Genomic DNA, 119,276 nt, shown 5'->3' with positions numbered 1-119,276 from the left:
GGCCAGGCGGGTCTCTCGGAGGGTGCCTTGCTCTGGAGCTCCCCTCGAGACCCCGATACCTTCACATCTAAGGGAGTGTGTTTTTGCATACTGCGCACGCTAAAATAAATGTTCACTAACATGGAAAAATGATACGAACGTTAAGCACAGGTAAGGCAGACAAAACATGTCTCCTTAGAAAAACGCACTGCTTGCTGTCAGGCCATGCTAAAATGTGTAAAACTTGAAGGTAAATAGTGCTAATTAAGCAACACTACTGCCTAATTAAAAATAACAAGAATTAAAACCAAAGTCTTAGAACACAAAGACAATAACCACGTTACATTCTGGGAGTGCATGTGGTTGCCTTTAATGATACCACACATGGAACTGAGATTTGTTAAAAAAATTTTGTGTCATCTGTACATCAGTATTTTGACTTAGTTTCCCATCTCACTGTGTTTTGAGTTGATTTTTTTTGTATTTTAATATTTCACCACGTGGTTTTGCACTTCAAGTAGCTTATTTATACCCCAAGTTTACTGCATTTCCTTGAATGATATCACATTTAACACCCCTAATTCCAGTCTGATACTAATGGTACCCACAGTAATTAGCCTTCATTACAGGAAAGCTTAAGTGTGAGAAGAGGCATTCTGTGGGAGTATGCCCAGCATTTCCATTATTAATGGCTTCTGGAATCCATCAGACCATAAATAATGCATCTTTCCCTCTCTGCTGACAACTTCTTAATTCTGCCCTCCTAATGTAAATTTATAACTGCAATACTGGGGTGGAAAAAAAGAGAAAGTGTGAGAAGAGACAAACAGAATTTGCTCTAAGAACAGGAGCTCAAACACCTCATGCAAACACAGACACCACTCAGGCTTCTGGTGTGTGGATGAACAATATCGAGCTGCTTCTAAAAATTACTTATGGGGTATTTACAGTGCACTAAATTATTTTGTTAAAGTCGGTCTGAGCACCAGTTGTACACAAATGTGGTGATTGTGTCCCTGGACACACGAGCACACAGAAGGCATTTCCTCCACATGTATCAGCCAGTACTGCATTTCCATTTCCCCCAGAGTCTTCTGCTAATTAGCTGTCCTCTTTTCTTCCCTAATATCCTGATTTCCCCTGTATGCCCCGTAGAATGTCAGCTATTGTTCCTGGGTGCCTGCCATGCCAGGAGCCTTTTCCCAGCCCAGCCCTGCAGCCCAGGCTCCTCTGCTGCTCCTGCCTCTGCTGTGCTGGCTCCCAGAGCAGCTCTGCTGAGGCCTCGCTGCCCTGGTGCCCTCTGAGCATCTCTGGGTGAGAACCTGGTGTTCTCTGAGCATCCCTGGGTGAGAACCTGCTGCCTCTCACACAGAGCCTCGCTGCCCTGGTGCCCTCTGAGCATCTCTGGGTGAGAACCTGGTGCCTCTCACACAGAGCATCCCTGGGTGAGAACCTGGCGCCTCTCACACACAGCCTCACTGCCCTGGTGCCCTCTGAGCATCTCTGGGTGAGAACCTGGTGTTCTCTGAGCATCCCTGCGTGAGTGCTGCTGCCTCTCACACACAGCCTCGCTGCCCTGGTGCCCTCTGAGCATCCCTGGGTGAGAACCTGGCGCCTCTCACACACAGCCTCGCTGCCCTGGTGCCCTCTGAGCGTCCCTGCACGAGAACCTGGTGTTCTCTGAGCATCCCTGGGTGAGTGCTGCTGCCTCTCACACACAGCCTCACTGCCCTGGTGTTCTCTGAGCATCCCAGGGCTGGCAGAGGTGGGCCAGTGCCCAGGCCTGGGGCAGCTGAGCCAAGGCAGGGGCTGGGATTCCCTGCATTTCTGATTTCTATGAGAATTACCAGTTCCACTTGGGCAGACACTCTGTACTACCTTAAATTATTTAGTTGGCCAAGTGGTTCTTAACTAGTCCAAAACAGACTGTCATGGTTGTAGTGGTTGCCTGCATGCTTTTCTTATTTTTCCTTTTTTTTTTTTTTTTTTTTTTTTTTGCCTTATATTCTCCTGTTGCTTAATAGCTTTGCAAATTTTCATGGATTTTTCTAAATTAGGTTTAAAAATTTTGGACTGTTTCTCTATGCAAATGTTTGCCCTATTCAAGCTTAGTCAGACAGAATGAACTTTGTCAGCCAACCCAGTGCTACCACCCACTCATAAATGAATGCATTATTTTGATAAATAATTTTTATACTGTATTATTTTTCCTCATATGAAAGAAAAGGAACTGAAGTTTTTAGCTGAAGTTTTCCATGTTTTCTTTGTAGTTCATTGTGGCTTTCTGCTGCTGATTGCTCCTCAGCCCCAGCATCGCCAGACCCCTCCTTGCCCAGGGAAACCACGAGCACCCATTGTCCCCTGAGCAGAGACACGTGCAGCACACACAGAGAAGGTGACAGGTGGGTGGCAGAGGGAAGGTGACAGGTGGGGTGGCAGTCACCTTCAGGCCTCTCTCTCTGCCTGCTGAGGTGGGAGCACAGTGCCAAAGGTGCACAATCCATTTCAGAAAACAGGTTTCTGCTGATTATTTATGAACATTTATAAATCATGTTTCATAGCAGTAAAACAAAAGAAGCAATCTTCCCAGTCTAACTGGATTTTGCAGAATTAAATAATACTTCCCATTATTTTTGATTCGAACAAAAGCACAACAGCTGAAATCTGGTAAATCTTTGAGAAAATAAATGTACCAGGCCTGTAAGAGAAAGGTAGCGTCGTACATTGTCCTGACATTTATCTTAGATGGACATCTGGTTTATAAAGATGTATTTTGGAAGCGCAGCACCAAAAGCCCCCCAGCCAATCTCAATCAGGATATATTTTTCACATTGTACTGCTGGAGTCACTGCAAATCTCCTTTCCCAGCTCAGCTGTACAGTCCAACCTGCCTCACCTTTGACAGGCTGGCTGCTTAAAATTCTGCCTGTGTGTGTCTGCCTCCCTCGTTCCAGTACGAAATAACGTATTTGCCCTTTTTGAATGTTTCTCTAAAACCTCACTTGCAGAAATGACAAATACATTGCTCATGGCACAGCTCTTTGGTTCTAAATTACCAGTAATTAAAGCTGAAAGGAATGTTACAAAACAAATCTTGCAGTGTGATTAGCAGCTCCGTTTGACAGCACTTCCCTGGAAATGTCAACTCGTGCAATATTGACAAGGTGCACTGGCAAGGCAAAGCAAGGGCAGCCCGAGAGGCAGGGCAGGGGCAGCAGAGGAGGCACGGGGGCGCTGGGACACTGGGGCGGGCAGGAGCTCTGCGGGCACCACGGCGGGCACAGCAGCTGATCCCTGTGGCCCCGCTCTGGGGACAGGGCTGGGGGTGAGGGCAGGGGGGCTCCTCTCAGCAAGGAGGGTGCCCACACCCTGCTCCCGCAGAGCCGCCCCAGCCGCACCGGGAACGCGCAGTGCTGCTGCTGCCCGGGCACCTGGCTTTGTCCCTCTGACACTGGAAGCTGCAGGGAAGTTTAACTGCACTGCACGTGTGCCACACACTGCACAACAGGCATTTCATCTACTGCAGGTAAAGTTTGTCAGGGAACAGGGTGGAGTCAGCCTCCAGTGTCCCACAGAGTCACAGAACAGCCTGGGCTGGGAGGGACCTTAAAGCTCAGTCCATGCTATCCATGCCATGCCATTATCCCATGCCATTAGCCCATCCCATTATCCCATCCCATCCCATTATCCCATCCCTTCCCATCCCATGCCATCCCATGCCATCCCATCCCATTATCCCATCCCATCCCATCCCATCCCATCCCATCCCAGCCCCAGTGTCCAGCCTGGCCTTGGGCACTGCCAGGGATCCAGGGGCAGCCACAGCTGCTCTGGGCACCTGTGCCAGGGCTGCCCACCCTGCCAGGGAACAATTCCCAATTCCCAATATCCCACCCAGCCCTGCCAGGGAACAATTCCCAATTCCCAATATCCCACCCAGCCCTGCCAGGGAACAATTCCCAATTCCCAATATCCCACCCAGCCCTGCCAGGGAACAATTCCCAATTCCCAATATCCCACCCAGCCCTGCCAGGGAACAATTCCCAATTCCCAATATCTAATCTTAACTCACTCTCTTTCAGTTTGAAGCCATTCCCCCTGGTCCTGTCCCTACACACTCTTGTAACAAGTCCATGAGCTCTGAGGGGAGGCCAGGAAAGAGGAATTACCTGGGACCACAGAGCAGTGGAAATACTCCAGGCAGGCAAAATGGCCAAGAAAAAACACATAAAGGAAGAACTTGCCTACAAAACAAAAAATGCAGCCCAGAAGTGCCATAGGTGTAATTATGGTACAGAGTAACAAAAGTGGATAAAACTGAAAGTCCATGCTCATTGCACAGACTCAATGTGCTGCTGTGCGATTCCTGCTGCTGGTTTTGTGGATGGCAATGTGTGCAGAGCTCCTGCAGAACCCTGACCTGTCAGAGCAGTGACATCCCCGTGCCCTGACCCATCCCTGGGGCACTGCTCGCTTTGGGGTTCAGCAAACTGAAGGCATCCCCACCACTCAAACCCAAACCTTTGCTAAGCAAGGCACAATTCATTACCAGAACACCTTTCCATAATGCCATGAGTCACAAATAAGCACATGACTTCAAATAATAATAAATTACAAATGCAGAAATGGAAGAATTGTGTTATTAACAAGCAGAAATTGCTTTGAAAATGCAACTTGTAAAGGACTATTTGAGAATACAATCAGATTTAAAATAGTTTATTACGAAGAAACTGAATCTATTTCTAAGCAGACATGATCAAAATGAGTCACAGATGACTTCACTATTGGAAAAATGCAATCTCTTTTTATCTTGCTGGAAGCCACTGAGGTTTGAACGCTGATCTGAGTGCAGGGGGAAGTTGCCCTGGCACTGCCATGCCAGGGGGCAAACTGGCACTGCACCTCTCAGCATCCCTTACCAAGCCAGGCACTCCAGTTTCAAACCACAGCCCCTCCTGAGGAGCTTCACTCTGGAATTGCTCCTAAATCACTGACAGCTCTGAGGAACTCTTGGGCAGAGGCAGCCACACAACTCTGCAGTGCCTGGGCTTTCTTTAGTGGCTGGAGAGTGATAACTGTACTGAGCCCCTTCTACAGCAGAGCAGGCTGAGGCCTGGCCAGTGAACTTTTCATCTCTGCTCTTTAATGACAATTCTCCAGGAATCAGGGGAACCAGATTTAGGAACAGACACAGGTAAATAACAAAAGTGATTTGTCACTTTTCTGCCTCCCCTCCCTAGGTGTCACAGTCATTGAGCAGGTGACTTTTGACAACAACAGAAAGTTTAATCAACAAAGGTGAACACTGAGAATTCATTCCAGGCCTACAGGAAAACATGCCCAAGTCTAACAGCTGAGGCAGAATTATCATGGATCAGCCTCCAAACTGACCTCAGATGGCCTTACAGATTATTGATTGGTATTGATTGGTATATTGGTATATTTTGATTGGTACCAGTGCCATAGTCTGGTGTTGTACTCACTGGAAGAGAAGACAGCAGTGCAGGGGGGCTCCTCTGAGTCAGTGCTGCCACTGCAGCTCCATGTCCTGTTCTGTCCCTGATCCAGGTGTTTCTGAGGGCAGGTGTGCAGCCTGGGGCAGTGCTGACAATACCAGGGGCATGTGAGGGAGGGATGGAGCAAACCCTGCTGGCACTGCTGGCCAGGATGGGCACCTCAGCTGTGCCAGGGCCAGCACAGCTCAGGAGTGTCACTGTCACTGTGCCATATCCCCAAGCACCCCAAATGGGCACCTCAGCTGTGCCAGGGCCAGCACAGCTCAGGAGTGTCACTGTCACTGTGTGCTCCCAAACACCCCAAATGGGCACCTCAGCTGTGCCAGAGCCAGCACAGCTCAGGAGTGTCACTGTCACTGTGTGCTCCCAAAAACCCCAAATGGGCACCTCTGCTGTGCCAGGGCCAGCACAGCTCAGGAGTGTCACTGTCACTGTGCCATATCCCCAAGCACCCCAAATGGGCACCTCTGCTGTGCCAGAGCCAGCACAGCTCAGGAGTGTCACTGTCACTGTGTGCTCCCAAACACCCCAAATGGGCACCTCAGCTGTGCCAGAGCCAGCACAGCTCAGGAGTGTCACTGTCACTGTGTGCTCCCAAAAACCCCAAATGGGCACCTCTGCTGTGCCAGGGCCAGCACAGCTCGGCAGCCTCAACCCTCAGCCATCTGTCACTGTGCCATGCTCCCAAATGCTGCTCTGGGTCCCTGCAGAGCTCCTGAGCATTGCCCTGCTGAACAAAGCCTGCAGCACAGCAGGAGCACCAGCAGCCACAGCAAATGCCACACATGGCAGGAAAGCCCTGAGCTCAGGAACAGCCTGGGAACCTGCAGTCATCAAAGGGTGGCAGGGCACAAACCCAGGTCCAGGCCTGGCCAGAGCAGGCAGTGCATGGAACCAGCCTCACTGCAGGAGGGCAGCAGGCTGTGGCCCTTTCTGTTCTGGGGGTACAGAGACACTCCAGTACTCAAATAATACCTTTTTGATGTGTCACTGCTCAGCTTGGGAAAAATAGAGCAGAGTTATTCCAGGAACAGGCTGCTGATGTGAGGCAGGAATGGAGTGTGTGGTGTCCTGGGCTGCTGGGCACTGCCCTGGGGCAGCCGAGGGGCAGCAGGGGCTGTGGGGGCCACCAGCCAGGGCACCCCCTGCTCCCTGACCTGCTCGGATTCCCTGCTCAAAGCTCTGCTGCAAAGGATCCTGCTGGGACACAGAGCCTGCTGCAGGAGGCTGCAGGGGCAGCTGGCACAGGGGGCTGCAGCGTGGGAGCTGTGTCTGAGAGGGCACTGACCACAGGTGGCACACAGTGACCACAGGTGGCACACAGTGACCACGGGTGGCACACAGTGCCCCACAGGTGGTACAGAGTGACCACAGGTACCACACACTGACCCACAGGTGCCACACACTGACCACAGGTACCACACAGTGACCACAGGTGGCACTCACCCCAGGTCACCCCCCAGCTCTCAGCACCCTCTGCACACAGCCTGGGGGCACCAGAACAGGAATGGCTCCCAGTGCCAGGGGGCAGGGATGGGTGGGAGATTGGGAATTGGGAATTGTTCCCTGGCAGGGCTGGATGGGATATTGGGAATTGGGAATTGTTCCCTGGCAGGGCTGGATGGGATATTGGGAATTGGGAATTGTTCCCTGGCAGGGTGGGCAGCCCTGGCACAGGTGCCCAGAGCAGCTGTGGCTGCCCCTGGATCCCTGGCAGTGCCCAAGGCCAGGCTGGACATTGGGACACCCTGGGACAGTGGGAGGTGTCCCTGCCATGGCTGGGGTGGCACTGGGGGGATTTGGGGTCCCTGCATCCCAAACCAGTCCAGGATTCTGTCATTTTAAATAACATAAATAATTCCCCCACCCACCATAAGACATGTTTGCAATAAATTAATCCCATTCTTTAGATAAATATCAAAGTATTTTAAGGTCTAAGGACAGAATTCAACACTGAGAGACAAAAATCTTGGACATCTTCAAACCAGAAATGAGCATTCACCAAGCTCTGTGGGAGCTCGTTTATAGGATTCCTTTCCAAAAGCAGAGTTTTCAATTGCCTTATCAATAAAACAGAATAGAGTAGCAACTGCAAAAGCAAAGTTCACTGAATTAAATAGAAACACAGAATATTTTTCGTCTTTAATTTTTTCCTGCCTTTGTTTCCTTCAGCAGAAAGGAGTAGGAAAGGCACACAAGAAAAATCCACATTTCTCCAGCATTAACATCAGTGCTGGAAAACAACACAGCCCAAAGCTTTCTAGCATGACAATCTGAAGTTTGCATTTATACCCATTCATTATACACTGCTCCAATATTCCGTATTTGATCTTTGCAAATCCTGCTTATCACTTTAAAGTCTGATACTGGCTGTCCCCGTTATAAACACATCATTTGCTGTTGTTTATCATTTTGCTGAGCTTTAGTCTTTGGGTTGCTGAGTGCCTTCCTCTGGCTAAATCTGATCTAAAGCTGCTCAGCCATTTTTGATAATAAGATTAGAAAGAAATATGCCCTGTTTTTATTTGATTTCCTCAAGTTCCTTTTTTGGAAGCTCTGGGGTTGCTGTTGTGGGAAGCAGCTCTGCGTGGGGCGCAGCAGACACCGCGTCACACGCAGGATAATGGTCGGTGACCCACCTGAGAGCCCGTGGGCATCGGTCGGACCCCGAGCTCTGCCCGCGGCCGGGCTCTGGGAGCAGCTGCCGCTCTGTGCCCGCCGAGCTGCCAAGGGCTGGGCGCTGAGTGAGCTCCGCACCTCGCCCCGGCCGCAGGGCCCGTGCCGTGCCATCCAGGGCTGCCAACCGAGAGCAAGCACAAAGCACCCTGAGCCCTCCCGATTGATTCCTCACCGCTGCCCTTTCACCACTGCAGCAGCGTTCCCTCAAACAGCTCGGACATCCAGCAGCAGACCAGCTCCAGCGAAACTCTCCAGACAAAGGGCTGGGTTAATGTCCCAGCACTGCGCATTGACTCGTTTACCGTTAAAACTCAACAAAACAAATGCTAAGGAAGCTTGGTAGTTTCAGTCATAATATTTCATTACCTCTAGGAAGGAGAAACAAACATTTTGGCAGCTGTTCAACACCACGTTAACGTTTGTGGCAATATTTTAAGACATTTCAATTCAGTCAAAGCACTGTGTTCACATTCACATTTTGAAGTGGGGAATTCAATGGCTTTAAAGCAGAAAAAGGAGGGAAAGGATACCCGCAGAATTTCCAAATAGCTTGGAGTACAGCTTGTGGACCAACATGTAATAAAGACAAAAGGAAACTAAGGAATATTCCGTGGATATTTCTGATGGGCATTTCCTAAAAGCTGAGCAGCTGGTTGAAGTCAGTGGGAAAACACAAACAAGACAAAGCACAACACATAAAGGGACTAATAACTGCCATTAGATTTGAGGAACCCCTCATACAATGAGGAACACACAACTTAAAACCACATCAAACACTCTCAATCCTGTCCAATTTAAAAATTCGACATGAGAACTGCATTTCTAAACCTTGGTGTTTTCCAGGCTTTTTTGGAGACATAACCTTCATTTGCTGCATTTGTCTAATCACGAGTGGAATATGTAATGATGCACAAACAGGAGATTCTAAAATATCTTTAAGCACCTTGTTTCCATCACAAGATAGAACCATGGAATAGAAAGGTTTGGGTTGGGAGGGACCCCAAATCCCCCCAGTGCCACCCCTGCCATGGCAGGGACACCTCCCACTGTCCCAGGGTGCCCCAATGTCCAGCCTGGCCTTGGGCACTGCCAGGGATCCAGGGGCAGCCACAGCTGCTCTGGGCACCTGTGCCAGGGCTGCCCACCCTGCCAGGGAGGAATGGCTATGGAGAATTTCCCCAGAGGCACCATCATATTGTGTTTGGGGTTTTTTTTTTTCCTGCCCCCTTTTCCTCCTGAACATTCTCACAGAAATGTTTATTTTAGTACCACTACTGCAAACAAGCTGGTCTGTGATGGTCTTTTCTTTCCTTCCAGCAAAAAATGGTCTTTGTTCCAGTTAATTACCACATACTGGGAGTTCTTGTCTTCCAGTTCTGGAGTGAGAAGCAAGGAGCTGTGCAAGGACATCCACAAAGCTGGTGAGAAGTTAGTTTGGTGCCAATGGCAAGGCACCAAGAGCAAGTGTCACTTCTCAGAGTGGGGTCATTGTGGTGATGCACTCCTCATGTGCCCAGGGACAGACAATCAATCCTCCCAACGGGTGATAAATACCTGTCAGACTCCATCAACAGCAGAAGGATGGGGAGCTCTCTGGCAGAGCTGTCCTTCACTGCCACCAGGAGAGACAAAAGGGTTTGTGACTGGGGCTCTGCATTTCCCCTTCCCCTACACACCATCAAAACAGCCAGCCAATGAAAATGGTACAAACCTCACAGCAAAAAGCCACAGCTCTTACATTTCTGAAGTTAAAAGAGTTTGGATTCACCCTGTAGAATCAGCTGGACCTTTCAGTTCATCTGAGCTTCAGCAAACAACATTAAGCTGCTCTACCATTCCCCTGCACCAAAGGCAGTACCAAAAAAACCCATCTCAAAGTCTGACTGTTGCAATGAAATTACAGTCAGGCAAGGGGAAGATAAATACAGTTGTTATTAGATTGCCTGTGTGACCCGTGATCTTACTTGAGGTAACCAATTGCATGGGGAATTTAATCCTTTCAGGCTGGAGAACCAGCCAAAGCAGATCTGGCAGCTTCTGAAACAATTTGTCAGGAATTGTTGATAGGACATTTTCTTGTGATGCCAGTTCTGAGAGAGAAAAACACAAACATGTTTGAAACCCAGAAAGAGGGGCTGGCTCTCCTTGGTATGTAAATGTCACACGTGAGCACTGTCAGGGGTTCCACGTTTCTGGGGGAGGAACAACTAAAGGGCATTAAAGAATGCACACCTACACCAACTGCACATGGAAGGGATTTGGTCTGGGATTTTTTCTTAAAAAACATAAAATCCAGGAATTAGAGACCACAGCTAAGAATGTGTAGGGTGTCCAGAGAAGCTGTGACTGCCCCATCCCTGGAAGTGTCCAAGCACGGGGGCTTGGAGCACCCTGGGACAGTGGAAGGGAGCCCTGCCTAGGGCAGGGGGTGGGATGAGCTTTGATGTCCACCCAACCCATCCTGTGACTCCATGAAATGCTGAATACAGGGGTGGAGGTCAGACTGGCACTGTACAGCAGGGCCACACCTGCCTGTCCTCAGGTATGTCCTGAGAACAGCTGACACCCTCACATGGGCACACCTGCCTGTCCTCAGGTCTGTCCTGAGAACAGCTGACACCCTCACATGGGCACACCTGCCTGTCCTGGTGTCTGTCCTGAGAACAGCTGACACCCTCACACGGGCACACCTGCCTGTCCTGGTGTCTGTCCTGAGAACAGCTGACACCCTCACACGGGCACACCTGCCTGTCCTGGTGTCTGTCCTGAGAACAGCTGACACCCTCACACGGGCACACCTGCCTGTCCTCAGGTCTGTCCTGAGAACAGCTGACACCCTCACATGGGCACACCTGCCTGTCCCAAGGTCTGTCCTGAGAACAGCTGACACCCTCACACGGGCACACCTGCCTGTCCCCAGGTACGTCCCTGAGAACAGCTGACACCCTCACACGGGCACACCTGCCTGTCCTCAGGTATGTCCTGAGAACAGCTGACACCCTCACACGGGCACACCTGCCTGTCCTCAGGTATGTCCTGAGAACAGCTGACACCCTCACACGGGCACACCTGCCTGTCCTCAGGTCTGTCCCTGAGAACAGCTGACACCACCTGCCTGTCCTCACGTCTGTCCTGAGAACAGCTGACACCCTCACATGGGCACACCTGCCTGTCCTCAGGTATGTCCTGAGAACAGCTAACACCCTCACACGGGCACACCTGCCTGTCCTCAGGTATGTCCTGAGAACAGCTGACACCCTCACACGGGCACACCTGCCTGTCCTCAGGTCTGTCCCTGAGAACAGCTGACACCCTCACACGGGCACACCTGGAGGTGCAGAACCATCCCACGGCAAAAGAGACAATGGAAATACATTTTTGGGCAAACAATTGGTGGGATCCCACACATGGAAAGTGGGCACCTGCCACGGCTGGCACGCTGCCCCCGCTGCTCCCGCCTTGGCTCCCTGGATCAGCCCCGCATTGGGAGCTCCTGACCTGCCCAGCCAGGAGCCTGCTGTGGGTGCAGCACCCGGGACCTTGAAAGCTTCCATTTCCCCAGAAACCTCAGAATTCCCAAACCCTGTGTTGTCCTGCAGTGCCAAATCGTGCTGCTGTTCCACAGGAGCAGTTGGCTCCAATGCACAACTAAGCTGGCCTAAATCTCCATGGGTTTTTATGGTCCTTTTTGTTTGTTGGGGTTTTTTTATTTTATTTTGGTTTTTTTTGGGCACAAGTTCTTAAGAAATCCCCTTACTGGGACAGAATGAGGCAAGGCACCTGCTCCCCAGCATGGATGCACTCTGCTTTGAACAGACAGATGATGCTAAATAGGCTATTACCTGATTTTAAGAAGAAGCAGGTATGACTAGTCATTACATTATGGTTTTCCTGGAACAGATTTTCTTTGAGGCTACTTAGGCAATTAAATCCTAATTACAAGCAGTATTTGTAAACCAGAGGGCAATATTAATGATAAATACAAATGGATCAATGGCAAGGAAGTGCTGGAAGAAGTATTGCTTTGTATTTGTTTACCCAAAACAAAAAAGTATTTGAGTGTAATTTTATTTAAGGTTACATGAGAAAATACATTAGGATTGAAAGCAATGACATCATTCCATTAATTAAAACAGGGATTTTTTCAGCTAGTTTTGATCTCAGCATTGTGTTTAGAATTTTGTAGCACAATAGTAATGGTGAAACAAGATCACTGACATTTCAGGGAGAGAAAGTGGACTGGGAAAGGACCACAACTTAGGTAAATCATCTTAAAGCAGGGCTTTCAGTGTTCCTTTTTCAAGTCTGGTTGTCCAGTTCAAGCTCCTCACTGAAGCCTGAGTTCTCTGCAGCATCAGCACAGTAGCACAATACCACTCCTTTAACATGGCACTGTCGAAGAAGATTTTATCCTAATGAGGCAGAAAGAAATAGCAGAGCAAAAGTCAATAAGTACATCCCTCCATAGCTTCATTTGACTTTCAGCAAGGCAGAGTCATGAGCTCCAGTCTCAAAGCAGCAGCCAGAACTAAAAGACTGAATTCTCAGAATGCATCCTATTAAACTGTAGTAGTATATGTCCTTAATTGCTTAGTAAAACATTTGGTTAATCTAAATAAATGAATGGCACAAGGAGAAAAGCAAGCAGACGTGTAAATGGAAGAACAACAACAACAACTTAAAGGAGGCAGAAGTCACCAAAAAATTAAAGGGCTGAATTGCTCAAGTTGTGCCAGAAATAAAACGGCTCTCACACGATTAGGCAAGCATCACAGCATAGAGAAAATTAAGCAGGATACAGATTTGATACTGCAAAAGGCTAAACCAAAACAAGCAACGGCAGGAGCTGCAGCTACCCCAGCAGCGTGGGAGGCGGGAGCTGGGCAGGAGGGAGGGAGGCAGCACTTGGATCACACTTGGGACTGGAAAGGGCCCGTGGTGCCCCGGAGCTGCTCTGGCACACGCAGGGCACTGAGGGTGCCAGCCTGCCCTGCCACAGTGCTCAGACCTGGATCCAGGGCTGCCTGGGCTCTGCTCTGCTCCGGGGGCACTGCAGGTGAGCAGGGAGGGACCCCAAATCCCCCCAGTGCCACCCTGCCATGGCAGGGACACCTCCCACTGTCCCAGGGTGTCCCAATGTCCAGCCTGGCCTTGGGCACTGCCAGGGATCCAGGGGCAGCCACAGCTGCTCTGGGCACCTGTGCCAGGGCTGCCCACCCTGCCAGGGAACAATTCCCAATTCCCAATCTCCCACCCAGCCCTGCCAGGGAACAATTCCCAATTCCCAATATCCCACCCAGCCCTGCCAGGGAACAATTCCCAATTCCCAATATCCCATCCAGCCCTGCCAGGGAACAATTCCCAATTCCCAATATCCCATCCAGCCCTGCCAGGGAACAATTCCCAATTCCCAATCTCCCACCCAGCCCTGCCAGGGAACAATTCCCAATTCCCAATATCCCACCCAGCCCTGCCCTCTGGCACTGGGAGCCATTCCCTGTGTCCTGTCCCTCCATCCCTGTCCCCAGTCCCTCTGCAGCTCTCCTGGAGCCCCTTCAGGCCCTGCCAGGGCTCTGAGCTCTCCCTGGAGCCTTCCCTTGTCCAGGGGAACATTCCCAGCTCTCCCAGCCTGGCTCCAGCCCTGCAGCCTGCCCGGGGCCCTGTGGGTGCCCCATCCCTTCCCTCCGGAGCGTGGCCCACACCCAGCTCAGGTCACTGTCAGTGCCACTGTCCCTGCCTGGGACATTAAACTGTGCCCATCCCAGCCCCCGAGGGTGCCACTGGGACACAGGGCCCCGGTCACAGCTGTGTGTGTGACCATCCAGCCAATCCCATATCCACCCAGTGCTCCATCCATCAAACCTCTGTCTTCTAACACAATCTATTACCTAACTGTGGTGGTGTTAAAAGACTTTGAACAGCTGGCTCCGAGTCATTACTATTAGCATCTTTAAAAATAGAATTGGCAGTATTTACAGAAACACTAATGATAGGAAAATATGTGAAATTTCCCTCTTATGTAATGTTTATTGAAAGAATTATGTGTTCTGTTAGAGGGACTTTTAAAAATAAACATGGGCTTTTCTCTGTAGGCTTTCTTGTCGATGAAGAAGGCATGTGAATTTTGGGAATCACAGTAATATTCCTTTCATCATCTTAAACATGTTGCAATTACAGTCATTATATCCAGGACAGGGCTTTTTAAGGAATTTAATAACATGGTATCTTGCCCCCCTTACTTCTCTGCCCAAATTGAGAGTTTCTCACAGTATTTGCCTCCTTTGCAGTTCTGTGGTAATTGGTGGTATTTTTGTTTAGAAACCGCTTCGTCAGCTCCCTGAGACCAGATAACCATGAAGAACATCATGCTGCTTCAGGCAGTTCTATTTCTATTTACACTGGTTTTAGTCAGGATAGCTTCACTGATACCAGGGAACCTGATCCTGCTTTATAGCAGTGAAAGGAGAAAATTGTAATCATTTTGTGACACCAGAAACACGACAGAATGGGAACTGTAATAGCTCCCAGTAGGGCACAGCATAACAAGGAAAACTCCAGGATCCGTGCTGCTTAATTGAAATGTGAGATTAACAGTGGAAGTTTAAATATTATCTGCAGTTTCCCTCATACTAATTTTGACACAATGTGAAATACTCAGCTCACGATGCTTGGGAATGAGAACGATCAGTCATTCCTCAAAGAAGACTCATTCATTTGCAGAACTGAGGTATTTCAGAAAAGTGGGATGAGATAATAACTGGTACAAATACTTTCATTAAAATAATAATCCGGGAATTTAATAAAGAATTTATTTGGCTTTATTGCGTCTCCCATTTAAATGAATGCCCATTGACTTTGCCCATTGAATGTCAGTGGATTTTGATGATGGTTCTGGCTGGACAGAGAGTGAGTTTGGCTCAGCACATGCCATTCTGGAAGGCTGGAGGCGGTTTCATGGCTGGTGAAGTGAAAGAAAACTCTTATCTCTCTGAATCTGTGGGAAAAGAGTGAATACACAAAAGTAAAGGTGGATGGGAAAAGACCAACTCTCCCAAAGGTGCGAGTGGTGGCTGTGCCCTCTGGCAGGCTCTGCTCTCAGCCAGGTGGAGCCTTGTGGTGCCAGCTCCCCTGCCCAGGGCTGCACTGACCCAGGGACTGACCCACAGGCTGTACTGACCCACAGGCTGTACTGACCCACGGGCTGCACTGACCCACAGGCTGTACTGACCCACAGGCTGCACTGATCCATGGGCTGCACTGACCCATCCAGGGCTGCACTGACCCACAGGCTGTACTGACCCACAGGCTGCACTGATCCATGGGCTGCACTGACCCATCCAGGGCTGCACTGACCCACAGGCTGCACTGACCCACAGGCTGTACTGACCCAGGGACTGACCCACAGGCTGTACTGACCCACAGGCTGCACTGACCCACAGGCTGCACTGACCCAGGGACTGACCCACAGGCTGCACTGACCCATGGGCTGTACTGACCCATGGGCTGTACTGACCCACAGGCTGCACTGATCCATGGGCTGTACTGACCCACAGGCTGTACTGACCCACAGGCTGCACTGATCCATGGGCTGCACTGACCCATGGGCTGCACTGACCCATCCAGGGCTGCACTGACCCACAGGCTGTACTGACCCACAGGCTGTACTGACCCATCCAGGGCTGCACTGACCCAGGGACTGACCCAGGGACTGACCCACAGGCTGCACTGACCCACAGGCTGTACTGACCCAGGGACTGACCCACAGGCTGTACTGACCCACAGGCTGTACTGACCCACAGGCTGCACTGACCCACAGGCTGTACTGACCCACAGGCTGTACTGACCCACAGGCTGCACTGACCCACAGGCTGTACTGACCCACAGGCTGCACTGATCCATGGGCTGCACTGACCCACAGGCTGTACTGACCCACAGGCTGCACTGATCCATGGGCTGCACTGACCCATGGGCTGCACTGACCCATCCAGGGCTGCACTGACCCACAGGCTGTACTGACCCACAGGCTGTACTGACCCATCCAGGGCTGCACTGACCCAGGGACTGACCCAGGGACTGACCCACAGGCTGCACTGACCCACAGGCTGTACTGACCCATCCAGGGCTGCACTGACCCAGGGACTGACCCAGGGACTGACCCACAGGCTGTACTGACCCACAGGCTGCACTGACCCATCCAGGGCTGCACTGACCCACAGGCTGCAGTGACCCAGGGACTGACCCAGGGACTGACCCAGGGACTGACCCAGGGCTGCACTGACCCAGGGACTGACCCAGGGCTGCACTGACCCAGGGACTGACCCACAGGCTGCAGTGACCCAGGGACTGACCCACACTGTGCTGGCCCAGCACTGGGAGGGAGCCCCTGCCAGGCTGCTCTGGCCCCTCCTGCACACCTGGCACACGCAGCGCCCTCAGGCCGGGCTGGGCACTGCCCGCCCTGCAGCTCTGCTCTCCATACGGTTCCCTCCTGCTTCCCGAGGACGAACAGAACCTTCTTGCAGCTCTTTGTCTGTTGTGATCTCAGCAAACCACCCAATCTGCTGAATGCTCCCAGCGCCAGGACTGCCAGGCATGCAGAGTGTCCCCAGGACTGCCACTGGTAAAATGCCTGATTGTCTCTTCATAAAATGTAAACCACTAAACAGGACTGGAAACAAAGAGGAAAAACTGGGAAAAGGAGTAATGAACTCCAAGTGTTTTCAAGGACAGCCCGTTCCCTGTGACCCTTTGGCCACCCAAATTGCACATTTGCCCCCTTAGAGGTACAGTTGCAGCTACAGCCAAAGATGTTTGAGGAATAAATTACTGTGAAAGTCAGCTTTTATTTAAACTCCCTCATTTCAAACACAAAGTGGTTCTCTGTTTCCCTGGAGACCGGGATATGTACGAAGGCAGAATTTTCTCTCCATTTCCCTTTCCTACACTGGACCACTGTAGAGCAGGTTTTGGATTTCCCTTTTTCTCTCCTGCAGGACTGGCACCAGTTATGACTGGTCATTTTCCTCAGTGACTGGAGTTGTGTCTCTGAGGTGGGTGACCTGCGCTGAGACTCCTGACATGCAGGTGCTGCTGAGGGGATCAGCATCTTCCACTGCACGTCCCTCCCTGGGTTTAAAATTGCTGTCAGACACGAGTGCCCAAGGAACAGACAGGGAGACACTTTTTGAGTTCTTGAAGTAGAAAATTAATACAATTGAAATGAATATATTTCTGCTACAATAATGGAGCACTAGAAAAAAAAACAAACAAGAAACTTACAAGCTCTTTTATTTGTCTCTGACTCCTGTTTAGGAAGGTAAAACCACTTACTACGCTGCTCAATGAAGAATAAATTGAACAAACCCTATGTCACACTCTCTGTGTCTGCACAGGGAAAGGAACTGGGAGATGGAATGGATTGAAATCCCCCTCTGGCATGAGGACAAACACATCCTTATGTCCCAATCCTATCTTGAAAATTTATTGGGAAAAGACTCTGTGCTCTGGATTTCATTGTCCAATAATAGTGGAGAATGAGAAAGAAATGACAACTGACTGGAGCTGTTAGATTGCATCTTTCATACTTTTCCCACAGAACATAAAGGCAGGAGAAAGGAAGGAGGAAAGCTGATAGCTCAGAGATTCACAGTGTATTTAAACACAATCCTATACCTAAACAAAGCTAAAATTACTGCCTTGTATAAAGGTGTTCCATCTTTTTATTTGAGAGAAAATTCTTTCTGATTTTTCAAAGAAATACTCTTTGAGAACTATTCTTTGCCTTTGGAAAACTGCTCTTAAATGATACCTTTCCATTATAATCCTTTTACAACTTCCAGGCTCTTTGAAATAATGATTGCCTGCTCGCACACATTCTGTGAGGAGCAATAACTGATGTATCCATTTCAAAACATGCTGGGAAAGAAAACAGCATCAATTTTAAATGAAAACTTGGGAAACAGCATCTCAGGAACCACAAGAGTCCTGCTGGTGTTACAGCTGTGGTCTACTGGCTCCAGGGCTGTCCCTTGACATGGTCTGCTGGCACTGAGAGTTATTCCAGAGATGATTTTCATTAGCCATTCCACGGGACATTCCAGTTCAGCAAGCCATGGAAACACGAGTCACGAGTGTGTTCCAGCTCAACAATCTCATGAGCTTCCGCAGGACCAAGTGCTGATGCTAGGCCTGGCCTGGGGCAACCGCTGGTGCCAGGGCAGGCTGGGGGATGAGCAGGTCGGGAGCGGCCCTGGGAGAAGAGCTGGGGCGCTGGTGGGTGAGAGCTGGCCATGCCCCTGTGAGCATGAACCCCCTGTGCTGGGCTGATGCCCCAGCGTGGGCAGCAGGGCAGGGGGAATCCTGCCCCGCTCAGCTGAGACCGCACCGGCAGAGCTGCCCCAGCACATCGGCTTCGTGCAGCGAGTCCACAGGAGGCCATGGAGATGGTTTGAGGGACGGAGCACCTGTCCCATGAGGAAAGGCCGAGGGAGCTGGGATTGGCCAGCATGGAAAATAAAAAGCTTTGTGGCGACCTAATCGCGGCTCCAGTGCCTGGAGGGGGCCTACAAAAAGGATGGAGAGAGACTGTTTACAAGTGCCAGGACAAGGGGGAATGGCTTCTAGTGAGTTCCGATATCGGTAGAGAGCCCCAGGGAGCGAGGCAGGATGAGCGGTGTGCGCTGGCACAGGCACGGCCGGGCGCCGGGGAAAGGCTGGGCCGGGCTGGGCCGGGCCGGGCCGGGCTGGGCCGGGCTGGGCTGGGCCGGGCTGGGCCGGGCTGGGCTGGGCCGGGCTGGGCTGGGCTGGGCTGGGCTGGGCTGGGCCGGGCTGGGCTGGGCTGGGCTGGGCTGGGCCGGGCTGGGCTGGGCCGGGCCGGGCCGGGCCGGGCCGGGCCGGGCCGGGCTGGGCGGCACTGCAGCACGGCGGCCGCTCCTGCCCGTGCGCTCTGGGCCGTGAGATTCGAGTAACGGGCCCGAGGCCAGCGGGCTGGGGACAGCGGGCCGGGGACAGCGGGCCGGGCGGGGCTCAGCGGGGGGACCCGGAGCGCCGCCCTCGGCACGGCCACGGCCCAGCCCGGCCCCGCGCCCGGGGGATGCGGGCGGGGCCGGGAGGAGCATCCCGGCCCGTCCCGGTCCCGCCCCCGGGCCCCGGCCCCGCTCTGCTCCACTCCGCTGCCCGCATCCCCCGTTCCATTCGCTCTGCCCGGCCCCGCTCCGCTCACCCCGCCCCGCCCGCATCCCACCGGCCCGCCCCTGGCTCCCGCTCCCGGTCCCTCTCCACCTCACTGCCCGCATCCCCGGCCCCGCTCTTCCCCGCCCCGCTCCACCTCACTGCCCGCATCCCCCGGCCCGCCCCCGGCCCCCGGCCCCGCTCCGCTCGGCCCGCCCCGCTGGGCCCCGCCCGCCTCCGCCGGCCCCGCTCCGCTGCCGCCGCCGTGTCCCCGCCCCGCCGCGCTGTGGCCGCCGCGGGCAGCGGGCGGGAGGCGGCGGCGCCGGGCGCTGCCATGCGGGCGGGCGGCGCCGGGGCGCGGGGCGGCTGAGGGCGGCGGCGGGGCCGGCCGCGGGAGCCGCCGGGCCGGCGGGGAGAGGCCGCAGGGCATGCCAGCCGCCTGCCCCGATGTTTCCCTGGAGCAAGTGGAAGAAGAGGATGGGAGCGAGCGCCTCCTCCTCCAAGAGACCCGTCTTCGACGAGCGAGAGGACGGTGAGTGCGGACCGCGATGCTCCGGGGTGCCCGCCCTGCCCTGCCCTGCCCGGGATGCTCTGCCCTGCCCTGCCTTGCCCTGCCCTGCCCTGCCCGGGATGCCCTGCCCTGCCCTGCCTTGCCCTGCCCTGCCCTGCCCGGGATGCCCTGCTCCGGGGCACTCTGCCCTGCCCTGCCCCGGCGGCGCCGTTGCTGCGGTGCCCCGGTTCCCAGCCCGGGGTGCCCTGTCCGGGGGTGCCCTGTCCCGGGGTGCCCTGTCCCGCGGTGCCCGTCCCGGGGTGCCCCGCCCGGCCCTGGGGTCCCCCGGCGGTGCCCCCGGCGCAGCGGGCGGCCGGGGCCGTGCCCGGGTGCGGGGTCCGGCCGGGCGTTGCCTCCCCGCAGGACGCGGGACCCTGCCCACGGACACCCCACGGGGGGCTGGGAAGGGGGCGAGGGGACGGCTCAGTAGCGAAGTTTCGGTCTGTGCACGGACAGCCCCGCTTGGATGGCCAAGTGCCGCCGGCATCAGCGCCGAGCACGGCTGCCAGTGCAGAAAGCGGCTCTGGGGCTTTCCCCAAAACACAGACTGGGGGGGTTAGGAATACGCCGTGAGGTAACACCGTTGCATTCGAAATTTCGGGTGCAGGGTGCAATTTCAGAGGAGCAAGGAAGGAAACTTTGACTGCGGGTGGGGGAAGAGTCGGGAGAGCCATCGGGCCAGCGGACGGGTGCCGGTACCGGGGCACTCCTGGATGCTGGCTGGCCCTGTGGCACCAACCGAGCGCACACACAAATCCCTGTGTGTGTGGGGGTGCTGGAATTGTGCGCTGGATAAACCTGGGGTTCGATGTGCTGGTCTGGGTCTGAGTGCAGCGATGTGAGGGTCGGGGTCTGCTGGGATTGCCCTCGGTGAGGGGACCACACCTGTCTGTGCTGCTCTGGCAGCTGATGGGTTAAATCAGGCAAACTTTTCCTGGCACAAGAGCTGGTTGATTTCTCCAACACGTTTTTATTAGCAATTCACACTGAGCAAGCCGAGTAAAGACACTCAAATCGGAGGCTTCGCTGCAATTACATTCTGAAAACAAAATTTCTTTCTGAGAAGCTTTTAATTCTGCCCTGAGCCTGTGTGCAGCCAGCCAGGGTGAGGGAGCTCTGCAGCTGAATGGCTGCTGGCAGGAGCCTGGGAGCACCTCTCCAGGTACCTTCAATCAGCGCTTTTGCTGTGTCCCAGTTATTGGCACATTGCTTCCTTGATGTCTCCTGCTTTTCCATAATTCCTTGTTAGAATGTGCTCAGAGCAATTATAGTGTTGTTCCAGTGAACTCATATTTACTGTCATGGCACGGTTGCTATGGTGATCTCCTGAGACATCCCAATAACTTCCTTAGATAAAGAAGCCAGTTGATACTTGGCTTTGTGTGTGGCATAATGTGGAAGAGTTACTAGTGACAACAATATTATGAGAAATCAGTTAAAAATATAAAAAGGAAAAGACCGTTTGGTATGTCCAGTTTTGCCCGTACGTGGTTCCTTGTGCTGGATCTCTGCACAAGGATGAGCCTGACTGCTGAAATCCAGCAGATAATCCCTGTTAGTTTGTCAGGGTGTATGTAAATAGAAGGTTAACGTTTATTGTAGTCACTAGTAACACAACCAGCACTAAGATCACACTCCAAATCACTGCAGACCTTACAGTCTTTGTCCCTGACTGCCTGGGGACTGGTCTGGGGCTTCACTGAGTCACTGGCTCCTCTCACAGCGCTGTGGCTGGGGCAGCACGGGGGTGTCCTGGGGTGGGCAGGGATGTGCGTGGAACACCCGCCTCCAGAGGGTTCTCTGCTGTCCCCCTCTGTCAGGAATGGCCATTTCTCCTCAGCCTGGGGTGGGCAGGGATGTGTGTGCTCTCTCTGGTGTGGAACATCTGCCTCCAGAGGGTTCTCTGCTGTTCCTCCTGTTAGGAATGGCCATTTCTCCTCAGCCTGCCCCCGTGCAGCCCCAGGTCTCCTCTGGAGCAGTGCAGGAGCTCATGTGTCACACCCTGTCCCTGGCAGGCCACGGCTGCTGCTGTCCTTGGTGGGGTGTGTGGGCTGAGCTCTCCAAGCCTGGCTCCAAGGGTACACTTGGTATTCCAGAGTATGTCCTAAGGACCTTCTCTCAACCCTCCCCACTTTTCCAGCATCTTTTCTGTCAGTGCTGGCTGGGCTTGTTCTGTGGCAGAGATGGAGGCTGGGCTGGTTCAGCCGCTGTGTGAGGCTGGCTCCTGGTCCATCCAGGGCCAGGCAGCGCAGAGCTGGGCTCTGGGGATCCGTGCCCAAGGGCCAGCTCTGCTGCTCCCTCCTTGCTTCCCTTCCTGGCTGCTGTGCTGTCCCCATCCCCCTGTTCAGGAGCCTTCCCGTGGCCGTGGTGCCAGGTGAGGCCAGGTGTGCCCAGTGCTCTGTGTTGGGCACACCTGTCTGACCCCTTGGGGTGCCAGGTGAGGCCAGGTGTGCCCGCTGCTGTGTGTTGGGCACACCTGTCTGACCCCTTGGGGTGCCAGGTGAGGCCAGGTGTGCCTGCTGCTGTGTGTTGGGCACACCTGTCTGACCCCTTGGGGTGCCCTGCCCGCTGCAGCGTGCCCACCGTGCTCTCCCTGCTTGCTCACAGCCTGCCAGAGATTCTGGCATTTCACAACCGGGGTTCACTAGCAGGAAGGCTGACTGTGAGAGGCAGAGCCTGTGTGTTTGTGTGTGCTCCCAGGCAGCCCTGGCATGGGGAGATGGGTTCCTCTGGCTCTGGGAGCCGCTCTCCAGCTGGTTCCAGTCCCACAGAAAGCTGGCAAGCTGCACGTCCATCAGCTGGGAGGGAGCTGCAGCCTGCCCAGCTGGAGATGCTGCCCAGGGATGCCTTTGTGAGAGCTCAGTTCTGGCGAGGTGTATTGTACCCTGTTCATGAACACAGAAAGCTAATGAATGGAGGGGGAGGAGGAAAAACGAAGTAAGGGGAAAGGGATGGGAAGAAGAAAACAAGGCAAGAGAACAGAAGGGCTGCAGGGTGGAGGAAAATAAGGCAAAAGAACAGGAGGGCTGCAGGGTGGAGCCCTCGGAGCTGGGGTGTGCTGGAGTGAGGAGGGCTCGGTGAGCTGCAGTGAATCGTAGTGGGCTTGTGGGTTCTGCGTTACCACCATGGGCTGTTTTCCATCAGGAAAAACACACCCTTGTCTGCAGGGACTTTTCAGGCTTTGTTATTCATACCTGTAAGGATTTTTAACAACTCCTCCCTCGAGGAGTGGGTTTGTTCTCCAGCCCAAGGGAAGGGTGGGCAGTGCTTGTTTGCTGGCTGAGACACATCTCTCTGTGCAGGGCACGGGGCACTGGGGTGTCTCACAGAATCATTTGGGTTGGAAAAAGCCTCCAGGATCATTGAGTCCCAGCTGTGGCCACCAAGGGATCCCCACCCTGTCCCCAGCCCTGAGTGCCAGCTCCAGGTGCCACCTGCAGGGATGGGCACTGAACCCTCCCTGGGCAGTGCCTGAGCCCCCTTTCCATGGGGAAATTCCTGCTGTGCCCGCCCTGAGCTGCCCTGGCCCAGCCTGGGGCCGTTCCCTCTGCTCCTGTCCCTGTTCTCCCCAGCTGTGCCCTCCTGGCAGGAGCTGGAGAGCGAGAGGAGGCACAGAAGTCATGAGGCTTCTTTGTCATTTGGGCAGGAATTATGCTGTTGTTCTGGGAAACAGCCAGGCAAGCTTTATTGACATCTCCCTCCTTTTTAGAAGAAAAAATACTGTTTTTTTCTTTTAAATTTATTTTTTATGCCAGGTGAGGAAAACCCGTAATTGTGAAGCCAATGGGAATGTTTCAACCCAGATATCTGGAAAATGCTTAGCATAGTTGTTGGACTCGGGCACCAGGGCTGAGCAGGAGAAAATACAGGGCACACTTAGTGCTATAAGCATTGCCCACAGTTGTGTTACTTGAGAGAGGGGGGAAACCACAGCAAGATTTATCTCTCTATGCAATTGTGTCTGAAGAGGAATTTCAAGACTGCATTTTGGATGTGGTTTTTCCTGAATCAAAGTGGTTTACTAAAAAAACTGTGTGTAAATATACATGAGAATCTGTGAAGCCATCTGCTGCTTTGTGCTGTGCTGTGCCTCCCCTCGCTGACACGAGGCCACTGGTCCAGGGTTCCTGTCCGTGTCCTGATGCTGAATTAGCTTTTTCTGCTGATGCTCAAGGTTTTAATGGTGCGACCCAGTGACTTTCATCATTATTAGTTTTTGTCTCAGTCGCTTTCCCCCCATCCCTTGTTTGACTCTACCAGAATGCAGATGGTGTTTTGTAAGGGGGTCGAGAGCAGGCGCCTGTGTTTATCCTACTTGCATCAAAATCAACTTTGAAATGCGTTCCCAGTTCTATAGCTCATGGCTGGAGCTCTCGCAGTGGAGCAGCCTGACTGTGGGAAGTGTGTGCTCAGGGCTGGCCTGGGTCAGGTGCAGTGTCCCTGGGTGCCATGTGCTTGTGATAGGTCTGGGGACATCCTGCTGTCCTGGGAGAGGGACCTGGGAGATGGATCCAGGGATCAGGAGAAGTGTTGTCTATCTCTCTTCTGAGGTGATCAGTGCTGGTCTTGGGGCAGCCAGCATGGCCTGGCTGTGTGCCCTGGTGCCCTGAGCATCGTCCCTGCTGCTGCTGGTGCCAGCCATGCTCCTCCTGCCCCGGCTGCTCCTCACAGAACCCGGCTGTCACCTCAGCTGGGCAGGGCTTGCGAGCCCTGGGCAGGAAATGTTGTCCTTTTATTGGAAATCTATGGTCCAGTGCCCAGTAAGGCAGTTGTAAAATCCCAAATACTACTTATTTGGGGTCGGATGCAGATGTGTTAATGTCCATGCTCTGCACACCACTGACTGGAGTGTTCCCTGCTCTGACTGCAGGGAGAGCTTTTCCCATGGCCTGACTTTGATGGCTGTGGGCTGGGAGCACAGATGCCTTCCCTGATATTTAAACACAAGGGAAAAAAGCCTTTCTGTGTTATCAAAGTGGTAGCTAAGTAAGCAGGCGGGGGGAGGAGGGAGTGGGATGGCAAGGAGGTGCCAGCCGAGCTGTGTTCAGCATCCTCAGCAGGGCTTTGCTCCGGCTGCGCCCGGCTCGGGGATGCTGTGCCCAGGGACTGGCTCCCTCTGGGCTCTCTGTGCCCAGCAGAGCCACTGCCCCTCGTTCCTGACAAGCACTGGAACCTTCCTAGGCGTGAAGCTTTGCCGTGTGTCGTTAATGCAGAAATAGGTTAATCCTGGGAATTCGGCACTTTCAAGCCATGGAGGTGTGGGGTGCCGTGGGCAGTATGGGGTGACTGGCTCTGAGCTGTTTAATGGCTGTGCTGTCCTCACAGCAGGGCTGGCTCGAGTCTCAAGAAAAGCCAGTCTCGAGGGGCTCGTGTGTCTGTGGAGATCTGAGGAGAGGAGATCAGGGTGAAATGAGTCCTCAGGGCAGCCGAGACTGTTCGCATGGAGCTGGAGTAACAAAAAAGGAACAAACACACCAGCAGTTTGAAGGACACTTGATGCATAGGGAGGGACAAGGACAATCAAGGAAAAGTCACTGGAAGTACCATTTGAGTGAAATATTAAATCAGATTAATACTTGTTGTATTCTGTGGAGGCAATGGTCCTCATGACCAGCTTGGAATGGCTTTCCTGTGGTTTGTGAATAACATGCAGGAGCACGTGGCTGGGGATGTGCCCTCCTTCCCCCATGTCCCCAGGGCTGGCGTGGTGACCTTCCCAGCAGGGCTGGCACTGCGCTGTGCAGGTGCTGGCACACCCCTCTGTACCAGCACCTGCACAGGGGTGTGTGCCAGCCCCTGCACAGGTATGTGCCAGCAAGGGGATCCGTGCTGGCTGGTGCTTCTCTCCTGAGCTGGTGTCGGGCCAGCCTGGGAGCGGCTCAGCTTCTCTGCACAAGAGAAGAGACCTGTCAGTGTCCTCTTTCCCTCTGCCACCGTTCTCCAGGAATTAAATTGCTCTCGGTGACAGTTGTGGAGAATTAGAAGTGCTTGGGAATGTGGGAACAGCCGTGTCTGAGCAGTGCCAGGCAATGAGGTGTGACAGTGTGACAGCGTGCCAGTGCTGATGGCTTCATTTACATCTCAGGTGCTGCTCAGGGCTCCCCCAGTACCTGGCAGAGCTGAGGACGTGCAGGCACTGAATGATGTTCAGAGTTATGTGCCTTGCTGGTTTGCCTGTGCCCATGAATCCTTACAGGCCCATGGTTAGCCCTGCTGTGTAATTAAATTAAATGAAATTAAACTGCAATGTAATGTCTTTATAGCTTTGCTGATGTTTCTGGAAGCTGATCAATGTCATCTATTAGTGCAGAAAATACCTTTGCTTGGTTCTATGGCTCCAGCAGAGAGCTGGGGGGCTCCTGAGGCTGGCGATGCCTGAGTGACTTGCAGGGTGACCTGCAAAGCACAGAGGTTCCTTGTTGTCCAAACCGGCACTTGGCTGCAGCTGAGCTGTCCCAAGGTACCAGTGGTATTTTGTGTTTCCATGGATGATGTGTGCACTGGAGCCCTGAGGAAGCCCCAGAGTGGCTCTGAGCAGAGTGGGGAGGGCAGGAGTGGGGCTGTGGGGGCATCGCAGGTTCTGCTGTGTCACTTGGGGTCTCCATTCCTGCCTCAGCTGCCTTTGCCCAGGAAAAAGGAATTCTTTCTCCTTTCCACTATTATCCTGACCATAACCCCCTCCTAACCCCTGAAAGAGAAAACGCACAACTCACAAAAGTTGCCATCCCTGCTTAAAATACTGGGGTGGGATTTGTGTCCTGGGATTTCAGAGGGATCCCTGGTGGCAACAAAAGGCCATCATATGAGTATTTCAGATATCCGGGCCGGGAAAAAACCCCAAGGAACAGGGAAACTTGGTAGAAACTGGGGAAGAAACTTAGATTGAGAATAACCTGTTGGAGTGTTTGGGAACTCAAGAGCTGAGGCAGCAGAGAGCAGCATTGGTGTGTAGGTGGGGCAGAAGGCACACGCTGGTTCCTTGCAGAATTCCTGTACTCTTAATTCTGTGTCTGACAAAGGTCAGGAAGGTGGGCTGGGCAGGCTGAGGCTGAAGCTCAGGCTCCTGCTCTCCGTGAGCATCAGGAGAAACATTTCTGGCTGAGGGGGAATCTGCTCTGGGCCCTGCTGCTGCATGGGCACCACTTCACCCACACGCTCAGGGTTTCGCTGTCAGGAGGATGTGGGATGTGGGATGTATGATGTGGGATATAGGATATGGGATGTGGGATATGGGATGTATGATGTGGGATATAGGATGTAGGATATGGGATATAGTATATGGGACATAGGATGTGGGATATGGGATATGGGGTATAGGACATGGGATACAGGCCACCTCCAGTGTGGGAGATGTGGCACATTAGACTGCCCTGTGAAACAAGTGTCAGGGTCCACGGGAGAGCCACACACTGCCCCTTGGCTTTTTGTGCACTGGTTCCAGTCTTAATGGGAACTGGCAGGCAAGACCAGCCAGCAGGGAACACAGAAAATGATACACATTATGTTTGGATTGTTTGCACTGTTGGAGAACGTGCTTTATGCTTCACAGAAAATAGGGCCAAAGCTTGGTCCCCAATAATTTGCACTCTAAAGGCTCAATGCTGCATATGGTAAGCACATGAATAATTCATGCCCATGCAAACAGGCCCCATGATTTCACATTCAAGCCTGATTCTAGGTTTGCTCAGAACTTTGAACCAGCATGGATTAGTGGCCCTTCCAGCACAGAAGAGGCTTGGCAGGACCTTGGGCACAGGAGGGAGCAATCCCCTCTCCTGGCAGTGCTGGCTGTGTGTGGAGCCTCCGTGTCAGCCCTGCTGGGGTGGGCTGGCCACAGCCTGGGGTGCCTCTGGGCCTGGCTGGGACACGCTGGGGTTCCTGCTGTGCCCTGCTGCTCCTGTAACAGCACCAAGGTTTGGGGGAGCTGGGGTGATGCATGGGGCTGTGCGCCCAGCACAGAGCTCTGAGCTCCCCAGAGTGCTGCTCCTGTAACAGCACCAAGGTTTGGGGGAGCTGGGGTGGGTGCAGGCTGTGCCATGGGACAGGGGCAGGAGGTGCCAGCCTGGGGCTTTGCTGGGCTCCCTCTGCCAGGGCCAGCCCAGGAGCTCTGTGGCCGCCCCGGTGCAGTGTGGATGAGTGCAGGGCCAGGGGCTGCTGCTCTGCTCCATGGGTTTTATTCCTTGTGAGATGTGAAATGCCACAACAGGAGCATCGCAAGCAGGTGTCCAAACAAGCACAGCTGCAGCGAGGCAAACTCAGGGATTGATTAATGAATACTTCCAGCCTGTTGTGTGTTTCTCTACACGGCTTTCTGATGTAAAGATCAATCTGTGGATTTTTTAAAAAAATAGCAGGTTTCTTTTAACTAGAACAAATTGCCTCTGTTTCTCAAAAGGCTGAGTAACATCAACAAACAGTTCAGTCTGTGTTGCCCCTCAGCACTACTTGGGAAATCATTTCAGCTAGTGCTTCTTCTGGCCTTGGTTTGGATTTTTCCATGCTCTGAGCTTGGCATCTCCGAGGGCACCCCTGCCTCCCCCTCTGCTCTCCAGAGGCCCCTCTGCTCCTCCTGCTCTGTGCTCTGTGGGGTTTTTCCATTGCCAGCCCTGCTGCTGCTCCCTTGCTGGGGCTGCCCGGGGTCAGTCCCTGGGGTTTGCTCCATGGTGTCCCAGGGAGGGTGGCACTGGGCAGGATGGGTGCCCTGGTGCCCAGTGCTCAGTGCTGGGATGCTGAGCTGGCACAGCCCCATCTGTGCTGGGCAGCACAGCCTCAGGAGCTGTGCAGGGTGAGCAGGGCTGTGCCAGGGGCCTGAGGGGCTGTGCAGGGTGAGCAGGGCTGTGCCAGGGCCCCAGGAGCTGTGCAGGGTGAGCAGGGCAGTGCCAGGGGCCTGAGGGGCTGTGCAGGGTGAGCAGGGCTGTGCCAGGGCTCCAGGAGCTGTGCAGGGTGAGCAGGGCTGTGCCAAGGCCAGCAGTGCAGGGTGAGCAGGGCTGTGCCAGGGCTCCAGGAGCTGTGCAGGGTGAGCAGGGCTGTGCCAAGGCCAGCAGTGCAGGGTGAGCAGGGCTGTGCCAGGGCTCCAGGAGCTGTGCAGGGTGAGCAGGGCTGTGCCAAGGCCAGCAGTGCAGGGTGAGCAGGGCAGTGCCAGGGGCCTGAGGGGCTGTGCAGGGTGAGCAGGGCAGTGCCAAGGCTCCAGGTGCTGTGCAGGGTGAGCAGGGCTGTGCCAGGGCCTCAGGAGCTGTGCAGGGTGAGCAGGGCAGTGCCAGGGCCAGCAGTGCAGGGTGAGCAGGGCAGTGCCAGGGCCCCAGGAGCTGTGCAGGGTGAGCAGGTGGTGCCCAGCCCATGGAGGGTCCATGCCCCTGCTCCCCGTGCTGCTGCCAGCCCTGGCTCCCCCCCGTGGGTGATCCCTGACAGGAGATGTTCCCTCTCTCCAGAGCCAGAGCACATCACTGTGCTCCAGAGAATTCCATCACAGGAGTAGGATGTCTGCTTTCCCCAGAGGATTTGGACTTGGTGAATAATTCTGTTTGACATCTGCTGTGAATTTGGGTCCGCTCTCTTCTGGTGGAGCTGAAATGAATGCTGGGTGGTTGTGACCCATCCTGCAGGTGCAGGCGGGCCAGCCCAGTCCCTGTGAGCTCGGGTGGGGGCTGCCCATGGAGTGAATCTGTTCTGACACCTCCAGAAGGAAGATCAGGCTTGTTGTTGGACAAGGAGCTCCAAAGGGGATCACTGCTCCCACCTGGGCTCCAGCAAAATATCTTCAGGTACTCACACTCTCCTGTGGTGCTTTTTTCCTCCCCACATTTACTGTCACTGCCAGCACATGGCTGTGATAGCCTCTCTTTCACACTGTCCTGCTCCTAATTTTCCTTCTTTGCTGAAAAGAGCCTCTTCCATGGCCAGAGCTGTGGGAAATGCCTGCCCAGCTCAGTGAGTGTCAGAGGACAGACCTGCATGTGGGGACAGTGGTGGTGCCAGAGTCACCAAAGCCCTGTTGGTGCTGCCTGGGTGTTTGTTGGTGCTGCCTCAGTGTTGGTGCTGCCTGGATGTTGGTGCTGCCTGGGTGTTTGTTGGTGCTGCCCGGTGTTGGTGCTGCCTCAGTGTTGGTGCTGCCTGGTGTTGGTGCTGCCCGGTGTTGGTGCTGCCTCAGTGTTGGTGCTGCCTGGTGTTGGTGCTGCCCGGTGTTGGTGCTGCCCGGTGTTGGTGCTGCCCGGTGTTGGTGCTGCCTCAGTGTTGGTGCTGCCTCAGTGTTGGTGCTGCCTGGCTGTTGGTGCTGCTCGGTGTTGGTGCTGCCTGGCTGTTGTGCTGCCTGGTGTTGGTGCTGCCCGGTGTTGGTGCTGCCTGGGTGTTGGTGCTGCCCGGTGTTGGTGCTGCCTGGGTGTTTGTTGGTGCTGCCCGGTGTTGGTGCTGCCTCAGTGTTGGTGCTGCCTGGTGCTGGTGCTGCCTGGATGTTGGTGCTGCCTGGTGTTGGTGCTGCCTGGGTGTTATTTGGTGCTGCCTCAGTGTTGGTGCTGCCTGGATGTTGGTGATGCCTGGGTGTTTGTTGGTGCTGCCTCAGTGTTGGTGCTGCCCGGTGTTGGTGCTGCCCGGTGTTGGTGCTGCCTGGCTGTTGGTGCTGCCTGGTGCTGGTGCTGCCTGGTGCTGGTGCTGCCCGGTGTTGGTGCTGCCTGGCTGTTGGTGCTGCCTGGTGCTGGTGCTGCCTGGTGCTGGTGCTGCCCGGTGTTGGTGCTGCCTGGTGCTGGTGCTGCCCGGTGCTGGTGCTGCCCGGTGCTGGTGCTGCCCGGTGCTGGTGCTGCCCGGTGCTGGTGCTGCCTGGTGCTGGTGCTGCCTGGCTGTTGGTGCTGCCTCAGTGTTGGTGCTCTCCAGCCTCGGCCCTGCAGCTCCTGGAGCTGCTGCTGGTGCCCAGGCTGCCCTGGGGTCCCATGGAGCCCCAGGTGGGTTTGTGGCAGGCGGGAGGGCCAGGGCAGAGCAGCAGCATTCCCCAGCCCCTCAGCTGCTCTGCAGCAGCTCTGTGAGCAGCGCATCCCTGTCCCAGCCAGAGGTATTTTGGGAGCATGTCTGCTGCTCACGAGCCTCTGGGACAAAGATAGGACCATGAGCCCGAAATAGCACCCTGGAGTGCACACCCCACAGCGGCTGCTCTCGAGAGGGAAATCCAGAGTTTGTTTTCGAGCCATCATCGCTGTGTTGACAAGGCTGCCGTGGGGAAGCGGCCTCAGCTGGGATGTCTGAATTAGCTCCAGTACACACACTCAGTGCACACCGTTCCCAGGGCTCAGCAGGGACTGTGCCTTTGGGAACAGGTGTTCCACGCTGAATCCCAGAGCCCTGGGGCTGGGAAAGCCCTGCCAGCCCGTGGAGCCCCAGCTGTGCCCATGCCCACCCTGTCCCCAGCCCAGGCACTCAGTGCCACCTCCAGGGGACACCTGCAGGGATGGGCACTCCAACCCTCCCTGGGCAGTGCCAGTTCCTGAGCCCCTTTCCAAGCCATGGAGGAGCTGCTGGTGGAGGGTGTGCAGCCACCAACGTGCCCATGTTGAAAACCACAGCCCCAAAGCAGACATCACTGTATTTTCATGTATTTTCATGTATTTTCATGGTGCTGATCCATCCAGTTACCAAGACATGAGCCCTGCTGCCAGGTCAGCTCTTTTTCAGGGTTTTTTTTTTCTGTTCTTTTTGATTTGCTTTCTGGGGCTCCAGCAGTGTGAAATGCTGCAGCAGAGACCATCCTTCAGTGCAGTGTGTGCAGCAGTGGTGGGAAACAAGGAAATGGCATTTCCCAATGAAATGTCTCTGCTGTTGCATCTCTTGCAGCTCAAATGCAGCATGGCTGGAGCACAGTTTGAGTTTTTGGTGTATTTCCCCAGTGCTCTGGCAGCTGTCACCAGCCCCAGCAGGAGGAACAGGACTGTCTTTCATGACCCACAATGAATTTGCTGGTGTGGCAAGTAGTAAAAGCCTCTTTTGATGGAAAACCAGAAGCAGCTGATTGTAGAAAATATTCTTAGGCTCTCTATGTTACAAAGAGTCGTTGTCCTGGGACTGTTACATATGGCAGGAAACTGCAGTGCTTCTGGATAAAGATTTGGGAAGAGCAGTGATGATCAGGAGACATAAAATCAATGATGGAATATGTGATATCAAAGAGAATGGGGTAGGTTGTTCCCCAAATGAGCTGTGTTTGTCTCAGACCTCTTAAACCCTGTTGTGTGATTTTTTAAAAAAAGGAATGCTGAATTCTGTCTTGTTTTCAGCAGTTTTTAAGTTCTCAGTTAAAAATGCTTGTGTGTGATCCATCACACAGTGGTCATTGCTGTGAGCCCAGCAGGTTTGTCACAATCCCTTGCTGTTTGCTGCTGCCTAGAACATAAAGTTAAGCAAGATGTGGGTGGCTCCTTCTCCTCTCTGCCCTGAGCAGCTTTTGTGGCTCTCCTTGGGTGCACAGAAGAAACCTGCCAGGTCTGAGGGCTTCAGTTACTTGTGGTGACTGATTTAATGTGGCTCTTTCTTGGAAAAGTGTTCTTAATTATTAATATTGCTGTTTCTTCTATTAATTAACATTTTAAGTCTTCCAAGTACAGTCGCAGAGCCTTCTCAAGTACTGAAGTTAGCCATGGTCTGTGTGCTTTGAGTGTCTGTGAGCTGTTTCCTGGTCTTTCAGTACAAAGCCCTGTTGTTTTCCCCTCTCCTCTCTCTGCAGGACGCAGTTGTGCGGTTGCAGGAGGGTGGGATGAGGTTACAGCATGAAAAAGGGCATTGGATTTCTGTTAGCAACTGGTGCATCTCTGGGATGGCTCGTTATTCTCTGTATTGCCATGGCAGCGGGAAGGGCTGGTCGGGGTGAGGGCAGGGTCCCCTGTGCCACCCCAGCCTGGCACTGGGACACGCTGGGCAGTCCCTAAAGGAGCTCTAGCACAGCTCTGCCCTCTGTGCACAGCCCCTTTGCTCTCGTTGTGCCTGAGCAGACACAGCCCTCCTTCACTTTGTGTGCCTCCCCTGCTCAGGTGAGATTCTGGAGCCAGCCCAGCCCAAAGCTGGCATCGTTCTGCCTGGAGCTGTGGGTGTGTCTGAGCAGAGAGCCTCCCCTCTGCCCCAGGCACAGCCCTGTCACTGCTGGGGAGAGGTCACACCTGTGCCTGAGCCAGGAATGAGCACCGAGCACAGGGCATGGCTGTGGTGCCACAGTCACACCAGGCACAGCCCTGTCACTGCTGGGGAGAGGTCACACCTGTGCCTGAGCCAGGAATGAGCACCGAGCACGGGGCATGGCTGTGGTGCCACAGTTACAGGCACACTTGCAGAAGTGATTCTCTCTTTAGGATGGGGATGCACCATGGATGTTCCTGTCCGCACAGGTTCCCTTTCTGTGCCCCCGTGTGTCCCACACTGGTGTTCTCTCAGGATGTGTGTGAGGAGTGACTGGGGCTGTTCTGGCAGACAGATCGGGTTTCCCATGCGTGACCCCAGTGGGAGCTCCATCCCCCAGGAGTGTTTTTAAACCTTTCAGTGAAGCCCCACTGCTTGCAAGTCCTTTGTGTCTCACCACGATGCAAATGCAGCACAAGGCTTGCTGCAAAGTAGGTCTGTACTGTCGGTGTTGGTGTTGGGCTCGAGTGGAGCTGTGCAGTGCTGTCAGATCCGTGCCCTACATACCTCAATCCCTTCTGCAGGTGCTGCCGGGGGGTGTTTGGTCCATCAGATGTGGTACTGAAGTTGGTCCATCAGGATGTGGCACACCTCTGCCTGCAGGTGAACTCTTGGTTGTTTTATTGGCTCTGGCACAGAGGGTTTGCCCAGGTGTGCCCAGCCCAGCCCAGCAGGGATGCTCTTGTTGGTTTGCCCTTGGTGCTGAGTGTCCCTGTGGGTCACAGAGCCCTCTCTCAGGCCGGTGGGTGTCCAGGTGTCACAGATGTGGTGACAGAGTGTCCCTGTGGGTCACACAGCCCTCTCTGGGGCACATGGGTGTCCAGGTGTCACAGATGCCAGTCTGCCTGGTGAGTGGAAGTGACCATTCCTGTGCAGGGAGCCCCTGCTGCTGTGGGCTGGGAGCCCAGGCTGTGCTGTGCCCCCACATTGTCACAGGAGCCTGTGGGTGCCCTGGTAGGCACCCCTGCAGCTGGTGTGCTGGGACATGAGCTGGGAAGAGGCAGAGGGAATGGGAAACTGGTCCTGCTGTTGGAGCTTCTGCTGCTTTTAGCCTGATCACTTCACATGGTTTGAAGCTCGTCCCCTCTGTTGGTCCCTCTGACACCCAGTGCAGGGCCGTGGCTGCCCCTGCATCCCAAACCTCTGTGTGTCCCCTGGGTGAAGGAGAAGCCTTGGGTGGCGTTAGGGGATCAGTGTGCCCCAGGAGGGACACACACACACACACAAATCCTGCACTGGTCCCCCTCTGGAGCCCAGGGCTGCCCTGGCACAGCGTGGCCAGCACCAGGGAGGTGGGTTTGGTGCCACACAGACCCCACGGCCTGGCTGAGATCACTCCTGATTAATGCACTCTGTGTTTGGAGGGCAGCGAGAGGCCTTTGAGAGGCACTCTGCTGCGGCTGCTGGGTGACACTAATTACTGGCAGTTAATTAAGAGGCAGTTGAGAGGAGAGCTCTGAGGGACGGTGGGGGCACAGGGTGCTCACTGGGCTGATCTCGGTACCCTGTCTGTGTGGCACCCCTGGCTGTGCCCCTCGGCCCTGCCATGCCCCATGGAGCTCGGGATGTGCCCGAGGCGCTGAGCTGCTCCCAGTGCCCAGCACCCCTGGTCACCCATCCCACCAGCCTCTGCCCCCTCCTGTCAGCCACGTCCACCCCAACACCTGCACCTTCCATTGCCACCGCAGATGTCTATCGGCAAATGAGCAAAGTAGACGTTGCTTGTTTGTTTTGACGATTAGAGTAGAGATTTAATTACACTCCTTCCTCATATACTGCCGCATGTCATGTGGTGTGCTAGGCGTAAACAAAGATGTTCTGCTGCCGTGAGATATGGGTATTAAAGACACAGAGTGAGCCTGCAGCCTCAGCTCTGACACTGGTGTCAGTCAGCTGGGGCAGCTCCCAGCACCTGCACCCTGGTACCTGTGCTGTGTGCCAGCAACGGGCAGGGCTGGGCACAGGTGGCACCCACAGTGCTGGGGGACCCTGGGTACCTGTGCTGCGTGCCAGCCACGGGCAGGGGCTGGGCACAGGTGGCACCCACAGTGCTGAGGGAGATAGGAAACAGAAATGTAAGAAAAGAGAGAAAGCCGCGTCTGTGTCTTCAATGATTTGAGGCAGCAGCTTCAGGTATCATAGCAGGAATACAACATTTCAGCTCTGAGTAAGTTCTCTGTTCAGAACAGTGGGGATCCTCAATGCCATCATGAAAAGGGCCCGATTTTCCTGCTCATCACTTGCTGCCTTTGAGGAATCTGTCTTAAAGCCTGAGCCTATTGTGTCGTGTGAAAGCAGCTGTAGCATTGTCTGGCAATGGCAAATTGGCAATGACTTTGCATTTCATAATTAGTTAACAAGGAATCATTTACAATGAGCACGTCTCTCAAACCCCATTGAAATGTGCAGCACACATTTGACATTATTAATTAAAAACAGGAACTTCAAACGCTCTCTGGCAGCAGCTCCATGGAGCCATTGACAGGGACGAGGCCAGATCAAGGCAAGGGTTTGAAATTCTTTCTGAAAAGGTACTTTGGGACTCCAGGGTTATCCAGGAGGGTGTAAGAGACCTCTGACTGTGTTTCAGATCCCCCAGCCCTTATCCTGAGGCTCCCAAACAGGGCTCTGTGAGCTCCCCCACTCCCAGGGAAGGCCAGTCCATCAATTGCGTCCTGTCAGAAAACCTCTCAAAGAGATAATCTAGGGGGAAATATTTCTAGAGGTTCTTGTCAAATTACAGAGAGCTTTAATTAAATGAGTGCCCATTACTTAATGGCAATTATGGAGAGAAAATCCTTATTTCTAAAAGAGGCAAAGCTCCACTTTCCTATGGAAAATTTACTTTTTAAAATAATAAATTACAGATGGATTATTCTGCTCCAGAACTGAAGCCCATCTGTGCTTTTGGGGGCCCATCATTGCTTTGGGGTGTCCATCAGTACTTTTGGGGGCCCATCAGTGCTTTTGAGTGCCCATCATTGCTCTGGGGTGCCCATCATTGCTTTGGGGGTCCTGTCAGTGCTTTTGGGGTGCCATCAATGCTTTTGGGGTGCAATCAGGGCTTTTGGGGTGCCCCTCATTGCTTTAGGGTGCCCATCCGTGCTCTGGGGTGGGAGCATGCAGAGCCCTGGGGGTCTGAGCCCTGCTGGCACCCCGCACGGATGCCAGCCCTGTCTCTGTGTCGCCGCAGAGCTGCTGTGGCACTGAGCAGGAAAGCATGGCCCAGCCGTGCTGGTTTGGAAGCACAGCAGTGTTTTTGAGCCTTGCCTTACGTCTTTGGGGTATTTTTATCGTCTGCCTCATTCGAACGGGCTCAACTGAGTCATCCCATCCCCAGTTTAGATTTATGCTCCCTGTCCTCCCACTCCAGCAGGACCCAGATCCTGCTGGCACAGCCTGCTGCTGGCCTCGCTGGAGTCAGGGGAGTCTGCCATTGGATTATGTGGGCACTGGGTCAGGCGGTTCTGAATGTTTATACATTTTATTTAGCAGCCCTCTGAATTTAATGAGTGTCCATAACACAGTAATCCATAATTTATCTTAAATAAAGACAATAGATTAGGTTGCAGTTTAATTATTGCTTGTTTTTGTAGCTGTTGTGGGGTTTGTGTAACAAAATACAGAGAGGAAAAGCCACCTTCCCTAAATTCCAGCCCTTCCTTTGTGCAGGATTAGGGGCATAGCTGTACCCCTTCCAGTGGCACTGCTCCTGGCATGAAATGACAGGACTGTGGCTGAGCAGGTTGTGTCTGCTTTTGAAACTCCAGTAATCATCATTCTGATTCCTTGGTAATAGAGAATCAGGGGGTCACTGACACATTTTCTGTGCTTGCACTGACTGCAGGCTGTGACAGGAGCAGAGGGAACGGCCCCAGGCTGGGCCGGGGCAGCTCAGGGCGGGCACAGCAGGAATTTCCCCATGGAAAGGGGGCTCAGGCACTGCCCAGGGAGGGTTGCAGTGCCCATCCCTGCAGGTGGCACCTGGAGCTGGCACTCAGGGCTCTGGGCTGGGACTGGGAGGGCTTTTCCAGCCCCAGTGGCTCTGGGATTCTGTGGTTTTCCTTCCACAGACACCTGGCTTGTGCTTATTTGGTGAACAAAACCCCTCCAAGTGGGACAATGGACAGCTGCTCCTCTTGCTCACTTCCAAATGGTGAATCTTGTATTTATGAGAGAGAGCTCCAAATATGGTCCATCTGGTGCAAGTTCCTCAGCTGTTCACTTCACAAGAAGAGAACGTTTCCGTGTCTCTGCCATGATGTTCACATGAGGAGCTGAGCCTTTTAAAGCTGTTCAGTGTTTTTCTTTGCTGAAGGGTTGTGTCCATGTGAGAAATCCCTCTAAATCCTGCACCTTGTGTTCCCAAAAGAGCAGGTGTGCAGCCCAGGTGTTAAGCCCAGGCTCCCACAGGTGGCTCAGGTGGCCTCCCTGTCCATGTGCTCTGCTGGGAGCACTGGTGCAAGGCCTCTATTCCAGTTCTGGGCTGTGCTGTGAAGGTGCCAGGTTTGTTCAGTGGGGCACAACCAGGCAGAGCTATGGTGCTGTGGGTGCCCAGGGCTCAGGGCAGCTGTGGGTGCTGGTGCTGGTGCTGTGGGTGCCCAGGGCAGCTCAGGGTGCTGGTACTGTGGGTGCCCTGGGCAGCTGTGGGTGCTGGTGCTGGTGATGTGGGTGCTCAGGGCTCAGGGCAGCTGTGGGAGGCTGGTTCTGGTGCTGTGGGTGCCCAGGGCAGCTGTGGGTGCTGGTGCTGTGGGTGCCCAGGGCTCAGGGCAGCTGTGGGTGCTGGTGCTGTGGGTGCTCAGGGCTCAGGGCAGCTGTGGGTGCTGGTGCTGGTGCTGTGGGTGCCCAGGGCAGCTCAGGGTGCTGGTGCCGCTCCTGCCTGGGGAGCTGGGGGCTGATCCCAAGGGTGCTGTTTGGGGGAACCACCCCATTCCCCCCATGGCTCCCGGGCTGGCTCCAGTGCCTGGCAGCTCCTCTGGGTCAGCTGAAGCTCCAGTGCTGGATGCCATGGTTAGAGATGGGTGTACAAAAAGCTTTAGGAAGTGCAGGAGGAGCTTTTTGCCAGGGATTTTAATTTTGCATTGAGTGTAAGGGAGCGGAAGGAGTCAGACAGAGTCAGGAGAGCGGGGAGCTGCCCAGAAATAATCTCCTGTCTTTGCCTCTGAGAGCTCTGAGAGTTTCTGATTGATTTCAGCAGCACTGGAGCCTGGAATGCAGGAAAGTTGCAGGAGATGTGGTAGGTCAGAGATGAGATGGTTTCAAGGGTTGTGATGTGAGAGCTGCTAAGAATAGAGCGTGGCAGGGACAGAGCAGTGTCAGGCAGGCTGAGGGCATGGATCTCCTGCAGATCAGCAGCTCTGGCCGTGGCAGCAGCTGCAGGGATGAGGTTTGGGGGAAATTCCTTAGAGAGCTGCCCTGCAGGAGCAGCAGTTGCCCTGGAACTGGGCTGTGTGATCCACAGTAAAGCCTGGACGTGGCAGCAGCCTGGGGAGGGGCTGGGGGGACTCTGCCCAGGGACCTCGAGCTGAACGTTGGCACCAGGTGACAGTGCAGAGGGATGGAGACACCTTCTGCTGCTGCAAAAGAGGCACTGGCTGGGTTAATACACAGGAAGGAAGCAGTGGTTGGAGGCTGTGGAGGGTTTGCTGGTGGCATGGACAGCCAGCTCCATGGGGCAGGCTCCCAGGGCCAGCACCGCATCAGGAGCTCCTCAGGGTCTCCTCATGGTGCACATGGCCAGCTGGGTAAACAAAACCCTCTGCAGGTGTATCTGCAACTTAATGCTTTTCCATAAAATATTCATTATTCCATTTCGGAAACTAATTTTTGCTGAAAATTATTTCTTAAGAATTCTTGATCACCTCAATTAGAAAGAAGAACAATTCCAGCACACTCAGAAATGCACTGGCATAAATGGGAATAAAAGCTTTTGGTTTCCTGTGCTGCCTGGCAGTCGGGGTGTGCTGCGAGCAACTACTGCAATTGCCATTTCCATAGCACACACACGCACACACATTAAATTTTGATTCACATCTCTGACATCTAGAAAATTGCTCCTTAACAAAAGGAACATTATAGGCATGCTACAAAATACAGGCTTGGTCTGGCCACACTTTGGATAACTCTACCCTATTCTTTAGAAAATTGGTTTTATTGCTGATAATTGGGCTAAAAGGAAGACTATTTAATCCTGGCCAACCCAACTTTCTGGGACATTAAGTTCTAATAGGCAGATATAAACTGGTCTTAATAGATGAATCTGACATCATCTGGCTGCTTATTAACTATTAAACCTTGTTTCAGTAATTCTCTTGGCAGCTCTGTGTGTGTTGCCATAGTTTCTTTGTTAACAGAGCAAGACATTAATGCATTTTGAGTACTTCTTGCCCAAAAGACATGGAAAAACACCTTATGTTTAAAGATGCAAAGCGCTGCCTGCTCTGTGGCCCTGCAGCTGGTGGCACTCGGGGCGTGGCTGTGCCCAGGAGCCTCCCTGGTGCCACCTGGGCTGTGCCACCTGGGCTGTGCCACCTGGGCAGCCAGCTCAGAATTGCCTTGGTACCAGGGGCCGGGCAGCAGAGGGGAGTGAGGTGTGTCTGGCTGGGGACACCTGGGGACACACAGGGATGGGGCTCAGCAGGCTCCTGCCTCAGGGGCCATTCCCCAGCTCTCCCCTGGGAGATGGGCTGTGTCCTCTCCATTCCCCTGGGAGATGGGCTGTGTCCTCTCCATTCCCCTGGGATTTGGGCTGTGTCCTCTCCATTCCCCTGGGAGATGGGCTGTGTCCTCTCCATTCCCCTGGGATTTGGGCTGTGTCCTCTCCATTCCCCTGGGATTTGGGCTGTGTCCTCTCCATTCCCTCTCCCCTGGGATTTGGGCTGTGTCCTCTCCATTCCCCTGGGATTTGGGCTGTGTCCTCTCCATTCCCTCTCCCCTGGGATTTGGGCTGTGTCCTCTCCATTCCCCTGGGATTTGGGCTGTGTCCTCTCCATTCCCTCTCCCCTGGGATTTGGGCTGTGTCCTCTCCATTCTCCCTCCCTGTTGCAGCGCCATCCCTGTGAGAGCCATCCCCATGGGGGCACCTGGGCAGTGTGACCATGGCCACGCCAGCCTGGGCTGGAGCTGTTGGAGGGCTCTCAGTAAACATGAACAACATCCAATTGGTTTCTTCTCCTTGTCTGGGGGGTAGATCAATCTGGAGGATAAATAGGCTGAAATCAACTCCTGTCTTTGAGCTGACAGTCATCAGCTTCAGCCTGAACCTACTGAGGGAAAATCTGTGGGGGATCTGTACAGTAGTCAAAGGCTTTTCTAAGTAATTACAGGCTTAAGGGAAGTTGTAGCGTTGGATAGTGACAAGTGGTATTTATTCCATATTTTGTTCAATATTGTAAATTACATATTTATTTTAAAAATAACAGGCATCAGCTGGACCAGCATCTCCTCCTGCACTGGGGATGCAGCAGCAGCTGCCTCTGGACTCCCCAGCTCCTGCCAGAGCCAGTGGAGTCAGCCAGCAGTTAACATGGCAGTTTTTAAAGGAAAAACAATTGCCTACGGATCTGCAAAGTCAACCTTGGTTTGCCTGAGCAGCTGGGAAGGGCCTTCTGTGGAGAGGTTCCTGTTTGGGGATGATTCAGTGTCAGCGCTCGGTTCCGTTTCCCTGGGAGATGCTTGGTAGGAACTGCAAATGGGTAGCTGAGACACTGGCATTGTTTACAGGCAGGGCTGCAGTGCTGCTCTGGGTGGGATTTGGGCTCTGCTGGGCAGCTCCGTGGCCATGGCACAGAAGGGATTTGGGCTCTGTGCTGGGGATTTGGGCTCTGCTGGCAGCTCCGTGGCCATGGCACAGAAGGATGAGGAGCTCAGGGCAGGGAGTTCTCCTGTGCCCGGTGCTGTGGCCAAGCTCTGGTTGCACAGGCTGTTCTGTCCCTGCTGGAACTCTGTCCCTGAGGTGCAGCTGGGTGGGGAATGGCTCAGCCCAGCCCCGGGGCTGGGAGGGGAGCAGGGTTCTCCAGCACTCAGGGCCTGGTTGTGCTCCCAGCGCACTGACAGCCCTCATTCTGCGCTGGGCAAGCACAGCTCCAGGGCTGGGATAGAAACCTCCCAGCAGTTTAAACACCTCCTGGAAAACTGCCCCGCAAAGGGGAGGAAAAGGCAAGAGAAAGAGGAATTTTTGGAAATGCAGAACTTTTTTCCCCTATGGCCCCACGAGTATCATTTGTGCTGGGGTGAGGCTGTGGTGGGACGCTGGTCTCCAGCTGGAAGGGACAATCAGGTTGTGCTCTCAGCTTTCCCAGGAAGGGTGTATCTGTGTGCCTGTCAGACCCTGGAGCTCCATCCTTACCATGAGCTCCGCACTTGGCCCCTCCTCTTGCAGCAAATGTACATATTCTCCATTGTATGAAGATATATATATGTAGCCATTATAATGGCTTTTTGGTATTTCTGGATACTAGTAGGCTAATTTAAGAAACATTTAGTCTTTTACTCTCTGTTTCTTGATCAAAAGGAAGTAGATTTTGAACAATTTTTTTCCCCAGGAGGTAGAAAATAGTATTTGCCTTCAGGGAATAAAAAAGAGAACACTTTCTGTTCATTAAATCTATCTGAAAAATGCTCGAGATGTCAAGTGTGAAAACAGAGGCTGAGAGAAGGGAAAGGTTTTGATTTCATTCAATTGATTCTACAGTTTATCAGGAATTTGTTGAATTTGATATTTCACTGCTGTTCACAGTGAGATGTGACCCAGCTGTAGGGAAAGCAGAGGGTGTGTGAGGAGATGGGGAGGGATCTGGGCAGTGCCACAGGCAGGTGAGAGCATGGGATGGCCCCCAGTGCTGTCCCCAACTGCTTCTTGAGAATGGCTGCTCCCCTTCTTTTCTCTTTGGGGGTAATTGCACAGTTTGAGCAAAGGCAGGGCTTCATTGGCGTATTTTGGGTATTTCAAAGTTATATTTATGGCGTTTTATAGGAGTTCATTCCCTTGTCAGTTTACTTGGGTGCTTTTGGCATCAGCTGGATGCTGGGTTTGAGGTTTTTCCTGTTTGGAGGTGAGTCATGGTGTGGCTTCACTGTGCACTGTCCTGGCAGGCAAAGGGGGCTCAGAGAGCCTCAGAGCTGCCAGAGGTGTGTTTTTAATCACTCTGGTTCGCTGAGAACCAGGATGTGATAAGCGAGGTTGAGACCTGCCAGAGGTGTGTGTTTAATTGCTCTGGTTTGGTGATAGCCAGGGTGGGATAGGAGAGCCTGTGGGCTGCCAGAGGTGTGTGTGTAATCACTCTGTTTGGTGATAGCCAGGATGGGATGGGAGAGCCTGAACCCTGCCAGAGGTGTGTGTGTAATCACTCTGTTTGGTGATAGCCAGGATGGGATGGGAGAGCCTGAACCCTGCCAGAGGTGTGTGTGTAATCACTCTGGTTCACTGATAGCCAGGATGGGATAGGAGAGCCTGAACCCTGCCAGAGGTGTGTGTGTATTTAATCACTCTGGTTTGGTGATAGCCAGGATGGGATGGGAGAGCCTGTGGGCTGCCAGAGGTGTGTGTGTAATCACTCTGTTTGGTGATAGCCAGGATGGGATAGGAGAGCCTGAACCCTGCCAGAGGTGTGTGTGTATTTAATCACTCTGGTTTGGTGATAGCCAGTATGGGATAGGAGAGCCTGAGCCCTGCCAGAGGTGTGTGTGTATTTAATCACTCTGGTTCACTGATAGTCAGGGTGGGACAGCGAGTGCCAGCCCCGGCAGTCCTGGCTCAAGGGCTGCCCTGGTTCTGTGGAAATCAGTGATTGTGTGCAGGTTGTGGGTGTGCAGCTGCTGCTCAGGACACTGTCAGAGAGGAGCTGCTGTAAATGCAGCGCATCACAGCCGCATCACCGGGAGGATAAATCGCAGTGACAGGTACCAGGAGCCCTCAGCTCCAGATGGCACCGTCTGCTTGTCTGCCACACTGATCCTGGGCTTTTCCAAATGCAGATTCTCTTTGTCTCCCCGTGGCATCCCTGTCACCAGGAGAACTGGGAGGAGGCTCCCGGTGGGTTTCTGGCAGGTTCCTGCTGTGCTGGCACCGGGCACTGGGCACCGGCTCTGCCAGGCAGGGCGGCTCCACTCCCGGGCATTGGTGCCTGGAGAACGGAGCACTCCTGCCCGGAGCTGGGCGCCGTGACCATGGGCATCTCCTCCCTCACACAGCCATGCCCACCTGCACATGGTGACCCTGGGCATCTCCTCCCTCACACAGCCATGCCCACCTGCACATGGTGACCCTGGGCATCTCCTCCCTCACACAGCCATGCCCACCTGCACATGGTGACCCTGGGCATCTCCTCCCTCACACAGCCATGCCCACCTGCACATGGTGACCCTGGGCATCTCCTCCCTCACACAGCCATGCCCACCTGCACATGGTGACCCTGGGCATCTCCTCCCTCACACAGCCATGCCTGCCTGCACATGGTGACCCTGGGCATCTCCTCCCTCACACAGCCATGCCCACCTGCACATGGTGACCCTGGGCATCTCCTCCCTCACACAGCCATGCCCACCTGCACATGGTGACCCTGGGCATCTCCTCCCTCACACAGCCATGCCTGCCTGCACATGGTGACCCTGGGCATCTCCTCCCTCACACAGCCATGCCCACCTGCACATGGTCATCCTGGGCATCTCCTCCCTCACACAGCCATGCCTGCCTGCACATGGTGACCCTGGGCATCTCCTCCCTCACACAGCCATGCCCACCTGCACATGGTGACCCTGGGCATCTCCTCCCTCACACAGCCATGCCTGCCTGCACATGGTGACCCTGGGCATCTCCTCCCTCACACAGCCATGCCCACCTGCACATGGTCATCCTGGGCATCTCCTCCCTCACACAGCCATGCCCTCCTGGAACTGGACAGGGATCCATGGGCTGGCTGGGGAGCAGCACAGGAGCCTGCTGCTGCTTTTCTGCCCGTGTGCAGAAGCTGGGGCTGTGGCTGAGATCCAGAGGGGTGCACAGCTCCTGGGGCAGTCCCCCGAGTTTGGAGTCATCCTTCAATCAGCAGTATCTTGATGGCAGTTTAATGGTTTGAATATTTCTTTTTGCAGACTCGTGAGGCAGCTGAGCAGTTTCTCAGAGCAGGGTTCCCTGAGGCCGTTCCAAACAGGCACTGCTGGTACTGCAGTCACAGAGCCCAGTGTTTAACAGAGAGCCCAGCAGCTCTTGGGCCCACACAGCTCTGCCTTGCTTTCCGCAGTGGCTTCAGCCTTGCAGATGTTTGTGTCCATGGGCTGCTGGTCCATGATCAGAGTGTCTGCTGAGCTTCCAGGGGCACAGTGTGCTCTGTGGTCCTGCCTGCCAGGCCATGCCCGCTGTGTACCCACTGTCTGCTCCTCGTGTCCGATGTGCCTGGCTGGGACACGCCTCGGGGCATGGGCAGGGGTGCTCAGAGCCATCCCAGCCCTGCCTGCTGCAGGTGCTGCTGTGCCTGCACTCCTGCCTCTGCTGCCCGGGGCTGGGAGTGCTCATGGAAATGCTGCATGGGCTGTTAACAGCAGTATGGAGACCTCATATTGGCTACCAGGGAAATTCCTCCCTGGAAAGGGCTGCCCAGCCCTGGCACAGCTGCTCAGGGCAGCGCTGGAGTCCCATCCCTGGAGGGATTTGAAAACCCTTGTGGATGTGGCAGCTGGGGACATGGGTTAGTGGTGGCCTTGGCAGTGCTGGAGGTATGATTGGACTCAATGGTCTCAGGGGACTTTTCCACCCTAAACAATTCTGTGATTCCGTGGGCAGCACTTTCTGAGCTTTTTTCCTTTCTCCCAGCAAACACAGTCGGGTTTTGCAGAGTCACAGGAGCGAGCTGTCTCGCAGAGCCTGGGTGCGCAGCGTGGCTTCTGGAACATTTTGTTTTCAGTTTAGACAACACTGGAAAAGTTGCACTTGGCCCCCCAGGAGTCCTAATTAGCTCCATCAGTGAACGTACACGGGAATCATGAAATGTGTGTGCTTGGGTTTAGCTAAGGAGGAAGGAACATCAAGAGCCGCCTGACTGCACGTAATTAAGTTGAAAGCATGAAGAGTTAATCCTGCTGTGAATTAGAATTTGTGCCGTTTGAGTGTGAACTCCTCAATACACGGTGCTAAAAGTTGGTGGGAATTAGTGTAAGCTGTTATTGAGCCGAACAATCGGAACAAGCTGAATGCTGGAATATGGTTGGGAGCAATACTATTATTAGCACCCTGTTCCTGAGTTGGTAATGATCTCTTTGACCTGCCATGGGAACAAATGATACAGTAATTAATCCACTGCATATGGCAGGGCAGCTGCGCTGTGTTTCAGCACCCCTCTCGTGGTGTGAATCACAAACAAACAGTGTCCGGAGCACAGAGCCAGGCTGCAGGGACTGGCTGTGCCAGGGCTGGGCACTGCAGGGCTGGCCCATGCTGAGGGTGCTGGGCTCTCTGGGCTGGCTTAAGGCAGGTTCTAATGGTGCTCAGACTGAGCTAAACCAGACTGCCTAACCCAGACCGAGCACGCAGCTGCTGCAGCGGGTGGCACTTCCCAGAGCCTTGCGGGGAGAATCTGTGTCCCATTAAAGTCAGTCACAAACGTCTCCTGAGGATTCCAGAGGGCAAAGCATGCCCAAGCTCTGCCTTTGTGCATAGAGGACCTCTCCTCATTGCTTTTCCCTTCTCTGTCCCTGGGAGCTGCAGCCGTGCCCCACGGGCTGCAGCCTCTCCAGCCTGGGGATGATTCTGCTCCACTCTTTGCTCCGTTCCTGTGGGCAGCAGGAGCCCCTGTGTCGGTGCTGTGGGTGGCACAGCTCGGGGACACTTGGCACTGCAGAATGTTCAACGAGCAGCGCAGCGAGCCAGGCAGCGCGATTCACTCTGGATCGGCGATGGCACCGGCAGCAGAGCACAGGGCTGGTGGCTGTCCATGTCCTCGGTGGCATCGTTGAGGTCATCCATCCTCTCCATCCTCCCTTGCACCTGCCACACTCAGTTTCCTTCCCTCCCCTGCCTTCAGGATGGGCTCAGTCTTGATTTTCCTCTGTCTCATCACTTCTAGTGATGGTACTGTGCATTCCCAGCCCGGGAAATATGCAAGGCCAGGCTGGATGGGGCTTGGAGCAGCCTCTTCTAGTGGAAGGTGTCCCTACCCATGGCAGGGGATTGGAACTGGATGAGCTTTAAGGTCTCTTCCAAGAGAACCAGTCTGTGAATCTTTGATGCTATTTAAGGTCTCCTGCTTTGTGCTCTCATGTGCCACTTGTGTCCCCTGGGCTGTACTTTGGTTTCATGTGCCTCTTGTGTCCCCTGGGCTGTACTTTGGTTTCATGTGCCACTTGTGTCCCCTGGGCTGTACTTTGGTTTCATGTGCCACTTGTGTCCCCTGGGCTGAGTCCCTGCAGGCACCAGCGTGGTCTCCAGGTAATCCAGTGCTGGCTCTGCCTGTGCAAAGCACAGCAGGGGCACAAAGCCTGAACTGGGCCCTTGTTCTTGTTTCTCCCAGTGAGGGGAAATTCCTGTGGACCCAACAGACAGCAGCAGCCTGGGCATATCCTGGCTGGCAGCTTGCTGAGAGCAGGCCTCGGCCAATTGTGTTTTGTTTGGGGATGTGTAAAACCAGAAAGTTAAATGTGCCAGCAAGAAGTTTTGTTGTTTTTTTGGGGTTTTTTTTTTTTTGTCACATTAAAATCTGTTTATTTTGGAGATATTTAGGTAGCAAAAATGAAAAGAAGGAAAACTACAGCCTGCTCCCCCTTTCAAGGCAGGTGCAAGCCCTTCCTGGCCTAGGGCAGTGGTTGGCAGCATCCTGGCTGGGCTCCAGCAGGATGGAGCCTTCCCAAGCCAGGGTGGTGCCATTGGAAAACTGGGGTTGTTTCCTTTGCAGTTATCATTAAAGCTTTGCTCGGGTTTACAGGAACATCAGACAGAAGTTGGTCTGTTAATATTTCTGCTGGGTACAGTTTATTAAAAATGGAAAGTCAGGGCACATGGTGGAGACAGTGGGAGCAGCATGAAAAATGCAGACTGTTTAAATTTGGCCCATCCTCACGTGGAGCAGAGCTTAAAAATGGAAACTGGGGAGGGGAGCAGATGAAGTGTATGGTAATTCTTCTATGGGATGAGCATGACCTATTTCTGTAAGTCATTCTTGGCTGCCAGCTCTAAGAAATGAAAATGTATTTTCTGAGCAGTGAATAATTTAGCAACTTTGAAGTGATTAACATAGAGGAGAGGCTGGTGCATGGAAGGTGGAGTGAGACACGCTCCTGGGCAGGATGGCAGCACAAACCCTTTGCATCCTTTCGGCTCTGTGAATTCACTCCAAGAAGGTTCCTGCTGAGGGAGGGGCCAGGATTTAGGATTTGGTCTCATTCTCAGGGCACAGGTGGACTGAAGACCTGAGGGTGGGGAGCAGTTTGGGTGTCAGACCCTCAGAGGGGGCTTTGTCACAGAACAACTTTTCTCTAAATTGTGAATTGAAATGCTTTAAAGAATTAACTTCTTGTTTAATGGTTTCCCTTGTACAGTCAGGACCACAGGGTGAGCAAAGCTCATGGAAATAAGCAGATTTATTTCTGATATAATCCCTGTATTTATTACACTGCAAGTTGGGGACACTCAGTGGAACTATTACCATGCCATACATGTTAAAAAATCTGTCCTTGTTGTATTAGACAGAACTGAACTGTGGTTATTGCTTTAAAATGGTGCCAGAACAGCACAGCTCAATCTGCCCCTCACCCAGGCAGTGGGACTCTGATTGGCACAGACAGAATTAAACCTTAGAGCAAACACTAAATCAGGGGATGGATGGATGGATGGATGGATGGATGGATGGATGGATGGATGGATGGATCCATGGATGGATCCATGGATGGATGGATGATGGATGGATAGATCCATGGATGGATGGATGGATGGATGATGGATAGATCCATGGATGGATGGATGGATCCATGGTTGGATGGATGATGGATAAATCCATGGATGGATGGATGGATGGATGATGGATAGATCCATGGATGGAGCAGGATGGAGCTCAGTGGCTCAGTAGCCAGAGGATCCTGTACCACTGCCTTCCAGTGCTGTGCCTTCTGGAAATTTCAGACAAGGCAATGGAGTTTGGCTGCTGGAATTGCTTCCCCACAGAGCAGTAAGACCTGCCATTAATTGTTTTCCTGCTTGTGTTCAGAAGAGGACCCAACAGAGCTCCTGCTGTTGTGCCCAGGGTTATGTGTGCCACACGGGCTGGCAGGTCCCTGCCATCGCTTTTGCCCCTGCAGCACAGGCTGTGGGAGGCTGATCCTTCCCTTGCTCTTGGGGATTCCATCCCACATCCCACTGGAGCGGCTGCCAAAGCCAAAGAGGACAGTGGCTGTTGGCCAGGCTGCCATAAGAGCAGCTGGCTCTGCTCCTCCTGGCTGTAGGGCCTCTCTCCCTGTGGGCAGGACAGCACTGGTGGTGTCCTCAGCATGGGGATCCAGAGCTCTCCAGCACAGACACATCCTCCTTCCACCTAAATTTGGGTTTGCATAAGCTCAGCTGCCAGCCCTGCTGCTGTCCCGCCTCCAGAATTCATCCAGCATCTCTGGATGGGCTTAAATATTTTAGAGTTCAGCTGCAGCTCGAGGGTGCAGGGCAGGTTTCCTGCTCCAGTGTGGAGGCTGAGGAGTGCTGCAGTATCCATATTTTATGAGTGATGGGTCTGGTGAGGACAGTTGGGATGAGGGAATGAGTCGAGGGTCCAGTGCAGCCTCTGCAGAGCCTGGGCCAGGAGGGGAGTGCTGAGGACTCGGGCACCTTCAGCTTCCACCCCTTGTGTGTTCTGGGGGCTGTGGCTGATGGTGCAATACAAGGGTGCACTTGTACTAAGGGAGGACTGCTCTGAGAGGGCTGCAGTGACATAAATCCTCTCTTGCTAAAAAACATTTATTGGAGTTAAATTCAAGGACATGAGCTGTTGAACTGGGGTCCCATGAGGCTACACACACATCCCATCAAAGGGATTTCTAATTAAATTACTTTCTTTTATTTTAAAAGATTAAACTGACAGAGGTTAAATTTAGTTTGGATATACTGGAGGATTCCTTCCCTGTGAGGGAGGTGAGGCCCTGGCACAGGTGCCCAGAGCAGCAGTGGCTGCCATGGATCCCTGGCAGGATCCAGGTTGGACACTGGGGCTGGGAGCACCTGGGTGGATGGATGGATGATGGATGGATGGATGGATGGATGATGGATGGATGGGTGAGGGATGGATGGATGGATGGATGGATGGATGATGGATGGATGGATGGATGGATGGATGGATGGATGGATGATGGATGGATGGATGGATGGATGGATGATGGATGGATGGATGGATGGATGGATGGATGATGGATGGATGGATGGATGGATGGATGGATGGATGGATGATGGATGGATGGATGGATGGATGGATGGATGGATGATGGATGGATGGATGGATGGATGGATGATGGATGGATGGATGGATGGATGATGGATAGATGGATGGGTGAGGGATGGATGGATGGATGGATGGATGGATGGATGGATGATGGATGGATGGATGGATGGATGGATGGATGGATGGATGGGGGATGGATGGATGATGGATGGATGGATGATGGATGGATGGATGATGGATGGATGATGGATGGATGGATGGATGGATGGATGGATGGATGGATGGGGGATGGATGGATGATGGATGGATGGATGGATGGATGGATGGATGGATGGATGGATGATGGAGGGATGGATGGTGGAAGGTGGCCGGGGTGGCACTGGGTTGGATTTGGGGTCCCTTCTTACCCAGTCCAGTCTGGGATGCTGTGACTCTGTGATCCATCTCTGCTACATTTAATATTGGAGATGCTTCTTGAACTTCCACATCCTGAATTTTATTAAAGATTTCAACAATATTTTCTGCATTTCTTCCTCCTCAAGCTTTCTGCTTCATCACAAGTGTTCCCTGTGGACTCCTGCTTCATCAGATGTTGGTAGCCATCGTCTCATAGACCTGAGAGGACTCAGCCGGCTTAGAATAGCAGTGATGAGTCTCTTCCTGGAAACATTGTATGTCTGCTGGCTGGATTTTATTTCTGATTACTAAAGGCTTTTACATCCCTGTGAGAGTTCCTTTATTGTGTTTAAGCTGGGCTTGCTCAGCAGACCTGGACACTGAAGGGCCAGAACATGCAGAACCTGCATAAAACCATGGATGTTTTCCCAGGGACAGGGGTGAGCTCAGGCTGATCAACCCCAAACCTCCTGTTGTGCTGAGCAGAGCTGCTTGTCAGCTTTTAGTGTTGAATGGAAACGGCAAAGACACCCCAAACTTTGTTCTCAGCCTTGTATTTGCCATTGAGGGCCTGGAGTGTGCAGAGAAGGGAAGGGGCTGCAGAATCCCTGAGGGAGCTGGGCAGGGGCTGCAGAATCCTGCATGGTCAGGATGTGGAGCTGGGTGAGGAGCTGAGAGTAGCAGTGAATAATAGCCAGTTTGGATATTTCACCTGAAATTCAGATTTCTTCAGAGGAGAAATGAAGACTTCCTTTGAGCTCAATCACTTAATTTTGTATAACTCTTTATTCCTTTTATATCTTTTAAAATAAAACTGCAGAAGAGTCTTTATTGTGCTAAAAAGTACTGGCATGGCCAGTATTGAAAACACTCCAGAAGAGGCAATTTTACATGTTGTCAACAAATGAATGGAGGCAATTAATTCAGTGTCCTGTTCCAGCCAACTTTACAAACCTGGTTGGAATTAATTTGTCTAAAATTAATTTTCACGTAGCTTTACAAAGGTGCTTCTGTTCACTTTGGGGATTTCAGCAGTCCCAGGCGAGCCCTGAACACGGTACAGCCTCAATCTTTCATGAGGCACCGAAACCCAGCCATTTATCATTCCTAACATGTGCTGCAGAAACATTAAGTAACATCCAGCAGCTGTTTATTGCTAACATTATGCTACTAAAAACATGTGCTATAAAGGCTTTCTAATTTTTTTTTGCATAAATCAATTATAGTTCCTTGAAATAAAATTTTCTTATTGGTAGAAATAAGGAAAAAAGCAAGAACCCAAGAAGTGCAGTGGTAGGGCAGAGCTGCTGGTGCTGCTGTGGCACTGCCTGCAGCTGTGTCTGGGGACAGCCTGGCTGTGACCGTGCTCACAGGGGTCTGAGATGAGGGAGGAGATGAGGGTCTGACTCCATGTCTCACAAGGATGATTTATTATTTTATGATATATATTACATTGAAACTATACTAAAAGAGTAGAAGAAAGGAGCAGCACGCTAGCTAAGAATAGAATGGCAAAGAATAATAACAAAGGTGTGCAGTGGCTGCTCCTGGGAACAGGTGAAGGAAGGTGTGTCCAGGTGTGCAGTGGCTGCTGTGCACAGGTGAAGGAAGGTGTGTCCAGGTGTGCAGTGGTTGCTCCCAGGAGCAGGTGAAGGAAGGTGTGTCCAGGTGTGCAGTGGCTGTTCCTGGCAGCAGAAGGAAGGAAGGTGTGTCCAGGTGTGCAGTGGTTGCTCCCAGGAGCAGGTGAAGGAAGGTGTGTCCAGGTGTGCAGTGGCTGCTGTGCACAGGTGAGAGAAGGTGTGTCCAGGTGTGCAGTGGTGCTGGTGCTCTGGGCAGTGGCCCCTGCAGTGCTCCTGGGCAGCAGTGTGGGGTGGTGCCTGTCCCTGTCCCTGTCCCTGTCCCCCTGCCAGCCCAGGCCTGCCCTGGCCGTGGCAGGAAGGCGACCCTGGCCCTGCAGGTTACCTGGGGTGTTTGTGGGCAGGGTGGGTGCCAGAGTGACCTTTGCCTTTCCAACAGCTCCACTCTGTGATTTCCTGGGAGGCTGTTTGACCAGAGGTGCCCTGTAAAATGGATCCTTTCCAGGCAGGTTTGCTGAGGAGCAGTGCCCTTGTGGAAACAGCAGCCAGACACGTGGCAGCAGGGGGAAACAGAGCTGTGCTGGTGCTGGCCTTGGGGCACTGGGCACTCCCTTTGGCACCACTGTGAACTCTGGAGGTGCCCTGCAGCCAGCCCCAAATGTGCTGACCCTGAGCCCTCATTGCTGTGAGGGCAGCCCTGCTCACCCTCCTGTGTGTGTGTGACCACATCTCCCGTGCTTTGGGACCACTGTGAACTCATTTAGTGCTCGTTAACCTGCCCCAGCCAGGGCCCAGCTGGTTAATGAGTGCCCTGCTGGCCTCCCTGGTTGCTGTTGCACAGTTACACGTTTTTCTAACAGAAATAGCACTCGTCAGGGTCATGGAGCACAAGGGATGAGGTGCTGGGCTTCCTTCTCCATCTCCAGTGCCTCCTGAGCTCGCTGATGGAGATCAGGTGAATGCAACCTGCTCACACTCTTTGGAAGGGCTCCTGACCAATGCAAAGGGTATTTTTTTGCTGTTTAGGAATGGTTTCTGGCCAATGCAAACATTTCTGTATTGCATATCCATTACCCAGTCTTCCTAAACTGACTTAGCAGTTGCTTTGCATGGTGCATTTGATTCCTTACAGAGTTGCAGGGACTCATTTTTAATTACACAAAAAGTCTCTGTTTTTACACGACTTTAGAGTTGCTTCCTAATAGTAGGTTTGAGTCTGTGGTTCCTAAAGGGGCTCATTATAGCACTGGGCTGGCATTGTACCTTTAATTTCTTCCATTATCTACTAGCATTCTCTGGATTCCTGGGTATTGAATGCTCACTTGAGGTTCCTGACAGCCATGTTACACTGTATTTCCATTTCCCTCACCTGTGTAATCTTCTCTGTGCCTATGAATAGGCAAAGCAGATTGGCCCGAGATGCTGGAGACCAAAGCTGCTGCTTGTGCTTTCTGCAGGGACAGCAGGGAAAGCAGTGGTGTCCTGCCCTGCATGGGCCTCTGGCTGGATGCCCTGTGTTCCAGGGGGTTTCAGGCTGGGGAGGGTCTGCTGACATCTTCCCCGGGGCCCTGTGCTCCCTCTCTGCATCAACAGCTCTGTGTTTGAGCACAAATCCCACCTTTGATCTTCCCCACCTTCCAGTTCACCCAGGCCATCCTCCGGTGTGAGAGCTTTCCAAACGAGTCCTCCCAGCCCTCCCTTGTCTTGCCCCTCTCCCTGCTGCTCCTGGCAGCTCATCCCATCCCTGGGGATGCTCCCTGTGTGCCGTGGTGCTGCTGCTGCCCGTGTGGCTCTGCCTCCTTCCCTTCTGGGCCTGATCCCTGCCCAGGCCCCAGAGCTGCCCCAGATCCCCATCTCTTCATCCTGCTGGGCTCCTGTCCTGTCCCCTTGTCCTGCCTGCCCAGGCCCCAGAGCTGCCCAGATCCCCATCTCTTCATCCTGCTGGGCTCCTGTGCTGTCCCCTTGCCCTGCCTGCCATGCCCTGTGCAGTGCCCATTCCCATGTCCTGATGCCCCCTCTGTCCCTGCCTAGGTGGCATCGCCTCCCCTGTCACCCTGTGAGTGGTGGCTTTGCAGCTAAGCTGGGCCTCTCCTTCCTGCCAGATCAAACTCAGCATTTGTGGCAGCAAACTTGAGGTTTCTGTGGGCACAATTTAACATTTCCACATCAGTTACTGGGGTGCTTCTTCCAAGCTACATTGCAGAAGACATTGAGTAGAGAAATGCTATTTATTATGCCAATGTCTAGAAATACATTGATAGAAAGTGGATCATGTCATACTACCCTGACACATTTGCTGTTACAAGATTTAAAAATTATTTCTTAGGCCTTTAGTGTTGAAGAGAATAATTCTTGGAGTTAAATGTTCCTGTTGGTATTAATGATGCTGGAAAACATGCAGCTGAGGAGTAAAAGGTTGACTTGAACCTTAACATGTGATTTATTTTGCTGGCTTCCCCAGATCTGAGGGTGTTGTAGAGCAGGTTTGCTAACTGCATCCTACTATATTGTTCTCCTGCTGCTGGAGATTAATACCAGGTCCTGATGTTGGACACTCTCTGGGAGTCCACTGTGTCTCTGAAGTATTACTTTTGGTTATCTTGCAAACGAATGCAGAATAAATAGCAAAAAGTAATGAAAACATTAATAATTTTAAAATAGTGAAGAGCCCTATTTTTTTGTTTTTTGCACCCCTCATCCTTCTGTGCAATGAATTTTTGCAGGGAAATTGGGAAATGTACTCCTCATTCTCTGTTTCACTGGCAAGTGGAAGCTGTGTATCCAGCCGGCTTTATCCCACAGTACATCTTGTGATTACAATGAGATCTTAATTACAGGGATGTCAGAGCAGCACCTGGCACTCTGTTGTGCAGTGGGCAGGGCTGGGCTGCGTGAGGTTTGGGGAGGTCCTGTGGGCACATGGAGCCCTGCCATCCCTGCCATCCATCTCTGCCATCCATCCCTGCCATCCCTGCCATCCATCCCTGCCATCCCTGCCATTCCTGCCACCCCTGCCATCCATCCCTGCCATCCATCCCTGCCATCCCTGCCATTCCTGCCATTCCTGCCATCCATCCCTGCCATCCATCCCTGCCATCCATCCCTGCCATCCATCCCTGCCACCCCTGCCATCCACCCCTGCCATCCCTGCCATCCATCCCTGCCATCCCTGCCACCCCTGCCATCCCTGCCACCCCTGCCATTCCTGCCATCCCTGCCATCCATCCCTGCCATCCATCCCTGCCACCCCTGCCATTCCTGCCATCCATCCCTGCCATCGCTGCCATCCATCCCTGCCATCCATCCCTGCCACCCCTGCCATCCCTGCCACCCCTGCCATTCCTGCCACCCCTGCCATCCCTGCCATCCATCCCTGCCATCCATCCCTGCCATCCATCCCTGCCATCCCTGCCACCCCTGCCGTCCCGCTCGTCACGCATTCCTGGAACTGGAGAACAGAGCCACAGCAAAGCCAGGCTATGGTATTTATTTTATTTGTGATTCATGGTTTGTCACTGGTGCCAGGGAGAGCCAGGAAGCGGTACATGGCAAATGCCAGCGTCTCCTGTCCCGTGGTTCCCCTCCCTGCCGAGGTGCCACGGAGATGAGGAGCTGCTGGAGCAGTGAGTGTCCTGTTCCTGTGGGGAGCTGAGGGAGCACCCTGGGCACTGCACACTGCAGAGGCCATGGGCTGGCTCTGGGGGCCAAGTCAGCTCCTCCTGTTTGCACATTGCACATGGGGATGGGATGGATGGGATGGGATGGATGGGATGGGATGGGATGGGATGGGATGGGATGGGATGGGATGGGATGGGATGGATGGGATGGGATGGGATGGGATGGGATGGGATGGGATGGGATGGGATGGGATGGGATGGGATGGATGGGATGGGATGGATGGGATGGGATGGGATGGATGGGATGGGATGGGATGGATGGGATGGGATGGGATGGGATGGGATGGGATGGGATGGGATGGGATGGGATGGGATGGATGGGATGGGATGGGATGGGATGGGATGGGATGGGATGGATGGGATGGGATGGGATGGGATGGGATGGGATGGGATGGGATGGGATGGGATGGGATGGATGGGATGGGATGGGATGGGATGGGATGGGATGGGATGGGATGGGATGGGATGGGATGGGAGGGGATGGGATGGGATGGGATGGGATGGGATGGAACAGAAGAACAGAATATTTTCAGTTGTAAGGCTCCTACTAGTCCCACTCACCTAGACTGACCTAGTCCCTGGGTTTGGTGCTTCAGGAGTGCCCAAAGCTGAAGCATGTCATTAAGGGCATTGTGCAAGTGCCTTCTGAGCCCTGACGGGCTTGGATCATGACCATGGCCGCAGGAGGCCTGTTCCAGGCTTGAGCAGCCTCTGTACAGAAATGGTTCCTGAAGCACCGGGTTTCCAGGTCCCTGTGAGTGACTCTGGCCCCTCCTGAAGCCAGGGCTGTTTCTGCCCCTCCAGCCTGTGGCTGCTGGAGCTGTGCAGAGGCAGAGCAGGGCCTGGCAGAGCAGCAGCTGTCCCCTCCTGCTCCTGCCACCCGAGCCCCCGCTGTGTCTGTGACTCAGGCTCGTAGCAGTGCCCCAGAGTCAGCCAGCCCTGCTGGCCGTGGGTGAATGACAGCTTTCTCCTGTCAGCCCCGGGAGCAGAGCCTCTGGAGCATACGCACTATTCCAGGCAGGTTCACGTTTCTATTTTAGGGATAATCACAAATTCCGTAGTGATAAGTTAACATTCTTAGTAATCCACTGTGCTGTGCACAGAAAGCAGCACGCTGCTACTATGATTTTCTTCTTCACACGCTGAGATTGCTTTTGCTTTATTGGGATCGTGTAATCATAGAATTGTTTACCTACACAGAATTATCAGATTGCCTCCTGAATGCTGCAGAAAATACTGGAACTGGGAAACCAGGCAGTGCATCATCCCAACTTCCCATCAGCAGAACTCTGTATTAATTTATTAAAAGTGACATCTCTTCTGATAGGTTCAAGGGCCTGGTGAATATTCATTTCTAGGTTTGTTTCCTGCCTGCTGACTCGAGCAGGCTTCCCAGATCAGTTGTAGTCATGGATACATGGAAATGACACTTTGGGGTTTGTTTTCCCAGAGGCAATGCCTTTTTACACAATATTCCAAACATTATAACAAAGAATTACCAAAAGCTCTCCTCCTGGAGTGATGGCAGATCCTGAGCACTTGCATTGGTTTAATTGTCAAGAAAAGCCCCCCTTCCAAGGGGCTCCCTGTGGCTGGGCATCCTTTTGGTGACAGGGGGTCAGCCAGTGGACTTGGCTGCACGTGGAAAAACATTTGATCTGTTGCTCCAAATGCTTCGGCCAGAACATTTCAGACAGAATACTTACGAAGCTGAAGCTGCAGTTTTGCATTGCTCACTGCATCCCCTCTAGTGGGGTGATAGGAAAATCCTCAATAAAATCACTGCTGAAACAAAAGGCCCACAGAGGAGGGAGGTGATGAGGAGGTGACACAGCACCCGAGGAGCTGAGCCCTTCCCTGGAGACGTGGGAGGCTGTCAGAAGGTTGTGGGGACACTGGTGTCCCCATGGGCTCTGTTGTGGGGTCTCTGGAGAGATCTCGAGCAGATCACAGAGTCATTGAGGGTGGAATAAGATCCTTATCCAAGATCAAGGAGTGCAGCCTTTGACTGATCACCACACAGTCAGCTAAACCAACTAAACCAGCTAAACATGGAGCAGTCGTGGTGCTTCTGCCCTTCAGCATCCCGAGGGAGAGAACTGGGAGTGCAGGGACACACGGAGTACGAGCTGGCCCAGATTCTGTTCTCAGTTTCATTTGGGAAAGTTTTCTGAGCTCTCCTGCAGAAAACGTCCCACAAAAGTGACAATAACAATATTTTGGATATAAGCCTAGCACAAAAGGGTAATAGGAACTCCATGAGCATGCGTGGGCTCTTGATTCATCCTCACAGATGACAGATGTGCATTTATTTAAGATCTGGGAGTGGGACTCGTAATATTTATAGTGAATTCTTTGTTCCCACTCCTCCTGAGTGATTTTGGTCTCTGTGGCCAGCCAACAGGCTCAGTGCTCATTGTTGACCATCTCATGCTGCAAACCCCAAGCCCATGCCAAGCATTTCTTTTCATCCAGACATGTGGCAAGGAGTGCTGAGGGTCCCCTGCACGGAAAGGGTCTCATGGTACAGCTGGCAAGGGCTGACAGCTGTATCTGAGCAGGTGGGCTCAGTCCATCAGCAAGCTCCTCACCTTGTCTTCTTTATTTAACACTGATATTAAATTAAATCACAGCAGTGCTTTGGTATAAAAATAATTTTGTTTCAGCAGCAGCTGATGGAGTCAGTGGCTGAGTGTTACAGCTGCACGATCATCTCTTGTCATTGCTCCTCACGCTGGCTCTGGAAAAAGCCATGGATGTCTTCCAGATGGGTGTGCACGTGAAGGGAGAGGAGGGCTGGCCCTGTCCTCTAATGCTGCCCTTTGGCAGCAGCAACTGCAGCACAGCCAGCGCTGGCTGAGCACAGGGGGCACGGCAGTGTTTGTGGGGCAATGGGCAGTGTTTGTGGGGCAGTGGGCAGTGTTTGTGGGGCAATGGGCAGAGGCAGTGGGCAGTGTTTGTGGGGCAGGGGCAGTGTTTGTGGGGCAATGGGCAGTGTTTGTGGGGCAATGGGCAGAGGCAGTGGGCAGTGTTTGTGGGGCAGTGGGCAGTGTTTGTGGGGCAGTGTTTGTGGGGCTGGGGCAGTGTTTGTGGGGCAATGGGCAGTGTTTGTGGGGCAGGGGCAGTGTTTGTGGGGCAGTGGGCAGTGTTTGTGGGGCAATGGGCAGTGTTTGTGGGGCAATGGGCAGTGTTTGTGGGGCAGGGGCAGTGTTTGTGGGGCAATGGGCAGTGTTTGTGGGGCTGGGGCAGTGTTTGTGGGGCAGGGGCAGTGTTTGTGGGGCAGTGGGCAGTGTTTGTGGGGCAGGGGCAGTGTTTGTGGGGCAGTGGGCAGTGTTTGTGGGGCAGTGGGCAGTGTTTGTGGGGCAATGGGCAGTGTTTGTGGGGCAGTGGGCAGTGTTTGTGGGGCAATGGGCAGTGTTTGTGGGGCAATGGGCAGTGTTTGTGGGGCAGGGGGCAGTGTTTGTGGGGCAGGGGCAGTGTTTGTGGGGCAATGGGCAGTGTTTGTGGGGCAGGGGGCAGTGTTTGTGGGGCAGGGGCAGTGTTTGTGGGGCAGGGGCAGTGTTTGTGGGGCAATGGGCAGTGTTTGTGGGGCAGGGGCAGTGTTTGTGGGGCTGGGGCAGTGTTTGTGGGGCAGTGGGCAGTGTTTGTGGGGCAGTGGGCAGTGTTTGTGGGGCAGGGGCAGTGTTTGTGGGGCAGTGGGCAGTGTTTGTGGGGCTGGGGCAGTGTTTGTGGGGCAGTGGGCAGTGTTTGTGGGGCAGTGGGCAGTGTTTGTGGGGCAATGGGCAGAGGCAGTGGGCAGTGTTTGTGGGGCAGGGGCAGTGTTTGTGGGGCAATGGGCAGTGTTTGTGGGGCAGGGGGCAGTGTTTGTGGGGCAGGGGCAGTGTTTGTGGGGCTGGGGCAGTGTTTGTGGGGCAGGGGCAGTGTTTGTGGGGCAATGGGCAGTGTTTGTGGGGCAGTAGTCAGTGTCTGTGGAGTGAGGGCAGTGGGGCTGTGGGCAGTGCCAGGGCACAGCGTGGGCAGGGTCTCACCATGCTCGCCACTCAGCCACACTCTCAGTTTGCCCCTGAGCTCTGTGAAGCTCCCCCAGATCCACACAGGTTAAAGCTGTATTTTACTTGGTGCTAAACCACTATTTAGTAACCTCATGCAACCCTCTGCCAGCTCGTGAAGAGACTTGAAAGGAAAGCAGCTGCTGTCCTGCAGCTTCCCCAGAGGAAAACTTTTAATAAAAGCCTGACCAACGCTCTGTAGTTGTCTCCCTGCCTTCTTTAAAATGCAAGCTTATTTGTTGTAAAGCATTTACAAATGTAAATTCTTTTTTCTTTACCTTGTAGTGAACTTTGACCACTTCCAGATTCTCCGGGCCATTGGGAAGGGAAGCTTTGGCAAGGTAGGCTGGAGCTCTGAGTCTTGCATGGTTTATCAGGTATCTGCTGTTATGTACTTGTGGTTTATTGGAACAGTAACGGGGCCGAAATTGGCTATTTTTGTATTTTTTATGATGGCTGCTCAGTCAACGCAGGAAAAATTGTTCAGGAAAATACCTCGTTGCCATTTGGCTTTGCTGTAATTCTTGGCACCTTGGTGCAACAGATGTGTTGTAAGTTACCAGCACAATTGTGGCCATTTTACAGCAAGCATTCTCTATGTTTTCAGTGGGGATGTCTGGGTTGTGGCGGGGCAGTGAGGCGGGAAGGTGCTGGAAGTTGTCCTTGATGCTTGACTGAGCTGGCACACGGGTCAGGAGGGTTCTGTGAAGTTCTGGGCTGTTTTCCCAATCAGAAATCAGTTATGCTGAAGAGGTTTTGTTGTTTATTTTTAACTGGCTTTTCTTGCCAAGCATGTGGGAGGATGTGGGAGGTGATGATCAAAAAGCTGTGTATCTCTGGAGTCGGTTACTGTTGGTTTCCCAGTGTCAGTCCTTTCCATTCCCTGTTCCTCTGGCTGGCCCTCTGTCCCCGTGCAGGTGGCTCTGGCGTTTGCCCTGCCTGGCAGTGCCAGCGCGGTGCCCGTGGGATGTCACACGAGCCCAGAGCTGCACTGGGAGCTCTGCAGTGCTCCTGTCCCCGTGCTCTGCTGCCAGCCAGCAGCATGGGTGCCCCCTGTGCAGCCTCACCCGCCTGTGTGTGGTGGGTGCGAGCTGGGAGCGGCAGTGCCAGCGCTGAGCCCAACACTGCTGGCTCAGCTGTGTCACCTGCCCTGTGACTTGTGTGTGGGTGGGGCTGTGTGCCAGCCCTGGGGCTTTGGGGGCAGACATGGCCATGGAAGTAGTGTGAAACGTGCAGTGTCAGAGCTGTGGAAGGGCCCAGCCCAGCTCAGTGGGTGGCACAGGTGTCCCCATGCCCTGGGACATTAACAGGACAGCTGAGTGGTGGGGCAAACCCTCTGGTCAGGTCATCTTGGCTGGTTTCTCCCATCACACTTTGATAAAAGCTGATGCCACGATGGGGAGAACATGCAGATCTGGCTCTGGAGATGACCCACACTGTCCTTTGCCTTCTCCCTCTGTGGTACAGCCTGATGAGGTCTTGTTCCACTGGGCCATGGCCTGGGGAGCAGCCTGACCTTGGATACTTGGATGATTGGATGGCTGGAAGATGGAAACTTCGCAAAAGCAGAACTTTCCCAGGAGATCTGAGACCTGTTTGGTCAGAAGAACCCAAATATTTATCAATCACCAAAATCTCTTTTTGAATACTTGATGTGTATTAAGCAGTTTTGGTGCTGTGTAAACAGTGGCAGCACAAAATCAGCCGTGGTCTGTACGGGGAGGGTCCTGCTGTTCTGAGAGGCAGGACAGGGGACACTCGGTCCCAGTGCTGCCATCAGTGCTTGTTTCTAGAGAAGATGTTCCCATACAGCCTCAGCTCCCTGATGAACACCAGGAGATCCATTACCCTGCTCTGGCACAGCCCACCCACGTGAATTCCTGCTGGGCTTCCATGAGAGTCTGCCTGGGACTTCTGGGGTAATGGAAATGGATTGCCAGCCGTGTGCAAGTCACTGTGATGGTTTGAGGGGGTGGTTTGAAACACTCACCCCTCTTTGCAGCCACATCCCTCGAGCAAGGAGAGGGGAAAGCGTGCAGCAAAGCTCTGTCACATTGCTGGGCTTCTGTTGAATGATGGTGAATGATTAAATACCAGCTCAGCCCTTGTGCTGTGAGGATAAGGCAAACAGCAGAAGAAAGTCTCCCCAGACACTCCTGGTGAGAACAGGAACACTCAAGTTCTTGTGTCTTCAGCTCACAATCAAAGACCAAACACTAACTCCAAACCTCAGTGAAAACGAGCAGCTTGTTTCGAGCCAATAGGAGAAGATTCATACTTCACATATAAACTTTCCAGACAAGGAGGTTTTATTCTGTTAAGGAGCAGCACCTGGAAAATTAATTCTGCTCAGAATATGAAACAGAGAAAAACCAGTTCTTGTCCCAGGACAGGAGTGCCTTGGCTCTGCAGAGAGCTGCTCCCTTCGGCTGCTCCCTGCAGCTGCTCGCTCTGTGCTCTGTGTTGCAGGAAGGTTAAGTCTAGCACAGAGCAGTCTATCAGGCAGCAGAACTGTACACACACTTTCAACAAAATGCTGACATGATTCATCTGTCATCTTTCTGGATGACTTTGTCAATATGCTGAATTTCCTCTGACACTGAGAAAAGCATTTGCGTTTACCAAGTCATTTACAACTCACGTTTAATGACAGAAAACATAAAACTACCTACCTGGCAAGTGTTACTAAAAGTTTAGGAGTGACTTGGTTTGCCTGATTAAACCACTCTCTGGCCACGTTCAGGAAGATATTTAGGAACCAGTGTGCAAGCAGACCCTGGGTGTGTGGGTGACCTGAGGGAGCTGTGGCACTATGTGATCCCATGGTGACAGGACCTGGGGCCAGTGCCTGGGCTGGCCTTGGGCACAGCATTTCCTTCCACAGTCACTTTGTCCATCTCTCAGGACAGATGGTGACATCCTCAGTGTGGAAACTGGAGGAAAGGAAGGGAAAAGGAGCTCAGAAATCCCTTTTGAAGAGCCTGAGAGCCCCAGAGCTGTGGTTCTGGCATATCTGCAATAAATGGCCAATTTCTGTTTCCTAGAGATGGGTTTAATCAGCTTTAAGATACAGTTAATCAAATGAAGGTCAGGTTCAATTCCATGTTTGCACCAATTAGCAAGTGTGGAATATTTTCCACACATAGTAGAGGTGATATTATTTGATTTTCAGTGATTTAATATCAGCATAGTGTTCCTCCTGCAGCACAGGCTCCTTTCCAAGCAGCAGCAGCAGCAGTTGCCCAGGTTTTGGCTGCTCTGATGCCATTTCCCAAGGAGCAGCAGCCAGGAGGGGGTTTCTGGAATGGGGTGCAGTTTGTGGCCCTGTTTTCATGGGAAATATGCTCTGAGGTTCATTGTGCTTCTCGAGAGCCAGCATGAGACCAGAGATGTCCCAGGGCAGGGGTGGCATTGCAGGACCAGGAGCTCTGCCTGGTTTAGTTGGGCTCTTGTGGCTTCAGTCCCCGTGAGGCAGCTGGGGCTGTTTGCTCCTGCCCTCCTCCTCCCACGTGGCTTCCCCCGTGGTTCTGCAGCCCCAGCTGCCTTTTCCAAGGGATAAGGAGCTGGATGGGGCTGTGGGAATTCATTATTTACACTTCACTGCTGAGAAGAAATAAGAACACGTCTGAAGTTTTTCAGCATGGATTTGTGCCTTTGTGTGCCGTTGGAAAGAGGGGATTAAACCAGGGCTGGGGCTGGAATGGGCAGCAGCAGGAAATGGAATCTTCCAGAGGGAACCAGTATGCTGGGGTGGGAGCCTGTGGGGGCCTGGCTTTCATTTGCTCCAGAGGAGCTGGGGCCCTGGTCCCTGTGCCCAGCTCCCCTGACCCTCCCAGCGAGGGCTGGCTGTGTCTGGGTTTCTTTGTACGAGTGCTGCAACTTCATGATTTTGTTGCTTTAATAATTCACACAGCCTGGAGCTGGGTATAGAAAGGCTTTAATCCATTTTCTAAAGGTCACAGATGCCCACCCAGTAGCTGCACCATAAATAAAATTCCCTTCAAGTCTATTCTCAACTGAATCCCTCTTTGACATCAACACTGGCTTGATCCATTTTCTTTTTTTCCAGCTTTATAAATGTTGGATTTTTCTCCCTAAAGAAAGGCTGGAAACTTAATCCCTTGGTATTTAGCTGCCACACATATTTTTTGCCCTTGATTTTTCCTTTCTTGTCCTTGATCTCACCTGAGGCTGAGGGTTTGCTGGAGCCACTCCAGGGCTGGACAGAGGCTGTCCCTGCTGGACACTGCTCCTGTCACTTGATCCCACACCATGTCATTGGCAGGCTCTGGAGCCAGGGCTGCCTTGGCTTTGTCAAAGGGCAGCCAGGTGATGGAGAGGGCACAGCCTGAGGGGTGTCTGTGGGTGCTGGGGTGCTGCAGAGCTGCTGCTGTGGGGCCATCCCGTGCTGCTCAGGGCCCATCCTGCCCGGCCCCGAGGCTGCCCAGGGAGTCCTGCAGGATGCAGGAGATGGGGCCTGCAGCAGGAGTGATGTGAAGGACATTAACACTAGGGACAGGTTCATCCCCAGAGCTGCTGGCACTGCCCAGGCTGCCCAGGGAATGGGCACAGCCCTGAGGCTGCCAGAGCTCCAGGAGCCTTTGGGCAGCGCTGCCAGGGATGTCAGGGTGGGATTGTTGGGGGGTCTGTGCAGGGACACGAGCTGGACTCCTTGTGGGTCTTTTCCAGCTCAGGATATTCCATTTTTGTGGGATTCTCTGATTCCACAGCATGCTCCACCATTGCACCCAGCACAGGAGCAGCTGCCTGGGCTGGGGACAGTGACCAGGCAGGATATTCCATTTTTGTGGGATTCTCTGATTCCACAGCGTGCTCCACCATTGCACCCCAGCCTGGGCTGGGGACAGTGACCAGGAGCAGGGGGTGAGAAAGCACAGAGCACCCACAGGGGGATCCTCCCTCTGACACCGTGTCCCCAGTAGTACCTAGGGATTTTTCTTCTTTCCTGGATGTTGCTAAGCTGTGAGTGTGTCATTGGTAAAAGCCACGGGAGAGAATGGCAGAGCATGAAAGGCGCAGGGGTGGTGGGGTCCAGCACCTCCTCACTGTCTGGATCTCAGGCTGTGGGGGCAGCAGCAGGAAAATTACAGAGTGGGAATGCCACTGAAGGGTCTGCAGTGACTGGGTGAGCAGTGAGCTCAGCTGGAAGGGGCTGGGCATTTTCCTGCAATTCCCCACTGGGGACCTGTTTGGGGGGGTTTCTGAAAGGTCAGACTTCAAAAGACCATGATTTATCAAACAAGCTGCCCACCTTTGTTATTATTGTACACCCGGTGCCTTATTAACGTTTGCATTAGAAGCTGCCTGGGGTTATTTGAGCCCCCATCATTCCCTGTGGGTGAGTCACGCTGCTGTGGGTTGGGAGGAGGGATGGACCCTCACTCCAGCAGCCAGGGGCCTGTGGGCAGGAAAGAGGTGTAAGAGAGCAGAGGGCAGCAGCCTGGTCCCTGACCCAACTCGCACTGATGGCCCTGGGCCCCCCCAGCTCTCCCCGGGGCTGGCACTGCTGGCAGTGGGTGCTGGAGTGTGGCAGTGGCTCGGGGCAGGTGGGGAGGAGGTGGCTGATGTCCCCAAGGGGCTGGCCTGTGGCACAGGGGGTCAGTGCCCTGTTGATGCCTGCTGGCTGCACGGGCTCTGCTCAGGCTGGGAGCAGGAGTGTGCCCACAGCTGGGCCACAGGGACAGAGCTCGCTGTGCCTGGTGCCAGCAGCAGTGCTTTCTGTGGACTCCTGTGTGTGCACCGAGCCTCGACAGCAGCTGGCTGCTCAAGCTCTTTCTGCCTCTTACGTGAGAGTTTTTCAGCATTAGGTTCTGCAACAAAATCCACCCACACCTCCCTGCTCCCCCTCCCCTCCTGAACCCAAAGAGATCTCATTCTGAGGTCTTTGATTAAGGAAACCTTTTCATGGATCAGCATATGCTGCCTGTTGAGTGACAGATGTGCCTGAATCCAGCCCTGACCCTTTGTCAGCAGGGCCAGCCTTGAAGAAGGGTAAAGGACAGAGTTACAGGCCTTACAGGAGGAGGAGGAGCTGCGGAGGAAGCAGGGGAGGATGGAGCTGGGTCAGGGTGACCTGGCTTTGGAGAAACGTTGGAATTGGCTACTCAGGGAGGTGGTGCATTGCCCACCCCTGCCTGCTGGTGTTTGAGGAATGACAGCATGTGGCACTCTGTGCTCTGCTCTGGTTGGCAGGGTGGTGTTTGGTCAAATACTGGATCTCAGTCTTGGAGGGCTTTTTTTAACTCAGCTGAAAAAATTCTGTTATTCCATGGGACTTCTATAGCCTAAGTGCATCAGAGAATTCTGTAAACATTCACCCACCTGAAAGGACAGCGAGCAGAATGTTTTGGTATTGATCAGATTAACGATTGGAAATGTGATGGTAGTTCTGTTAGGGCTGCCCTCAGGAGAACCTCCCGTTCCCCTGTGTGCCGCTGGCAGAGGCTCCTCCTGCCCTCAGCAGGGCTCACACGGCCACACCAGACTGCAGCTCTCACATGGCCAACATGAAAACCTCTTACTTTTAAAGTAAAAACCCCATCCTTTGTCACTAATGATAATTACAAATTTCTCAGAGGCTGAAATGTGGCCAGCATTTGGATCTTGTTTTTGTTCTGACAAGCCATCATAGCCCACACCCCCACCAGCTCATAAATGGAGCTGAGAGATGGAAGGTTCCAGCGTCAGATGCAGCTTTTGACAACAATAAAATTGAAGCTGTGTTGGACATCGAGGTCATCTACAGGTCCTTAGAAGCTGCAGCTTGTGAGCTTGGGATGTTGTGTTAATGCTCATGGTTGGACAATCCAATTACAAACCACTTAATGTCAAAAATGATAGGGAGCAGTGTCCTCGGTTCCTATGAAATTATGGGTACAGCAGCATGATACAGCAAATAGAGTTTATTAAGGAAATACTGCCTGGGTTTGTCCAGAGCATTATGGGTGTACCCTGTTGTTACTCTGGGCAATGGTGTCTGTGGAAGGAGCCTTCGTCCGCTTCTTCACAGGATCTGTTTCTTCTTGTGGGTCTAAAGTTCATGAATTCTTATTGAAGTGTCCGCGCGCTGCTCAGAAACTGGTCTGAGTCTCGTGGGAGCTGTATGGACACAGCTCCAAAAGGCCAGATACAGTTCTGCTCTGGTTTCTCTGTGGTGAAGGCAGAGCTGCCCACAAGCCACTACAAGGCCGCTGGGATTTCCTGCGTCTCAGCAATGAATTAAAGATGGAGCATGAAAAATAGAAGCAGAAACTGATGCAACTGGTGCACAATTCACAATAGTAACAGTGTTGTGTTGGGGGATTTGACATGATTTTGCTGAGGCTGAGGGACCGCGGCCTGCGCTGGGCACCCGGAGCCAGCGGCAGTGCCAGGGGACAGGGCCTTGGTGTGGGCCAGGCCTGCCAGGCACGTTCCTTCCTAGGGAGGAGCACACCAGGTGCTTCTACCCCTCCCAGTCTTCCTTACAGCCCTTCTCCTTTGGAATCCCCTCTGTTCCTGTCTTCTGAGGTGCCATTTGCCTTGTTTCCCCAATGAACGGTGTTGGACTGTGGAGAAGGGCGAGAAGGGGATGTGGGAAGGGCTGTTGTGGGGTAGACCTGTGGAGGGGGATCAGAAAGGTGATGTGGAGGGGTGGGTGTCCCCTCCAGCTGAGGGGTCCCTTGCACAGAGCCCCCAGGGTCCAGGTGTGGGCTCAGGGGTTGTGGGGCCGTGTTTGGGAGTGGGACAGGTGCTGCCCGTGGCCTGGAGAGCCCTGCTCTGCAAAACCAGAGCCCTCCTTGTGCCTGGGGCTGCTCCATGCTGCCTTCCCTGCCCACACCGAGGGAGGGACAGGGACAGAAACCCCTGTGGCACCTGCTGTTTCTGTCTGTGTGATGTGTCTGTGTGCTCAACACCACTGCCAGACCAGGAACGGGGCCTGGAGAGCCCTGCTCTGCAAAACCAGAGCCCTCCTTGTGCCTGGGGCTGCTCCACGCTGCCTTCCCTGCCCATGCTGAGGGGACAGGGACAGGGACAGGGACAGAAAGCCCCGTGGCACCTGCTCTTTCTGTCTGTGTCATGTTCTGTGTGCTCAACGCCACTGCCAGCCCAGGAACGGGGCACTGCAGATGGGCCCCAAAGGGTCAGCCTGCTCAGACTGTCACTGCAAAGGGCTCCTGAGAGCACAGCCAGGAAACACAGACAGCTTTGGGAGCAGCATGGGTACTGGGCTGTGGTTTTTGGTGGGTCTGGGTTCCTTCCCCCTGCTCTGTCCATCCGTGGTGCTGTTGCCAAGCCTGGGGTGAGGGGCCCTCAGGTGCAACCCAGCAAGACTCACCTGCTGAAAAGGCCTGGACATTGTTATTTATGCAATGTGCACAGCAAAATCATGTCTGTTTCAATAGTTCCATAAAATTAAAATATCAGGATTGAAAATGCTGACAAATTCTAAATTTAGTGCTTTCCATTTTTGTACCAACTGGCCATTTTGTTCTCTGAAATGAAACTGTAAGTAGAGGATCACTTTGACAATTGCAAATTGGCTTTTCTTATTTTTTCTTAATACTTTTTTCTTCTTACTGACCTGTCACATTTGGGATAGACTATAATTTATCTGTATGGTCAGGGATTCTACCTCCCTTTGGAGTGTAAGTCCATGAGAATTTTCAAAGAAAGAAGAGCATGGAAGGAAACCATATTTATTGAACAGAAGCCTTTTGTGTCTCTGCTTTCCACCCTCACCTCCCGTTTACTTACTATTTATGTCCAAAATTCATCGAGATTCCTTCTGTTCCTGTCGTTTTCTCAAGGAGTTGCAGTAAGATTGTTGTGCCATATTATTACTTTTGATCTAAAAATTGTTTTTAAAAGTAAGTGCTAAAAATTCCTCTCAACAAAGGGCCGTGCAGTATGCAATACTTATCTGTTCATGTACAGCAAGTTGTGCAGTGAAACCAAACCACAGTGAGGATTACCCAGCACCAGCCCAGGTGGAGCAGCGCCGTTTGCCAGGAGGCAGCCCTCACCCATGGTGGGATGGTGCCCCCTGTGTGCCCATGCAGGGCTCTGGGGGGCTGCTGCATGCTCAGGCTCTCAGATCAGCTCTGCTCTGCTCTGGAACTCGATTTTAGCCCCTGCTGCTGTCTTTGGGCTTGTCAGGGTAAGGTTGTTGTCCAGAGCAGCTGTGGCTGCCCCTGGATCCCTGGCAGTGCCCAAGGCCAGGTTGGAGCACCTGGGACAGTGGGAGGTGTCCCTGCCATGGCAGGGTGGCACTGGGTGCGATTTAGGATCCCTGCCAACCCAAGGCATCCTGTGGTTCTGAGATTCTGACATTTGCAGGGTGTTCCTGGGCAGAGGAGTCCTATCCTTGGGAACATGGAGGAATATAAAGCGCATTTCTTTGTCTTGGTAGCTTGAGGCAGTGGAGTGCTGTTTGGTGGGTGTGACAGAAAGGCTCATGAGGTTTGCGCAGGCTCCTCGGGGCAAGGCAGCGCCTGCTGGGGTTCGGCTGGTGGGCGGCTGCAGTGCAGGGGAAGGGGAGCAGCCGGGAGGGGCAGGGGTTTCGTGGCCAGGCTCACCCCAGCCCTGTGCCCTCACTCTGGCAGGGATCTCCACCTGCGCAGCCTCCACAGCTGCCCTTTCAGCTGATCCCTTTGTGCAGCCTGGTGCTAAACACCAGCTCAACGGAGCAAGTTTCTGCCAAGGGAAAATCAAGCGTTTGGCTGCAAGTGGCACTGATTCCTCCTGAGGGTTTTGCACTGTGAAACACTGTGAAACACGAGTATCCCCTCCTTTCTTGGCTGAAAAGAAAGACCTGTGTTTGTTTCCTTCAGCACAGAAGGGAAGTTTGGTGCCTGGGGGCGTGTTGTGGCAGCAGCACAAACAAACGAGGACATTGGGGCCACTTGGGTCTCAGTGCCAGTGCCCATCAGGGCTGGGTCAGGATGAGTGATGAGGCTTTTCAAAATAGCACAGCCAGTGTTCTTGCCTTGGGGTCAGGGAACTTCAACATCAATTTACGTTCACAGATTAAATAAGGCCCTCCAATCTTCATTGGAAGTAATTAGATTTCTTTCTGTTTCCAATATCTGTCAAATATGTAGCTAAAACAAATCATTTTGCCTCTTTAACCAGCCTATCACGGAATGTAGTCATGGCCATAAGGAGGGATGGCTCCAAATACTAGACATAACTCAAAATGTATGTCGCCCACAGGAAAACATTGCACGATTTATTCAGACAGTGCTCGTTAGCTGTGGCTGTGCACAGGGGTCCAGGTGCTCATATAAATCTATGGAGTGCTGCTGAGCTGGAGGAAATGCTGGATCCAGGTTTGGATCCACCCAAAAGGCAGAAAGATGGGTCACAGTGTCTTCAGGGATCTCTGCAGGTTGGTCTGAGTTTTCATCATTCTACTTTAATTATTGAGAAAGAAAAGCCCAGCAGAGATCTCTGAGCATGTGATTAAAGCCAGACATAATGTGGATGCCTGACAGCCTTTCTGTAGGCAGTGTGACAGCTCCAGAACACATCTCCTGGGCTGTGCTCGTCCCTCATGGTGCCAGCATGGTCCCTGTGCCCTTCAGGAGCTGCTCCATGGCCTGGAGGTCAGCAAATCACCCCGTGCCCCACCAGAGATGTGCTCAGGGCTGTGGCCAGAGGGGCATCCCAAATGTCTGCATTTGTGTTTGAGCCCTGAGGGAAGATGCCAGGTTTGGGGTGTCTGCTGGTGATGGGGCTCAGCTGGTGTGCAGGGGGAGAGGTGGAGAAACAGGACAAGTAAAAGCAAGGAAAACCACTTCTCTTTCCTTTTTGTTCTTTAGGGCTCTCTGCTGTCACTTCTGCAGTTTCTCCTTGTTTATTTGGATTAGTGTCTCTCCTGAGGAAGAGAAATCTACACGTGTTTTGGAGCTTCAAGTCAAATAATCCCCCATATCCAAACTCAATTACAGAAACATCTGCTTAATGTCTGATGGGACCTTATTTTCTCAGCGTGACATTAAAGGGAAATGCTTGCTCTGAACCACCTCAAATGGCATTAAGTCAGGACTCAGACCCTGTAGATGCCATTCTGCAGCCCCGTTCCATGATTCCTTGCAGGGAAATGAGGAAAGGTTCCCTGATAGATGCCTCAGCCCCATTTGCAGGGTGCCAATGAGGAGAGCTTTCCCTGACATAGTTTCAGTGTGCTGGCTGTCCCATTTGTGTGAGTGAAACAGAATAAGGCTCATTCTGGAAAAAAAAAAAACCAACAAAACCATGGACATGCTTAGCTTTTCCCGTGTTTTGAGCCACTCCAGCTGCACCTGCACATGTGGTTTCCTTTGCCTGCACAGAGTGTGGGCACACCCAGAGGGGACACAGATCCACAGGGGTCTGCTGAGCCCCAGGGAGGCTCAGAAGCACCGAAACACATCCTTAGCACTCAAGATTGAAGGCACTGAGATTGCCCAGAGCAGCTGTGGCTGCCCCTGGAGCCTTGGAAACATCCAAGCCCAGTTTGGACAGGGCTTGGAGCAGCCTGGGACAGTGGAAGGGGTCCCTGCCGTGGCAGGGAGCTGGAACTGGATGGTCTTAAAGGTCCCTTCCAACCCAGGCCAGTCTGGGAGTCTGTGATCCTCTGATACACGGCACACTGAAGGGCTGTTGGGAACAGCAGGTGTTATTTTGGGTCAGAAGACTTTTTTGGCTCTAGCATAAGCAGCTGAGAAAGAGATTTTTTATGGAAGTGTTGACACGACCTGGAAACACCAACAGGCTTGCTGTGAATAAAAGTTTCATCAGCTGCTGTTACAACTTGGCTGCAGCGAACAGCAGTGCTGCATAAAAGAGATTTTAATGATTTATGGTGTTCTGACAGATGAGTCCATCAATCCTGTGGAAAAGCACAGCTTTTCAACAGGGAAAAACTAAAGTTGTAAGGCTCCATGAAAAATATCTTAAGGAGTGAAATGTGGCAAGGTGTCTGGAAATGGAAACAAAATCAGCACTTAAAGATGTGAAGGCAGATTTGTCAAGCTGATAACCTTGTACTTAGAGCATGGCCCCTGAGGGTCCCTCTTGTTTGGCTACCACTGCAACTTTAGAGGTTCAGATGGGATATTGGGAATTGGGAATTGTTCCCTGGCAGGGCTGGGTGGGATATTGGGAATTGGGAATTGTTCCCTGGCAGGGCTGGATGGGATATTGGGAATTGGGAATTGTTCCCTGGCAGGGTGGGCAGCCCTGGCACAGGTGCCCAGAGCAGCTGTGGCTGCCCCTGGATCCCTGGCAGTGCCCAGGGCCAGGCTGGACACTGGGACACCCTGGGACAGTGGGAGGTGTCCCTGCCATGGCAGGGGTGGCACTGGGGGGATTTGGGGTCCTTCCATCCCAACCCTTCTGGGAGCTGGAGGGAAAGACTGAGGGGTGCTGTTGTCACAGGCAGCAGCCCTGTCATGTTGGTGTCCCCTGGGCTGGGTCACTGGCACATGGGGCGATGGGGATGGCAGCAGATGTCCTGCTCCTGCAGACGGGTCTCTGTGTGCTGGAGACAATGGCTGAGAGAACACTGCCAGGGACACTGCTGGCAGAGCTGCTCCAGGACAGAGTGCTGCTTCAGTAAGCTCTGCAGTGAAGCAGTGGAGGGTTTGGATTGATTCAGAGTCAGTTTTTATTCAGGGTCACACAGTTACCTGTGCTCCGTGTCCCCGCTGAGCGTGGGGCGAGTGTCGCTGTCACGGGCAGGTTGTGTGCAGCTGCAGCCCCGGGCCAGGACGTGGTGCCACAGTCCCTTGGGTATTACTGGGCCCCTTGCCCGCTAAGGGTGGGTGTGAAAGGATTCCTGTGCCCAGAGCTCCCTCCCAGGACAGCCCTGAGGGGATGCAGAGGGGCTGCAGGTGCTGGTATCCATCCGTGTTTGCATCTCTCTTGGTGCTCATGGCACCAAGCTCTGGGTCAGCATTGTGGAGGGGGAGCCCCTTTGAGGGACCAGCAGCATCCCTGAGGGACTGCCTGCCCCTTCTGGGCCTGCAGGGAGCTGCTCCTGGGGTGCCTGTGGGAGATGCTTCCAGCAGCTTCATCCAGCTGTGCCCATGGCTCGTGTGCTGGGTGAATCCCTGCCACTCAATTGTGTCACTGCAGATACACCTGAGAGACAGCTGTAGGCTTTGTTCTCTTGGCTATGCCTAGAAAATAATTGGATTAGCTGATTTTATATTGATATTTGTGACGATTGTAGAACAAATTGTTATGAAGTTTTTGATTACCAGTATTACACAGATGCTAATTACCAGGGAAGAGTTGTATTTTAATTGCCAACAGCACCATCATAATACAATATAGATACAAAGATGCATTTGAATGCCAGGGGAAGTAGTTCTGTGTCCTGTGCAGCTGTGGCCATGCCCAGAACAGTGATCCCTGTTTGCAGCTTTCCTGATAGCAGTTGAGAGTTTCATTTTTATTTTTTTTTAAATACCTAATTGGCAAGATTCTGCCTGCAATTCTTGTTACAAGAGCAAGGCAGAGGGGACCTGGGGATGCTGGGTGACACGGATCTCCCTCCAGCCACTTTCTAAAGGATGAAAACCCTGGGAAAAGTGAATAATGGCTTGGTGTAAGAGCTGAGCCATTCAAGAGAGCTTGGCTAAAGGAGATGAACTTGTTAGAAGTCAGTATTGAGGTTATCCTTTCAGCAGTGCACAGGTGCAATAAAGCCCTTCTCACCTGCTTTACTCTTTGCTCAACAAGCTCAGAAAACCAGTGAACACAATTGTCCAGCTTATCCTTGCCCTTGCAGTTTGTCTCCAAAGTAAAATTTAGTGCTCAAAATGAAATCAGTTGTCAGAAAAGCTTGAGCTGTTTCTACATCGTGCTAAGTGCCTTCTCACTGCTTCTGGTCCTTCAGGATGAAAGACTCATTTCTTCCAGAGGCTACAAATCTCCCGTTGTCCCCAGCACCCCGAGGCTGCTGCTGCGCTGCCCCCACAGCAGAGACTTCTCTCCCCACGCAGTCCCAGAGCCTGCTGATGCTTCTGGGTGCCATGGGCAATTTCATGTTAATGCTCCTCATTTCAATTTTCAGTCTTTCTGGTAAATGGCAGTTCTGTGGATACTGGGGAAAACAGGGAGGGATAAACACCCAGCAGAAGCTGGAGGAGAAATCAATATATGTGGGCAAGGTGCAACCACTGCAAAGAAGCATTTTTATAAACTAGAGCAGTGGCTGCAGTTCAGAACTGGGGGAGATTAAGGTGTTTGATGTAGGTGTGTAGTGTTGGCTGACTCTGAGCCTTGCCTCTGCTCTGAAAACAAGAGTGAAATCCAGGTTGTACGCTGAAATGTCCCCGTGGCTCAGCTGCAGTCAACAGTGTCCGTGTGTGGGAGGATTACAGGGCATCGCTCTCGTCTTACAGAGGCAGAAGCCAAAGGAGCAGAAGTTCAAGGAGACCCAGTGCTCCCAGTTCAGACCCAAAGACAGATCCCTGAGTCAGCTGTGGGTTTGTCACCAGCCGTGACGGTGACGTCCCTCAGGGGCCACGAGTGCCTTCACTTTGTGTCACTTCTGCAAATGCAGGAGGAAAAAAGGTCTTTGTGCACCCCATGGAGAGCCATCCCCACTGTTTACCAGCTGCATGGATCCTGCCCAGAATGGCTTTGTCTGAGCCCAGGAACACTCTGCTGTCCCTGCATAGCAAGGCTAAGTCAGGACATGTGGTCAAATGATTAGGTGACCTCTCATCTGAGAGGGGATTTCAGCCCGATGAATTCCTTCAGAATCAGCAGGGCAAGAAGTTATTGGATTTCTAAAGAAAAGGCAGAGCCTGCTGGAGGCAGTGTGCCAGGCTGGGAAGGGTAGGGATTCAGCAGAGCTGCCAGCTGGGGTGACAGCACAGGTGTTGTCACTGTGATGGCATAGGTATTGTCACTGTGATTGTTCAGGTGTTGTCTCTGTGACAGTTCAGGTGATGTCACTGTGACAGCACAGATATTGTCACTGGGATAGCACAGGTGTTATCACTGGGATAGCACAGGTATTGTCACTGGGATAACACAGGTGTTGTCACTGGGATAGCACAGAGGTTGTCACTGGGATAGCACAGGTGATGTCACTGTGGCAGCACAGGTGTTGTCACTGGGATAGCACAGATATTGTCACTGGGATAACACAGGTGATGCCACTGGGATAGCACAGGTGATGTCACTGTGGCAGCACAGGTGTTGTCACTGGGATAGCACAGATATTGTCACTGGGATAACACAGGTGATGCCACTGGGATAGCACAAGTGTGGTGACTGGGATAACACAGGTGATGCCACTGGGATAGCACAGGTGATGTCACTGGGATAGCACAGGTGATGTCACTGGGATAGCACAGGTGTTGTCACTGGGATAGCACAGGTGATGTCACTATAGCAGCACAGGTGTTGTCACTGGGATAACACAGGTGATGCCACTGGGATAGCACAGGTGATGTCACTGGGATAGCACAGGTGATGCCACTGGGATAACACAGGTGATGTCACTGGGATAGCACAGGTATTGTCACTGTGACAGCACAGGTATTGTCACTGGGATAACAGTTATTGTCACTATAGCAGCACAGGTATTGTCACTGTGACAGCACAGGTGTTGTCACTGGGACAGCACAGGTGTTGTCACTGGGATAGCACAGGTGATGTCGCTGGGATAGCACAGGTGATGTCACTGTGGCAGCACAGGTATTGTCACTGGGATAGCACAGGTATTGTCACTGGGATAGCACAGGTGATGTCACTGGGATAGCACAGGTGTTGTCACTGGGATAGCACAGGTGTTGTCACTGTGGCAGCACAGATATTGTCACTGTCTCAGCCCGGCGGTGAAGGGGGCCGGGAGGTGTCGCCTGTCCCTGTCCTGGCTGCAGTCGTGGCTGGGGGCTCCAGCCGTCCCTGCGGCATGGGCAGCTGCACACATGCCCGGGTATCTGGGGCTCTGGGAAAGCTTTTATGTGCCGTGTCTTGAGCAATCCGCTCCCAGCTGCTGCCTGCCTTCTGCCTCGCAGGGCTGGCTCCGTTCCACTCGTTCTCCTAATGGCTGTATTTAACCACCAAACACTGCCTTTGTGTGGCTGCAACGTGCAGAACGAGGACACAGTCATTTCTGCTTCTTGCCTTGCTCTGCATTGTAGACTTGCCTGAAAATGGATTAATTTAAAAAACGCACTCTTGACTTGAGACCAAATAGATGTTTATTCCTTCCCCAGGAACTGATGCATGAATAGAGAAGCACAAAAAGAAAAAGATACGTTTTGTGTCACTGCCATTTTGGGGGACACAAACACACCGATGCATGTCTGTAAGCAGGGGCACTTTAGGAATGGTCGCTGCCTGTGGCAGGGGCACCGAGTGGCTGAGCCCAGCCAGGCAGCACCAGCACTGCTCCTGGTGTTGGTTTGACCCGAGTGAGACCCCGACCAAGAGCGGTGTGATGTGATCAGTACCTGGTGGTGGCTGTGCTGCAGACACAGCATCACTGCCCAGCTGTCCCTGGGCCATGGAGCGCATTCTGCCCTGCCCAGCTGTCCATGGGGCTGTCTGTGCCCTGCCCAGCTGCCCATGTGCCCTGGGGCTCTCTGTGCCCTGCCCAGCTGTCCATGGGGCTCTCTGTGCCCTGCCCAGCTGCCCATGTGCCCTGGGGCTCACTGTGCCCTGCCCAGCTGTCCATGGGGCTCTCTGTGCCGTGCCCAGCTGTCCATGGGGCTCATTCTGCCCTGCCCAGCTGTCCATGGGCCATGGGGCTCTCTGTGCCCTGCCCAGCTGTCCATGGGGCTCATTCTGCCCTGCCCAGCTGTCCATGGGCCATGGGGCTCTCTGTGCCCTGCCCAGCTGTCCATGGGGCTCATTCTGCCCTGCCCAGCTGTCCATGGGGCTCACTGAGCCCTGCCCAGCTGCCCATGTGCCCTGGGGCTCTCTGTGCCCTGCCCAGCTGTCCATGGGGCTCTCTGTGCCCTGCCCAGCTGCCCATGTGCCCTGGGGCTCACTGTGCCCTGCCCAGCTGTCCATGGGGCTCTCTGTGCCGTGCCCAGCTGTCCATGGGGCTCATTCTGCCCTGCCCAGCTGTCCATGGGCCATGGGGCTCTCTGTGCCCTGCCCAGCTGTCCATGGGGCTCATTCTGCCCTGCCCAGCTGTCCATGGGGCTCACTGAGCCCTGCCCAGCTGCCCATGTGCCCTGGGGCTCTCTGTGCCCTGCCCAGCTGTCCATGGGGCTCTCTGTGCCGTGCCCAGCTGTCCATGGGGCTCATTCTGCCCTGCCCAGCTGTCCATGGGGCTCATTCTGCCCTGCCCAGCTGTCCACGGGCACAGAGCAGCCCCCGCTCATGCCACGGGCTCAGCTGCAGGGCAGCCTCTCCACTGACATCCACTTTTCTCGCAGAAATCAGAGAACAAACATTCCCAGAGTGCCCGGAACTGGTGCTGCTCTGAGTGGAGGTGATGCTGTTCCATTGCAGAAAACTGTTTATCATAATTACAGAGTACATGAAGTTTTCATCATTTTCTCATTTATTATGCTGGGCTCCCATTTTCACTGTGGAGAAACGAGACAAATGACATCAGAATAACATGTAATACTCATTAAGGTACAGCAAGTCACAACCTAAAAAATAAAGGACCTAGAAATTAATGAGCTTCCAGCAGTAATGTGGAATAAGCTGACATCAGGGGAGAATGTTGCTCAGCGCCTTGATGGCTGTTACCCAGAGGACTGGGTTGTTTCCAGAGCAGTTCTACAGCAATGACCATGTTTTAAAGAAAATTGTTAGGGCTTTGCTGCTCAAAGAATATATAAAATATATTTTTGCCTGGTTTATTGAACGTACAACCAATTCAGCTTGCTCTAGGCAGGGGCTGGATCCTGCTGGTGGTGTGCATGTGGTAGGTCGTTTATTATTATTATTAAGTTTGCATGAAGAAGGTTTTCCCTTATGTTTTGTATCTGGAACAGTCTGTGGCAGCTGGAGTTGAAGGGCTCTGCTCGCCCATGGGCACCGGAGGGGTCCAGACGCAGGGAAGCAGCTCAGGTCGCTCTGCCCACGAGGTGCCCTTGTCGTGAGCTCTGAGGTGTGCAGAGAGTGATGGCAACAGCTGATTTCCAGCTCTCACCGCAGTTGTAACGACAGCGGAAAATAATCGCGGTAATTCCTGTGCATCACTAATTAGGGGGTATATCAGGCTAACGATAACCACCCATTATTTTGTCACCTCCTGGCGGCAGCGTGTCCTTGATGATATTATACCGAGCACCATTAGCACTTGCACATGGTTATTAGTGGCACCGTGTAGAGGCACGGAGCGTTTGCAGCTCCCACCTGTCTCGGTTCCCTGCCACCCACAGAAATTCCCTTTCCGTGTTCCACTCAGCGTGAGCAGGACCCGCTCTCTGCCTGCTCACCCTGGCCGAGCTGCCCAGGGAGCGTATCCAGCTCATCCTAATTACCGCCAGGGCTGATAATTAACAGAGAGCAGGCATAATTATAGCAGATGTAGACATGCCATTAGTAATTTAAAGAGTTACCGTGATAGCTAATTAGCTCTTGGGAAAGCAGTCACCTTGGTAATGAAGGTGTCATTAGCAGAGCTGAGGGGGGCGGCAGGGCCAGCCCAGGGGCTCGGGGCTCCGTGCCAGCCCGGGGGCTCCGGGGACAGGCCTGGGGGCTCCATGTCAGCCTGGGGGCTCGGTGCCAGCCGGAGGGCTTGGGGCTCGGTGCCAGCCTGGGGGCTTAAGACTCGGTGCCAGCCCAGGGGCTCCATGTCAGCCCGGGGGTTCTGTGCCAGCTCGGGGCTCCGGGGACAGACCCGGGGGCTCCATGTCAGCCTGGGGGTTCTGTGCCAGCCCGGGGGCTTGGTGCCAGCCTGGGGGCTCCATGTCAGCCCGGGGGTTCTGTGTCAGCCCGGAGATCCGGGGACAGACCCGGAGGCTCCATGTCAGCCCGGGGGCTCGGTGCCAGCCTGGAGGCTCCATGTCAGCCCGGGGGTTCTGTGTCAGCCCGGAGCTCCAGGGACAGACCCGGGGGCTCCATGTCAGCCCAGGGGCTCGGTGCCAGTCTGGGGGCTCCATGTCAACCCCAGGGGCTTGGGGCTCAGTGCCAGCCTGGGGGCTCCGGGGACAGGCCCGGGGGCTCGGTGCCAGCCCGGGGGCTCGGTGCCAGCCCGAGGGCTCCATGTCAGCCTGGGGACTCTGGGCACAGGCTTGGGGGCTTGGTGCCAGCCCGGGGGCTCCATGTCAACCAGGGGGCTGGGTGCCAGCCCGGGGGCTTGGGGCTCAGTGCCAGCCCAGGGGCTCCATGTCAGCCCGAGGGTTCTGTGCCAGCCCAGGGACTCTGGGGACAGGACCGAGGGCTCGGTGCAAGCCCAGGGGCTCCATGCTGGCCCAGGGGCTCTGTGCCTACAGCAGAGCAGGGCTCAAGGACAGACCTGGGTATCCCTCCAGACCAGGTCTTTGTTGTTGTAACCACTTTGCATTTCGGTCACTTTCTGCTGCCCGAAGGGATTGTTGTCCCCTTTGGGAGCCCAGTGATGTGCGGGCAGGTGAGAGCTGCCCTGCAGAGCAGTGCTGTGTGAGCAGCGGGGCAGCGAGGCTGGCACGGAACCCTGTGGCTGTCTGTTGCTGCTTTCCATCCGGGCACAGTGAGCCCAAAGGTGTTCCATCCGGGCACAGCTCCCACACAGTTGTTGGAAGCGCTGTCCCTTTGGAAAGCTCTCCGGACCAGCCATCATGCCCTGGAGGCAGCTGCAGTGTCCGATGGGCAGTGGGCTGGAGCAGAGCCCACACACTCCCCAGGTGGGCACAACACCGAGAGCAGGCATGCTGCTGTCCGTAGGTACAAGTGCCCGCCTAGGGATCAGGGATGTGTGGGGGGTGAGGTGCTGAGCAGAGTGCTCTCAGCTCCCAGAGCAGCAGATGTGGATGTGGGACGTGCTCCTGACTGTTTTCTCCTCCGTGCCCAGGTGTGCATCGTGCAGAAGAGGGACACAGAGAAGATGTACGCCATGAAGTACATGAACAAGCAGCAGTGCATTGAGAGAGATGAGGTGCGCAACGTGTTCCGAGAGCTGGAGATCCTGCAGGAGATCGAGCACGTGTTCCTGGTCAATCTCTGGTGAGCAGCTCCCTCCCCATCCCCTCCCCAGCCTCGCAGAGCCGCACACCCGATAATCCCAGGGGCTCTCATAACTTTTTCAGCAGCAGATCACTACAAATACTGGCATTTCAAGTTGCTCAATAATGACTTCACTCTGTGTGCACTGGCAGAAATATCCTCATTACTGAGCAACAGCTAGTTTTAAAAAGCATTCTTAAAATCAGGTTGAAATCTAACAAATAGCTTGAGTTGGCAATGCCTAGGAAAAGTATCCTGTCTAGGCAGTGCCAAAGGCTGCAGTCTGTCTCATCTGCCCTACAACCACATCAACCCCTCAGCCCACCAGCATCCCTTGGCGCGCTTTGCATCGCACTCACTGGCCAAATCAAACACATTCCTTTGGAGCTCAGACACATCATTATCAAATTTTGCAGGAAAAACTAATTTACAGTTTTAGAAAGCAGAGCATTGTATCCCAGTGTCGTTGGTTAGTTTGGGGTGAGCCCTAGGCAGAGGCCTTGGGACCCCCTGCTCCAGTGATCTGTCCTTTCTCAGCCTTCCTGCCCAGTGAAGGGTCCCCTCCCCTCCTGCAGTGCTGCATGTGAGCCAGCCTGGTGGGGAGGGGGAGACTTCTAAAAACTGAGGAAGTTTTATACCCAAAGTGATGGGAGTGGGTGATGTGGCACATTTGTTTTGTTGACCCATTGCTCCAGAACAGCCAATTGAGTTAATATTGATATTCTTCCGTTTCTTAGAAATTGCAAATGTTTTTCCCGACAAGCAATGAAATTCTGGAAAGAATTTGTTCTCGTAGTGAACCCTTTAGTCTCATAGTTTTAGAATAAACCTACATTTAAGATGGGAGCAGAAGTGAGTGATTCATAAGTATTATACAATCCCACATACTCTTTCCTTGGAAGTGCAGTCACCAAATATAACAATGAGCGTTGTTTGGTGTATCCCCACTGCTGTCAGTCTCCTGTGGGACCCACGGCAGATTTAGAGAGGCGGTTTACTCCACAGTAAATATAAATCTCTTTTCCTGATTTATCTGGTTAAATTAGCAGTTGTGTTTTCCAATTCATCTTTAAGATGGGCTGAGATATTTTAAGTAGGTTTCATGAGATTGTTTGCAGTTGAAAAATGTGAAGTTTCCCTGAAGTGTCTGGCTGGCAGAGCCTGAGCTCTGTGCTGGTGGGCTGACATGGCACAGCTGCTCAGGGACAGTGACGGGGTGAGCAGGGGGACATCACCTGGGATACTCATCTCTTTCAGGGAAACATTGCTTAGTGTAGGAATTGATTTAAAAAAACAAGCAAGCATCTTGAGCCGGGCTACTTGATTGTGAAGGTGCAAGCAGCAAAGCTACATCTTCAGTTTTGGGCCCAGCTCTGCAAGGACCTTGAGGGGCTGGAGCAGGTCCAGGGCAGGGAACAGAGCTGGGAAGGGGCTGGAGCCCCAGGAGGGGCTGAGGGAGCTGGGCAGGGGCTCACCTGGAGCAAAGGAGGCTCAGGGGCCCTTGTGGCTCTGCACAGCTCCTGCCAGGAGGGCACAGCCCAGGGGTCGGGCTGTGCCCCAGGGAACAGGGACAGGAGCAGAGGGAACGGCCTCAGGCTGGGCCAGGGCAGGCTCAGGGTGGATGTAAAGGAAAATTTTCTATCCGAAAGGGCTGCCCAGCTCTGGCACAGCTGCCTGGGGCAGTGGCGGAGTCCCTGTGGCTTCTAAATCCCCTGGAGGGATTTAAAAGCCATGTGCTTGTGGCAGCTGGGGACGTGGGCAGTGGTGGCCTTGGCAGGGCTGGAAATGGTTGGCATCGAAGGTCTGAAAGAGCTTTTCCAGCACAAACGATTCTGGGATTCTGTGCCCTTGGTGGGGCCATGTGCAGTTCTCCCTGGAGCTGTGTGATGAGGAGAGGAGAAAAGCCTGGCTGGGTTTGTGAGCCCTGGGAGGCTCAGCCACTCCCCTGTGCTGCAGGTATTCCTTCCAGGATGAGGAGGACATGTTCATGGTGGTGGACCTGCTCCTGGGAGGTGACCTGCGCTACCACCTGCAGCAGAACGTGCAGTTCACTGAGGAGACAGTCAAACTGTACATCTGTGAGATGGCGCTGGCCCTGGACTACCTGCGGAGCCAGCACATCATCCACAGGTAACTCCACAGCCCTGCTGGGCCTGCTGCACCCACCCTGCTGGCCAGGGTGGCTCATGGTGCTGCTCCTGGATCCCCCTTGGCTGGTCCTGCCTCCACCACCCAGAGGGAGTCTGATGCTTCACTGGGCACTGAACATTTCAGGGCAGGTGTTAAAGCCATCCAGGGCCTCACACAAATATCCCCAGTATTGTTATTCCTTTTCCTTGGGAATTTCTTTCCTTCCTAAACAAGTCTAATCCTTCCAGTTTTTCACCAAGTTGCCCAGGAAATGCTTATTTCTAGTCCATCATAAAGGGGCTTGCCTTATTTTAGAATATTTTTGTTTAATTTGTTCCTAACTTTTGATAGACAATTGCAGGATTTTTGTCATTAAGTCTCATCCCTGGTCTGACTGAGATTCCATCTGCTGTAACCTTCCTTCTTTTCCCAGAGATGTGAAACCAGACAACATCCTCCTCGATGAACAAGGTAGGATCACTCTGCTCTTCTTTGTTTGCTCCCTCATTCATTCCAAGGACAGATTCTGTCCCGGGTACTGGATATCTTTCTACCTGCGGAAAGTGTGGGAAAAGCTGCTCTGCTTTTACTGGATCATGTTTGCCTGAACATCCCTGTGCTTTTTAATGTGGGGGGGTCACCCAACTGGCCTGTCCAGTGATCTGTGGTCAGCCCAACTTCAGCCCTGGGAATTTGGAGTCACTGCAGTTCAGTGGTTTCGGTGGCTTGGAGCACCCATGTCTAGTGGAAGCTCCATGGCAGGAGCTTGGAACAAGATGATCTTTTAGTCCTTTCCAACCCAAGCATTCTGTGGTTCTGTGATAGTGTTGTGTTTCCCTGGTGTCTTTTTCACTCCTGTAGCTTCTGGCCAGAGCAATTTGGCCAGTGCTGAAGCTGCTGGGGGTTGCTGGCTAGCTCCAAGTCTGATTCAAAATCAAAACCCAAAGCTGCCTACCCTTCAATCACTGGCCAGCCCAAATCCTGGGAAACCTTTGGGATCCATGGGATCTGACCCTGACCTGCCCGTGTCTGTGCTACTATGTCTGAGGGCAGAAGCTGATGAAACAAATGTGTTCTGACTCTGCATTGACACTGCACTGCCATTAATTCCTTCTTAAAATGTGTCTTTATTTAAGGTCATGCCCATTTAACAGATTTTAATATTGCAACCATCATTAGGGACGGGGAAAGAGCGACAGCATTGGCTGGGACAAAGCCATACATGGGTAAGAGACAATCACTGCCCTGGTGCCTGTGTCATGTTCTGTGTGCTCAGCACACGCTGCCCCAGCCAGGGCCCTCCAGTTAATTTAGGACATTGGTGCTCGTGTCCAAGTGCTTCAGCAGAGCCCAATTGTCTGAGAAGGGGAACTCCCAATGAGAAGGCATCGGGGCTGGCATGTCACCCCATCCCATCCTGTCCTGTCCTGGCCTGCCCTCTGTCCATCCTGTCCAGTCCCCTCCATCCTGCCCTGCCCTCCTCATCCCATCCAGCCTCCTCCTCCTGCGCTCCCCATCCCTCTCTGGCTCCAGCCTTGCACTCGGTGTCTGCTGGGGCCCATGGCTGTGCTGTCCTGTGCTGGGAGGGCTGTCCCTGCAGGTGGCTGCCATCCCAGTTCCCAGTGAGGGCAGGCACACAGCTGCTGCTCCCCTGCCTCACACAGCCTGCCCTGGGGCAGCCGTGCAGGAAGATCACCCTAAGCGCTGTGCACTGACTGACATGAGCTACTGGAGTAGAGAACAATGAATAACCTGTTGTGTGTTGTGCCTTTCTGCTCAGCCCCAGAGATTTTCCACTCCTTCCTGAGCGGCGGGACGGGCTATTCCTTCGAGGTGGACTGGTGGTCGCTGGGCATCATGGCCTACGAGCTGCTGCGGGGCTGGGTAGGGCTCCGGCCGTCCCGGCCCTCCATGTGTGCTCTGGCTGGCCCAGAGGGACAGGGCGCGCCTCACCCCTGTGCTCTTGTCCCCAGAGGCCGTACGACATCCACTCCAACAACCCCGTGGAGTCTCTGGTGCAGCTCTTCAGCACCGTCAGCGTGCAGTACTCCTCAGCCTGGTCCAAGGAAATGGTCGCGCTGCTGCGCAAGGTGAGGGCCCTGCTGGGGTGGAGCTGCATGGACTGCTGGATGGATTGTCCTTCTGGGGTGGCTTTGGGTTGGATGGCAGCTGCTGTGCAGGCAGGACTAGCTGGAGAATTATCAGCGTATTAATAAACAATGAATAATAAGAGTAATTATAGTAATTTACAAAAGGCTGGGAAAGTTAGGGATGTTAAGCCTTGGGAAGAGAAGCTCCAGGGAGACCTTAAAGCACCTTCCAGTGCTTAAAGAGGCTCCAGGAGAAGCTGGAGACGGACGGGAACAAGGCATGGAGAGACAGCACACAGGGAATGGCTCCCAGTGCCAGAGGGCAGGGATGGATGGGATATTGGGAACTGGGAATTGTTGCTGTGGCTGCCCCTGGATCCCTGGCAGTGCCCAAGGCCAGGCTGGACACTGGGGCTGGGAGCACATGGGACAGTGGGAGGTGTCCCTGCCATGGCAAGGTGAGCTTCCAGCCCAGTTCAGTCTGGGACCCTATGATTAATTATGTGTGCTGTGTGTTTATTATCCCTGTAATAAGATGCATGATGTTTGATAGCAAGGGAAGCAAAAAGTCTGGTTTTGGTGTGACAGTCAGATTCCCAGCTGAGCTAGAATTGTGCCTTCCAGCATCCCATCCTCTCCATGGTCAGTGTCACCTGTAAAGGCAGCACCTCTGGCTGGGATGGCAGCTGAGGTGGAGCTGCAGGGCAGCACTGGCTGTTCCCTCTCACTTGCTCTTTGGGGCTGAAGGGTCTGACATGGCTGTGGGAGCTGCTGGGGGTTCCAGCTCTGTGGAGTGCTCTGCTGCTTTCCTCATGCTGCTGCTGTAGAAAGCTGGGATGTGTTGGGCAGCTGGTTTAGCTCTGGCTTGCTTGAGAACTCTGAAAAGTAGCTGGTGAGTTTGTTGTAGGAAAGATGCAGCTGCTGCCGGCAGCAAATAAGTGCCTCTGATATGAGTTAATGTTGGGTGGGCAATTTGCATAATTAGATTCAGTTTAATGAGGAGTTGCTGGCAGAAGCTGTGGCAGTGCATTCGGTGGGTTTGCATTGCCATCTGCTGGGCAGCCGGGCTACCAGGGACTCCATCCTCACCAGGTGTGTGCCAGCAGCCCCCTCAGCCAGGAGGGGACCCCCATGTCCCCCCCGAGCGCTGGGGTGCCTGCAGAACGTTTTCTTGGGTGTTTTTCCTGCAGTAAGGTCTCTATTTCCCCCAGCAGAAAGGCTCCTTGGCGTGGCTGAGCCCCGCAGCTGGCCATGCAGGCTGCTGCTGGCTGCCTTGCCTTCCTCCTCTGACAGGGATGCTGCTCTGTGCAGCGCTGTCTCAGCAGTGCTTTTCCCTCCCCAGCTGCTGACGGTGAATCCTGAGCATCGCTTCTCCTGCCTGGCGCACATCCAGGCCTCGGCCCAGCTCTCGGGCGTGGTGTGGAGCGACGTGAGCGAGAAGCGCGTGGAGCCGGCCTTCGTCCCCAACGTGAGTGGGGACCTGTCCTGTGTGAGCAGGGGCTGCTCCTCGCGCTGCAGGAGCCACTGTGAGAGCAGCTTTGCTGAGGGGCAAGGGGGTCCCGCGTCTCTGCCGTGCCTCACGCAGTGTGTCCCCTGTCCTGGCAGAAGGGCCGCCTGCACTGCGACCCCACCTTCGAGCTGGAGGAGATGATCCTGGAGTCACGGCCCCTGCACAAGAAGAAGAAGAGGCTCGCCAAGAACAAGTCAAGGGATAACAGCAAAGACAGCTCGCAGTCTGTATGTGCTCCCTGGGGTAACATGCAGCTGGGAGAGGCTGGATCTGGGCGGGTGTTGCAGCTGTGACTGCCACACTGCGGGAGCCATGGGTTTGTTTTGATGAAAACATTTGCCCAGGGAGTCATTCCAACAACCACGTATCCTCTTATGGGAGTTTGATCAGACTTTCACAGTAGTGGGTACTTTGGGAAGTGAGATGAGCAGCAGAGGTCTGGTGTGTTCAGCCTCTGTCCCTGCACAGCCCCAGGCTGGGCACAAGGCAGCAGCTCCCACATGTGGGCTGTGTGCTGGGCTCTCCCCGCGCTGCCTGAGCTCCCTTTGGGTTGACAGCACTCCCAAAATACAGGATACATGGGGAAATGAGTTATGTTTACGTCAGGAGCGGTGTGATCTGTGTTTTATGGAAAACTGCTGCCATGGATGGCACCAGCCCTGCTGCCTCCAGCTGTTGGGCTGAGGTTCAGGGGTGTGGGGGCTCCTGCCCACAGCTGGAGGCTCCTGCACACAGCTGGGAGTGCTGAGATGCAGATGGGGCTGCTTATGCATGTTTTGTTTTTCTTCAATAGGAAAATGACTATCTCCAGGAATGCCTTGAAGCTATCCAGCAGGACTTTGTCATCTTCAACAGAGAGAAGTGAGTGTGTGGGGTGTTTTTTTATGGAAAAATACTCTTTTTTCTGACTTCCCTTAGGAATCAGTGCCAGTGGCTGACAGCCAGGAGCACCTTGCTGCCGGCTTAGCCCCAGGTGACTGGTGTCAGCAGAGGAGCTCAGGTCTGCCTGTGTGTGAAAAATGGCTCCAGCCACAATGGGAGGCAAGATCAAGGATTATTGAGTGCCATTAAATAAAATATGCTGTAGAGAGACTTCTGGGATTTAACACGTGTGTGTGACACTGCCTCCGTTCCCCCGCGGCACCTGCTCACCCATCCTGCTTGCAGCAGATGATGTTTTGGGAAATGAAGGCAAGGAGGGTTGGACTCAATGATTGTGGAGATCTTTAACACATAGAATAGATTCACAGGATCGTTCAGGTTGGAGAAGTCCTGGTGGGAATCAGCAGGCAGTGAAAGTGCTGGATTAAAGCCACGGCTTCCCCAGGGCTGGGGCTGTTGGGTCTGCGAGCAGAGCGTTGGGCAGGCTCTGTGCAGGAGGGGTTGGCAGGAGCCTGCCTGTGCTGTGGGCACTCATGGCCAAGGTCTGGGTGGGCTGAAGCCCTGCAGGCTGCTTTGGGGCATTTCAGAGCAGGTCAGTGTGGTTTGCTGATACTCTGGGCTCTGTCATGACCCGTGTGTGAGCTCTGGGAGGACTCCATTCTCCGTGGCTGTGCCATGGGCACCTCTCGAGCAGGGAGTGGGGGACGGCTTGGGGACAGCTCTGTAACTCCTGTTCCTGCGCTCCCACAGGCTAAAGAGGAGCCAGGAGCAGCCCAGCGAGTCCGTGTCTGCCTCTGAGACCACCGAGGAGGCCGAGGCCGAGCCCCTGCACATGTGCAGCTCCGTGTGCTCCTCGGGCAGCAGCTAGGCCGGGGCCGGCCGCCGCCCTCACCTGTCCTCAGGTGCGCCGAGCACCCGAGCCCGCCGGACAGCACCGGCAGCTGCCCTGAGACTGGAGCACGCCAGATTCACACAGGACTGCCCCTGCCCGGGCCGTGGATGGCCAGCCCAGGAGCCAGATTGCCACAGGACTGCCCCGGACCAAGGATGGCCAGGCCAGCCCAGCCCAGCCGCCCCTGAGAGCTGCAGCAAGCCAGATTCACACAGGACTGCCCCGGCCATGGCTGCCTGTCGGGGAAGATACGGCCTATGCAACTTGTCAGGAGGAGATCAACTTATTTAGTCTTTCTGGTTTTGTGTCAGGTTGCTGATCCACACGTTTTTAATGCAGTGAGAGGACAGGGAACAAAGCCATGTCCTTGGGCCCCACGGGGAGAGACAAGGAGCAGGGAGGAAGGCCAAAGAGGTGGTGTGAGCTTGGCTTTGGCACTCCCTGTTCACAAATGCTGCTCTGGGGATGGGCAATCCCTGTGCAAACCAGAGCAGCCCCAGGGCTCTGGCACCAGCTCCTGGGAGCCTCCAGCTGCTTGGGTCCTGCAGCACAAGGGTGTCCCAGGCACCTCATTGTCCCTGTGTCACCTGTCAGTTCCTTCAGATTCAAGGCAAATTAATGTTTTGTGTGCACTCCACGGATTCTTCAGGGGCTGGGTAATGGTTCAATGTGTATTTGAGATGCAGAATGCATTTAAAGTGTTTTCTTCCTTGACGTGGCTGCTGCAGGCAGTGAGGAGCTGTGGGATGGGTTGGAGGGTCTGGCTCCATGTGCCCAGGCTCAGAGGACACAGTTTATCACAGGCTGAGGTTTTGTTGGAGGCAGAGTGGGTGGCCTTGCAAGGCTGCTTGGTTATGAAAGACAGGAATATTGCATCACCCTTCGATTTACTTTATTTTCAGTGTAAAGTACAAGTACTGTATATAATTTGCCAATACCTGTCTTAACTTCTTACTAAGACGGGAAATCTTCCCTTGCTCCAGCTGTGGGTGTTGCTGTTCTCGTTGCAGGTCCTTCACTGTGTTGGTTGTTGACCCTGCTGCAGAGGGAGGGGTTTTTGGTGCTGTGACCCCGAGCCCTGCAGTGCCACAGGACTGCTCCAGGTGTGTGGTGGGACCACAGTCACCATGAACCACCAGCGGCTGTTTGTGCCAGGCACTGCAGGCTGCAGTGTTTGCACCCCTCTGGGCATTCCTAATGCAGAAACAGATGGGAGGTGTTTTTAACAGATCACATTCTGTCAGCACCAGTTTTGCTGCGGTTTTTGTTTCCATGAACAAACCAGAAAGGCAGAATGGTACAAAATGATCTTCCACAGGCAAGGGCACGGCGTGTGTGTCTCCCACAGTTTTATGTGGGAATCAGTGCGTGGCTGCACTTGTGCAGAGACGTGTTTTCAGTGAATTCTTTAGGGCTGTGCAGGAGGAGGGGAGCTGCAGCTCTGGCTCCAGTTGCATGGTTATTTTCAGGGCAGAGCCAGTTATGAATTGCAGGTGATTTACTCCAGCACTGTGGGTAGGGTTTTACAGTGAATTCTGTTGCATTATTAGGAAACTTCCTGTAAATAACAGCAAAATTTCGGACTATTGGAATGACAAGGAGCAGTGCTGAGTTTTTGACCAAACCATCCCACAGATGAGTGTGAAGATACATCCTCTTCAGCCAGAAGCTGTCAGGCCAGGAGAGGTGTTGGCAGTTACAGGACGTGTGTAATTGATGTTTTCATTGCTTCCTTAGGACAAGAGACAAGTGTGCTGGGGGCTGGTGTGTGTGGGGAGGAGCTGGCTTGCTTCTCAAACTGAGCCTTCTCAGCCCAAGCCCTCTCTCTGTCGCTCACACCTTCTCCAGTGCTCTGTGCCACACAGCTCAGCAGCACTGGCACAAACCAGGAGGGCTTCTGGGGATGCCAGGGAACGGCTCCTGCCCAGGGGAAACACTCTGGGTGGGGCCTGGCTGCCTGGGCAGCGCCCTGGAACCCAGCAGTGCATCCCAGGGATGTGCTGGGGACGCTGTTGGGCCTGAGTCCCTGAGAGCAGCCCCAGGACACAGAGCTGTGGGTCACTGTGCTGGCTGGGAGTGACACGTGGACACAGCGCTGAAGTGCTTGGTTTTGGTCATAAATAATATTTGGGCATAACCTCACCAGAGCCCGTGGGGGACAAGGTTTCATTGCCACCTGTTTGTACTCAGTTCCTGCAGTAGAAATGGCACGAAAAGAGCAATTGGAAAAGGGACAAATGATAGGAACAGCAGTGACAACAGCTCAGTGTTATTGTCATTGTCAGAACCCCTGTGGAGGGTTTCAGTGCTCCTGCCCCCCGTGCCCCACTCTGGGCCCCTCCTGTGTCCCCATTGCCGTGTCCCTGTAAGGAGCCAGTGCCAGCTGAGCCCAGCTCAGTCCTGTTGGCCCTGCACATCTCTGTGGCTCCTGCCACGGTGTCCCATGTCCGGCTCACCCCATCCACAATGCAGTCCTGGGCTCTGATCCCCTCTGCTCCCTGCGCCACTCCCGTGGGTGTTCCCTGGCCCTGCCCTGGCACAGGCTGGGCATGGCTGTGGTGCCCGTGGTGGTGCCCTTGTTCTGGCTGAGCAAACCTCACAGTGAACTCGTGACAGAGCCCTGGTCCCACGTCCCAGCTCGGAAGGTGTCACCAACAGCTCTGGGCTGCACCTCCACCACAGCCAGAACACAGGAATTTTCTGTACATAAATATTTAAATACCTGTATTTTTTGTATGACAGATTTATACGGTGTGTGCCATTATCTGCTGTGAAAAGTCTACAGCACCTATGAATTATTCTCCTTTAATCACTTGCCATGAGATTGTTTTCTTATCTCTGTTGTGTTACAAAGTTTTGCAAAGTTGCGTATTTTCAAGTGTTTGCATTGAATTCCACAGCCTTCACTGGGAATTTTGTGCATAAGAAAAATGGCAGGTCAGGTCCTGATGTTTCTTCTGTTGCCAATTCTCTATTACTCCAGAGCTTGCCAAAAGAGTTTAAGAGTAATAAAATAATAGCAAAAATACCAGTAATATGGACTTGACCCTGGACTGAAATCCTGCTGCCTTGAGAGAGTATTTTTAAAAACTATTTCAGTGCAGATACATGTAAATATATCATTGTATTTTATGTTAATACATTCCTGTAATTTTCTTGCATGACACTTTTACCACATCACAGAATATTTAAGTTATGATAAGGCTGTGTTTTTGCAGATACTGTCGGAAGCCATTGCACATGTGGGGTAATAAATGTGTATTTTTAACATTGCCAAGGATTTGGTGTCATTCCCAGGGTATTGATGCAGGGAAGCACGGAAGCGTTCAAACGCTGGAGTTCTGGAACCCAGCTGGAAGCAGGGCTGGTGGGACACTGCCAGCTGGCACAGAGCTGGGTGGGACGGGAGCTGTGGGACCACCACCAGCTCACAAACAGGTGCTGGAAGGGGAACAGCCAGCCCCAGGCGTTCCGTGTGCCCCTCTCGGTGCCAGGCAGGGTGTGTGTTCCATGGGGAGCTGTACCTGCTCACCCTGGGCTGGGATCTCAGTGAGGATGGGAGCCCCAGGCACGGCCACTGGCCTGGGACAGTGTCACACACATCTTTTATGGAAAATCCTTTCCTTAGGATCTTTCCTCCTGAGAAGCTGGGAGGCCTCAGGAATAAAATGCAAACAATGGTTATCTGCTGCTGTGGGATGCAACAGGTGCAGCTGGGATTGGTCTCATGGGGTTGTTTCTAATTAATGGCCAATCACAGTCAGCTGGCTCGGACAGAGAGTCTGGGACAGCTGCCTTTGTTATCATTCCTTTCTATTCTTAGCTTAGCCAGCCTTCTGAGGAGAACCTTTTCTTCTATTCCTTCAGTATAGTTTTAATGTAATATATATCATAAAATAATAAATCAGCCTTCGGGACCCCTGTGAACACCATCACAGGACAGCTGTGCCCACTCTGGCCCTGCTGCCATCCGTGCAGAGGGGCAGGGGGCACAGGGCAGGACCCGACCTCGCTGCAGCACGGAGGGCACCACAGCCACGGCTCACAGGGGTTTGGTATTTCCCCACACAGCCCCGGATTTTGTATCTTAGCCTCAATAAAAGCACCCCTGGCAGTGTCAGGAGATCTCCGCTTTCTCTCTTTGATGCCCTCAGTGCAGGAATGATTTATCTGGCTTGTACCGTGCTGCTCGCTGGTGGCAGCACAGACACAGCTCCCAGGGATGCTGCTCACTTCAAAGGAGCAGTGCAGGCTGAGACAGTCCATGTCTGAGCCTGGACTCGTCCCTTCTGCACCCTCCTGGGTGTCCCCAGGCACCGAGGGCACCCACTGAGCTGGGCTGTGCACTGCAGGGGGAAAGGTGAGGGTCACAGAGCGAGGGCAGCTTCCCACACACAGGGAAATCTGAAAAAAAACCCAAAACCCCCTGAAATCCAGGGCAGGGGACACTGAGAGACTGAAATTCTCACAGCAACCAGGAGAGCTCAGTGTCTGCCAGCCCTGTGCCATCACCACTGCGCCTAAACCCTAAACAGTGACAACTGGAATTTGCCGGGGACAAATGACCCTCACCAACCAGCCTTGTCTTTCTTACCTGCTGCAATTGATCCTGCTGCTGATCAGGGTGCTGGACATGAGGGAAATCACAGAACCACAGAATTCCAGAGTGGTCTGCATGAGAAGGGACATTAAAGCTTGTTTCACCCTGCCATGGGCAGGGACACCTTCCAGTGTCCCAGCTGCTCCCAGCCCCAGTGTCCAGCCTGGCCTTGGGCACTGCCAGGGATCCAGGGGTGCCACAGCTGCTCTGGGCACCTGTGCCAGGGCCTGACCCTGCCCTGTGGCAGTGGGAACTGTGCAAAATAAAAATAAAAATAAAGACACAGTGAGCATGGAAAGCGAGGGATAAGCACGAGGATAGTTCAGTGCATGCCTGCCAGTTCCTTTGCTCCCTAAGGAGTTGGGGTCCATCCCTGAGCAGCACTGCTGTCCTGAGGGGATTGGGGTCTATCCCTGAGCAGCACTGCTGTCCTGAGGGGATTGGGGTCCATCCCTGAGCAGCACTGCTGTCCTGAGGTATTTGGGGGTCCATCCCTGAGCAGCACTGCTGTCCTGAGGGGATTGGGGTCCATCCCTGAGCAGCACTGCTGCGCTGAGGTATTTGGGGTCCATCCCCACAGCAGACACAAGCTCGGTAGAGCCTCTGCAGAGCCAGGGCTGTGCTGCCAGTCAAGGGCACGGAGCGTCTCGCCGTGTCCCTGACCCAGAGCCTGCAGGAAAGCTGTCCAAAGGAATTAGGGGCAGACACGGCGTGGGTGCCACGGGGGGGTTCCCTGCCAGCTCAGCCTCTCCTGGCGCCGGGGAGCTGCAGAGATGCTGCTGGCCCTGCTCCTGCGCTGGGAGGAGCCTGGGGCAGCTGTGCTGGCTCTGCAGCTCCCTGACAGAAGCAATGAATGCAAACCCTCCCTGCGCAAGGGAGCGGCTGGCAGGGCTGGAGCCTTGGGCTGCCACGGAGGCTGGAGGGACCCGAACTGGGTGATGTGGGAGAGGGACAGTGACTCTGCTGGGTCCTCACTGGCACCAACCAGGCCAGCTGTGGGAAAAGGGACATCGGCAGCACAGGGAGCTCAGAACCTCCTTTGCCAAGTGTTTACAAGCTCGGGGTGCTGGGGTGTCCCTGGCACCCCATGGATGTTGGGGTGGAGGGGAGGTCACTGCCATCAGACTGTGACTTTTGTCTTTCCCATTCCTTATGGATTTCCCACTGCTGTAACTTAAGCTCTATTCAGGACAAAAAGAGATCACAGAATCATAGATAGCTTGGGCTGGAAGGGACCTTAAATCTCATCTCATTCCACCCCCTGCCATGGCAGAGATACCGTCCACTAGATGTTAATTGCCTTGGTGCAATTTCAGGGAAAATCAGAAAATTGACAAGTTAAATAAATTAAATTAAATTTTAAATTAAATATAAAACATCCAAACAAATACATTCCCATGTGCTTAGCACAGAAATTGCTGCAGCATTAAGCTGTGAAATGTAGGTCATATCAGATAATCAAAAAACCCCAGCAAAAAAATAAATCCCTCCCTGGTTTATATTTGTGGTTTCATTCCTAATTCATGGATTCATGTATCTAGAGCTGCCACGTGTGGTTCCAGCCCCCAGCCATAAATCAGATCTCTGCTTTGTGCCACCACAACCCCTGCTCTGTTTCTCGTGCCTGGCTCAGACAGAGCTGGAGAGCCAAGGCTGGCAGTGCCAGGGAGATCGGTGTCTCATGGACATGGCATGAGGTCTCACCAGAACCAGTGTGGGCCGAGGGGAGGCCAGGCCCCTCTCTCTGAGCTGTGGGTTCATCTGCAAACCACGGGGCAGGAGGCAAACCAAGGGAGCACGGCTGAGGAGAAGGGAGGCACTCTGCCCATGCTGCCACCACGAGCCTGTGCCCCCCAAGGGAGCACAGCGACCTGCACGTCACCATGGGATGGTCCCAGCCTCACCAGAAAAACTCAAAGGAACAAAACAACAAAATGGACTCGGGTCAATCAACCACTCCCACCATTTCATGGTTTCCAGCCAAGTTTATTCCAAGCAAGGAGCAGACAGGAACGGAAAGCCATTCCTGGACGTACATGCATGGCTCTGCAGCCCGAGGTTCACTCTGTGTACACACCTTTAAATGTAATACCTGGGCTAGAATAATCTTTATAAAAAAGTGTGTTGCATGCATCTGGCCTCCAAACGAGTCCTGGTATTTGGTATTGGACTCACACTCAGTTCTTAAAAAACCGTATAAATGATCTTTAGAAAACAAGGCTGACAGAAGGACATCAGCCCACGGCATGGCCAGGTCCTGGAGGGGCAGCACCACTCTGTCCCAGGGCACGGGGCTGCACTTGTCCCCGAGCTGCGACCGCAGAGGGACACACGGGCTGGGGATGGCTCTGGAGGCTTGGCCAGGGCGGAGGGCTCTGGCTGGAAACCACGGCAGTGCTCGTCTGTTGTAAGTCCTCGGATGAGAGCGGGCAGTGGAGCTGCTGGCAAGGAGCGTGATCCAGCCGCGATGTGCCTTCATGCCCACGCGGGCCCGCAGCCCTGGGGCCGGGCATGCACAGGAGGGAAGGGCTTTCCTAGCAGCCAGCGAGGGAACGCGCGCAGGGAGCGCAAGCGGGAGCGCTGCCTCGGGGATGGCTCTACTCTACCTAGCGGGAAGGGCTGGCGAGCGCGGCCCCGGCCTGGCAGCAGCGGCGGGGCCGGCGCGGGGACGCGTCAGGACAGAGAGGTGATGTTGGAGCGGCCGCCCGGCGGGGCCATGATCTTCTGCGCCGTGCGCCGCGCAATGTGGTCATCGGCCTGGGAGCCTGCGGAGAGCAGAGAGAGGGGCAGTGCCACTGCTGAAACGCCACAGCCACACAACATCTCCTCGACAAATACCAGTAATTTCATTAGGGGCCGTTTTGGACACTCTATGAGCACGGCACAGTTTGGAATGGCTATATTTGCCCGAAATTAATTTTTCATTGTTTCTTTCTGGAAGATTTATAAGTGGCTTTCCTAGAAATAAATTCTGTATATAATAAAATGTGGGGACTGGTAACATTTATCAAACAATACGGGACCCGTATGACCCAACCAGCTAAAAACCATTATGGAAGTGGTTTTAGGGCAGAGCATTGGCTTTCCAAGCTCCCGACAGCTGCTGGGCAGCATTCTGCAGCACAAATGGTGCTGAATCACTGCCTGCTCTGGCTCCTGGGAACAGAGCCCCCAGCAGGCTTTGTGCATTGACAGAAACACCGTGGAAACTCCAGCGCTTTCCGTGCTGCGCTCGGTGCCTGGGCCGCAGCCACGGCACACAGCTGAGGTTTCCGTGGCTCAGCCCTGCGGCAGTGCCCCTGCCCAGCCCAGCCCTGCTGGCCCCACGTACCGGACAGGCTGAAGCCGGACTGGTGCAGGTTGCGCACGGGCGGCGCCGCGGCTTTGCCGGCGCAGGGTGCGACACGCGGGGCCGCGGTCCTGACGCTGGCCGGCACCTCGTGCACCGGCCCGTCGTACATGCCCCGGGGCACGCCGTGCACCTCGGCCAGCTGCGGGGAGAACGGCGTCAGCACAGGCGGGCAGCGCCTCCAGCTGTGCCAGGGAGATTGGGCTGGGTACGGGAACGTTCCTCCATGGAGAGGGCACAGCTGCCCCGGCACAGCCGCCCAGCCCAGGGAGAATGATGGTCTTCAAAGGACTTTCAGCCTGGCCTTGGACACCTCCAGGGATGGGGCATCTGCACCTTCTCTGTGTCCCATTCCCACCCTGCAGGGAGCTGGCACATCCCCATCCTGCCCTCCAGGCACCCCAGACACCCTGAGGCACACCAGAGTTGGGGCTCCCACCTCTGCAGTTAATTTGGGTTACTGGTTCCTGCTCTGCCTTTCTGTAGGATGCAGAATTACAGTGTCTGCAATAGCACAGGGAAAAGGGAAGGACAGAGCTGCTAAGAAGCTCTTTACATATTTGCATGCCTTTGTGTCTCTTTAAACAGCTGTGCCAGCACACAGGAGCATTTATCTTACTGTATTCCAGCACCTATGGGATGTACATCCCTTACCCTCCAAAGGCTGCAGAGCAGACACTGAGAATAGAAACCTCTGTAGAAACCACCAGCAACAGAAACCTCTCCAGCACAGGTAAGAGAGGAATTCCTCCCTCTACATCAATACAAAGGAGTCATATTTTTGCTTTGTAACATTGTAATAGGCCAATAAAACTGTCATTATTAGCTCTAATACTAAGATTTCTTGACTGACATCCAGGCAGGTACACACATAAAGAAACAGCATTGATAATACTCCTGCTGCTGTTGCAGGTTTGCCAGCACAGCGGCCCCAGTACACTACAGCTGAGAGATTGTGATCAAAACAAGGGATTATGGCAAATAAAACTCTCCTTACCCTGTTTCTTGCCTTTATCCTTTTATAAACGAAGTCAGGGAAGGTCTTCCTAGGGATGAAGCGACCTGAGCCCTGGGTGACACACAGGTTTCCATCCTCAAGGACAACTCTTCCCTGACTTATCACCAGGGTTGGGACTCCGTGGCACTCAGTGCCTTCAAATATGTTGTACTCCACGTTCTGGAAAAAGCAAACCCTGATATTCAGTGCCTGCAGGATTGAAGAGGAGGCCAACAATGCCCCCCATTTTTGTACATTGCTCCTCGTGCAGCATCAGTCAGAACTAACCCCCCATATTTCAAATAACAAGATTCCAATGGGAAGCAAACTGGAATGGAGAAAATAAACCTTAAAACCGATCATATTAAACTACAACAATAGTTTACTACTTTTATTAAGATATTATTATATTATTTATATATTATTTATGGAATATTTACATTTTGTGTTAAGATTAATACCATTATATATAAAACTATAGCAATAGTTTAATACGTATTAAACTGCAACTAATACACAATGCAATTCAGCACTAGTTCAATACTTCAGTTCAGCGCTGACATTTTTCTAGTCCACAGCAAATACTGACCTTAAGATTTGCTTACCAGATGTCAGCTGTCTTGGAGTGGTCCCTCAGTACCAATCCCACCCTTACAGCAATAAAAGGATATTTTCCTACTATTTTTAAAAGCAAATGCATGGTTCTTCATCAGTGTACCCACACAGAGAACTCCTCCCCTGCTGAATGATCTGATCTAGCTAAGGACATGCATTGCTTTCCAGATCTGACAGTAAGACCAGCCCCAGAAACTGATTGAAAATGTCTTTTACCGAGTGGTGGGTTTTTGCTGAGATGATTTTCGTAGCCTTGGGGTTCCAGAGCACCAGGTCAGCGTCGGAGCCCACAGCCACGCGCCCCTTCCTGGGGTAGCAGTTGAAGATCTTGGCAGCGTTGGTGCTGGTCACTGCCACAAAATCGTTCTCATCCATCTTCCCGGGGACCTGGGAGGGGAAACATCCCAGGGGAACAAGGGCTGGGGGCAGGAGCTGCTGCCCCCTCCCCATAGCTGTGCCCTGGCAGGAGCTGCTGTCCCCAGCCCTGTGCCCATGTGGGTGAGGGTCTGCTCTGCCACAGGGCTGTGGTTACAGGGAAGGGGATGTAAGGATGAGCCTTGTCCCTGTGGGATAAATGATATGACAGAGAGGTTTTATTTTCCTTGGACTCCAAAGGTTGAAGTCTCTGAAAAACAAGACCTTCACTGGTTGGGTCCAGCTCCTGCACAGGCATCTCAGGATCACTGAGGAGGGCTGAGGACAGCCCAGTGAAGAAAGACTGGAAGTGAACCCAACCAGTGCTATTTCTTTACCATCTTCACTGGTCACCTTAAGAAAAGTTCTATTTCTCTTTGAACAAAGCCCATCTCAGAGAGGTTTCAGGGTGGCTTGGCTCCCAAGCTCCTGCAGGCCGCACAGGGACATCTGCTCTGTGGGATGGAGCATGGAGCTCCCCAGGGATGCTGCAGGCAGGGGTGTGAGCACCGGGTGCAGGGACACAGACTGATCCCACCCTCGGCTCCCAGCCCGGCTGCCGGGCACACAGGGGTGACAGGAGCCTGCTGGGGCTGGGGTCACCTGGCAGCGGGAAGCGTGGCCACAGCCACGTCCCACGGGAGGGACACCCCCTCCCCATCCAGCCCCCAGGCCTCTGTGAGCACCTGGGGACAGGAGCGCCTCACCACCCTCGGGAGAAAGCGCTGCAGACACTCCCTGGTGACTGAGCAGGAGCAGAGGGTGGTCCCTGCTCAGCGGCCTTTGAAGACACCGTGCAGGCAGCTGTGTGTCTCAGCCTGTCGCTGGCAGCTCTCTGAAGCCGCAGCAGCGTCTAGACAGTGTCACTGCTGTGGCTCGTCCGCACTAACGAGGCAGTGACAGCCTGGAGCCAGGCACAGCTCCCCGCAGCACGTACCACGCACTTCTCCCACACGATGGCCATCCTCTCCTCCACGCCGTTGGTGCCCTCGGGGATCAGCGTGAAGTTGTCCTTGCCCACGGCCTTCTGTGCGGTGGTGAAGGTGCAGTGGGCACTGCCCGTGACATGCAGGTCCCCGCTGGGAAGGGACAGGGCAGGGCTCAGGGAGGGGGCGCTGATGGCACCCCAGGCTGGCACAGCCCCGATGCCGGGCGCTCCAGGGGGGCCCAGAGGCTCGCGGGCTCGGGCCCCACAGCCATGCCAGTGCTGTAAATGGCATCGGGTGGGCGTGGGCAGGATGCAGACCGGGCAGGTGTGCCCAGGTGTGCCCAGGTGTGCCACGGCACCCACCTGGAGAGCAGAGTGCTGAGGTGCTCGGCCGTGCTGGGGTCGGGGCTGACGGGCGGGGACGTGACGAAGGCGGCGGCTTTGGCCCAGTTTCTGCTCCAGTAGTGGGAGCCATCCGTGCCCAGGCTGGCTGTGATGGGCTCCCCGTACACCACGGCACCTGCAGAGCGAGGGGCTGTCGGGGCAGCACGGCACAGGCACGGCCCTGCCACAGCCACACACGGCAGCTCGCTCCCTCCTGCAGCACTGCCAGCGCCCCAGAGCCCCGCTCATCCTTCACATTAGCTCAGGTCACCGGGAGACACTGCCAAAGCAGGCTCTGGATCTGTCTGTCCCCTCCCTGCACCAGGCACACGTTCCTACGGGCTGTCATGCCTTCCTTTAAACCAGGCCTGACTCTGTCTGGCAGCCACGGGCCGGGGAAGCGGTGATTGTGCTCCCTCTATCACCCTGCTCCCCCAGGATTGATCCAGCCCTTCCCACTCCACCCCCAGCCACCATTTGGAGCTGCTCCACAGCTGCTTTCATTCAGTTCACACCAAACCATCACAAGTGGATTACTCCCCGTTTCTCAGCTGTGTCTGCCTAGATGGAAGTGTCACAGCTTCCAACAGATCCAATCCTCCCAGCTCCAAGCAATTAGCTCTGGCACAGCCTACCATGGAAACCAGCACGAGCCTCAGCGCCCTCGGTGAGGGGGAGCTCAGGAGATGAGGGCTCCTCAGAGCTCACAGTCACAATGAGGTTCCTGGCTGGATTCAGAGGCTCAGTGATTGCCTGCGCAGGCCAGTGTTACCTTTCCTCTTGGCCTGAGCCAGGACATCTGCAGCCCCCCTGCTCATGATCTTGGTGACATAGAGGGGGCAGTTGGCCTGCCTGGCGATGGTGATGGCACGGAACACGGCCTCTGCCTCCACCTGCGGGCACAAGAACACGGCACAGGTGTCCCACAAGAATATGACACAGGTGTCCCACGACACAGGGGTCCCAGGACACAGGGGTCCCAGGACACAGGTGTTCCACATCACAGGGGTCCCAGCCCCTCTGCACGGTGGGCCTGGAGCTTGGAGCGAGGGCTGGTGGCGTTACCTCCTCGGGGTGGCTGAGGACGTGCCCCTCTGGGCCTGTAATCCCCAGCTCCAGCATCCTCTTCTGCTCCTGGGGGTGAGGAGGAAGGAGAGAGCAGTCAGTGACGGGCACAGCCTGCTGGGGCACCGTGGGACACAGCACACCCTGGCCAGAGCCCCCCGAGGGCAGGTGGGACATGGGACACTCCCCAGGGACAGCCCACTCCCCAGGCCACCTCCCAGAGACCTGTCCTGTGCTGCAGAAATGCTCCTGCATGGCAGCTGCTGTGCCCCAGCAGCAGCAAAGGGAGAGGGATCCCAGCATCCAAAGCCTGCTGCAGCTGCTCAGGAGCCCCTGAGGCGGCAGGGATGGGCACAGGGATGTGACTGGCACTGGGGTGCAGCCAGTGCCACCTCTCCCGAAGGTTCCTGTCCCTTTGCACCTCACCAAGTGGCACAGAGGAAAGGGAGCCCGCAGTGACAGACGCTGAGATGAGCTCTGGGCTGTCCCAGGTCCCTCCTGTGTCCAGCACACAGCTCAGCCTGTCCCTCTGCTGCTCTGTGCCAGGCAGCTGGCACTAGGGCAAGGATGTAATCCAACACCAGGGAGCAGATCCCACAGGATCCTTTAGAGGCCCCTGCTCTCAGAGCGTGCCTATTTGTCTGTATTCTTGTCACACATCTCCAGGTTTGTCCCCAGGGCTCAAGTGTCACCAGGCTGGCAGCTGACACAAACACTGCTGCACTATGAGCTGCCTGGCCCCACAGCCAGCTGAGGTTTCCAGATAAAATCCCAGGAGGTGGGAATCAGCCTTTACCCTGTTTGTTCAAATAAACCCATTTGAAGGACTGGATCTGGCATTCAGTTCAGCCTGACTCCCCCACCAGCCTGAACACTGGTGTGACCGTGAGCCTAAGGAACTGCCAGTCTAACTCCACCTTGTGTATCTGAGGCTGGAGCCAACACTGTCTTTTCTACAGGTAAAAAGGAAAAATAAGGCCCATGAGCAGAGGCTGCAACACCAAGGAATTCCCAAGTGCTGATGGTGGAGTTAAATGCTGCCAATGTCACAGACATTCCTGCAAAAGCCTCAAACTTCCTGAATTTTTCAAGCAATCCAAACTCATAAACACAACAGATAACGGGATAAAGCATCACTTAAGGCAGCCAGTCATCCTTTAGGAACCTCCAAAGTGCTTTTTGGGAACGCAAGCACCCACATGTGAAGATCCATGAGGACACTGATGATTCCACAGGACACCCTGATGCTCCTGCTGCTACACAGGGTCCCGTTCCCTCCAAGGCTTTGGGGCTCCAGCTCCCGGGGCAGGGCAGGGACAGGAGCAGGGGCAGGGACAGGGACAGGGGAAGGGGCAGGGACAGGGGCAGGGGCAGGGACAGGGGAAGGGACAGGGGCAGGGACAGGGGAAGGGGCAGGGACAGGGACAAGGACAGGGACAGGGGAAGGGACAGGGGCAGGGACAGGGGAAGGGGCAGGGACAGGGACAAGGACAGGGACAGGGGAAGGGGCAGGGACAGGGGCAGGGGCAGGGGCAGGGGCAGGGACAGGGACAGGGGAAGGGACAGGGACAGGGCAGGGACAGGGGCAGGGGCAGGGACAGGGGAAGGGACAGGGACAGGGGAAGGGACAGGGACAGGGGAAGGGACAGGGGAAGGGACAGGGGAAGGGGAAGGGGCAGGGACAGGGGCAGGGACAGGGTCAGGGACAGGGACAGGGGAAGGGGAAGGGACAGGGGCAGGGACAGGAGCAGGGACAGGGTCAGGGACAGGGACAGGGGCAGGGACAGGGGCAGGGACAGGGACAGGGACAGGGGCAGGGACAGGGCAGGGACAGGGACAGGGACAGGGACAGGGCCAGGGCAGGGACAGGGACAGGATCAGGGACAGGGACAGGGACAGGGGCAGGGACAGGGACAGGGACAGGGACAGGGACAGGGGCAGGGACAGGGCCAGGGCAGGGGCAGGGACAGGGGCAGGGACAGGGACAGGGACAGGGACAGGGACAGGGACAGGAGCAGGGACAGGGACAGGGGCAGGAGCAGGGACAGGGACAGGGACAGGGACAGGGACAGGGACAGGGGAAGGGGCAGGGACAGGGACAGGGACAGGGGCAGGGACAGGGACAGGGACAGGGGCAGGGACAGGGACAGGGACAGGGGCAGGAGCAGGGACAGGGGCAGGGGCAGGAGCAGGGACAGGGGAAGGGGCAGGGACAGGGACAGGGACAGGGGCAGGGACAGGGACAGGGACAGGGGCAGGAGCAGGGACAGGGGCAGGGGCAGGGGCAGGGACAAGGACAGGGGCAGGGGAAGGGGCAGGGACAGGGACAGGGACAGGGGCAGGAGCAGGGACAGGGGCAGGGGCAGGGGCAGGGGAAGGGGCAGGGACAGGGACAGGGACAGGGGTTCTCCCCCCAGGGCCCTGCCCAGCCCAGATCCCAGTGGCCACGGTACCTCCTCGATGATGTCGCCGTTCTCCGCGTGCACCTGGGCGATGGCGCCCAGGTCCCGGATGGCGCAGAAGATCTCGTACATCTGCCGAGACACAGCGGGGGCCAGCTCAGCCCTGCCTCCTCCCGCCCGGCTCAGAGGCAGGCCCTGCCTTTCCCTGCGTTCCTACCTGGCTATCAGTGCACTGCAGCTTGTCCTTGTAAGCCATGAACACCAGGAAGGAGTTCACACCTTGAGAAAAGAAAAGGACACGTGTGGCTTTGTCCCTTTGTCACTGCCCTGGTGTGGGCTGGGCAGGGGTGTTGGACCAGGGGGTTGTGCTGGAGAGAGTTACACCGGAAGCAAAGCAAAGCCAGGGGCTGATGTGGGAAATGTCCCCACTGACCCCAAAGCTTGGGAGTTGTGAAAGACAACAAACCTCCACGTTATGGTGCACTTGAACCACAAAATGAAATCCCTTTTTGGGGTTAGGTACCCTTTGTGACTGCTCCAAATGCACACTCAGCTGCCTCACTCCCATGCTGGTTTTCCTCCAATGGTGGCTTCAGTCTATGGCTTATTCTCAAATTTGGAACAAGGGATGGAGGGACAGGATACAGGGAATGGCTCCCAGTGCCAGGGGGCAGGGCTGGGTGGGAGATTGGGAATTGGGAATTTTTCCTTGGCAGGGATGGATGGGAGATTGGGAATTGGGAATTGTTCCCTGTGAGGGTGGGCAGCCCTGGCACAGGTGCCCAGAGCAGCTGTGGTTGCCCCTGGATCCCTGGCAGTGCCCAAGGCCAGGCTGGACACTGGGGCTGGAGCACCTGGGACAGTGGGAGGTGTCCCTGCCATGGCAGGGAATGGGATCAGGTCCTTTCCAATCCAAACCATTCCATGATTCTATGAATTGCTGCTGTATTTTGTATGGATAGAGGCAATAAGCAATACCAAACCATGATCACATTACAGCTGTATTTCATTTGTGTTCCAAGGAACAGCTCCATTACTTCAGCCGCTCTGCATTTTAACAGGAAGTTCACTGTGAATTTCTATGGTAATTGGCCAATTAAACCCTTGCTTGCAAGACTACAAATTACACTGAAGACATTTAGCTCTACATTAGCATATCTGAAGGAGAGTGTAGTTCCAAACACGGCAATAGGTATTAATGAATGCATGAACCCCTGCCGCGTGGTCTACTTTCCTGCTTTCCAGCCAGCCATGTGCCACCTCGGGATGCACAGGAGTTACAGGCACAACGGAACCACTGTGGAATGCTTAAAGCTGAGTTCCCTTCTCTACGCCCTGTCCCAGAGGTTTTTCTTTAAATGCATTTTCTGTACATCTGGCAGCCCACGTCAGGGTGTCCAGCCCTACTCCTTCAGCTTCCAAAAACCCTTTCCATGACCAGGCTGCCCAAAGGTGAGGGCACAGACCCAGATGTCACGGCAGGAGCCTGGTGTCCCCACCCACAGCTCTCTCCTGGCTGGCCAAGGACAGGGAGGCGCCAGCTCCACGGGCAGAGCGCGGCCACCCGTGCGTGTCCCTGCAGTGCTGGGGACAGCGGGGCTGCCACGGCCACCCCGGGACCCTGCGGTGGCCCTGAGCCCACGGGGCCCCTCTGCCCTTACCCTTGTCCTTGACCAGGGCCTCCAGCTCCTCCCTGAGGCTCTCGTGCCAGCGCGGGATGTCCATGCTCAGGCTGTAGTCGCAGCAGGCCTGGCTGTCGGCACGGTTGCGCCACTGCTCGTAGGCGGCCAGGAGGCTGCTCCCCGCGTCCGGGCACACGTGGTCAACTGCGGGGACACGGGGGTCAGGGACAGGGACAGGGACAGGGACAGGGACATGGGAGTCAGGGACAGGGACAGGGTCAGGGACAGGGTCAGGGACAGGGACAGGGACAGGGTCAGGGACACGGGGGACAGGAACAGGGACAGGGACACGGGGGTCAGGGACAGGGTCAGGGACAGGGACAGGGACAGGGACATGGGAGTCAGGGACAGGGACACGGGAGTCAGGGACAGGGTCAGGGACAGGGACAGGGACAGGGTCAGGGACACGGGAGTCAGGGACAGGGACACGGGGGTCAGGGTCAGGAACAGGGACAGGGTCAGAGACAGGGACAGGGACACGGGAGTCAGGGACAGGGACAGGGACAGGGTCAGGGACAGGGACATGCCGGGCACTGCGCCCCAGCCACACAGCTGCTGCTGCTGCAGGGACATGCAGGTTGGGGACAGGGACACATCGGGCACTGCACCCAGGCCACACAGCTGGACACAGCAGTACCAGCTGACGCCCAGTGCTGCTGAGGGACAAGGGGACACAGAGCTCCCAGGCTAGGTGATACAAGCAGAACAAGCAAACCCCAGGCATGGCTCTGTCACGTTTCTCAGCCAGCACAGCACTGTGCTGGTGGGCATTCTGCCCTGGGGCAGCTGCCATCGGCAGCCCCCACTGCCCGTCACTTCCCTCAGCTGTGCTCCCACTCCCTGCAGCCCTGGCCATGGGCTCACTGGGGAGCTGTGCCACGACTGGTGAGACTGGTCCTGCAGTCACACACTGCAGTGCTTCTTGGGAATGGAGCAGGAACAGAACAGAGAGCAAAATTATTTTACATTACACAGAAATGGAGCCTGTGCCTAGAGCTGGGAAACTCAAAAATGCCCCACACTTGCAGAGCTGTTAAAAACATATTAAAAGGTGTTTAAAGTGCTCTTCTGTCTTGCTCTCTGATGAGGTGAGGCAGGAGCAGATAAATATTTTTAATATCCATGCGCAGCAAGGGAAAGAGGTTCTGCACAGTACACAACACCTTCAATTAGCTCTGTGGTGTTTGGGTCTGCCCAGCAGAAACGGGCATTTCTGTGCTGTGAAGGCAAACAAACATCCCCGCAGTGACTCCAGGCCCGTGTGCTCGGCAGGAGAGCACAGCCCCTTACTGATCATGGTGGTGCCCCCTGCCAGCGCTGCCCGGGTGCCCTGGAAGAAGCCGTCGGCCGAGTTCATGCCCATGGTGGGCGCCTGCAGCCGCGTGTGCACGTCGATGCCGCCCGGAATCACCAGCTGCCCGTGGGCATCGATGGTCCGGGTGCCGCCGGGCACGATCAGGTGCTCTCCGATCTGTCTGCAAAGAAACCAACATCTCCTCTTAGCTGGCAACAGCTTTGAGGTGAGCATGCCAAAACAACCTCTGTGGCTCCTGCCCCGGCTGCCAGTGCTCTGCCAGTCTCTACAGCTGCAGCTACACCAGTGCAGCTCTTTCCTGACACCGCTCTAAAATGCTGCCTTTATTTTTCTAAAGAAAAAATGATGGGAAAGAACCTTGTTCAAATCCCAAGGCACTGCATCACTCTAAGAAATTACATTAGCAAATATAAATTTTTAACTTACTTTATTAGGCCATCCTCCACATAAATGTCTGCGTAAAATGACTGATCATCGTTGACAATTTTTCCTCCTTTGATTAGAATGTGGTGACCCTAATAGGAAAAAAAATCCACAGGTTTTTAAAGATTTTTTTGTTTGGATTCCACCTTACTCATTCCAAGCTTTAAGTAAGTCTAGGTTTGGTATTTTCCCTGCAATCACTCAAGTTCAGTGACTACCCAGACTATTCTACAACCACATTTGCAAGGGGAACCATATGAAATTGTCGTTTGGAGGAGCCCAGCCCCCTGAAGGGTGGCAGGAGGCAGGGCTGCATCGCTGAGCCCGGCAGCCCTGGGCACCCCCAGCTCCGAGGGCTGAGCCAGCCGTGCTGCTGCCTCAGCTGCAGGCTTCGCAGTGCATCTCATTAACCTGGTAATTTATTGCCATTCATCCGTTTTCACAGTCTCGGCTGAGGCAGATAAAGCCTCGAGGACTTGCCTCACTTCAAAGCCAGACACTGGCACAGTTTTCAGATTTGCAGAATCTTCACCCAGAATCTTTAACTAGAAAATTTAGGAAGCAGCAGCACTGATGTCTATATTCAGCTGCAGCCTAATTTCAGAGGATTCCTTTCCTGCTCTCTGGTGCTGCTTGAAAAATTATTTCCAGTGCTGAGATGGGCAACACAAAGAGCACGGCCTGGGCACAGAACCAGCCGAGGGACGCCTGAGCAGGGGCAGCACAGACTGGAGATGCTGCCCCTCAAAGAGCCGGGTCCGGAGGCAAAACTGCCTAGAAACTGTTTGGGGCTTGTTTAAAAGAGCATCGCTGGCATATAAAGGGAAAACTACAGAATTGCATTACTTTTCTTTTTAACAGTCAAGGATTTATTGTCTTTATTGTTTCCCCTTGTCCCATAACATCAATCAAAAGAAACCACAGTGTTAGTGCCCCATGGGAGAGCCTGACGGCCCCTCCCCTTGTGGGGCCCATCTTCACCCCATGCCCATCGTGACCCCATCCTCATCCTCACTCCGTCCTCACCCTCATCCTGACCCCGTCCCCACCCCGGCGGCAGGGCCCCACACCCGGGATCCGCTCCCGCATCCCAGTGACGGGGCCGGTCCCTGGCTCCCGCACCCACCGGGTTTTCCCCAAGGGAGTTCTGCCACGAGGCAGCAAGAGAGAACAAACAAAACACAGAGCACGGCAATCGAGGGATGTGTCCCGGCCGCTGCCGGGGAGCGCCGGGAGCAGGGAATCCCCTCCCACGCAGCGCGGCCGGCGCCGGGGGAGCCGCGGGGGGACCCCGGGCTGCCGGGGGAGGCAGCGCTCGGCGGCGGGATGCTCTCACAGCGCCGAGCGTATCCCGCGCTGAGAGCGTGCCCGGGGCACATCTCCGGCTCCGGGGGCACGGGGGGCCGGGGCACGGCGGGGCAGGGAGCCCGCCCGCCTTTGTCCCCCCGGGGCGGCCCCGGGACAAAGCGCCGGGACCGCCGGGCTCCGGCCGGGCCGCGCAACAAAGGAGCGGAGCGGAGCGGAGCGGAGCGGAGCGGGCAGGCTGCGAGGGGCGGCCGGGGCAGGGCTCGGCCCCGCGGCACCGGCACCGCCGGCAACGGCCCGGCAGCAACGGCCCCGCCGGCAACGGCCCCGCCGGCGTTCACCCCGGGGCGGGCAGGAGCCCCCAGAGCCCCCCGGCTGTGCGAGCCCGCCCGGCCCGCTCCATCCCCGCCGGCCGGAGCCACCCCGGCCCGGCCCGCAGCCCCGCAGCCCCGCAGCCCCGCAGCCCTCGCCCCGCGGGGAGCGAGCCCTCACCTTGCCGCGGCTCCCGCTCCTCCTGCCCGGCTGCGACATCGCCGCCGCCTCCGCCGCGTGTGTGCGGGGCTGTCCCGCGTGCCCGCGCCCGCCGCCGCGCGCCCCCGCCTGCGTGCGCGCCCCCGCCTGCCCCGCCGCGCGCCCGGCCGCGGGCAGAGCCGGTCCGGCGGGGCCGAGCGGGGCCGAGCCCGAGGGAAGGGCGGCCGCTCGGTGGCCTCGCACCGTGCCCGGCTCGAGCCCGCGCCGCGGGCATGGGCCTAGAGCCCGCTCCCGGAGCCAGCTCCGCGGGACGGGACGGGACGGGACGGGACGGGACGGGACGGGACGGGACGGCAGGAGGACAGCCGGACGGGCCCCCGCTCGCCCTCCCGCCGCGGTCTCGGCCAGGCTCCCGGCCCCTGTCCCGGCGCAGTCCCGTTACCTGCCGGCAGCCGTCGGGCAGCGCAGCCGGAGCTCTCGGGGGCAGCGCGGCCGCGGCGGGGCCGGGGTCGGGGCCGGGGTCAGGGCCGGGGCCGGGGCTCGGTCCCGCGTCGGGGCTCGGTCCCGCGTCGGGGGTCGGTCCCGGCTGGGTGTCGCGGCGGTGCCCCCCGACGGGTGTTGCTGTTCCGGAGGCAGCGAGCGAGGCGAAGTTCAGCGTCTTGTTGTCGAAGGCGTCCTCCACGCTGCAGAACATCCCGCCGCGCTTCTGCCGCGGCCGCGGGCTGCCCGCGCCCAGCCCCGCAAAGCAGGCGGGCAGAGCCTCCTCCTGCCGCCCCGCCATGGCCCCGCACCCTGCGCTCCCGCAGCGCTCCCGCCGCCGCTCGCCTGGCGAGGAGAGCCCCGCGCCGCGTTAAGAGCCGCCCAGGGACCCCCGCCCCGCCCGGTGCCCATCCACCCGTGCCCGGCCCAGCGTACGACCGCGAGGTGACATCTCCAGCAGCGTCTGCGATGGCAGAGACAGCGCGGGGTTGGCTGCGCGGGGATCGGGTGAACGCCCCCCCGAGCCCTCCCGGGCATCTCCCGGTGCCCCGCTCGGCCGGTGACACTGCCCAGCTCCCCCATCCCCTCAAACCCAAACCAGCTCATCTAGTTTGAAGGTTTAAAACAGATCTTTTTAATTAAAATTGACAATAATTTATGTATTTTACAAAGGAATAGAAAGTCTCTCGATATATATCATAGGAATCACAATACAAAAATATCTGTAAAATTCTCTAGTCGGTCTCTCCAGCCCCTGCTTTCGGGCTGTCGGTTGCTGTCGCAGCACTGAACCCAGCGTTCTGTATTTGGGATATGATTCTGGAGTAGGATTAGAGGACACGGGTCACGGCACTCCAGCCGGTGCACCAAAAACCTCCATCTTCTCTGTGTTACGTTTTGCATAAGTTTACAGCAGTCCCTTTTAATAAACTGTACAGCACATCATACAGGGTTTAATACACATATTCACACGGCGATTTCCTGAGTCGAAGCTAAATCTCTTCCTGTGCACGCTGCCGGCCAGGGGCACAGGGTGCGAAGGAGCCGGCGGCGGTCCAGGGGCATTTCCTCCTCCTGGTCAGGAATTCTGTCCACAAGCCACGTAAGGCACTCAAGGAATCACTGAAGGCTACAGATATAGAGCAGAATACTGGAAATAACAGCCGCATCCTCCGCAGCTGGAACAAGCAGTCCACGCCTGGCACACACACAGACAGCAGCGGGTTTGGGGCGGGGGCGGCCCCGGCACCCCCTGCTCTGGCTGCTGCCCCCGCACCGGGCACCGAGGGACCGCGGGAGCGCCCCGGGCCGGGGCTTGGAGACGGTGTTTGCAAGGGATGCACCGGGGCCAGAGCGAGGAGGAGCGGCCGAGACCCGGCACGGCTCAGCCCGGCCCTGGGCTACCAAACACCCCCTGACACAGAGCCCAGCCCGGCCCCGGGCTACCAAAAACCTCCTTACACAGAGCCCAACCCAGCTCCGGGCTACCAAAAACCTCCTGACACAGAGCCCAGCCCTGCTCCGGGCTACCAAAAACCTCCTGACACAGAGCCCAGCCCCGCTCTGGGCTACCAAAAACCTCCTCACACAGAGCCCAGCCCCGCTCTGGGCTACCAAAAACCTCCTCACACAGAGCCCAACCCAGCTCTGGGCTACCAAAAACCTCCTGACACAGAGCCCAGCCCTGCTCTGGGCTACCAAAAACCTCCTGACACAGAGCCCAGCCCTGCTCCGGGGTAACAAAATCTCCTCACACGGAGCCCAGCCCTGCTCAGGGCCACCACAAACTCCTCACAGAGCCGGTGGGATGCAGACAGCGAGCAGAACCAGCAGGATCCCTTCCCGGAGAGTGAGGGAGCACACGGATGGCAATCTCCTGTCTGTGCATTTAAACGGAGGACACAGTTCTGAAAACATTCTTTGAGCCGTTTTCTCTTTCCTATGTACAAAACTTCATACATATTTATAGTGACATACAGATAAGCGCAATCCCTTATTTACACACAGGCCTGTCCTGTACAATTGGCTTTGTACGTAAAACCCCCGGGATCAAGGAAGTTAATGGGAAAACAGAACCGGTATTTGAGACACACGGACACACCGGGCAAGAGCACATCCCCAGTGAAGAGCCATGAGATGGACTCAAGCCCCTTCCTAACGTGCCCTTTGTCACCTCAGCCACCACCTGCAGGGCTTCCTGCAGTGAATACAGTATTTTAAGACATGAAGTATTTCAGTGGAACTCAAAATGAACTCGTTTAGGCTTGAAATGCAGAAGCAAAAATGCAGCTCATCCCAGAATGCCAGCACTGGCATTGGTATCTGGTAGAATCGGAGCTTGTTAAATCAATTCCATGATAGAATTGTATGCTGATATCAACATCCACAACCTTGGCCTTAAAACATTGCATCCCTCTGGTTCAAATACCACACTTCTCCGACCAAATCCCTTCCTTGTGTTTCTGCAGCTGAGCTCCCAGTGCTGGGTTAAAGCACTGTCGATGTACAAGCGCAGGAAGAGGTTGAAGAATTTCAGTATCCAGGGGTTTTCTTCATAGCTTTACAAACTCCAGCAGCGCAGGTACCTACAGAATAAAATAAACACAAGGCTTAACCACAGCTGCGGTCCTCTCCTCCACATGGGATTTTTAATCCCAAAATCTACAACATTTCCATTCCATAGGTTGTGCTGGGTTGTGTTAAGCAGCTCTCAGTTAAGTCTGAGTTGGAGTAGGCTTAGCCAGTTACTGGTTTTTTCCTTAAAAAACAAGAGATAATTTGTTAAATGTTAAATGTACTGTTTTCTCCAGGCTGTGCTGCACATCAAATAATTAATTTTCCTTAAGCAGTACTCCCCTAACAGCTTTGGGTAACACTCAGAATATGGCGATGGTCGTGATGAATTTAAAATTTGCCTCATCTGACAAACTCTGAGAGGACGAGTTAATAACCAGGGAGCCAAATTCCCCCTCCCCAGGGGAGGAGAGGCGGCATGAAGGAAGGAAGGACGTGGTGCCCGTAGGTGGCAGGGGGCTGCAGCAGCTGCCCTGACCCTCCCGTGCCCCCTCCTTGGCACCGTGTCCCTGCTCCCATGTCCCACCCAGCCAGGAGAGCTGAGCCAGCCGGACGGGGAATGCCTGGGGAAGGAACACACGTGGGAAGAGAACAGCCCTGCCAGTGGCCAGAAAGGAGAGAATCCCCCATTCCCTGTCCCTTCTCCATGTCCCCTCTCCATCCTCCTTTCCATGTCCCTTCTCCATTCCCGTTCCCTGTCCCTTCTCCATCCCCGTTCCCTGTCCCTTCTCCATCCTCCTTTCCATGTCCCCTCTCCATCCCCCGTTCCCTGTCCCTTCTCCATTCCCTGTTCCCTGTCCCTTCTCCATTCCCTGTCCCTTCTCCATTCCCTGTTCCCTGTCCCTTCTCCATCCCCCGTTCCCTGTCCCTTCTCCATCCCCCGTTCCCTGTCCCTTCTCCATCCCCCGTTCCCTGTCCCTTCTCCATCCCCCGTTCCCTGTCCCTTCTCCATCCCCCGTTCCCTGTCCCCTCTCCATTCCCTGTCCCTTCTCCATTCCCTGTTCCCTGTCCCTTCTCCATCCTCCTTTCCATGTCCCTTCTCCATTCCCGTTCCCTGTCCCTTCTCCATCCCCGTTCCACGTCTCTTCTCCCCGAGCCCCAGCAGCGGCTGAATCCCCTCCGTGGCGCAGGCACCGAGCGGGTAAAGGGTTAACCCTTCGCAGCCCGGCCGGCAGGGCAGACAGTCCCGGGCTCCCTGGGCTCCTCTGTTCCAGCCCTGCCGCGGCAGGGACACCCTGCACCAGAGCAGGTCCTGCCGGCTCCCCTGTCCCCCCGAGCCTTGGGACAGGGGATGCTGCTCGCAGGTGACAACAGCATCCTAAAGATTTCAGAAGCAATTCCTGAGAAGTAAAGGACAGCAGAGGAAGGAGGGCGGCTGACGGGGTTTTCCAGACGCCCTTTGCTCTGCTCCAGCCCGTCGGGGCCGTCACAGTGCGCTCGGCATAGCGCTGCCCCGCCGGTCCCGGCCCCGCTGCCCCCGGGGCCCCGCACACGGCACGGTCACCCGTGCCTCGCCCCCCGCCTCCCGCCGAACGCACGGAATTGTTCCAGAGCTGTAAAACTGGGACTGCAGCATGTGAAAGATGGTAACGGACGGAGCGCTGGGGTTTGTGCCTCTGAGCTCTCGCGGCTTGTGGAAAACAGCAGCTTTGCTGAAGAGAACAGTGCAGGAATGCAGCTCCTCAAAGATCACGGATTAAATTTCATGTGAGGAAGGAATCACAAAACCCCAGACTGTTTGGGTGGGAAGGGAACATCTCGCCCCCATCCCACCCCAGCCATGGCAGGGACACCCTGCACTGTCCCAGGTGCTCCCAGCCCCAATGTCCAGCCTGGCCTTGGGCACTGCCAGGGATCCAGGGGCAACCACAGCTGCTCTGGGCACCTGTGCCAGGCCTGCCTACCCTGCCAAGGAAGAGTTTCTTCCGTGTATCTAAGCTAAATTTCCCCTGATTTAGTTTGACCCCATTCTCCTTGTCCTGTCACGACAGTCTCTGAAGAAGAATGATCACCTTCATCAGCACAGCCTCCTACCAAGGCTGCAATGGAAGGAGATATGTATTTACACATTCATCTTTATCTATGGATACATATTTACATGCTTATTTATATATACATATGTTTATTTATATACATCACACGGGACCATATGGCTGAGGGAGGCACTGACAGCATCCTGGGCTGCTGGGAAAAGCTGGGACATGTTTGGGAGTAAGGAAAAGGCACCAGAGCCACCAGGCAGCACTTGGCCAAGGCAATGCCTCTCTGAGCCCCCTAAGCAGAGTCACCAAGCAGGTGAAGGGATGCTGGAGGTGGCTCTAGGGCAGCTCAGCCCTCTCTCCCAAAGCAGAGTCTGCTTGGAGGAGCCTGAGGCTCTTCATCCCTGCTAAACCTGAATCCATCCCGGGACACACCGTGGGACCCCGCTGCTGCCTGTGAGGCGCCAGTAAACCATGGATCCCTCTGGGACCCGTGCAGTGGGAAGGAGGGGATCAGAGAGCCCCTGCACCAACACTGTGGCCCTGGGGGCTGCACCCCATCCTCACCTGGGGCTCACAAGCCCCCAGGAGCTGGGAATGCAGAATCTCTCCTCTTCCCACTCATGGCCCATGCTGAGAATAAACAGGTGGAATTTCATGTCCATGGAAAGAACAATGGGCTAGACTTGGCTTCCTTGCCTTTTCCCCTTCCTCTTCCACTGGATTCACACGAGGGCATTTATGGCATATTCAACCCCTCCTGAGCACATGAATAAAAATGCAAATAACCCATGGGGATGTACTGCAGGGCAGAGAGGGGTTCCCAGAGAACAGGAAGATGAGAAATCATCAACAGAATAAAATGCAGAGGGGAGTTATTTAACCATCTAAAAACGGTGGCCATTTAGTTCCAATAGGTTCCACAGAAAGGGGAACATTTGATGTCAGGGAAGAGGATGGGACAGGTCCCTGGGAGGAAGAGGAAGCTCTTTTTTCTTTTCCCCTTTTTCCTGGTGAGAAAGAGGAACCTGCTGGCTGCAATGAAGCAGCCAAAGACCAGGGTAATAACAGTTAATGGATTACACAAATGAACTCACATAAATCTCAGTTGCACCCCCAGCTTTGACAACGTGCACCTTCTTTTATAAGATGCTATTTTTTAACACCTGCCTTTGTGAGCAGGGTGACAGGGTAAACACACTTGGGCAATTCACTACAGAGTCTCTGCAAAAATTCAGATTCTTGGTTGCATTTCAGGCCCCAGTCCCATGGTTTTTGTGGCTGGAGGATGGGCCTCTAGCCCTGAGAATCTCAACTATCAGCGGCCCCTCACTCTCCACTTAATTTCTTACTTAATTCCTCATTTTCAATTTAAAATTAAACGCACTGTTTCACAGGACCAGTGAACACGTCCATGGTGTATTTTGTTTCAGTGTATACTGACTTGGAAGATTGTGGGGTTTTCCAGTCCAACTGACCAAGGCAGGAGCATTCCTGCCCGTATCCATTTGTGCTGACAAATGCTGGGAGTGTACAAGAGCAGAGAATTACCCATGGGCATAAAAGCATTTCACCTCATCAATATTCACAGACTGGAATCTGAAACGCTGTTCCCGGGCCCCTGATGCCTTCCAGCAGCTCCAGGAGCCGGGGGGAGGATGGAGCTGCGCTGGGGGTACTGGGCATCAGGGTGCCCGTCAGTGCCAGCCCTGCTTGGCCAGGCAGGACTGCAGAGCAGCCAGCACAGGGGATTCCAGCCATTCCTGTTCCCTTCCTGCAGCCTCATGCCATGAGCCACCCCAGACAGGACTGCAGAGCAGCCAGCACAGGGGATTCCAGCCGTTCCTGTTCCCTTCCTGCAGACTCATGCCAGGAGCCACCCAAACCAGGATTGCAGGAGCAGCCAGCACAGGGGATTCCAGCCATTCCTGTTCATTCCCTGCAGCCTCATGCCATGAGCCACCCCAGACAGGACTGCAGGAACATCAGCACAGCTGATTTCAGCCATTCTGTTCACTCCCTGCACAGCCTCATGCCATGAGCCACCCCAGACAGGACTGCAGGAGCTGCCAGCACAGGAGATTTCAGCCATTCCTGTTCCCTTCCTGTTCTCTTCCTGCACAGCCTCATGCCAGGAGCCATCCCAGACAGGGCTGAGCTCTGGCACTGCCATCACCTCCTGTGCTGAAAGTGGAACCAGGCAGCTCTGGCCCCACAGTCAGGCAATGCCCCACGGACATGGGGGGATTCTGACACAGACCTGCTGCAAACTGCTTCTGCTAGAGCAGAAAACAGGGCTGCTCCCTCTAGGCATAATAGCAGTGGTTTAAAAAGCTGTTTCCTTCCATTACAAATCATTTATCTGTGATAAAATCTTGGTACTACTCATTTTACACACACACACACACACACACACACACAGAGACAAAGAGAGAGAGAGAGAGATATAAATATGTGCATAGAAACCCCCAGCATTTTCTTTCCACATTGGATTTTCAGTTCAGTAGGATCAGTTCAGAGGGGACAGGACAGTTCAGTGGGATCAGTTCAGGGACAGTTCAGTGGGATCAGCTCAGGGACAGTTCAGTGGGATCAGTTCAGCAGGGAAGTTCAGTGGGATCAGCTCAGGGACAGTTCAGTGGAATCTGTTCAGAGGGATTGGTTCAGCAGGCACAGTTCAGGGACAGTTCAGAGGGATCTGTTCAGAGGGATTGGTTGAGCAGGGACAGTTCAGTGGGATCAGCTCAGGGACAGTTCAGTGGGATCTGTTCAGAGGGATTGGTTGAGCAGGGACAGTTCAGGGACAGTTCAGTGGGATCAGTTCAGCAGGGAAGTTCAGTGGGATCTGTTCAGAGGGATTGGTTCAGCAGGTACAGTTCAGGGACAGTTCAGTGGGATCAGCTCAGGGACAGTTCAGTGGGATCTGTTCAGAGGGATTGGTTGAGCAGGGACAGTTCAGGGACAGTTCAGTGGGATCAGTTCAGCAGGGAAGTTCAGTGGGATCTGTTCAGAGGGGTTGGTTCAGCAGGTACAGTTCAGGGACAGTTCAGTGGGATCAGCTCAGGGACAGTTCAGTGGGATCTGTTCAGAGGGATTGGTTCAGCAGGTACAGTTCAGGGACAGTTCAGCAGGCACAGTTCAGTGGGATCCGCTGAGCAGCACGGTGCCCGGTCAGGCTGAGCAGGTGGAGCTGAGGCAGGAAATGCAGGCTGACACCTCGGCCTCCCTGCACCTGCACCTGCAGGGGGACACGGGGGGACACGGGGGGATGCCAGCCCTGATGGAACTGGGGTCTCTGTGTGACAGACCCGCTCCCTGGTGCTGCACACCCTGCTCCTGCCTGCACTCCTCCCTGCATTGGGGAACCCAGCTGCTGGAGCCCTCCCAGGCACCCCATCCATTCACAGCGCTCAGAATCCTCCCGGATTTAACACAGGGACAAATGTGCTTTAAGTGCCGATGTGAGTGTTTCTCAATCCCTTCCAGGCCCTCAGTGACAGCCGTGACAGACCCGGCACTGCACGCACCGATCCGCCGTGCCCCGGGGGTGTTTGCAGCATCCCTGTTTAGAGCGAGGAGCAGAGTGCCCCCCGGGCAATTCTCCCCAGAAAAGCATTGACAGAGCAGCATCCCGGCTGCCTCTGCCCGTCTGCATGAGGCCGGTGCAGCCTCGGTGACTGGGACACGTCCTCCTTGCCCAGGGAGGTTTCTCTGGGGTTTCTGCTGCCCTGCAAGTGCAGACACATCCCCGGCCACCCCATCCCTCCACGGCAGGGCTATTTACACAAACACAATTTACAAACAGAATGCATTCTTTAAGAAAGCGAGCTTCATCATAGATTTTCCAGCTGAATAATTCTCCAGGCTAACGCTGACTTTGGTAAACTACAAAAATACATGTTCTCATTATTTGCAAGAGCTCAGCAAGACCCAAATTGAGGGGGAGAATCCTTCAGCTGTGATGAGAACTGAAGCTGCTCTGCCCAGGAGTGCTTTGGGGAATGAAAGGCGAAATGAATGATTATCTTTAAAACCAGCTTGGTGGAGCAGGCTGCCAGTCCCAGCTCTGTACAGAGTTAGGTGGAGTTTTCGTTCTGAGAGCAAGCTGAGGATGGAAGGTACTGGGGTTTTGAGGGGGAAGCACACAGGACACCAGATTGCTGCAGGTGCACAAATTGACACTCCAAAAAAGCTCTTCTCTACTTCCCACAGCAAGAGGAACACCCCTGCAAATGACTGAGGGGAAGGCTGGATGGGGCTTGGAGCAACCTGGGGTAGGATGGGCAGGGATGACCCTGCAAGTGCCTCCCAACACAGACCATTCTGGGATTCTGTGCTGTGTGTGATCCCCTACAGCAACACAGGAGTGGGAGGTTTTAGCTGAAGAGAGGATAAATGAAAGGCTGGTCCCACGTCACACAAGCACAACAAAAGGTTCCTGCGCAATAATCCAGGTGTTTTGCTCAGAAGGAAACCCCGAGCTGGCCAGTGACAAAGTGTATTCCCCTGGGATTTGGCAGAGCCGTGGAGGAGCAGCCCTGCACAGCAGAGATGTCTGGGGTGAGCAGGGCTGAGGAGCTCCCAGCCCTGCCCAGACCTGGCTGCAGCCCCCCTCAGCCCCAGCTCCTGCCCCAGGGCCTCCATCCCCGCCTCAGCCACAAATTCAGGCTGACGTTGTCATCTCTGTGCTCTTCAGCGTGCAGCAGCCCCGAGACAGCGGAGCAGAAACCCTGCCAGAGACACCCCCTGCTCTGACACAAATTGACAGTTATTAACCCACTGGAAATCGCCTCCGTCGCCGAGCCAATCCTGTCTCTGAGAGAGGAACCCGCAAGGTTTGCAGCGCAGCAAAAGGAATAAAAGCTTCTGAGTCAATGCCTTTGCTCAATGGGAGTCTCCTTGCCGGCCTGAATTTCCCCACACTTCACTTCAAACAAGGATGTCTGGGGTCACCCTGCACAGCAGAGTGGCCAATTAGCGTGCTGAGGCTGGAGCTCATTAGTGCCCCTGAAGGAGTCATTCCAGAGAGCCTGAGCACTCACACAGGGCTGCCAGCCCCAGCAGCTCCTCACCTGCCCTGGGATCCCTTCTGAAAGGGAGGCGAAACCCAAAACCCCAAACCCACCCTCTGCTGACAGCGGGTACACCAGGAACACAGAACAACCTGCTGCTGTTCAACTGATCAGTGCGCAAAGCCATTTAAAGAGAAGGAATTATCCACAGAACTGAGAGGCTCACAGGGACACATCCTGCTCTGGGGGTGCAGGAGGCTCCCCCTGGGGAAATGTCCCCCTCCGTGGTTAAATAGAACCATCAAGCTCTCAACTCCTGAAACTGGTATTTCCGACTGCTGCCTACAGTAGGAAATACGTTATGTATTCTTAATTAAAAATATTGAGGGCCATTTCTAAAGAGAATTTATATTGTTGTAAGAAATGCAAGGGTTAGAGGAGCATCTGAAAACAGGTGGGTCCACCATGAACCTAAAGCTGGCTTGCTGCTGGTGCCCATGGCTGGCATCTCCCCATGATGCCCAGCTCCACAGACCAGTTAAACACAGCAAGCTGCTTTTAGAAACATGAATACAGACTGGCTTGGGTAGGAGGGGACTGCAGAGACCATGGAGCTCCAGCCCTCTGCCATGGTGCTTTCCCCATTCTTCTATCACTGGAAAACTGAAAACAATATTTTAATGTTATTTGTTCCAGCACATTCCACACGTTGCTTCCTTTGAATGAACAAATATCAAATGGAGCTATAATAAAGGCTGGGGGTTTTAATTAAATTAAGATAATCAGGGCAAAAAATATGGATGCTCAAGCCTCCTCTATAAATGTAAGAGTTAATATCTAATAAAAATTTCTCTTAGGTAAGTGTCAGTTTATTTATTTGTACACAGGCAAGTGCGACCCACCCCTGTGAGCCTCCAGGCTCCAAAGTTAAAGAGACACTAAAAATAACTGAAACACCATCCTAAACCTACCTGGGACAGTCACATGGCCTGCAAAGCAGAATCCTCTCCTCCAGGACACACAGCTCCCAGTTTCCCCTGGCTGCAGCCCCCTGCACTGCGGCCCATTGATGGGGTCTCTGCTGAGGGGCACCCCTGGGTGCCCACCATCCCTACCTGGGCACTGCCCTCTTTGACCCAGGAGAGCTTCATTTCACAGTGCAATTACAATTCAATAATTAATACATAAACCTGGCATGTAAATAACACTTCTGTAAAGCCTGTGCCGCTGCAGCTTTCTCTGCTGCTCTCCCCATCATGTTTATCCTCCAAGTAACTCCTTATCAGCACAAATTTCAAAAAAAGTGAGGGAAATTGTGAATTAAAATACTTTCTGATTAGTATTTGTCTTTTCTCTGCAAAATGAAAAATATTTTCATCTCCTGCATTTAAAATGTATTTTTAAAAGCAGTGTGACTGCTTGCTGTCCATACAAATCTGACAGTGCATTTAATTACCTCCCAATAACTCTGTGTTAGGAGTGACCACTGATCTAAAACATAAACCCAGAATTTGTTATTATATCACACTGAAATTTAACACCTAAATTATTAGCAGTAACTAAATAATGTTTAGATAAAGACTCTGGTAACTTCAATGCCAAATTCAGCATTTCCTCTGTTATCACCTTAGGAGAATAGAAATAACAGATTAATAACACCTGTAATTATTAACCCAAGTGAGAGAGACCAGCAGGGGAGGGAGTTCCCCACAATCCCAGGACAAAGGGGTTTCCAGCTGCTCAGCCCATCTTACCTGTCCAGAGCTCTGATCCCTTCCTGCCCGTGCTCCCAGGGGATGGGCACATGGGACCCTGGCTGGTGGTAGCACCTCGCTCCTGGCCTTGGTCCTGGCTTTGTTCCTCATCCCTGGCTTCGGTCCTCATCCCTGGCCTTGTTATTGGCTTCGTCCTCCATCCCTGGCCTTGGTCCTGGCCTTGTTCCTCATCCCTGGCCTTGTTCCTCATCCCTGGCCTTGGTCCTGGCTTCGTCCTTCATCCCTGGCCTTGGTCCTGGCCTTGTTCCTCATCCCATGCCTTGTTCCTGGCTTCGTCCTTCATCCCTGGCCTTGGTCCTGGCCTTGTTCCTCATCCCATGCCTTGTTCCTGGCTTCGTCCTTCATCCCTGGCCTTGGTCCTGGCTTCGTCCTTCATCCCCGGCCTTGGTCCTGGCCTTGCTCCTCATCCCTGGCCTTGGTCCTGGCCTTGCTCCTCATCCCTGGCCTCGGTCCTGGCCTTGCTCCTCATCCCTGGCCTTGGTCCTGGCTTCGTCCTTCATCCCTGGCCTTGTTCCTCATCCCTGGCCTTGGTCCTGGCTTTGACCTTCATCCCTGGCCTTGGTCCTGGCCTTGCTCCTCATCCCTGGCCTTGGTCCTGGCCTTTTCCTCATCCCTGGCCTTGCCCCACAGCCCTGCATTTCTGTGCTCGGCTGTGGATCCAATGTGGTCAATCACACTCTGGAATTTCTTCTGGGTTTTCCCCTCTTCTCCTGTTTTTCTAGAGGATTCTTTTGCCT

General features: G+C 54.3%; 2 protein-coding genes across 3 annotated transcripts; one reads left to right on the top strand and one right to left on the bottom strand.

Moving 5' to 3' along the window:
- Positions 1–19,795: 19,795 nt before the first annotated feature.
- On the top strand, positions 19,796–90,041 carry STK32C (serine/threonine kinase 32C). Its single transcript, XM_058810445.1, has 12 exons — positions 19,796–19,875; positions 59,430–59,485; positions 79,114–79,265; positions 81,222–81,395; positions 81,829–81,866; positions 82,532–82,621; positions 83,176–83,279; positions 83,369–83,485; positions 84,828–84,953; positions 85,091–85,222; positions 85,789–85,856; positions 86,628–90,041. The coding sequence occupies exons 1-12, from the start codon at positions 19,821–19,823 to the stop codon at positions 86,743–86,745; spliced, it is 1,230 nt and encodes a 409-aa protein (XP_058666428.1). The 5' UTR covers positions 19,796–19,820; the 3' UTR covers positions 86,746–90,041.
- A 3,921-nt stretch (positions 90,042–93,962) lies between these two features.
- On the bottom strand, positions 93,963–107,500 carry DPYSL4 (dihydropyrimidinase like 4). Of its 2 annotated transcripts, none has more exons than XM_058810222.1 (14): positions 107,162–107,500; positions 104,947–105,035; positions 104,496–104,680; positions 103,185–103,349; positions 101,741–101,802; positions 101,575–101,655; positions 99,122–99,190; positions 98,829–98,949; positions 98,036–98,192; positions 97,682–97,823; positions 96,547–96,717; positions 95,716–95,895; positions 94,701–94,860; positions 93,963–94,134 (listed from the first exon to the last, which is right to left on the bottom strand). In XM_058810222.1, the coding sequence occupies exons 1-14, from the start codon at positions 107,498–107,500 to the stop codon at positions 94,043–94,045; spliced, it is 2,013 nt and encodes a 670-aa protein (XP_058666205.1). In that variant the 3' UTR covers positions 93,963–94,042. The 2 variants fall into 2 exon arrangements, with proteins under 2 accessions (XP_058666205.1, XP_058666206.1); XM_058810223.1 differs by lacking the exon at positions 107,162–107,500 and adding an exon at positions 106,741–106,779.
- Positions 107,501–119,276: the final 11,776 nt, after the last annotated feature.

Source organism: Ammospiza caudacuta, chromosome 9 (assembly GCF_027887145.1).
Source record: "Ammospiza caudacuta isolate bAmmCau1 chromosome 9, bAmmCau1.pri, whole genome shotgun sequence".
NCBI lineage: Eukaryota > Metazoa > Chordata > Aves > Passeriformes > Passerellidae > Ammospiza > Ammospiza caudacuta.
Note: the sequence above shows the minus strand (reverse complement) of the source record. Positions and strands in the feature narration are given on the sequence as shown.

Excerpts from the sequence above, each read along its gene's own strand:
- STK32C (XM_058810445.1), top strand. The coding sequence starts at position 19,821 with ATGGGAGCGAGCGCCTCCTCCTCCAAGAGACCCGTCTTCGACGAGCGA. Across the intron at positions 59,486-79,113 it reads GGAAGGGAAGCTTTGGCAAG|GTGTGCATCGTGCAGAAGAG; the intron begins GTAGGCTGGAGC and ends CTCCGTGCCCAG. Across the intron at positions 85,857-86,627 it reads GTCATCTTCAACAGAGAGAA|GCTAAAGAGGAGCCAGGAGC; the intron begins GTGAGTGTGTGG and ends GCGCTCCCACAG.
- DPYSL4 (XM_058810222.1), bottom strand. The coding sequence starts at position 107,500 with ATGGCGGGGCGGCAGGAGGAGGCTCTGCCCGCCTGCTTTGCGGGGCTG. Across the intron at positions 98,193-98,828 it reads GGCTCAGGCCAAGAGGAAAG|GTGCCGTGGTGTACGGGGAG; the intron begins GTAACACTGGCC and ends CTCGCTCTGCAG. Across the intron at positions 94,861-95,715 it reads GGATAAAGGCAAGAAACAGG|CTGGCCGAGGTGCACGGCGT; the intron begins GTAAGGAGAGTT and ends TTCTCCCCGCAG.